The following is a 125,135-nucleotide window of genomic DNA, read 5'->3' as shown; positions in this document are numbered from 1 at the left end:
GTGAGAGGCAGACAGAGTTCTGGGGGTGTCAGTTCTCAGTTCTGTTGCCCGGGGTTTTCAGAGCCTCCCCAGTTCCTAGAGCTCCTCCTTTCTTCTGTGACTCACCCTCCATCCACGTAACAAATCAATCCCCTGATTAAACCATCACCGCCTAATTTGGGTTGGGTTTCTGCCACTTGCAACTGAAATGTAGCCGACCATGTAGAAACTGATGGGTAAAAGCGGAGCATTGTTACAGGCCCTGAAATCGAGAACCAGGAGACCTGAGGTACTCGGTAGACCAGGGAGGATCTTTACCCAATGCCGGGCCTCCCAGCCTCCCAAGGGTCAGATAGTAGCAAACTCTGTAAGACCTCCCTCTTTTCTAGCAGAGTCAGAAGGTTTGAGACACAGTGGGAATTACAGGGGCTTAGAAGGAGCTGGAGAAATGACTGGAAGTCTTCGTTCTCGGCCCCTTCCCAAACCGCCCTGCTGTCCCATCCCCCCACAAGCCCGATGCAATGCGTCAGGACCCGTCGACGACTGGAAAGCCCTTTATACCGCCAGGATGCTGAGTAGAGGAGGCAAGTTAACTTTTTTCAAAACTCTTCTCAGCCTGTCCCATGAGAGAAGTAAACTGAGGCCTCAGTAAGCAGAGCTCTGAGTCCTGTTCAGAGAGGAAAAACAAAAAAATAGTGAGGCTGAGATGGATCTACATTCAAGAATTACGTCTCAGCAAGATTTCTGGCATTGGTTTCTGTTTAATGGGATATCCAGAAAGTGAGCCAAAAGCTAACCGGGCCAGATCTTAAAAGAGGTGTGTGGTGCTCCTGCACCGGGCGCTGTCCGGGCAAGAGTACAAATGAAAGTCCAGGTTTATCTCCAGACATTTGTTATCAATCAAGCTAACAAACTATTCAACAAATTATGTCCGACACTCTTCTCTTAATGAACATACTTCCATATTGACCTGGAAACTCAGGCTGACATGTAGGATTCTCGAACTATTTGGAATTCCTTCCCAGAAATGCCCTGCGGGGATGGTCAGATCCTAGAACCCCAACCTGTGTCCCGCTCACCTCCCTTTCCACGTCAGCCCGTCCTGCACCCAAAGTAGACTTCCACCCACAAGGGTGGCAATGGCATTGTGCTCACCGAGCTCCGGCTACACACTCTGACCCCCCCGCAAACAGCAGTCACAGGAAGAGAGGCCCATGGGGCCCTGAAAGTGGGCTCCAGACTACCGGGACAGGGAGCCTCAATCAGAAATGCCTGAAGCGTGGTCTACGGTGAGGACAGCGGGTTCCAGGTCCCGCACATCTGGCTGGCACTGCAGACTCGTTGCCCAGAGGCCGGACACCGTCGGAAGAGCGCCAGTGGGCTCCGGGGCAGGGCGTACAGAGCTTGGCTTGTCTAGGGGTGCAGCCTCATTCCAGCCTCTGGGACCCCAGGAGCGGCTCGGCTCCAGCAGTCGTACTTTGGGTCCAGTGGGCACCCCCGGGGATTTTAAATACAGCCCTGCGATTTGAACCAGTTGCCAGCTGCAGCTCAAAGAATCCTTATTCATAGACTTGCGATGCCAAAGGGTCTCGAGCAAGTAGTCTATGAGCCACGGCTTCCACTTCCATTTTTCAAGGAACTCATTCCTACCATGACTGGTCAAAATGTGTCTCCTTCGCCCAGCTCTGCAGTAAACATCCTCGAGAAAGTCATGCATCCAGGGGCCTTTCCTCCACCCCCAGTGAAGCTGGTCTGCTCCCCAGCATCTGACCATGCCCAGCACTCTCTTCTCTTCGGAGACTCCTTTTCCTTAACTCTGGGGCAGCCAACAAGCTGGTCCTCCTCCTGCTTCTCAAACAGCTCCTTCCAACGGCCTTCAGCAGCTGTCTCCTCGCTACATGTTCTGCAGAGTCGGACCTTCCTCCCTGGACTGAAACTACAGATGACCCTCTGAACCACATGGGGCCGGGGCGCCACCCCGGTGCAGTCAATAATCCATGTGAAACTTTCCACTGCCCTAAAACTTAGCTACTAACACCTGCTCTTGACCACAAGCCTTACCAAGGGCACAAAAAGTCTTTGCACACAAATTCTGTGCATGTATTCGATGCCGTATCTTTATAATAAAGTAAGCTAGACAGAAAAAAATGTTATTACGAAAATCATAAAGGGCCACCTGGGTGGCTCAGTTGGTTAAGGATCGGCTTTGGCTCAGGTCACGATCTCAGGGTCCCGGGACTGAACCTGCACTGGGCTCCCTGCTAGTGGGGAGCCTGCGTCTCCTTCTCCCTCTCCCCCTTGTCCCACCTCCTTGTGCTCTCTGTCTCTTTCTCGAATAAATGAAGTCTTTTAAAGAAAGAAAATCATAAGGAAGAGAAAATACAGCTGCAGTACTGTGCTGTAAAAAATCCACATTGGTGTGAACCTGGGCAGTTCAAAAGTGTGTTGTTCAAGGGTCCACTACGCTTCCAGTGGAAGCACAAGGACTCTCTTCGCTCGAAAAACTCATTCATTCTCGTACCTCGAGGTATCACCTCCTTAAAGATGAATCCCAAAGTTGTATCTCCATCCTTGACCTTGGTTTCAAGCCAAGCTTTCATACCTTAACTTACATTTTGTTGTTTTCAAATTCACTTACGTACTTAAAACTGCCATTACTGCTTCTTTCACAGGGTCTCACATTTCTGTTGGGTTTTGTCAGTTTTGTCTGTGATCCCTTCTCCTAGTTCCCACTTTTTAATTTATTTTTATCTTAGACTCTATTCTCTTTCTCCTGCCATAAAGTCTTGTTGATTCTTTCCTTGCAAGATGTGCCTATTCAACCTTTGCTTTTTGTCTCCCCGCCAACTGTTCTGCTTCTAGTTCCTGTTCTGTTCTGGCTTCTCTTCATTCTTGTACCACAGCAATCCTGCTGTAGTAGTATTTTTTGCATGACTTTTTTCCTACTTAATAACTTTTAGTGGATTTCTATGGCCTGAGCAAAATTCCAAACTCCTCTGTCCGACACACACACCATACTCTGCGAGAGGAAAGGCTCAGTTTCAATCTCCAGTGTTTTCCTCCACGTGGATTCAAAACAAGCCTCCGTTCCATCTGGGCCTGTATTGTCACGGTCCCCGAACACAAATTCCTCCTTCCTGTGTCCCCACGTTCATCCGTTTTCTGTTCTCTGACTTGAAGGCAGCACCTCCTGTCTTCCCAGTCCTAGAGGATTAAAGGAACCCCACATCTTCCGTGAGACCCTCTCTCGCTTCAGCTCAGTGTTTCTACTCTATTCGTTTGACATCTTCACTTGTTGTCTTGACTGTTGCATATGTTGGTTCCTCACGGACTTCCCTTTTAAATCGGATCTTAATCTATATGAAAACAGAACATATGCCCCACCCCCATGCCCACACCCAGTGCTACACACAGTAGGTGCTTACATTTTACTCTGTTACTTCTCTATTCTAAAATAAACGTGTGCGCTATTTTGTCTGTTTTGTCATATAGAGCTGGTATTATGGATTCTAAAGAAATGGGTGAAAATTAACTAAATTCTCATAAAAGTGTTCCTTTACGCATTATGCCAATAAATATCCCCTCTCCCTCCCACCATTGTCTTTGCTTTTGAGGAATAGACAGTTTGCATTTTTAAGAAATACTACCACGCTCCAATGAAAGTTCTGTCCACAAATCCCTTCTGCCTTCACTCTCCCGGCAGGCACCCTTAGGTCCTAGCAGACTGATTTTTGAAGTTCTAAGAGAAAAGAATCAGTAGACTCAAATGTATGTAACAGAAGACCGCATAGTAGCATCCTTCTTTTTATTGAAAAGGAATCATTTCTATTCTAGCGCAAACAATGTATATTTTACATCATAAAGCAAGATATAATTTACATATTACATTTATTAGGAGATCTTTATACCCTAAGTGTCATTCCCTTTTTTATTCAGTCACCTCTTCTGGTTTGACTTAACCTGCCAAGTGTCCTACAGATCAGCATCTAGTTTGGGGAGGGACTGGGGACACAGACAGACAGTTTGCCCGTTTTCATCTGTATCTGAGTTGAACGATGGTGAGGGAGGACGCCTTGGAACGTTGTTGGCCTGAGGCCCTCAGTGGAGACCTGGCTTGGAAGCCAAAAGGCCACTCCTCTAAATCATATATCGAACTAATACTTAAAAAAAAAATCAATAATAAATGAACAATACTGAGTGCTTGTCTCATGTGTATACTTCTTGATCAGGTGCTTAGATAATAAATGTTTGTGGTGTTGAGTCACTAGCAATGAAAATTCCTATGGATGACCAGCACTGGCTACTCTCTGATTTCCCAGACATCGCTTCCCAGGCACTGGTGGCAAAACTGCCCAGTTTCACATAGCGTTTGGGTTTTGGGTTCAGGCTTTTCTGTTCACTACTGAAAACGGATGTCAGGACGAAAGCTTCAAATGACTTTGTTTCACGTGACCTATTCCTTTCCTCCCTCTTCAAAAATTCCCCTTTCCTAGCAACACCTTGTCTTTATGAGTTCTGTTCCCTGCACTGTAGCCCAGAGTCCAAACTCCAGATGTTCACCAATTTCTTGGATTTCACTCAATTCACAAAGAATGTTTTCATCTGTTAGTTTACACTGTTCCTTTGAATCTTGATAATCTGCAGCAGCTAGTGGGACCAAAGAATTAGTCGAGGGAATCCTTAGGAAGCAAGTAATATGTGGTGTTCAGCCAGCCCACATAAAAGATCCGTAAGAAATATTTTAATAATACGCTAGAGGAAGAGGGAATCAGTGGATGGAAGCAAAATGCACAAGATGGGCTTTCTTCTTGTTACTAAAAGAAGTATAGATTCAGCATTTAAAATTACATTTTCCGATTGGTGAAAAAGTTCCACCATTGGTTCAACTTGCTAGGCCGAGGGGGGAACAAGCGTGAGCTGAAAGTGCATCTTAAACTCAGCAGTCCATGCCAGTCACTCAGAGTTGGCGTATTTGGCCAAAACCAATCTAAAGCTTTTTAATTGCTGATAACTAAAGGTATTAGAACGAACCTGGTCAGGATAAAAATAGGTCAAAAATATGTCTGTTCTGTGTATCTTATTCTTTGGTCAAGTGATGTGATTTTTGAGAGGTCTGTAAATATAAACCTATTTCTCATTTCCAAATACAAGGCTGTAAGTATTTACAGCAAGGTAGCACTTCCTTGCTAGAAAACAAGGCTTCCAGGTACCTTATCCTTCCATTAACATTGTATACTTTTGTAGTCCCTTTCCTCCCATGGCTACCAAGTGCTGCACAAGCAGAGAACACAGGAAAGAATGAAGGAGCAAATGAATAGAGCCTCACAACACCCCTGTGAGGTAGGTAAGTATTGCTAAACCCATTGTACAAAAAGGTAAACTGAGGCACAGCATGGTGGTGTGGTTTGGTCTTGTCCACCCGACAAGTTACAAAAGCACAGCTGGAGACAAAAAGAAAGAAACAAAGACAGGTCAGTCCTGGCTCGCAGCCCTAGGCACTAAACTTTATTTCAAAATATTAGTAAAAGAATAGCCCACAGTCGCCTCTTAAAGTTTTGGAATTTAGACAAGACATTAAGGATTCCATTCAAACATGTGTCTTTCAGATTCCTGCTGAGTGGAGAAGGGGCAGATGGCAACATGGCTTTCCCTCCTCTAAATGTGATCCCCATGACGTGTCAGGATATACTCCTGTTCCACCAGAGCGGTCTTCAAACTCAAGAACATTTTTACAGCCTCGAATAGGCTCTAATTTATTCAAAGCTCAAATGTGAAAATGCGACCTGTTCTGAAACAGATGCCCTGTGAAGTGCTCTGTGGCCTTGATGAGAACTTTGTGTCAAGAAAGAAAGGGAGATCCCCCAAAACATCACTGTAGAGATCAAGGACAGTGGTGATGGTGTGAGATGTGCTTTTGGTAGTGTTCGAGAAACTGCAAACTCAAGCTTGCAAGAATATTTTAGATATATATACATAAAATATATAAATATATACAGTATATATATAAGTGTGCATCTGACTATCCTTAAGGCACTAAAGAGATGTAGGCCATGCCTTTCACAACTCAGTCTTTGTTTTCCTAAAGAAATCTCTCTCCCTCTCTCGAATGTCAAGCCCATGACAACCATTCAAAAACAACAAATACCTTTGACTTACGATGGCTGATTGCCTGGATGGGGGTCAGGGGTGGTGGTGATGGCGATATCATCATCTATAGCTTAGAGCTTAAATCTCTAGCTGATAAGGAGAGCTTCGATCTACAGCTTAGAGCTCAGACTTAGCCAGACACAAGCCAGTGACCAGATGTTGTACATAATTGCTTTCTGAACAGTAGCTGATGGGAAGACCTTACCATGACCGACAGAGATGGAGACCACAAGACAGGAAATCGTGTCTGGCACAGATTTTTCAGAGAGACTTTGGCTTCTCAGAAGCTCCTAGAGCTTTTATACAGAGAACTGGGAAGAAAGATAGGGGCAAGGCACTGTGGTTCAAACAGGTCATGAGGAGATGCTAGACAATGACTCTGAATGTATATGTGGTTTCTTTGGCTGCTCTAGTTTTTTTGTTTTGTTTTGAAACTCATACGGCCATGGGGGTGGGTGGGCTGAACCTAACTGAAGAAGCTTGGAGTATATTAAAGCAAAGCACACGAGGAGAAGGAAAAACAAAATCAACACACGCAGAAGCACGTGGTGGTGGCGGTACCCCGGAGGGCGGAGAAACACTGGTGAACTAATTTTCATTTTGCTCCTCTCCGGCTTTTCTCTGCCATGGTCCCAATGTTTGAGTTCAGGTTTTTTGTTTGTTTGTTTGTTTTATTTATTTTTTCCCCAACAGATGAAGAAATGACAGAGCAGGAAAGGTGTCTTATGGTGTTTGATTTCTTCGTAGGCCTGTTTAATGGTTTTTTCTCCTCAGTTGACTGTTGGCACCTGGTTCCTCTGTAAACTATATTCCTTGGCCTTCAGTCTCAGGTTGGCAATGCTGTTGGCCATGTGGATGCCCTGTGCAGGGCTAGTGTTGGCACATGTGGCAGAGTAAGTAGCCATGGCGCTGTAGGGGCAAAGGAGAGAGCAGGGAGAACAACAGGCGTTAGTTTCACGAAGCCGCAGTCGGCGCCCCGGGAAGACACGAGTCTCGGCACGGGGCGGGCGCGGCGGCGGGCTGCACGGGCGACCTCTGAGGTCTCTATCAGCCCCGGATCTGCATGGGTCTAGGGCACGCGGGCAAGGCTGGCAGCGTCCGGAAGGGCAGGGGAGAGCGGGGACAGGGCGGGCAGAGGGACCTGCCGTGTGGGACACAGTGAGGCATAGCGGACTTCTGGGCCGAGAGGAGAAAGCTGCTTCTGCGGAAAAGCGGGACGTCTCCCGGCCGGTGGCCTCTCTGCATCTGTCACAGCCCCTGGAGCCGGGAGCGACACACGCGGCGTCTGGGGGGGGCGGGCACCGTGGCCTCGTCACCCCGTGCCCACCACACTGCGGGCCGTCGGCGGGGCCGCGCCGGGAGCTGCTGGAGCAGCAGAGCCCCCGTCCCTGACCCCGCGGCCCGGAGCACCAGGTGCTGCCGCAGCTTCCTGTCCGACCGGCCTTGACTTTGTAGCTTCTTCCCAAGAGGACTTGAGTAGCTCAGGATGCCTTTAGGTTAGTTATTTGGGAACTGTTTAAATCCCCTACATGAACGAGCAAAGGCCCTGTCCAGGTTCAGGATTCCTGGCCTCAGAGAGAACTTTCTCTCTTTGTCCTTATTCCTGAGAGAAACCTGAAGTTGTTTTTCATGGTCAGAGATGGTAACTGAGACCCAGAAAAGCAGCTGGACAGAAATGGGCACTTGGTGGCTTTCTGTGAATGGAATCCATGAATTTCTTTTAAAGGAAAAAGTAAGGGTCTCTCAGACTTGGAAGCAAATTATTCTTTACTGTCTACTAAACAGTTAAAAGGGAACTCGTTCTAGTTAAATGAAAATGTTTCTAGTTGTTTCTAACATTAGCAAAATCCCTTTCAACGGAGGCCTGGAATGAGCTAGACTATAAATGGGACTCCGGGAGCTCCACTGCTGACTGCACTCCGGGGCGATTGACCAGCCACACGGGAGTTGGTGGTTCTGGGGATCAAGTGACAGACCAGAGACAGAGACAAGTAAAGCTGCTCTCCAAATAGACCGCCTGTGCCGGGCGTCCCTGTTCGGGAGACCATACATTGAGACTTACGGTCAAGACTCACAATAGCCTGTTTCAGCTCACTTACTAGCAGTTAGCCCAGGAAAATTCAGTTCATGAAGTATAATTAGTCCCAGATCACTAGGTCTCTCCAGAAACACACATCCTTAATTTAAAATTCTTATAGCGCTGGTGTGTGTGTGTGTGTGTGTGTGTGTCTTAAGGCAGAAAAAGGGAGACTCCGTACTGTTCCAAGAGAATTCTACGTTCTTCCATCTCATTTTCACCTGCTTCACTCTTACCCATATCCGGGGAGAAGCCCTCAACCGTCTGTGCACAGCTGGGTTCTCCGAGGGCACCCAGTAAGTTCCCTTTCCGCACTTACGTCAGTGCCTCACTGTAAGCGCGCAGATCCGACCCCACATCTGACCCCGTCCACCACTGTATCCTCGGGCGGAGCTAACCTCGTAGCTGGCACGTGTCGACGCTCAAGAAAGTGTGTGACGAATACAGAGCTGAGAGATCTCCTGTGAGGAAATGACTCCTGCTCAGTGTCCGTGGTCTCCTCGGCCTCCTGCTGGGAGTGATGGGTTTTCAAAACTGGCTTACCAGGGGCACCTGCAGGGCTCCGTGGGTTAAAGCCGCTGCCTTCGGCTCAGGTCATGATCCCGGGGTCCTCGGATGGAGCCCCACGTCAGGTTCCCTGCTCAGCGCGGCTTCTCCCTCTCCCTCTGCCCCTCCCCCCACTTGAGCTCTCTCTTTCTCACTCACACTTTCTCTCAAAAAAAATAAATAAAATCTTTTTAAAAAATTCACCAATATTCTTTTATCATTAGGAAGTAGTCCTTCCTATTACATTTGCTCTCTTGACAGAATGAGCACGATCAAAGGAATGGGACAAAAGCCAGGGCCAATGACTACACATTCTTGATCCATCAAAAATATCTTTAAAAAATGAACAAATATTAGATTAGTACAGATCTAACAACAGACTATCACTTTCCTGCTGTCTACCAACAGAGCAGAAAAAGAGTCCCCAGTTAAGACAGGTTTCAATTAGGAGTGAGGTAAATGATCAGAAACCCTGTTAAAATAGGATACGTTTTTTTCTTTGTTTTGTTTTGTTTTGTTTTGTTTAGTGATACACCAAAAATTTTCATTTATTTTTGAAACCCATATAGTACTCTCATTTAATTTTTGTATGAATTACTTGCTTCCATTCAAGGCACTACCAGAAATGTATACAAACCCGTAAATCCTACATTCAAAAAATTGCTAGTATATACTGAAACCCAAGGTTTCAAGGAAATCAAAGATGTCATTTGTTAGGATAAGAGACCACTGGGTTTGGGAAATGCTTCTAAGTTACAGATCATGAAATGAACCCAGCACCTTTCTTAGCCAGGTTTTAGTTAGAGAATTAAATCCTGAAGATGGTCCATAGTACCATTTAAAATGCATAAGAGAGGAACTGAAATGGCACATTATCTATGTTATTGGTTAAACAGAATAAAATTGAATGGCTCCTGGAAACAGAAAGCTAAAATTTTATGAGAGAGCATAAAGAAAAAATTCTCTGATGGTAAATTGTGGATGGTCGTGGAGTATCACTCTTTCAAGTACTTGACCTAATTCTCTTGAGATTCCATTTTCCTTTGAGGCTCTAGGCAAGCAAAGTCCTATTTCATAGAGATTTTCTCCTTTTTTTAAAAAAGATTTTTATTTATTTATTTGACACACAGAGAGAGACCACAAGTAAGCAGAGAGGCAGGCAGAGAAAGAGGGGAAAGCAGGCTCCCCACTGAGCAGAGCCCTGAGACCATGACCTGAGCCGAAGGCAGAGGTTTAACCCACTGAGCCACCCAGGCATCCCGGTTTTCTCCTTTTTTGATGGTCAGAGATCAAGTCCATTTTCCATAGTAGACAAAGGGGACTGGAACCCTTGGGGGTTGTTTTTGTTTACAGAAGACATCATCGCTGTTTTCTAAAAACGTCTACTATAGCTTTGACTTCAATATTATCTATTTTACAGACAATTTTTATAGAGCTGCTTTGTAGTTGACTAATTTCATCTGATATTCTAGTCTGAAGACTTCATATGGTAACACATCTTTTGGAAATACTGAGATTTCCCTCTCAAATGTGTCCAGAAAATAATCCATTTTCCATCTCAAAACCAAATCAATGCAAATTAGTTATATATTGCACAGGAAATTGGATTTTCACCGGGACACTTTCCCCTAAATGGAAGCCTGAGTTTCTAGAGTCGAGAAAGTACCCTTGTCCGATTGTACTGTGGTGCTGTTGTAAGGGTATCACTGCATTCATGACCCTGTGCGATGCTTTGTAGGTAGCCCTCAAGTTAGTGGGGCATGAAGATTAGAACAGCAGCTGCTCTCAATGAATGAGTTTTGCAGTTTCCTAGCAGCACAACAAATGATAACATTTGCCCTTGGTAAATGTTTAGGAAATTATAAATTTTCAAAAATGGATCCAACTTAGTCTAGCACATTGCACAGCTCTAAGAAGTAGGACACAAGAACAGAGCCCGTCTTACTTCATAGACGACTAACCAGGGTTTGGAATAGCGCCTGCACTAAAGAATTACAAGTCTGTGCTCCGTCTGGTAGTTCGACATGGTTCTAGTTCCTCGACTTGCACTGAAAGAGCCATGGAGGCAAGGAGCGGGCAGTCCGTTGACACACCAGTGACAAGCGAGACGTCTGACAGGTCAGAGAAGACAGAATTAATGAGTGGGTACTCTAGAGCCACTTAGTCATGCTTTAAAGAAAGCATGAAAAGTAAGTTGGAGAGGACCCACTTCCCAAAGTGACAACAGACGTGAGCGCCTTGGCTGGCCGCCAGCGAAAGACTGTTGTGACCACCTGTTTCCCAGGCCACCAAAACTTACAAAGGTCTATGTTAGGCAGAGAGAGAGGATCTTGAAACGTTTTCTCCCAAGACGAAACCAAAGAGGGTTAATTAGGTATTTTCGACCAATTTTATAGGACCGTTCAAAATGTGAAGCGAGCACTCGTTCCTACACAAGAGGACACTTGCCGGGATCAGAAAGTGAGACACAGACTAAGTGATCCCTATCGATGACGCACGTGGTAATGTCAAGAGCTTAGCGGCACCGACAGGTCCGGCCCGCTGGTCCTGCCTTCTAAGAGCCACCTGCCTCTCTAACAGGACATGGATATGAGCTGAGCACAGGAACTGGGTTAATAGGGTTTGGCGAAAGCATCTTTTCTCTTGAGTTTTGAAGAATGTCGGTTCTTTGTGTCTGTGACCGAGAAACTGCTCTGCCAAGTGAAGTGCACTGCGGAAGCGGAGATGGAACAGAAATGCTTGGGTCCCATCTGTTGATCCAGCAGCTCTGCGCCGGAACGTGGACGGAGCTGACACATTTAAGCAAGCTTGAAATCTTTCCATCTCCTTGTTTGGAGATTCTTAACAGACGGAGATCAGCCACAGACGGCAGAATGCTAACTGCGGCGGGGGTCGGCTCCACTTGCACTGGGGACAGATCATTTTTGATCATTTCAACCTACCCCGGAAGGTTGTCGGGAGGAGGAGCGTGTTCAGATCGCTGCCAAACACCAAGGAAGCGTGGAGAATTCTATATATGGTATGATTCTAAACCAGGAGACTTACAGGCACCTGCCCCTCTGCTTTTCGAAATGCCCCACAGATCCACCAAACACTTGGGGGAAAATAGCGCCTGCCTCTGTTTTCAACGCAACTTCGTTTTCTCTTTGGCCCTCTCGGACAGATGATGACAAGCTGTTGAAAATTCCCCCCCAAAGACAAATCTGTCGGCCCGAGCAGTCTGGGTGTCATCCTGAGACCCTGAGGTTTCACCAGCTTATTGGGGTTTTTCTAAAGGCGGTGGGCGCGAGGCCGCTGCGGCGCGGTGATGCTGGCGGTCGGAGGCCAGGCTCCAGCTGCGGCTTTTGCAGTGCGAGAACCAGGTATACCCGCTCTACCTAAGCCCACGCCATACCCGCTCTCCTGTGGACGTTTACCTTTAAAGAGAGACCCCATAAATCCTTCTGGAGGTGATCCTTTGTGATTAAATAAGCATTTCTGAAATTCAGAAGCTGATTTTCTGCATTAGCCTTGGCGTGCACTGTTCGCTCACGATCCTTCTGCCGAATCTAACTTCCCCTCCTAGGAACATTTTACACACGGGGCCTGCATCTCTCTCTCGTCTCGAGGACTTTCGTGTCGCTTCTTTCACATGCACGTCGGCGACCGGGACTCGGACGCCCTGGGAGGTGTGGAGAAGGCAGACGCCACTCGCTCGGCCCTAAGGCTGCATGAGAGCCTGACAACCCGGCTGACGGCCTGCGGAGTGGCCGGAGCCAGGACAAGAACACGGTTCTTCTGACCCCTGCCCCATATCCTAGAGTCCCCTACTCCTGGGGTCGTAGCCTCAGTACCACGGGAGAGCAGGTTAGAGACGCAGCCGAGTCCTGAGCCAGACGTACAGAACGCGTCTGCACTGCAGCCTGATCCCAGGAGACTCCCGTGCTCAGTAATCTCGGAGGAGCCCTGCTCTCGGCTGTGCGACTCCCCTTAACTCCAAGGACACATACGCCCACGGCTCTGCTTCCCCATCATATCCCCACTTGAGGACTTCCCTGGTGGCGTTGCTAAAAACTGCCAAGACCCGCTTTCTCGAACACACTTCGTTCCCACTTAAACCCTACCCCCAGCAGCCACCCTCGTCCCCCTCTGACAAGTTACCTTTTCAGTGTCTTCCGTTAGAATCCGTTATGAAGCCCCTCGTGTAAACAACATCTTGGGAGGGACGAGGATCTATTTTTGAAAGCGTGAAAGGGAGAAATGAGCCAAATGCGTTCAGTGGATGTCAGGCAGCACCATGACCACGATCAAACGGGGAGGAGGAGCAGGACAGGGAGGGGAGCCGTGGGCAGGGACAGCGGGCCGCTCTCTCGCCTGTGACTAGTTTTCTGGGAAGCCCAGTCCTCCCTCGGGAAGTGGCACTGATGATCCAGGCCATTCTCCAGCTCCCATAGGAAAGGATGTCTCTGGGGAGAAGCTTCTCGACTACCTCATCTGGAATAACAGGTCAAAGTCTAGGATTTGGTTGGTCACTGCTCCCCAGGAGTTGAAGCCCCCACGCGATTTGTTGGACTTACTACCTCCGGTGCCGTGTGCGCCCTCCCTTGCCCAGTTCTGATCTAAGCAGTGGGCGCGTGTGCCAAAACCCGGCTTCCCCCCCCGGGCGATGGGTAGATGCAGCAGACACCTGCCGGCACAGCAGCGTCTGTGTCGGAGGACGCTTTGCTCCTCCTGGTGGTTCAGTTGCCTGCCTGACGTCATCACCCATAACGTGCTCGAGGGAACGGACGGGGCCATGTCGTGCTATAAATAGGGGGAACCATATGTCCCCAGTGACGCCTGTTTCTCTGGTGTCATTATTAATAGCACTCCCCTTTCGCTTTCCGAAGCGCCCCAGCTTGGACAATAAATTATACGGCCACCATGCTGGATATAAAAGACACCCAGAAAAAAATGTGTCGGCTCTCTCCCATCCCATGATTCTGACCACATGCAAACGATTGCTTTGAGTCTTGGTTCCCTCCCCTCCTCTTCCAGGGGAGAGCGGTGGAAGCCAGTGAGCCATCCTTTCTGGCAGAACCGCTCACTCTTGCCTGGTCGCATGACCAAGCCACATCAGCCCTTCAGGGGATGCTCACACACCCCAGAAGGCGGCCCTCAGTTGCACGCATGCAGCCCTGATCTGAGACAGACACTGAATCAAAGGGCATGTTTACAGTTTCCCGGTCTTACTCTTTTTACTGCATTCAGTGTAATGGAAGCCTGAATCTGAATGAGAACATGGTGACGTGGCCTAGTATGCTGGACAGACAGACACAGGCACCACGGGCACCGGGTCTTACTCTGCTGGCTGAAGGCTTACACTTGGGCAAGTGTTCAGTTTCTTCTTTGGAACCAGAGCAAGGATGGAGCTAGCACACAGGAGCGTTCCAAGGATTAACCAAAAGAAATGCCTTTTAATGAATGTCACATGTGAGATAACTAACTTGACATCAATGTACCAACAGAAATAGCCAGTTAATTTTTTTTATAACACAAAAGGTCTCTCATTTCCTTTGCTTTTCAACACTTGTTTCTGTTTTATGTTTCCTAAACAAGACACATTTCCTACCAAGCTTCAAATTGTGAAACCATAATGTATTTTGGTCCTAAACAGAGCAGAAAAATCTCCCGAATAACAGAATAGCCTTGCCACTTTTAGAAATTAACCAAAATATAAACACTTCAGTCAACATTGGGTCAAAAACATTGATATTGATTAAATTAGTGTTTTAAACCATCATTCTTCTACTTCTATCTGGAGATTAATTTATTCTTCATACAGAATATGAACAATCAGATCCTATGCGATTTTTAATTATTTTTTTTACAAACTCTGTATCTAAGAGAAACAACTATATAAAAGTATACCATGAAATGAGTCAAAAGCACTAGCTTCTATGATTTTTAAATGAAAACAGCAGAATACAAGATATGTACACTAAGGCTACACTATATAAAATACTGAACTCTTAATTGCAAAAATAAACGAGTTATATCAAGATGGTGGCATTATGAATGCTTCTTAAAAAATGTATCTAGTATTTCTACATAAATCTTTTAAAATAAAATAGAACATTTCCCAAAAAGGCACACACCGATTGCATGTTGGTGATCGCAGCATGACGCCCATGTACCACACGTGTGTGACGCGGGCGCTGGGGCGTGACCCCCACGTAGGGGCGGGTGGTCTGGTCCAGCACTAACTCGGGGAGGCGCTCAGCCTCACCCCCGCAGTGTGGTGCCCTCAGACTCTCTCTCAGGCTGCCAAGGACTACGCGGCAGCCATCTGGATGGCTGAGAGCCGGTGTGAAACGTTCCTAACTGGGACCCAGGTAGGGAAAGGAGCAGGACTTCCTGGTCAGGACCAAATTCAAACCAGAGACCTTAAAACATTAATGTTGAACCACATCCATTCCCAAGCCACTGAATGAGTCTGTGAGCTATCAATAATGATCAGACAAACAAAGCGGTCTTCTACTTCTTTAAAATATTAAAAGATACGTGATTTCACAATGGTCTTCAAGATGTGGTTTTAGTAAGTTTTCCAATGGGAAAAGAGTCTACATTTTAAATCGGACATAGAGATAGGACTGATCGTTTGAAATCAGCAAGGCTTACTATATCTGAGAGCTGGAGAAATTTCCAGTTTCCCAGGTATGGGGTCTCTAAGTGCTAAAACCAACATAATTCAGGCTAATTGCACCATGGGGGATTAAAAAAAATCCAAACACAACTGTGGCATTTCTTTTAAGGAATCGGTGTGGAACAGGAAGAACAATGAGGTGAGGCCTTCGCTTTGATTAAAACCGATTCTGAGAAGTATTTACATTTCACGGACATGGCTTTTCACGTTAGGAGCTGAACTTCAGCTGGGGGATCATCTCCTATAATTAGTTTAAGGCCGCTCTTTAAAGCGTTGATTAACCTTCACAATAAAAAGGCAAATAAAGACATAAATGAATTTGTGAACACTTCTCCACTGCAGCTGGCCAGAGAGAACGCGCAGCCTTGACCCTGGGTCTAAGAGTACTCAGGCTTAGGTTCAAAGAAAGGCACTTAAGAACAGTAACTATGCTTAGGTTCAACTTCCCTTGGGCTAGATTAATCTGTGTTATGGGAACGGCATAATAAATGGAGGTTAAAAGTCTTTCCAAGAAATTGAAATAGTACTCTGTTACTTGCTTCTTGAAAATTGTTCACCTTTTTAATATAAAAGTTTAGTGTGAATCACACATTGTTTTTATCTTTTAAAAACCCCACACGGACAAACTGGCCCCCAAAGCACTCCAGAGAAGTGAGAATTCGCAGTAGAACAGGAAGGTATTTTGGATCATAAACCATCCCCACCCGCTGACCAGGGACCGTGGCCATGAGCGTGGTCAGAACGGCTGGGGGTGGCCCTTCCTCCCTCTCTGGCTCTGTCTCTCTGTGTCTCTCTCGCTCCTCCCTCCCTTCCTTTTCATCTTCTTCTTGTCTTTTAATTCCAAATCAGTTTTACCATAACGTTCACCTTTGAGCCTACACTTGGAGCCTTACGAGTTAAATTTCTCCTTCAGTGTAATGAAACCCATCTATCTTAAATTAGGAAGTGGCGTCAAGTTTTGTTCCTGAATGGTCGCAAGAGGGACTCTGGGCAAAGCTTAATGATCTTTTCTTTTAGATTCTTCCCCATCTTTGAAACCTTTGCAAGAGTTCCTGAGTCCAAGAGGAGATTGCTGATGGCCCGTCCCTCTCTCTTCTGCCCCAAACCCTGCTCCTGGGGCAACTAGTAATCTCCCGTGAAAATCTGGGGGTGTCAGCAAGTTGAATGTCTCTGAAGAGGGTAACCCAGTAAGAAATGTCAGCCGGCCGCACCAGCAGCTGAGCGTGACCGACCGCTGAGAAACGTGTGGAAGTGGAGCAAGGGGGGGCGGGCCCGCCATTCACCTGTACGGAGAGGCCGTCCCCCAGGAGAGATAGTCGGTGGGTCGTGGAGCAGGACGAGGCACGATGGGCTGCTCCACAGCAGTCACGTCCCCTGAGTAGGATTTGAGGAGGGAAGCGTTTTTGTTGGCCAGCATGGCTCTCTCGTTCCTGCGGAATTTGGCTCTTCGGTTCTGAAACCACACCTGGCAGAGTGTGGGGAGGAGCAGAGCACAGCGGGGAGAGGGAAACAAAGAAGAGGAGGTTACGCGAATCACGCCAACGGCCTGGCCAAGGTTACCCTCTAACGCCTCCCCAGGGAAGAGACGGGTCAGGCACAGCCCTCTTCCCAGAGCGATACAAAGATGCCACAGTCCTTCCCTGGCGGCCGCGTGAGCTCACCGCCCTCCTATCAGAGACGATCACGACAGGCCCCTGCGGGGCCTCCATCACCACCCCCCAAAGAGGAGATCCAAGACCAACCCACGAGGCAGCAAAATGTGGTCTATAACCCTTGTTGCTTTGTAACCAAGGAAAAGAGAAAAACCTCGCTAGACCATGGAGACTGGCTTTTTTAGAAGTCTTTTTCAGAATTCTCCAAAATGTGAAAATATCATATGCTTATGAAATGCTTATTGGACATTTAAAGAAAGTTCTCCGTGTCCAGATCCACTGGTGCCTGCGGCAAGAATCTACGAAGCAAGTGGTTTACTGGGGCCTTGTGAAGAGCACCAGGGCAGGGGCAGGAAGTTACAGCGAGAGGACCCGTCCCCGCTCGCGGCACACCTCTCATTTATCCAGAGCTGTCAGGGCTAGAAACTTCCAGAAGCGTACTGCATTCATTGCTTCTACTGATCCTGCTCATTCCATACACTGGGTTTTACTTTTTCTATTTCAGAGTCGAGGAAACAGGTTCGACGAGAGTAAGTAATTTGTTGGCGTTCACTGGGATCGGAAGCGGCTGCGTTCCTGGGCTCGAGGACATCTGGCTCGTGACCACTCCAGTCGTCCAGAGAGCCACGGATTCGTATGCAGGCGTTCACTCATTCGAGAAAGCTTTTGGAGGTCCCTGCCATGTTCCAGAGCCTGTGCTAATTGCCGGGAGTAGGGAGATGAGGCTTATTTTCTGCTCATAGCAGCTCCCATTCAAGTAAAAAAGACCGGCACGTACCTTTGACAAACTGCAAAACAAATCTTTTAGGTACAATTAACGGGAAATGCAGGACGAGGCCTGGGAAAAAGCCATCCCGTGGTGTGGAGTGGGATAGCGCGCAGCTCCTGGGAGCAATGCTGGTGTAAAACACCACACGGCTAGTGCCCCGTGGGTCGTGTGGGTGCAAGGGCCGGGCAGAAGTCAGAGAAGGTGACTCGCGCTTGCTTTCTGGGTCCACACGCATCCCACTCTTTTCTTGCTGATATGTCCTTGGCACTACTGTTACCTTGATCGTCTTAAATGTAAATGGAATCGGCTGTCATCCACAGCTCTCCATTGCTCACCGAACAGAACCGAAACTTCTTACCATAGAACAGAGTCTGCTCGGGAATGAGCTCTTGGTCCACCAACCCAGCCACATCCTGCATCTCGTGGGCCTCTCGCATGGACCCTCCGTGTTCCAGCTCCCGCCTCGGGCTTGGGACTACCGGGTGTGTTCAGTTGTTCCCGCTTCTGAATAGTCAACCAAAGGCTCCCTCTGCCTGTGACAGTCCCCCTCTCCGTCCAGGCATCCAACAACTTGCTTTTCAAGATTTGACTTTAATATCCCCTTCTTGTGAAGAATCGTAGTGGAAAGAACATGACTAAAGTCTGATGGAGTTGGATCAAAATGCCGGCCCCGCTGCTTTAAAATGCCATCCTCAGCGCCTCCGCACCGCCCAGGGACACTAATACGCACGGGGCTGTCGTGAGAGTGGCACAGAATGGGTGCTTCTTTTAAGTGTATTTTTACCCCTTTTCCCGGGGCAGATTTGATCGTCCCTTCCTCTGGTCTATCACGAATTCTCGTGTATTCCTTGAGCGGAGGAATCATCTCACGCGTCCGAACAGGGTGGCAGGCCCGTCTACGGTCTCGGTCTCCCACCGACCACGCCCTGGAGGAGCAGGCCAGTGTCTTACTCATCCCCACAAAGTGAAACATTTCCAAGAGCATAATAGGTGCTTGATAGCTGTTCGAGGGGGAGAAAAAGAAGAGGAAAAAGAAAGGGGGGGGAGGAATTTTTGCAAAAGTGGTAAGATACGGCTCCCATCGGAGAGGACTCACAGACTCGTGGGGAAGTTGGCCCACATACGACTCAACATGACGCGTCGTGCTGTGACGGATGCTGTAAAGGCCAAGGTCGGAAGGGAGCGGTGCGGACTGCGGAAAGGGGACTCCCGGAGGAGGAAGGACGTGGCGGAGGGAGAGTTCTGTCCGCTCACATCCCAAATGCCCACAGCCCCCAGAGGGGTCAGAACACAGTGGGGTGAGAGAGCAGGAAGAGCGAGTAGTTTCAGCGTCTAAGAAAGCCTTTGTTTGTCGCTGTACCGGGGCAGGACCGGCTCACGAGCCGCTCCTCCACGTTGAAGGAAGGACGATGCCAGCACGGCCTGTCCGGGTGCCCTTCTGTGCCAGGCCAAGTGGCGCTTCAAGGAGCTGCGGGTCTAAAATGACTCACTACCCCGCGGCGGGCCAAGGCCCGGGGCACAGAAGAGGCAGCGGGTGTGAAGGGAGAGGAAGGGATTCAGGTGGAAGCGCAGAGCGCGTTTGGAGCACCGGAGGGCAGCGTGGGGCAGAGGCCGCGGGAAGGCAAACCTCGGGGCTGTGCTTGGGCTGGCGGACGGGACGACACAGCGGAGTCTCGTCTCTGCGGACCCCGTGGGTCCCTCTCACCCCAGCAGGGAGGGACCGCCAGGCAGTGCTGAGGGCCTCGCCCCCACGCGGGCAGGGGTCTAGACAATCTTCCCTGTCGCTGACCTCTGTCTCCTCCCAGGGAGGCCCTTCAAGGTGGGGTCACCGCTTCCCTATGGGGCGGCTCTGGCCAAGGTTCCCCTCGGGTGGAAGGGCCCTCCAGGGCCCTCTCCATGGACTCAAGCGTCCCTCGAGGTATACAGCGCCTCGTGGCACAGACACAGTTGCCACCTCCATGCTCTGCGGGGTCTCGCCCCAGTCCTGCCGGTCCAGAGATCTGTCACACGCGGAAAGAAATCCCTCAAGCCGGGACTGAGCACAAACACTTGGGACCATTTCCTCGAGCGGACAGGACGGATGGGCCGGATCCGCGCGCGCCCTTGTCAGCCGGCAGCGCGGCCAGCTCCGGAGGACACCGAGGTCATCACCTGCGGCCGCGGCAGCGACGCAGCGGGACAAGGAGCCCTCGGCCGGGAGACGCCGCCTCACTCCGCGTCTCCTCCGGGGCCTGAGCTGGGTCCGTTTTCAGGTCCCGGCCGAGCCGCTCGCCGGCTGTGCGACGCCGGGGGGACGCTCCGAGCTCTCTGTGCCTCAGTGTCCACATCTGCAAGGCGAGGGGCGTCCGCCCGCGCCCTGACGAGTGCGCAGACCGGGTCACGTAAAGGCCTTAGAACGGCACTTGGCACAGAGGGTTCCAGAAGTGCTGGCGACGGGGCGATTGTCGTCGTCACGAATCCCGCCGCGTGATGTCAGGGCGGCCGAGCGGCCCCGCGAGGACGTCGTAGGCCGCGCTGCCCCCTGCGCTGCCCCCTGCGCTGCCCCGCGCGCTGCCTTCCCCCTGCACAGAGCACGGAGTCGCCCCTACACGGGCTCCCGGGCGGCTCCCGCCGCGCTCGCGTCCGCTCCCGGCAGGGCGCACCCCCAAGTCGCCCGCCCGTCTGGTCACCCCGAAAGCAGCAGCAGGAGATGAGGTGCGGGGGGTGGTGTCGAGTCAGTCGCTCGGAAAACAACGCGGGTCGCCGGCTCCGCAGGGCCGGCAGCCGCGGGGCGCGCCCCGAAGCGGGGTACGGCCGCCCACCGAAGGGCTCGCAGCGGGTCCGTGGAAATCCTGCGCGGGGACGCCCGTGGCTCCGTCGGCAAAGCGCCTGCCGCCCCTGGGGCCACGATCCCGGGGCCTGCGGTCGAGGCCCCCGCGGGGTTCGGCCCCGCCTCCCCCGCCCGCCGGTGCCCGCCGGCGCCCGCCCTCTCGCAAATCAATGAATAAAACCTTAAGAGCAAATAAAAGGCTCCGCTGCCCGCAGAACCGGGTCTGGTCGCGCCCCCGGCGGCCCCTGGAGCGGCCGGCGCCGCGGTACCTGCACTCGGGCCTCGGTGAGGTTGACGCGGCGCGCCAGGTCCTCGCGCACGAAGGCGTCGGGGTAGTGCGTGCGCTCGAACACGCGCTCCAGCGCCTGCAGCTGGCTGCTGTTGAACGTGGTGCGGTTCCGCCGCTGCTTCCGCTTCTTCTTCTCCTCCGAGTTCAGCGGGTCACCTGCGGCGGGAGAAACCGAGGCTGAGCAGCGACGGCCGCGGGGGTCCCCGGCCACCCCCTCCGGAGCGCCCGCGGGGAGACGCTGCGCCCCGCGCCCCCTTCCTCCCTGCCCTGTTGGAGCCCAGCGTCCCTCCCAGCGCGCGGGCGCGGCGGGCCCCGGGGCCGTGAGTTCGGGCGCCGGCGAGCCCCGCGGTCCTGCCGTCTGGGCCGCCTGCACCCCCGGACCAGCCCCAGCCGTCGGGAGACCGCGCGCTCCCGGACGCCGGCTCTGCCCCCGCGGCCGCGGACACCTCCCTGCCGCCGCGTTCCCCGGGCTTCTGCGGAGATGCCGGAGGACAGGACGTTCCGGGGGCCTGAGCTGCCTGATGCGCCTCGTGATCCTCAGCACAGGGTCCTCCCAAGGAAACCACAACTCTGGCTCCTTCTCGTTAACGCACCCACGGAGTCACGAGCCCGGGGGCGCCTGGGCGGCGCAGTGGTTAAGCCTCTGCCTTCGGCTCAGGTCATGATCTCAGGGTCCTGGGATCGAGTCCCACATCGGGCTCTCTGCTCAGCAGGGAGCCTGCTTCCCCTGCCCCCATGCCTGCCTCTCTGCCTGCTTGTGATCTCTGCCAAATAAGTAAAACCTTAAAAACCAACCAACCACGAATGCGGAGTGACTCAAACTGGTGAGGACGATTCCCGTTTCCCCACGCGTTCTCCAGGGGACACCGAGTCATTCCTACCTCCTGTGCTCGAGGCTCAGTGCTCTGCTAAGGGCGGCGGCCGAAGCCTGGGCCCAGATCAGGGAGGCGCCCCCACACCCGCCCCCCAGCCAGCACGGGCCTGAGGCTCCCCGGATGAGGACCCCGGCCGGGACCAGACCTCAAGATCTCTGAAACAGTCTCGCCCAGGACCTCTGGGGAATCGTGACCCCAAGTTTTCACCTGTTTTCCTGTCGATTCCCCCAAACACACCTTGGCAAGCGGCTCACCCAGCCCGAGCATGAGGCGAGAGGATGGTGGGTCCCCCCCTACCCCCCGCCCGAGCCGGCACCGACAGGAACGATGGATGCGGGAAGCTGAGCCAACACCAGCGGCACCGCCGCCCCCAGCGAGCCGTCCCGGGAGGCCGGGCCACCTGCGGAGGCCATGCTGCGCCCAGAGATGTCCAACGCAGGGGTGCGGAGCCTGAGACACATGCTCCGCCGGAGGAGCTGGACTTCCACTCCCGCTGCCCTCCCCGCAGACTCCCAGCCTGGCGGGAGACAGACAGACGAGAGCGGGGACAGACGGAGAGAGGAGCTTGGCCCCGGCTCCACACGCTGGAGGAGCTCCTGGGTCTTTTCCCAGCACTGGACGTCTCCTGATCCTCTGGCCAGAGACACAGAACACACTCAAGAAAGCCCCCGCTCAGTTGCTGAAGCGTGGACTCCTGATCTCAGCTCGGGTCCTGATCTCAGAGACATGAGTTCAAGCCCAGCACTGGGCTCCCAGCGGGGCCAGAGCCTACTTACAAAATAAGTAAAAGCAACTAGCATGAATCCGGATCCTCAAGAGAACTGATACCTGCCTGAGCTGTAATATTATTCTTGTCACAAACTGAGGGCACGGTCTACATTTGGATGTGGATTCAAAGTGCAGCTTATATCTAGGATCCCCCAGCCCGGATCCCTCAGTGCCTGACAACTGAGGCCTCCAAGTGGTTTTGCTCAGAGACCCCTTCTCCCTGAGGGCTGAGCGGAGATCCCACGTTTCCTCGGGGTGTTTCAAGCACCCGGAGAGAGCTCGTACTTGTTGAACTTGAAATGTCCTTATCTTTTTGGGTTTCTGCTGAAAAACCCATATAATCCCAATTCCATTCCCCCGGCTAAGAAGAACTGACACTTACTCCTTCTGTTTTAGGGTCATGTTCACAGTCGACCACCTCCCTGGCTTTGTTCCCTTTGTGTTCCCAGGAGCCTTGCGTCAAAGAAGCTGCTGTGACACTTTCGGTAAGAATGTCATTTCCGCAGCATCCTGACATGAGAGCCAGTTGAACGAGTGCGAATTCGGGGACCAATCAAGGCCTGGAACATTCCAGCCCACAGCCCGATTGTACCACTGTTCACCTATCAGCAGAACCAGCCACAGCCACATCCACACTAGAACCAAAGTCTGGGTCAGACAGTGCTCAGCAGGGGCCCTACCTCTGTGTTCTCCTTCGTACTTAAATATTTGGAGTCTTTCCTGCGGTTTCCATTCTCTTTCCCCAGTCTTCCGGTCTAGCTTTATATGGCTTGTACTTCAGTCTCTCTAGGTCATCCGGGCCTTTCTGACGGCAGCACAATGTGCATTTCGTGTTCCTCTCAAACGCGGCTCAGGAAAAAACCTGTAGATTCCATCCTGCCCCGGACTGAGACCGATCAGACAGACCCTGGACGATTACGTTTATTCACATGAAGGAAACCCCTTATTAAGCCAGTCCTACGGTTGGTTTGTTTCCCTCAAAGAGAAGTCTTTCTCTGATAGAGCCACACATTCTAAATTCTTTATGTGCTGCCAAACCGTGATCAAGAACAAGAATATTTTATGTTTGGTTCTTAGCCCTACAACCTGCTACATAACCTCTTGGTAGTTCTTTAAAACCTTCCACCGTTCGCTCAGATTCCACCGACTGTCCACAAGAAACCACCAGCTCCCTGACGTGGGAGCAAGGGAAATGGAGAATTATAGTTTATGACACAGAATAAATAGCTAGGATGACCTGACACGAGGCCAGCAAACGCTTCCCAGTGAATGTTCTTGTTGTTTTTAACAAATGAAAACACTGGCCCGGGTCATGCTGAAGGTGAGAAAAGACACACAAATAACGGGTCCGAGGAGCCTGGATCTGGCAAACGCCCTCCCTAGCGCCGGCCTAACGGGCCGAGACGATGCGTCGAACAGCTCGAGCGGCAGCTCGAGCGGCAGCCCGCGGGCTCGGCTGTCTTTGCTCACCCGCCACAAGCTGTTTTCCTCCAAGAACACAGAAGACGGGAGAAGACAGGACCCAACCCAGGCCCCTGGGCGCCCGAGAAGAGCGGTGCAGGTCGCAGAGCTTTACAAAGGCCTCGTTCGCAGCGCCTGTGAGAAGCCCTTTCTCGCAGATTCTGGACGCCGGCTGAGAGACGGGGAGGAGGTCGCGTGTGTGTGGTTGGAGGGGGTCGTCTTTCCTGTAAAACCAGTCACGGGGCAGGTCGGTGTTAACACATGCTGCCCAAGGACACCAGTGTCCAACTGGACATCGGGGGCGTCTCAGGCTTTGGGGTTCTGGCGTGGGCGGGACGCAGCGAGCTGCGGGATAACCACAGAGGGCGCGGGTGCGACTTTATCAAAGTCGTAGTATTTCTGATGCGAGGCATTTGTGGGTTTTGTGAATGATTATGTATTTTTACGTGTGTTGTGGATGATGGAGTAAATTGCCAGTATACAGTTACGGCCACGTTTCCTAATTGAAAAAAAAAAAAAAGCAAAATGGCCCTGTGAGCCGGTGTGCTTTCACGTGGAATCATGAGTCCCAGAACACTGGCACCACAGGAAGCCGAAGACGCTGTCGGCTTCCACGCTCTTATTTTACAGAGGAGCGTCATGAAGGCTCGAAGAAGGAAGCGAGAATTCCCGCAAATCACGACCCGGTGTGCCGGAGCCGGAGCTGGACGCCTGCCCTGCCAAGCCCGCTGCGGCCTCCAGGGCAAGTGACCGCGGTGACGCGCGTGAAGCATCAGAGGCACAGACGAAACCACGACCCTGGGGAGATGTTGTAGGAAATGCAGGCTTTTCCACATGAATTCTACAAAGAGGGTCTAAGAGAGAGGGTCCCTGTGTGTCACGCGGTGTCATTCCTACCAGAAGAGTCACAGAACTGTCAGCTCTCTCATCTGGAAGAGCAGATGATCCAAATGTTCTCGAAGTTTCTTTCTCCATGGCCTCCGCTCCTCTCCGCTTCATCAGTCACACAGGAGCAGGTCTTTACGAAGTAGCAAACGCCGCTTTCCGTCTTCTCTCTGCTTCCTTATTAGCGCTCACTTCCGTTCCCTTCAGGACACAGTTCAAAACCCCCGTTTTGTATGGTGCGTCCCAGTGCGACCTCCTCTGAGACGCTGCGGTAATTTCCATCCATACTATCACTCCATTCTCTTAATCCCTACATATATTTTAGTGTGTCATCAAACACTTAAAAAAATGATGGTTCAGTTCTCTCAGAGTCAATGTTATGTCACCTCTGTGCGCTCCACATTCCTGTGGAAACGACTGAGGGTCTCTTGATAAATGATGAGACAATAAAATCTTGAAACAGTCATGGTCATGTTGTGGCATAAATGCAGTCCCAGAAACTTAGAACTTTGGTGATTCACCTGAAGTTTTGAAGGCTGAATAATTTCTGAATTCCCAATTATTCTTTTTAACAGTTTCTAGCAAATCACTGGGTTAACGGTATCTTTTGTTTTTGGATAACTTTACCCGTGGAGGACAGAACCTTCACTCTCTCTTCTTCAGACAGGTTAGTAGAGATGGGAGGAGCTGTGTGGTTCTGATTCCTTTGCGAATGAAGAAATTCGTCCTTCCTTTTCATTCCATAGTAGAAAAGAGGCTCCAAGATAAAGGAACGGTTCCAACAAGGAGAAACACTGGTGAGAACGAGATGTTAAAAGGAACGGCCCTTGTGATGGATGCGGATGAGAACACATGGGAGCGTCGCTCCGAGTCCTCAGTGGGAGGCCCCCTACGTTCAAGTACAAGGTAAAGGGAACAATAGGTCTGTGCGTCCCCAGGGCTGCCATCACAGGGGACCCCACATCTGGCTGCCAAGCTGCCCTGAAGGCTGGGTGGGGAAGACCACGTGAGGAGGTCGGTCCTCTGACGGGGGACCGGGCAGCACGGGCGACCCCAGCTCCCGACGGCCTCGCACTCGCCAGGCGGGCTTCCCTTAGCTCCCAAAGACCCCGACCCTCTTCTGCTCTGCATCTGGTGGGAGAAGCCTTGGAAATTCCAAATAGGTCAGCCAAATGTAATTTAAAGGTACAGCAAAAACATATTTTAGGAATAAAATCTGAAGAAAAATGTGTTTCGTATGCCTGAGTCACATCAATTTGGAAAGAAATCTGATGCAAGAAGATAAAACGCCAGCTTCAGTAGCAGAGACCAACCGCCACATCAGAGCCTGCCGTCTTCCCTTTGGTTGAAAACATGGCAGGCGAGCGGCTCTCCAGAGCAGCCCGCTGATCATTTTATGGGCATTGAAGAATGTGTTCAAAGGAACTTACATTGCACAACAACTACTTACTTTAATGGGATTTGTGCGGTTCGGGCCCTGCAACCTTTGGAAAATTGAAGGGAAGTGTAATTGCAAAAGCCACTAAAAACTGCTTAGCTTTTCTTGCAAGGCCTATGAAAAGCAGCAAGATACAGCGGCGGCATTCATTTGAGTTTCTTTAGTTACACTAAGCTCCAATTGCAATTAGGACTGTGTCCTTTTAATATGTGCCCGATAAATGGCACAGGGGTCATTTCACTGGGATGGCTGTTGCAGTGTAGACCAAGCCTAGCGCATCACGATGACCAAAGCCAAGTTTAACGGAGCACCCATGCCTTGTCAACAGCACAGCTGAACTCCTCCACCACGGAGTCCCGACACAGAGGCCCGGCTGTGGGGCAGCGCTGGTCACATTGCAGCTGCCGGACCTTGAACTTCGCGTCATGGTCCTTGACATGCAAATTTCTTTCTTTACGGTCAACTTGGCAAATAACACTATTTATTTTTAGTTAAGTGTCAGTCCTAAGCCTTAGAAGATAGCATGAAAACACCTCAGATATAATTTTGGGGACATACATCCTTTGGAGAATAAAGTGCTCTTAAAAGTGTACAATATTATTTGTAATAGTTTTGCCCCCAAAGCTGAGTCAGTCGCTCTGTGTAAAGCTACCGTGGTTTCACGTGGAGACAACTCAGAGTTCAGCACTCTCAGCACAGCGGATGATCCTTCAGAAGACAGAAGCCTGCAGGGCCAGAGGTGTCCTCGTGGGACCTGTGCTGCTTTTGACTCTGTCTCATGGGTTCACTCGCACCTCTCCAGGCCAGAGCCTTTCCCAGAGAGCCACAGCTCAGGATCACCTCATCTACTTTAACTCTCTTAGGACGTTTTTCTGAAAGGATTCCGGATTGGAACCCCGAGGAGAGCCGACGTAAAGCCTCCCCAAGCAGCCCTGTGCTGGAACCCTGGCTCTCTCCTGGGACTTGATGCATCCTTTCCATCCTGCTGGGACCTGCCGTGTGACTCTGAGTCTCCTTCTGACTGTAAACTCGAAGTACGACATGTATGTTTGCATTCAGTGCTCAGTAGACACGAACGGAGGATCAGATGTAAAATACTCATGTACCGGAATTACTACTACAGGACTTCAATTACCCAACAAATACGTTCTCTTGTATGAAAAATAAAATCAAATCCTGGCTTCAGATATGTAACCTACTCCCAATTTCTTTACGGATGAATTACCTATTTACCTACTTTCAAGTCATTTCTAGATGTCAAAAAACAAAACAAACAAAAAAACCGGAAAACGAGAGTCTTTCCATCAGCGCCAACTGAACAGCCATTGGCAGGGGGCACGGCGCGGAGGAGAAGGGAAGGTGAACCGGCTTGGGAACCGAGACAACCCGTGCTCTCCCACAGGTCCAGCTTCTGACTGACTGCGTGGCCTTGGATAAGCCACCTTCCTTCTCCGAGCCTCAGTTTACAAAACAGTAAAACGGAGGTAAGACGACCTGCTTTCTTGGGTCATCGGACAGCGCGATGCGCACGTGGCAGGCACGCGGTCTGGCACCGGAGAGGCACGGGCAAGGGCAGGCTTCACGGCCACCGCCACTAGCATGGTTTCTCCTCAGAGACAGACTGACTGCTCAAAGCCACCGCTGTTGTTTCTTTTTTTCCTTCTGTTCACTGTTTGTTGGTATTTAATCGGGAAGATTTCTATCACAGCGAAACTGCAGAGAAAGTGAGAAAACCACCCACATATGTGACGCCGCTTCGTTGGTTTGATTTTGGCTACTGGACCACGGAGTGAGATCTACGGAGCTTGACAAACGAACAAAAGCTTTAAGAGTCAAGATCTGAGATGTGGTGGTCGATCCAAAATTGCACCACAGAAGTCATGCACAGACGTTTGTCTGAAAAGCCCCATTTGGGACATTCTTTCTGCTAGTCAACTCCTGGCTTTCTAAGAAGACAATTTTCCTTTCTCAGTTCAGATTTTGGGGAAACGTTCAGAAAGCAGGCAGATTCTACACTCAAAGACAGGTAAGCCACGGGCACTTTTAACAAGTAATCTCACTAGAAATGAAGTAGAAAGGAGAAAAAAAAAAAAAAAAAGACAGGAAACAGGAAGAAGACCAAGGGCTAAGCCTGGCTCTGAAAATTCAGTGATTTCCCAGCCGGTGTGCCTTAGGTTGACTAATTTGGTTGCCACATGTCTAAAAACACGAATCTTGGGTCATATTACTCAATATTTATTCAGTGATTTTTTTTCCCCCTAAATATCTGAGCCCTTTGGTAAATGCTAACAGGATGAGAAGAAAACCAAGAAAGGCAAAGCTCTGGGAAAAGAGTTCTGACTGAGATTTTAAGAGTTTTCTAAACTTGCCATATTCCAGGTGTGTGGTCCCCACGAGAGCCCGGGTATTCGAGCAGGATTACCGAGCTCTAGATGAGTAAGCCCTGCCTTCTGCCCATGGCCCTTCTCCTCTGTAGCAAGACTGTTGTCACAACATCAATCTTGACATTAGCGGCAGAAATTGGTGTCTTCATGGGAGGTAACCACTCTGAGTCGTATTTTTTAATGATTCATTTTTGGGGGAAGAGGGGTAATACATTTTAAGGTTCTAAAGACAAATCTGGGGAAAAAGCAGATTTTAAAAAAAGCACAGCTGAAAGCGAGAGCAGCAGAGACACGCGCAGTTAGTGATGAAGCTCGGGCCTTGGAAGAACCGCGGTGACGCAGCAAGACTCTTCGCTGGAGAAAACACCATGGAGAGGCTGTCGTGGGCATTTGAAGAGTCCAAGAGGGGCCCGTAGAGAACTGCAGCCCCTCGCGGCAGTTTTTCCAGTCTTAGACGTCGGACCGCTGTGGAGCCCGGACTCTGCTAGCGTCTGTTTTCCAATGACGTTTAAGTGGAAGGAAATTAAATTCTGTCTCTCTCTTCTTTCCGGTTCATGTATTTATTTCAGCGAGAGACAGCGTGCCCCTGAGTGGGGGCCAGGGGAGAGGAAGAGAGAGAATCTCCCACAGACTCCCCGCTGAGCATGCAGCCCGACGCTGTGCTCGGTTCCGGGACCCGGAGGTCAAGGCCTGAGCCAAAGCTGAGAGTCGGACGCTTAACCGGCTGGGCTACCCAGAAACCCCTAAAATTCCCTTTTAGGAATAAGAAGAGCCAAATGTAAAGAGCGATTTAAGCTCAGTATTTTGTGGAGGAAGAGGCCGCACCGTAACATCTCTGCGTTTCAATCCTGTCTGTAAAACGGGTTGTAAAATACAAGATAGGAACAACACACGTTTTTAAAATTGTCACAATCAGACATACACACTTCTTCTATTTTGTTTTAAATTCTCTGTGGAACAATGTAGAAAGGGCTCGGCGGGGGTGGGGGTGGAGGACAATCAGGAGGCTCAGATTCTAACCCAGCAGGATCACTGGTCAAATCTGTGACGTTGGGCCTCAGCGTCCTTATGGCAAAATCACAAGTTTGGACCCAGTGACTAAGATCTCCTCCAGATCCAGCACCACGGGTTTGTAGGTTTGTTTTGTATTTTCCGTAACTAGTCCAACAGAAAACTTTCAATCATAGCTTATTTAAGGCAGTGGCTGAATCTTGTCCTTTTGTGGTTATTGTGTTTTTGGTTTGCTTTGTCTCGATTTGTCTTCGTTTGAGAACACCTTTGGCTGGGGACAGAGTGGATGAGGGCTACTGTCACCCATGCTTGGGAACAGCCCAGGTGATGGCCTGTTCCTCCATACCCAGAGCCCCCTACAGAGATCAGTCTCCAAACTGGAAGCAGCATGACTCCATTTTAAAAGAACCAAGTTCACCTATAAACACAGTGCAGAGAAAGAGGAAACCAGAAGGTTTCTAAGAGACTTGAAATTAGCAGACAGAAATGAGAATGACACTTTCTCTTCTTTCTCCTACCAGCCTTGACCTCCTGACCACGGGTGAACTGACAGTGTCTGTATCAACCAGCTTAGGCTAATCCCCAAACTGAGGTCGCTAACGGTGGTCACATCAATCCTGAACTTTCACACCTGGTTCATGCATTTGGACACATATTTATTGAGCGTGGGAAGCATGCTGGGCAGAGAGGCACTCGACGAGATACAGAGAAATGATCGGACGTGTAGTCTGCCTTCAAGAACTTTATAGCTGGTGTGGGGAAAGAAGTCGCAAGTACTTGAAAAGTGAAGTGATGGTAACAAAAAGATACCCCCGTAGGGGTGGCGGCCGGCAGAGCCAGTAATAGGCCAGGGAGGAGGGCAGAGACAGCGGCACGGGAGGTAGGTCAGAAGACGGTCTGCCGAGGCTTCCTCTGTCTCGCTGAAGTCCCTCTCTCAGCCACGCTGTGACATGTCCTCCAATCACCCCACTCTAGCTGTGCTGCGGACGTGGTGACCTTTTGTCTTTCCTTTCTGTTCTCCTTTGGCCTTGATTCCACCTGACAACACATCCTAGGCCTTACTTGTAGCCATTGAGTCTTTATCTCGATGGTTCCTTGTCCTCCTCCAAGCCTCAGTCACCTGTCAGCAATCCCAGGGACCTTCTCTGATTGCCAGCCAGAAGCAGCCTTCCCCTCATGGTCCTCCATCCAGCATCTGAAACACCTGCCTTCTAGCAACACTTCGGACCAAATGCGATTACGGCTGCTGACCGTCGCACTAGACTACGAGCTCCGTGATGAACCTTTTCTGACTTATTAACTGCCTATCCCAGCATCCTGGCACACCGAGGCCCTTCTTTGGAATGACAGAATGGATATGTCAGTGGTGCCGGGTGAGATGCCTATCTGGGGGGCACCTGGGGGGCTCAGTCGGTTAAGCGTCTGCCTTCAGCTCCAATCATGATCTTGGGCTCCCTGCTTGTTGGGGAGTTGGCTTTTCCCTCTCCCTCGCCCCTCCCCTGCTCATGCTCTCTCTCTCAAATAAATAAATAAAATCTAAAAAAGAACAGAGAAAATGCCTATTTGACACACCCTGATCAACTCACATGCAGCCACCAAATCTGACAGCCCCTTCTGGGGTGAGTTTCTGGAAAGCCTTGGCACACAAATTTTCCTGAAATGAAGGTTTACTGCATTGTTTATAAGACGCATAAATCCCAGGAGCATGTGTTACCCAGGCTTTTCATGTACTTTCTCTGTGCAAGACTTTACATCAGTAATTATCTCCCCAAATTAGAAGGCGAGCCTCGGAGGCAGGTGAGCAAAGCCTAGAGAATGGCGGCCTGTACTTCATAGCAGCACCCAACAAACATTTGGCTTTGATAATGATGACACCTATGGAACGCCTGACCATTTTAGACATGTCCTGGCACACTCATTTCTATGTGCCAAAAATTATGTTTAGCTTCAGGTTGTATTTTCTTGTAATTAGTTCTTTCTAGTCACTCTGTTTTCTGTTCCCTTTCACTGGCAAAGGAGCTTGGGCAAAAGCCAGCGACTTCATTCTCCAGCCTACAGCGACATGACTGCCAGCCAAGCACACCTAAACCTTAATTATATAGTGATTTTCCCCTCCAAGGATGTGTGACTCTTTTAACTAGGAAGGAAGCTGCTGCACTAAGGTCACATGAGGGGGAAAAAAAAAGGGTTTTGGGCAAAACGCTCAAAAATCCATGTGGAATAATCTTATTCTACTTAATCATGTCCCTGTTGTTGAACAGCCCTGAAGAACTCCTTGTCATTAGGTGATTCTGTCTGCCTGGGGTGGAAACCTATGAGTAATCTGTGTGTCACTATGACTCATGTCATGGCCACCATTTCCAGCCCCCCCTTCCTGAGTGTTGGCAGGAAGAAGTCATACCTCAACTCATAACAGGCAGAAGCCAGCATAGAGGAAAGACCTCATGACAAATCTTATTGATTAAAAGAAAAGAGAACCAGAGGCGCCTGGGTGGTTCAGTCGGTTGAGCCTCTGACTCTTGATCTCAGCTCAGGTCTGCTCTCAGGGTTGTGAGTTCAAGCCCCACACTGGGCTCCACACTAGGTTTGGAGTCTACTAAAAGAAAGAAGAAAGAAAGGAAGAAAAAGCCGGGAGGGAGGGAGGAAGAGATACCCAGAAAAGCAGGATGACCAAGGGTAAGAACAATCCACCTAAATGATTCTCTTCCTTGGCATCTGCTTCCAATGTGCCTTCTGGGTCAACGCAGGCATCCTGCCCTCCACCTCCTTGAGTGATTTATTTATTTATCTCAGGTTTCTCCTAGCTTTAGACTTTTTCAAATTTGTAAATCACTTTCATTAAAGGACTTTGAGAGCAGTGTGTGGAAGCAAGAGGAAGGACAAAAGGGGCGGCCCGGTCTGTCATTCCATGGCAGAGCCATTTCCCAAGCACTGATAGAACTTTTGTTGGCAGCTTTCTTCCTCTTCTCTTCTCCTCTGTGTCTCTAATTCAAATCACACAGCGTTTAATGACCTGATTACCTTACTCTGAAGCCAGTACCTTTAAAATAAAGTATCTTAGGGATAAACTGGAAGATTCTATGAATTCAGGGGACCCTATAAGACATACCCTAATTAGGAGGGCCTGTGGGGGAAGAGATTTTGGAAAATCAGATTTTACAAACAAAATGTTTGCCATAAATTGGTTAAAGGAAAGTATATATATGATAGTGGATTTAGGCAAAAGTGGGGACATCCTAAACGACGTATTTACGATTTTTTATCTAGCCCAAGCGGGAGTTACTTATGTGGAAATATGCTCCATTTTTGCTCTCCAGACATGTCTGCAGACCTTTGCTGGGCTCCTTCAATTTGTTCATTTGGTTACTCCTACACTAAGGTTTTCTAGGGACAGTGATCATACCTCCTTTGACAGCAGCGGGAAACATCTTCCTTTATTACAGATCTGTTAGTCTCAGGCTGATTTATTATGATTTTGATTTTCCTTCCTTGACATTTTAGTTTTAGGACTGGTCCCAGCTCTTCCCAAGATGAACGGGCTCTGGCTTTGCTGGCCACCATAGGTGCGTGGGGATCAGGTAACACTACATGGTAACCTGACTGGAGGGAGCCCATTCTTCTAATATCAAAGACTTTCTTTCATTTGTCAGAGCCCCACAGCAGACTTGTATAATAGTGATTTTATACCCTTTATCACATTTTCTACAATTCAATAGTTTTAAAATTTTTTTCAAGAATTTTATCATTAAGACAACTTTATATAATGGGGGTGGGGGAGGCACTCCAGTGGATTAGAAGTCAAACAATGTGAGTTTCATCCTGTCTGTCCCTAAAAAGTCACACGATCCCCCCCCCCAAGTCCTGCCATCTCAAGAAGGTAGCTTTGCGGGGGGCGCCTGGGGGGTGCATTCGGTGAAGGAGGCGACTCTTGGTCTCAGCTCAGGTCATGATCTCGGGATCTCGAGATCAAGCTGTGAGGCAGGCTCTGCGCTCCACACTGAGTCTGCTTGAGATTCTCCCTCCTCTCCCTCTGCCCCCCCCACTCATGCTCGCTTGCTCTCTCTCTCTCTCAAATAAATAAATAGATCTTTAAAAAAAAAGGTAACTTGGCCAAATGTGTTTCCATTTCTATTGCTGTCAAACGGGGCACTGAATTAGACTGTTTCAAATATCTCTTCTGGATTTTAATTTACAAATTCTTCTTCAAATACTTGACCAATGGATATATCTGTACATTTGCAGAGTAAAGAACAATATACTTATTTATTACTTACCTCCATTTTTATCATCTATTAGTTTAACACAGATTCACTACAGTTTATATAATTCAATGACTACAGACTTCTGTAGTCAAATGTGTAATGTTCTTGATGTTTTAAATAACATTACAGGGCATTTTTGTGGATAACAGTCATTTCAACACTGTATGGATGCTTATTTTCTTTTAAATAGTTTTTAAAGAAAATAATCAGATTTGACAGTTATGCAAGCAATCGAGAAGGCAGCAAAGATGAAAAACACTTTTGCAAAGTTCTGGAATTTTAAAATAATTTTATGCTGAAAGATGGAGGACATAGTTCTCATAAAATGTCAGTGTGCATGTGTGTGTACATGGTATATGTGGGTGTCCGTACCGGTGGACGTGTGACTCAGCTCAGAAAATCCTGGGTTGAGCTATAACAGTGCCATGAACATGAGAACGAGAAGCAGATCCAATGGCCCACAGGGAAAAGGACAAACCTGTGGCATTGTGAAAGGTCTGGCTGGTTTGGGCTTTCTGGAGAGCCCACTGAAACTGCTGAGACCTATCGTCATTGCCTAGTCTCACGCCAGCGATGTCTGGTAACTCGCTCTGACGTATCAGTTTCTAGGTTAGAAGCTCCCAGACAATGGCTCATGGGAGGTCAGTGCCAGCTGGAGTCAGCTGCAAGCAAAAAAACCCCCCAAAACTCCACAGTATCTTAAATAGATATTTCAGATGTTTAAGATTTAAACAAATGCAAGTTGGTGCAGCCACTTTGAAAAACAGTGTGGAGATTCCTCAGAAAGTTGAAATAGAGCTTCCCTGTGACCCTGAAATTGCACTACTGAGTATTTACCCCAAAAATACAGACATAGTAAACAGAACGGCCTCCTGTACCCCAGTGTTCATAGCAGCAATGGCCACAGTCACCAAACTGTGGAAAGAACCAAGATGCCCTTCAACAGAAGAATGGATAAAGAAGATGTGGTCCATATACACTATGGAGTATGATGCCTCCATCAGAAAGGACGAATACCCAACTTTTGTAGCAACATGGACAGGACTGGAGGAGATTATGCTGAGTGAAATAAGTCAAGCAGAGAGAGTCAACTATCATATGGTTTCACTTATGTGTGGAGCATAACAAATAGCATAGAGGACATGGGGAGATGGAGGGGAGAAGGGAGTTGGGGGAAATCAGAGGGGGAGATGAACCATGAGAGACTGGACTCTGAGAAACAAAGTGAGGGTTTTGGAGGGGAGGGGTCAAGGGGAGGATGAGCCTGGCGGTGGGTATCAAGGAGGGCATGGATTGCATGGAGCACTGGGTATGGGGCATAAACAATGAATTTTGGAACCACACACACAAAAATAAAATAAAAGTTTTTTAAAAAGCCATGAAATACATTAAAAAAATTTTTTAAATAAAAAAAACAAGGTAGAGTGTACTGCTCCAAGTGAAGTCAACTGCCACAATGTGCCGGTTGGTACAAGTACTTTATCAAAGGAGTCACACACTGCTGCATAATGCAGACATGGAGGAGGAAATGTGCCTCCCCGCCCCCCCCCCGCAAAAAAAAAAAAAAAAGAGTGAGAGGGCATTAAAGGTAAATTCCTAAGGGTACTCTTCCATTATACTCTGAGCGCTTACAAAGTGACAGCAGCTCACTCGGACCCAAGTAACCTGTGAGCCTTTAGAACCATTTGCTGTATCTCTTTCAAAGTCCAGACCAAGCTACTAGGTAAGTTTTATTGGTCCCTCTAGAAAGCATGACAGGGCTGGAAAATAATGTTACAAAGGATCCAGGAACAACAGAATCTAGGCCTGTTCATTAGATCCAAGTCGATGCCTCTTCCAAGAGAACATCCAGAAAAACAATATATTATCCAGACCAAGTGAGAAAGTCCAACATTTAGGGTTAAGAAAAGTTTGGTATATAGTCTACTGGACACAGGATGAAGATCTGTTGATGCAAATCTGTTTAATTTTATTTGTTTCAACAAAGACTGTCACAAAAGTGAGTTTTGCCAAGATCATCCCTTGTGGGAGCTTAAAACAAAAGACAGGAAGGTGTATGTCACTGGCTTTCTGAAGTGTATCCTGCCTTTCAGGGTTCCTTGAAGAGCACAGTACAGCCAAGAAGGCATGTTTGCATACATACGGTGCTGTACAATGACCACAGTGACCAATGACCAATGAATCAATTACATCTTGTGCACTCTACATAACCTTTGGAGACAACGGGTATTTGGAGTGTGTTCCTGTGGTCTCAAGCCAGGAGTTAACCACACCCTAGAGATTGTTGAACCTCAGGAAAATAACTAGAAATCTATGTTCCCCACTCTATTTTCAGTGTAGTTAGAGAGAATAGAATTCCATTAGAGAGAGACAGTGTAATTCTGTTCATAACTTTTGAGCTGAAAGTTTGCATTTCTACGGAGCCTTTCTTCCAAAGATCATAAAACACCTCACAGACGCTATGTTACCTATATTTCAAATCTCTTTTTGGTATAATAAAAGAGCACAATATAGTTGTAACAAAAAACATTAATAATTTAATAGTGGCTAGCAAAACTAAGTAAAGTAACCTTTAATTTCATATATAGGGGAAACCAACTTCTAGTAACACTCAGAAAAAGAATGATCAGTAGGCATGTACATTATCTTTAACCTTTAATTAAAATTTTAATTTTGGGTGCCTCGGTGGCACAGGCACTTGGGTGTCTGACTCTTGGTTTTGGCCCAGTTCGTGATCTCTGGGTTGTGGGAACCAACCCCATGTTGGGCTCCACATTCAGCACGGCATCTGCTTGAGGCTCTCTCTCCCTCTGTCCCTCACACTCATGTTCTCTCTCTCTCTCACCCTCTCTCTTTCAAATAAATAATTAAATCTTTAAAAATTTTTAAAAATTTTATCTTACTTTTCTCAGCTTCTCCAGACCAAATTAGTCCTTTTTTTTTTTTTTACCCCTAATTGCACAAAGTGCTTGATTTATACAATTAGCACATTGTCATGCACTGTCTTCTTGTCTTTGTTTTCTACGTGTTTGTCTCAGGAGCTACTAAACGGAGACACTGGTGTGTACTGGAAATGGCAGCAAGAAGGCAGAGCTCCGAGAGCCAGTCCTGTCTCTGTCACACATCATCTCTCAGCAAACTCCCTCATCCTTCCTAAGCGCCAGGGTGTTTTGTTTTGTTTTGTTTTGTTTTACTTAACAGTGAAAGAAAATCAAAGTCCAAAATGTCAGAAAGGATGGGTAAGTGAGGTTCAAATAAGATGACTTTTCTAAAAATACTAGGCATATAAGTAAGGCATCATCATTGTAAACTTTGAAGGCAGCGACAACATTTTGTAACCCTTTACATACTTTCTAGGATCTAATGTTGGATAAATATGGCTTCCCAAGTAGGTGCTTAATAAACATTCCTTGATTAACAATCACTGAGTACTTGCTGTTTGCCAGGTTAAGTGCATTATGTGGAATAGTCCATTTTGCATCCCCGGGAGGTTATGTAATTATTAGCCCCATGCTGCAGATGAAGAGGCTGAGGCAGAGAGACGATGGGCAGCCTGACCAACGGCACAGAGCTGGGCTCCCTGACTCCTGCCAGTCTGGCCACAGAGCCCAACTCGGAAACGCTTGGCTCCGCTTGCCTCTCATACAAACAGAGGTCCTGAAAGGATGCAGAGGTTAAGAAATCTGCTTCCTAAACTACTAAAAAGTGGAAGAACTTCTAAGAAGTGGGTAGGAATTTGAGATAATGTGTTGGGTACAGTTTTAACCTGGAAATTAAAATGGGTAAAGACACCAACTTCTTGCTATGGCTGGGTTGCAATCACATGGCTTTTATCAGAGGTGTTTCCTGCAGAGAAACACTTCTAAGCATTTGATTTGGCAACAAATTGGGAACTGCAGTTTCAGCCTGCAAGTTCTCTACTCTTCCCCCATCCTCTAGTTACAGACCCTCCCCGAATCGTGGGAGCACGAGTCCGATTACGCACAAGGCCAGCGGGAACAAGAGGACTGCACAACTCTAGAGCCCATCCGTTTCGCGCGCATCATACATCACTGAGCTGCCACAGCCTCAGCCTCTGGAATCCCCGAGTTGTCTGAAACATTCTACGCTTGTCATTTATGGAAGAACCATATTATACTGTCTCTGCCTTAAGTGCTATCGAAATAAAATTTCAAATTGGAGTGTTTACCCTTCCGAGGGTGTTCCTGTGATAGGACGCTGGAAACAGGAAAAAACGGTTCAGAATTTGGAATCTTCTGATGTCCACCTGGGCAAGCACGTCAATCTAAGGACATGGTTAAGCAATTAGGGAATTAAGTTGGGTAAGGCTCTCTTCAGTCCGACTGCGATCAGCATGACGTCGGTTAGCAGAAGTGCGGGCCTGCTCCTCCCTCACGCACACCTCACAGCCTGCCGACTCCATGGGGGCGGCTGACCAATGTGTAGTTCTTGAGTGAAGCAGGCAGAGCGTTTGGTCTGAGTGGACACAGAACGATCAGTGGCCACAAATGTGAGCTTTTAAACCCCGGACTGAAATGAAGTTGCAGTGATGAATCCGTTTCCACTGCCCCCTGCTGTGTGCTTGCTGCTCAAGGCGCGTGTCTGCTGCCTGCTGCGGGCTGGTGCGGGCGCGAGGCCCGTGGCCTCCACCCCGCCGGGACCTCACAGGTTAGTAAGAGAAACAGATACATCCACAGTCAGTCTTTAACGAACTGAGTAAAATAATGGCAGCAAAGATCGTCACGCTGTGGCACAAAGGAGGGAACCCACCGGATCTTCCTACGTGAGAAGAGAGTCACGGCGAAAGAGGAAGCGATTGCACGGAGTTTTGAAGGAAAAATCCGCAATTTGACAGGGGTGGGGGCGGGGCGGGAGCGGCGGGAAGGGCCCGGAACGGGCCGAGCGGCCGGAGCGGAATTGCTCCTTCTCAGGGTGGGCGTTCTCCTCAGTCGCTCGTCAGCGCCGCGCCGCGCGGGAGCCAGTCGTCGTGCTGACGCTGGAGGTGCGCGGGGGCAGACGCCGCGGGACCGCGGGGCTGACCAGCGACCCGGCCTGGCCCTCCTGGGTGGCCGCCGCCGAGCGCTGGGGCTCTGAGGAGGCGAGGACGACGACGCTGCGGGGAAGCCGCGCGCCAGGGGCCTCTCGCCGCCGACCTCGGGCGCCACTTCTCGGCGCGAGGGAAGCCGTGACGGACCCAGCGGGGACTGGGCGACGGGAACCCGGGGCAGCGTCCGCGAGCCGCGTGGAGCTCGGTTCGGGCCGCGCACGAGGCCGGCCTCGGAGCCCGCGGAGCCGGAAGGTCCGCCCGAAGGACGGGATCCTCCAGCGCGGCCGGTCCCCGTCGCCGCGCGTCTCCGCCTGCGTCGTCCTGTCGTCCTTCTCTCCGCCTGCGGAGCGTCCACGCGCCTCATCACTGACGAAGCGCAGATTCCGGGCACGCGGCCTCCCTTTCCAGGGCCGGGAGCGTCCCCCGTCCCGCCGAGAGTCCGCGCAGCCGCGGGCGGGAAACTCGCGGACGCCGACCCCCGACCACCTCCGACCCTGCGCGGAGACCGGCTGCGCGTCCCGGGGTCCCGGAAGCCTCCCTTGCTGCCACCTGGTTCATAGAAAAGGACTCTTCCCGAAAACACAGAAGCAGGACAAAAATGGGCCTGAGGATGCTTCCAGACGGCTCACTGCGCCGGGGCATCTAAAGTGCAGCCGCGTCGGTGCGAAAGCTGCGCGCGCGTCGGCCGCTTCCCGGCGGGCGGCGGGCGGTGTTCCTCACTGTGTCTGGGGTCACTGTGCGTCGTTTCTAAAGGCAGAAAACCCCGGCGCGAGTCTCAGCCAGGCCGCGTCCGTTGGAGCCCCCGGGAGCCCCTGTTCCCCCTTTGCCACCTCCAGCCCCTTCGTCCGTGGGGTCGCGCGGTCGGTCGTGGACGGACCCCGGTCTCCTCGTCCCGGAGCCGCCGCGAACCCCGCGGGGATGTGCGCGGGGCCGGGCTGCGGCGCGGGGCCCAGAGACACGGGGCCGCGCGGGAAAACTCAGGCGCCTTCTCACTTCAAGAGCGAGCGCGCGCCCCTCCGGAAGAGTTCTGTGCGGGAGTAAAAATGAACAGTGAGGGGCGCCCGGGCGGCTCAGTGGGGTAAGCCGCTGCCTTCGGCTCAGGTCATGATCTCAGGGTCCTGGGATCGAGCCCCGCATCGGGCGCTCTGCTCAGCGGGGAGCCTGCTTCCTCCTCTCTCTCTGCCTGCCTCTCTGCCTACTTGTGATCTCTCTCTGTCAAATAAATAAATAAATAACAAATCTTTAAAAAAAAAATGAACAGTGAGAAACACCTACAAAACCTTATTAATGTTTGCGGGGAAAACGGAAAAGCTTTTCCACAAGAGAAGTCCCTTCTGGGCAGAAATCGGCCGCCGGCCGCCGCGCCGGGCCGCGCAGACGGCGCTCTGAGGGGCAGAGCGCGCCACAGACGCCCGCCGTGCTTCGCCGGCAGAGCGGAGTCCGTCCCCGCCCCGAGCCTGTGCCGCTGGCGTTGGAGAACCAAGAAATCCCGACTTTAAAGGCCCATTGATCACGAGCGGCCGAAGCGCAGACTCCGGCGTCCACGACTCTGACGGAAGATTCCAGACCGCCCGCGGCGCGGCGCGCCCCGGGGAGCAGCCGGCTGGGCCCGCCGGCCTCGGGGGCGCTAGAACGTTAGGAGCAGCCGCTTCTCCGGGACCCCGCCCCCAGCGTCCCTCGGCCATCCTGTGCCCTGTGCGGGCGAACTCTCGCCTTCCAGCACCTTCTGCCCTGCGCCCGGGCCAGCAGGCGGCGGGCGGCCCCGCGAGCTCCCGAGAAAGCTGCGGTGGCTGCGGGGCCGGCGCTGGAGGAGCCTGAGGAGCACGGAAAGGTCGAGACGCGGCGGTGAGAGCTCGAGCAGTACGAGGGTTCCTCCCTCGGCGGCTCCATGTAGCGGCTCCGTGGTCAGCAGCGCTGGCTTCCAACGAGCGGGGGCCTCCACTGGGGCGCGGAGACCCCGCCCCGCACCGAGTGGGGCCTGTGTGGTCCGGCGGGAAGGCTTCCCGTCCCCCGAGGCGTCGGCCCGTCTTTAAAGGACTGCGCCCCGAGGAACAGAAAACAAATAGATGCCTTGTTCTCCAGGCTTCAAAATTAAAGAGAGATATATATATCCTCAAGTGCTTATATAAGTGGCAAGAGAGCTTTCTCTCTCTCCCTTCCGGGATTTCATCTATTTGTTTACAGAGAGAGAGTGGGAGTGGGGGAAGGGCAGACGGAGGAGGAGAGAGACTCTCGGAGTCCCCGCGCCCCGAGATCAAGACTTGAGCCGGAATCCAGAGTCAGCCGCTTACCCAACTGAGCCACCCGAACACTTTGGCTTTAACTTCCCAGTACGAGGGTAATACCAGCCGCTGCCACCGTGTCACGAGTTTCCCTGCTGCCGCTTAAATGAGTTGAGATAGTCCCAGGGTCTCTAGCAGAGGCTGACTGGCTCTCCTGTCTCATGGGCTACACGCGTCTCCATATGCAAACCTCAGTATTTCATGAGAATGAAAGAACATATGTAAACCACTTAGATAGTTGGGTACAGAGTATCCGATAAATGACGTCAGCCCTGTTCTAGAGATTTATCTAGAGATCAGAGTTTGTTTATAAAGACTTTCATTGATCTGAAACAATGCCTGTGATATGCATGTGTGTGTACATGTGTCCATATGCATGAATATAAGTCATGCGTATGTTATATTGTTAACTATATAAAATAATATTCGGAAAAAAAAACCCCAAAAACTGAAAGGAAATAAATCAAAATGTTAAGAGTGTTCACTTCCAAGCAATGCAATAATGGATATTTTCCCTGTACTGTCCTTCCTATAGCCTACTCTTATTGTCTGCGATGAGCTTGCCTTACATTTACTATGAGAGACAAATAAATAGGAAAAAATGAATACAAAAATAGAAAAGTTACAGGCAAGGAAAAAATCAAACTTAAATATTATACTTCAAAACTAAATATTATACATATAATTGTACAAACTTGTTTATACCCAATATGATAACCCTTCATGGGAGACAACTGTTCCCATTTTACAATAAAGTAACTGAGGGTCTAAGAGATTCAGTGGTTTGCCCTGTGTGTGTGTGTGTGTGTGTGCGCGCACGGGCACGTGAGCACTCACACTCACGCACACCAGCATGTTCACGTTCCGTATCTTTTCCAGTTAATGTCTGTGTAAGAAGTGGCCGTATTCATATACGAAGCTCCTGATGTGTCCAGATTAGACCATGTTCTCCCACATGTGGTCTCCTGCGTGCACAAAACCGATCACAGGCCTATCACTAGTGGGCGACCCCCTTTAAAAATCATGGGGGTTTAGATGGCTTTATTTAGCTCTATTAGGTTCAAATAATGTGCCAGGCAGATTCTCAGTCCAAAAATAATCTCCTTTTATTGGTGCTCTAAGTTAACTCCTGGAGGAGTGGGCTGAGCTAAATTAAAGCTTTCATAAAGGGGAGGCGCAGGCATTTTTACTGAGTGGTAAACCTTTTCTCTCCGTGAGAACTTTACTGTTTCCTTCCTCTGGGAGAGGCTGTGCTTCAATGCAAAGAAAGTAGCTCAAAGCAGATCTTGGAGAATTCATTTTATTTGACAAAGACTCTTAGTTTAAGCCCCCTGGTGTGGGATGTTTAAAATTTTATAGGTTTTCCTAGCTTTTAAAGTAATTTGCATGTAAATAAAGATAGTAATCTCTAGCAAAAATGGCAAAATGCGTTCTTTGCCCTTTTTAAACTGGAAAATTGGATTCCTAAGAGTCATTGGGGGAAGTATTTCTACTTACAAAGAATTTCAAATGGCTCGACAGACATTAACCACATCCCTTCTGGACTGCCAGGGGCTGCTCGTGTTATCTCTTCATAAGGAAGACCGCGTTTCACTGCTCTCTGAGAACAGCACACTGGGGACGGGCAACCAAAGGCTTAAAATATGATATTGAGATTCGAGGTCGCCTCTTTTTCTCTCGTGCGGATGTGTCACTGCTGGTCATGGATAATGGTGCCTTTACCACGCGCCCGCACTGTGGGACTAACGCCCACTGAGTTCCCAGATAGCCACAGAGCAGCATGCCCGGCTTGTCTGACTGCCGTATGGCCCTGGGACTTCTCATGTGTCACTCTCTCCTCTGCTCCTGCCTACCTTGTAGCATGAATGAGTGACTGGTCCAGGTGTGAGGTGTTGATCTCTGTCTTTCATACCGGGTTTTGGACGTGCGCTCCCCTGCCGATGGGGCACACTGAAGGGCCAAACCTTTCAGGCCGAAGTCTAGAGGACAGCACGTTTAGGTTTATTTCCCCCATACTGCACATCTAGAAGGTCCCAGAAAAATCAACCTGTCGGTCTAAGCCTGTGCTGGGTTCAACTGAAGTTTCAGCGACGATCCCAGAGACAGAGCCGGAAAGGGCGTATCCAGAAAACGGAGTGAAAAGAGAAGATGGGGTCAGGATAGTCGGCGGGGACGGGAAGACGCAGATTCACACCTCCGATGGGTTTCTCATTCTGTTTGTTTGTTTGTTTTATGGATTTCTTGCTGACCGGAGAAGTGAGTTTGAGGTGATGTGCACGAACAGAAGCTATCACTGGTTGCGAGCTGATACGCCCGAGTGAAAAGAACTCGGGCACAACTGGCAGCTTCTGGTCCTGACCCAGAAGAAAACGCTCCCCTCTACCCAGCTGTGGCTGAGACTCACTCGTGTGCACATTCCCAGCAGGAAAGAGTGACCTTTCCAGCCACAGATGCTGGCTCCCTCCCCCAACCATGTCTGGACAGACAGAGGACACTAGCATCAGATACATTCCAGAAAAGTGTTGCTGAAAGAAGGGGGAGAGGCCGGGGCCGAGTGCCTGGATGCACAGGTGCGCGACACTGACCCAGCACGTCACCCCGAGGGCCGACAACCATGATGCAGCCCAGGGAAGCCACCGTGGAAGGCAGCAGGCGCTGAGCGGGAGCAAAGCTCGCCTCCCGGCCCCAGTTCTGCAAGGAGCGAGCTGATCCCGTGCCGACTGCCCCGGTTTCCTTGGTCTGCAAAGACAAGGTTTGCAAGGAAACCCTCTTGGGCCCCTTCTCAGCTCTGCCAATCCATCAGACGCAGTAAATGAACGTAGCCATTCCCCTGGCAGCTGTCTTGTAGGATCCAGGTCTCCAGAGACATCTGAGGGGCTGAGCGACACCCTTCCCTGCCGGGCCCCGAGGGGCCAGCCCAGGCCGCGGCCACTCAGGGCTCAGCCTCCCCGCAGCGCCACGGATGCTCAGGCTCTGCCAGGTTTCTAGTCTATTGCATGAAGAGCCTGAAGGACAAAGTAGAAGAGCTGATGCCTTTAGCTACCTTCGAACTCCTACACCCGTTGTTACTCCAACAACAATGACGAAACCCTCGGATGTTCCCCTACTTTAATTTTTATCTATAGAAACCCTCGGAGCACAGCTGCTGTTCATTAGAGCCCCGGCCGGGGCCTTTGGTTACTACAGGATAAGGAAAAAAGAAAATCAGTCGAGGGGTGCCTGGGTGGCTCAGTGGGTTAAGCCGCTGCCTTCGGCTCAGGTCATGATCTCAGGGTCTGGGATCGAGTCCCGCATCGGGCTCTCTGCTCAGCAGGGAGCCTGCTTCCTCCTCTCTCTCTGCCTGCCTCTCTGCCTATAATCTCTGTCAAATAAATAAATAAAATCTTTTTTAAAAAAAAGAAAATCAGTTGAGTTTTATGTATAATCTGCTTTCATTATGAAATAGTAGAAGATCCTGAATCAATAAAAAGATGTGCTTGGTTCTAGAAGTATAAATATGCTTTCTTAAAACCCTGGTAAACACTTTGGGCACGTTTCCCAGATTTTAAGTGCGGTTCCAATTCCCTTATTTTCCCCATCAGTGCGCTCACACTTCTTAGCCCATGTGACCAGCTTTTGAGAGAGAAAATGCAGTTACATAAAAAATATGCCTCTTACGGTACACATGTGTTATACGCACACACAAGCATATGCACACACAAGATTTTCATATAAACTTCATAAAACTAATTCGCACCCTGCGAAGCGAACAGCTGTTCCTGAGATGTGGTTCTTTCTCTGTGAAATCTTCGAGCAGCCTGGATTCTGTCCGCCCAGAATACCGGATCCTGGATCCCAGAGTAGATTTGATTCAACAACTTATAAACGCTTTCAGTTTTGAATTCAAAGATTCTCTTAAGTCACTATATTTCCCTAAATTCATTTTATAAAAACGGATCCAGCCTTTCTCCTGCATGTCATGCACTGACCTGAAGTATAACAAACCCAAGCGAGAAATGGAAACTTCGTGGTACTGAAATTTGGATGTTGGACCCATAAATTCCCATTAATGGAATAAACTCCTTTGTGGTAGTAGTGCCCTTCCTCCCAGAAAGCCGCAGAGTGCTCTAGAAAACTAACACTGGGGGGCGCCTGGGTGGCTCAGTCAGTTAAGCGAGTCTGCTCCTCCCTCTGCCTGCCCCACCCCTGCTTGTGCTCTCTCTCGTGCTCGCTCGCTCTCTCTGACAAATAAATCAATAAATTCTTAAAACAAACAAACAAACTATATTTGCCTCATGGAATCTCTGTGTGGTAAATGATACCATTCCCATGTCTCACAAGCAGGAAACACAAAAACTAGGAATACATATTTGTAAATAAGACGGAATTATTGCTCCCAGCCATTTGACTTTGCAAGCAAAAGTGCCCTTGAGTTTCATACGATGCAGAAGCAATCCTTGGCCATTGTATCTCACCTTCAGTAAGATCAGATTTCTAGGAAAATATATTTTCCTTGATCCACTGTCTAATCTTGAAATTTAGTCCAATTCAAGATCTGAGTTTCTCAGCTTTTTAATTCAGTTTCCAAGAAATTACAAGTAACAAATGGACCTGTAAGTCCTACTAGCCATTCTCCACCAAACTCTCCATCTTATCGAACTTCTTATTCCTAAAAGTTTTCCCTTTAAGAGTCTGGCTGAGCCCGTTTTACCCAGCAACACAAATTTTCAAATTATTTACAATTTTAATTGTTGAGTTTAGTGGGTGTGGGGGATGGGGGCGTAGGGGATTGTAGCCCAGCAAGAAAGTCAACTGTTATTCTTCCCTGGGCCCTTCCGAAGTAAGGCAGAACCGCCATATCAAATATCCTGTTTCCTGAAAGCCTGCCTCTGAGGTTGGTATGTGCAGGAAATTACATCATTCCAGAATTGGGTCACACTGACCCTAAGTGCACCCATATTCCAGCGCTTGCCCTCTGACCCCACCTCCTTAATCACATTTGCATGCTGTCTCCACTCTTTATAGTAATATTTAGAGCCTTTCTACAGCATACTCTATTTTGCAAGTCATTTATCAATGCTAATTCATCTCTTCTCACCTTCATTCCTCTGAGGCAGGGCCCTGTGATTAGTAATAATAACAAAACCATGGTATTTGGCTTTTCTGTAGCTTCTGTCTCCTGAGAACTCTACATGTATTAACAACACACACATCGGTCTCCTGGAATGGCTCAGGTCACAGGAGGAACAGGGAAGAATGCTGTGACTAGCCAGAATGGAATAAATTGAAGGCTGGGTTGGAACCAAATCAAGATGCCGGTGTTAATGTGCTCAACTATTTAGGAAAAGTTCCAGGATCACTTAATGATGAAAAGCAATACGGCTGTCAAAATTTGCCTGGAATATATATAGGATTAGGCCACCTCCTAAAATTTCCCAAGTACCTCAGGGTCAAGGGCTCTCTTCAGAAGGTAAGCCTTCTTGATGACATAAAAATTTCAAAAGCCCCAGATGTAGAAAAACGTAAGAAAGTAGGGTGTGTGTGTGTGTGTGTGTGTGTGTGTGAGAGAGAGAGAGAGAGAGAGAGAGGAGAAGAAGAAGGGAGGGAGTGGGAATTAGGGGTTTCTTTCACTTATTCCCAAAGATTCTATGTTGGATCCATTTCTATCTTCACTACTTGTTATGGCCTATCATTTCTTCTCTTGAAAAAATGATTCTTCAACTAGGACAAATCTGACTATTAAATAATAAGAGAAAACTAATAGTCTGAAAAAAAAGTTTTAGTTTTTCATCAAATACATGTAGTACAACAGCTTAATAACAATGTAAGGTTATAATGCTTATTATAATACAAGGTTATAATCCACAATAATGTAAGATTATCCTTTAATTTCATTCTAAAGAGTTAGCCACATTCTACTATACAGTTCAGCAGTGAACCAAGGAAGGATGTTCCAATGCCTTTACTAACCTTCACTTATTGAAACGTTAAGACTCTTCTCTTGAGTTAAACCCTTCAAAATAATAATTTAATCAAAAGTGTTAAAACTATGGGACAATAAGAAATTAGTTCTTAACCCATTGGATTAGTGTCAGTCATCAGAAGGACTTCCTGACCATGGACAATTGTTAATATAAACACATATTCCTTCCTGGAAATGCATAGAAATGTATTTCCTGGAGACATGTTTCCTGAATAGATCCCACTCCAATTCTGAATTGCCAAGATGAAAATAACTACCATTTCCTATAATCTGTTCCTCTCATAGGTTCCTTTCCACTTGATTTTGTATATATTTGTTTATATATCTAATCTAGAGTCCAGATTCTAGACCCATAAACCAAGTCTTAAGTTACCCGAAGAACAAAGAACTTAATACCCCTCAGAGTGCTTAACATAGTACCACATACACATTTTTGTACATTAGATATTTCTTGAAGAAATGTTGCAATAAGGCAGGTTTGAGTGTTATAATAAGACACTGTGCCTCCCCCCTCAACAGAACGTCCCACAGGCCCCTGAAACCTGCTGCTGGAACTCTCTGAACCACCCAGGGCACAAGGGTTAAGGTTTTCCCACTTTACATTAAACCCTTGGGACTATGCTCCTTTACTTTGTTTATTTTCAATACTATACTTGTCATTCACACAAGGACGGGGAGCGACAAGAGGGGGAGGGCAGGGGGAGGGAGAAGGAGGAAGGGGAAAGAAGAAAAGGAGGGGCGAGGGAGGACTCGAAGAAAGGAGAGGGAAAAAGAAAGGGCGAGAAGGAGGAAGGAAGGAGGCTGAGGACAGCAGAATGCAGTGTACCTGAAATTAAGACAAAAACATGAAAAAGAGGAAAAAAGAGGCAAGATGAGAGGAAGGGAGGGAGGGAGGGAATGAATTTCTTCTCGGTGAAGTCAGACTCCCTCCGAGGGACCCACTCAATAAAAACAAGCGGTTTCCCACTATCTGTGTGTCCGACCTGATCAAACCCATCAGCAGTCACCAAAAGATGCTTTTTATTTCACTCCAAGTTTGGCTGATAAACATTTTGACCCAATCTTTGCTTGCTGGCTGGCACCCAACCCACCTGCTTTATTTCACTATTCATTCAACAAAAACTTTGACCAACAACTTTCCAGGTGGGGATCGGCTCCAAAGAAAGAATGCTGACTAAAATTCCTCTCTCACCTGAAAGCTCACCCTACCTTCTCCACAGGTACCCACAACCCAGACTTGTGCTATTACCCACCCCCAAATGTTGTCAAGCAAACAACTTTTTATCACATTATCTTCACTAGCCTCAGTTTGTCTGCCTGGAAAAAGCTCGCTGCAGTCATGGCTTTTCCAGCGGCTGCCTCTGACCAGGTCGTGCATTTCTTTGTTCTGATGCCGACAGCACTACCCGTGTCAAGTCAACTTCCTATTCTCTCTCTAGGCTCTGAGATTTTTTGAAATTTCCATCTGTTTTCCAAGTTTTATTTTATCTGTATTCTTCCTGGAATCATACTTCTAAGACCTCTCTGGCACCTAATCTAGGTAGCCCATGTATATCCATCCTGACCCAAAAAACATCTGCATATCTAGAGCTCAGTCTATATTATAATTGCTCTCATTACACAAATTCTCATGTATGATGGGTTGTGAGGAAGTCAAGTTTTGCCAAACATGTGTTCTCTCTCATTTTCAAATTCAAAAATTAGTCTCCTGATGGTAACTACTGTTTGTGCTTTTGAGTATGATTATTTTTTAAAAGATTTTACTTATTTGAGAGAGAGAGAGAAGGACAGATAGCATGCTAGAGAGAGAGAGAGCATGAGCAGGGGGAGGGGTCAAGGGAGAGGGAGAAGCAGGCTCCTGGCTAAGCAGGGAGCCAGAGGTGGGTCTTAATCCCAGGGTCCTGGGATCATGACCTGAGCTAAAGGCAGATGCTTAACTGACTGAGCCACCCAGGCGCCCCTTGAGTATAATTATGCATAAATGCTAAGACCCAATCAACCTTTCTCATACACACCACAGACACTTGAACTGTTCGTGGTGGCCTAATGGACATTATAATAATCTCCCTCCCCTGATCTATTCTAAACGATGGACAAGTGTTCATCTTTCACTATCCAGCTCAAAGTTCCTATCTTCCATGAAGTTCTCCCTTGGCCACTGGATGACAACTCCATTCGTTGCAACCCTTATTTATCCTGCCCCAATCCTGACTCCACTTTAGAACCCAAAACATACTGATGATTTAGGATTCACACATCTGCTTCTTGTAAACTATGAGCTCATAGGGGTCAGGGACCAGACCTTATATTTCCAATACTTCTAGTGCTGTGCATGGAACATTGTAGATGCTCTGCAATTGAATGAATGGAAGGGTATAGAGGAGGGAGCATCTTATATATCAAAAAACACTTAAAAAAAAATAAGGCTAGTGGGAGCTAGAGACTTTCTGGTAGCTCCTGAATTTTCCAAGCAGAATATTTTCTAGAATCTCATGACACAAGTGTTTCCTACAGATGATGTTAACCTTGTCTTTTTCAGCCAAAAGGTAACCAAATCTTTAAAACGTTCTCCCTTTTTTGATCTATTTATCTATCTGTCTCTCAAACACTTGCTGATCAATCTGCTGTCCAGATCTCCAACCACAGGCTTGCTTCCCCTTTCATAGGATAAGATCCAATCTTGGTGCCCCAAGCTCCCCACACTTCGCCCCATATCGCCACCTGGTGTCCTAAAGCAAGCAAGATAAATACCTAAGAAATGAAAATGGTGTGTGTGTTTTTTTTTTTAAGCTGCTGAGTATTAGGACCCTGGAACTAAATACTGAAAGTTAAACAAAACAAAACAGCAACAACAACAAAACCCCCCACGTCCCTCTCAGCATAGACTTCTGGTCATAAACGTAAAGATTAAGTGCAAAAACCTCCCTCAAAGTACAGTTTTATTTCCACTCATATCTTCACCAAAAAATATAAATGCTCTCAATCTTTTCAGCATCATGGACCGCCTTCTTCCCATAGATTCCATGTTTTACAACTTTTTCTACCAAGTAAACCATATTTTGTCATTTGCATCAAGTAAATTTAAAACTGTCTGTCCAAGGTACACTTTAACCCGTGGTGGTGGAGAGTATCATCATTCAGTCCTGCATTCCTCTAGCTCTTTGAGGAGTCCCTACTATGTTCTAAGGGCTGTACGGGGATCCACAGAGTCATTCTAAACTCAAATTGATGCAATCGAAAAATCTTAAAGTTTTGTTGTTCTTGTTGTTTGTAGAGAGTACAAATATATTTTGGTATTAGGTGCCTTGAAACACTGAAGATTAGTAAAGGTTTCCTTTACTACCCCTAAGAAATTGTGGACTATGAGATTGGGTATCAGTGGATGAGGAAACAACATATCCTGATGGATTCAATATATGCAGTACAACTTCAGTACAACTGCAAATCAATAATTCATGTCTCAAATGTCTACTTTTAGCTTGGATTGTCTTTTATCTGGTTTTAACTCCGCGGTTGGTTTTTACTGTACATTGATGATAATTTGGTTGTCATGGAACTGGGAACCAAAAGATATATAGCTGAGGAATAATATAAATTTTACTTGAACTTGGGTCACCACAAAATCATCAAGTGAGTTTCATTAGTGAAAACGGCAATTACATAGTGAAGTATAGGAGGCAGAAAGCAGAGATCCCCATCAACAGTTCTCAGAAGAAAGAACGAAGATTTCAAGACCCCAGAATAAAACGGAGGGGTAGTAAGAACGCCATAGTGAGTTTCTTCTTAAGTTAAATGCACCCATTTGGTTTTTTTGAGATTATAATCAATTTTGTTATGTTGGTGCTATAATGCCCCTTCTTTCCTAAAAGAATATACACAGAAAATAGTAGGACGTTTATTTAATATCCTTACTTGGCTAAATAAGTAAGGGTACCCATATTTTTTAAAAGAAAACTTAACTGGGTAAATATATTTTTAAAGACGAGATAACCCTGAGCATAAATCTGTGCTAAAAGTTGGAACCCTTGTAACATACCTGACCTTGTGTTCTTGTTAAGACCAAATTTAAAAATTGAATTGCTTTTTCAAACAAATTGGTTAAATAAAAGCAATTTTTAAGAAAAACAGAAAACAAACCAGACACCTTAATTTTGCCACAAGTATAGGCCATTTCCAGAGATATCTTTTAATGCTATGTAACATTACATACTCCTGACCCATATTGTACCTTGAGTGTTAGTCCTTTCTCACATTATTTGATACTGCTTTCTGGGTTCAAAGTTAGTGGAGGGCTCTAGGTTTTACCTTCTAAGATCTCTTTTCATAGGTAAAGTAATCCTAACAGGACAAAGTTTTAGAGAGGTGTGACCACTGACTTCGAAGTCACTCAACAAATGCACAGAGATACAGCCCAGGTGCTTTGACTTCGAGATGATACAGTAAACACCAAGTTGCTTCTCACCCAAAATGTTCTTGATGCTTAGCTTTAAGCAAAATCTATTTCTCTCTGACCTCTTCTCTTTCCCCCTTTCTCTCACCATGAAACTTTCTGGGTCGAGTCAACGTATTTGGTCACTTGCTCTTTGACCCCAGAGTCTCCGGAGACTATATATTCATTTTCAGAATGAGTCCCTTTAGTTACCTAAAGTGTCCTCAGACTAAACTGTTTCCAGATGTTTACGAATATTTCAAGGAAATATGCACATGGTTTTATGGCTGAGTGATAAAGGACTCCACAGTGTCTGCTCTTGTAAAGTAAGAACGCAACACTTACTCTAAAACAACTTCCATTTGGAATTTGCCACATGCCAGGCACAGGGCTAGCCACGGTCAACACATACATTATGCTCACAATCCCAGAGTGGATCCTTGTTTCAGAGTAAAGAAAGTTGAGGCTCCAGAGAAACAGCACAGAACAAGCAGGTGAGGGAAATGAGGGGCTCCACGGAACCCATGTTCTTGACTCCGGGGGGGTCCCACCACTCCTTCAGAGCAAAACTCAGACCAGAAAGGCCAGAAAGAATTCAAAGTCGTGGGGTACTGCTGAGCATCCCAAGAAATTTCCTGTAAGACTCTGCAGAGGGAAGTGTGTAGACCCAGAGTCCCTGTGTCCAGTGGGGTTTTCACCAACTATGACCTCACTGGACTGGAAATGTTTGATGCCAGAAGTTTCTCATTATTTAAGGACCAGCTTCCGCACTGAGGGTTTGAAAGCTGCCTGTTTAGTGCTGATACTGTTCTCCACTCAATATTCCAAGTTGTAAAAACAGAAACAGAAACACAATCCCCAAATGGTCAAGGTGACCTTTTTTTACAAAGCCCTTAATATCATAGAAATCGTGCGTTCTGTTTTATTTTGTGCTACTCTTAAAACAGGCTGCTGTTAGCAGGAGAACTTAAATAAGTTGGGTTTGGGGTGGAGATGGGGAAGTGGCCAACCAATTCTTGATTATTCTAACTAATGGAAAGAAGCAAGGCATAACTGTTTACAAAATATGTGATGAGCACTCGTTCCATTCCCCAAAACAGAAGGTGGTGTAATTAGCCCTTACTTATGCTTGGAAAATTACGTGGTCTCCTTGCTCTCATTTACCTAGGAGGTATACACTTCCAACAGGTCTCACCTAGGTTGAGTTTGCAGACGACCTTGGAGTCTCCAAGTGTAGTCTCTCTGAGAACGAAGGAAGTCTAGAGTGTGTGCCTCAGAAACACCAACGGCAGCTTGTGAAAAGAATCCACCAAGTGGGAGATCCATATGCAGGCAATTAAGAGGTGACTCTGTTTGTTCTGGAAATGCCTCCCATGGAACTCACTGAGTGAGCAAGCTGCAGCCGCCGCCTGTCCCCCACCAATGCCAGATGCCATCTATTCATGCCACCTCTTCCTCCTGCTCTCATCAAACACCTACCCCCTAAGGCCAGAATTTGAATGAGTGTCAGACACTGCTGACCTTGGCAAATCACATTTTCCTTAGTCCCACTCCCCACTCCACAGAACTCTCAGACTTGTGACCTTGCTGAAAACCATGGGATTATGTGAATGAGAAACTCTTTTCTCCACTTCTCTTCTTCCCTTCTGCTTCCCTCCTCTCCAAGGCCACCATCAGTCCTTCTGAAGAAAAGCTGGGATGTGCAACGCTGAGCTGCCCACCTCCCCCCTCTTAGGCGTCTGGTCCCCCAAGCCAGCCTGTTTTCCAAGCTGCCATTCTCCTCCACTGGGCAGACGATGCGTTTAAAAAAAATCTCTGGGACACAAACAGCAACTTGTTTTTTGTACCCTTGACTAAAAATCTACCAGTTTTTTTTTTTTTTTTAATGTAATGTTGTCTCAAATCATTTTTAAATGTGTTTAATGCTGGTGAAAGGGGCCAGACTGACAGTCTGGGGGCGGAGAGTCGGTATTTTTAAGGATGAGGAGTGAAGCAACGTCAGCTCCTGGCAAGGAAACGCAGAGGCCTCGCCCTGCTGCCTGGAGCGGCTCTTGCGCGACCGAGCAGGCCCGCGTGCATTCCCGGCGTGCGCGCCTCGTGCTCACACCGTTGCTAACTCGCAGCGCTCTGCCCCGTGTCAGCAATTCCAGGACACTGAAGTCCCGTTCGAGTGGCTCCTCTCCCGTGGAACGTCTCCCCAGGTGCTCCGCCGGGTGTGGAAACTCCTGCCTCCGAACCCCCGGCAACGCATCCCTCACTCGTGGCTCCACGGCGGTACCGGTCAGACCTGGACCACGCATCCCTCCTCCCCCGCCGCAGCCCCAGGACCCCACGACAACCACAAACAAGCAGACATTATCACGCCGTCGTATCAGCACGTCCCGGAGGCCACTGCACACAGGCGGAAATGAAGGCAGACCCGAAATCTAGATTTTTCTGGTTCCAAATTCTTTATTCTTCATCTTCTGAAACAAATATCTTGTAAGCTTCCGAGTCTGACTGAAAGTACTATAATCCCCCAATTCGATTCCCTCCAAACGTGTCCTGCAGGTCGCCCAGGGCAGCCGCTGGCGGGGAGTCGGGCTTCGGAGGGCTGCCGAGTTGTCCCCCGCTCGGCCGCTTGTCCAGACCTGAGTCGCCCTTTGACGGCACATCGCAGGCTGCAGCGACTCGGACCCACCTTCCCGGGCGCAGGCCTTCCCCGCCTCGACGGCCCTGCGGGGGCCCCGGTATCAGGGGGTGCAAAGGCCGGTGGTTTCGGCCACAGCCGGCGGACGCTGGACCGCGTGAGTCCGTCTCCTCTGCCTTTTGTTTTGTTTTGTTTTTCTTTTTTGGCACATTATGAAGACCTCAGCGGAAGTCGGAAGAGATAAGCCTAAGAAAACCCCAAGTAAACCCTGCGGTAAAGCCAGTGTCTCAGCCTCGGGAAAATACGGATTCGGCTCCCTTGTGTGAAGAAGTTAAGAAACCGACAGCCTCGGAGCTCCGGTGTGGAGTCGGCGCCCGTCGTCTCGTCCCGGGTTCGCTGCCGGTGCGGACCGGCTTCTCCGTCGCTTCGCGGCCGGCGTCTCCGACTGCACAATGACGCGTCTCCGCCGACGGTAACTTGCCGTCGCACGAGAAGCGCCGCCCGCAGAGCGCTCCGGAAGGTGAGCCAGAGGCGGCGCTCGCTCTCCGGGGGCGACGAGCTGGAAAACGCTTCGACTATTTGCGGTTCGAAGCCTTCTTTGAGCAGCCCGACGGATCTGCTCAACCTTCCTCCTGACGGCTTTCCGACGGGCGGGCTCTTGCGGGTGCAGCTCCGACGGCGGGTCAGAGCGCTCCCGGCGCGCGCGAGGGGAGAGCGCACCGACCCTCGTGACGCGGGACGTCCGCCGCCAGAGGCGCGCGCAGTGAGAGGCCGGAAGGGGCGGAGCTGCGGTGGAGACCGGAAGCCGCTTCTGCCGGTCCCGCCGGGGCCTGAGGCACGGTCGGGTCAGAGGGAAAAGAGGAGTGTTCGGGCTTGGGGACCGCGGCACGGGGCCAGTTAAAACGACGACGCGAGGTGAGCCGTGTGCGAGCGAGCGCCGGACTCCCCTCAGAGGCCGGACGACGGGCCCTTCCGGCAAGAGCCCAGGCCCGAGGCCCCCCCAGCGTCCTCCGTCCGGAGCGCGGCACAGGGGACACGGACCGTCTGTCAGCGCAGTGGCGGGTGGGGGGCAGCGCGCTCCGACCGCAGCCTGGAGGAGGGGTCGCCCGGCTGCCGCGGGGAGAAGACACCGGAGGCATCTCTGACCGGCGGCAGCATAGACGCGGACGCGCTGCAGGGGAGCAGCTTCGACCCAGGGAACACGAACCCCTTCTGGAGGCATTTCGGCTGCAGGAGCCTCGGGTCCCTGGACTGTAGCTGTCAGCGGCGCTGCCTTCCGATGTTTTGCTAAATTACAAAGAGGCCGCTTCTGCAGAATTGAACAGAACCCTTCCTTTCGGGGAAAATTATAGGCCGTACCTGAATTACAGGCTCTGGCTTTTCAAATAACAAACTCGGGAAAAAATCGCTCCCATTTCACACCCCGCTGCACCCAGCCACTCCCTCTCCTCTGTCGGCTGCTTCCAGGGAGCCCGCCAGGGGAAGGCCGGCGAGTCCGAGAGAAAACCTGGGTACAGAAATGCAGAAGAGAAGAGACCAAGAAAAGTAAGTGCCCTGGGTGAGTCCCCAGGGCAAGGCCTGTTGCATGGACAAAGCGAGGCGACTCGCTGGCCTCCTGGGCCCTCTAGCAGCCCAGATGCTGCCCACCACCGCCGCTCGGCCTTCGAATCACCATAATCCCTCACTGGCCCACGGCAAGAACCTCCGAACTGCATCCCCCTTCTCTTCTGAGAAAATCTGAGAACATTCTCGATAGAGCAGGTCGTTCTCTTCACTGTTTCAGTCAGATCACAAGACCCCCCCCCACTTTCAGTCACTCCCATGGCTGCCCACTGCCGTCATTCTTGGGCTGTAAGCCTAGCTCTCCCTCTGTGATCCCCTGACCGCTGCGTGGCTCTCTGACGTCACTTGCTGTCCTCCAGCCCCAGTGTCCTTCATTGGTTCCTCAGACTTTCCAGGTTTGTTCATGCCTACTGGCCTCCACACGTGTTCACTTCGCTGCCTGATTTTACCTGGGAGGTAAAATGCTCTGGTGGTCTCTACTCTGATCTCCACATAGTTAGCACCTTCCTTTCCTCCCTATCCCTGCTCAAATAAGCCTGGTTCATTTCCTTTATAGGACTTATCATTCTTTATAATTCCATTATTTACCTAGTTGTTTGTTTACTTGTTATTGCCTTTCTTTCTCAGGAGAAAATAAGGTTGTGAGCAGAGGCAAGTGGAGTTTTTCACTGCCAAATCCCCGGCACCTAGAACAGTGATGGGCGCACAGCAAGTACTCAACACAAATTTGCTGAGAGTACGAGAAAGTGAGCAAGAGAAAGAAAGAGTAGAGTGGGAGTTTGTTCTGCAATCTTTACAGACTTAAACCTAGGCCTCCAACTTTGTTTCATCAGCAGATCCCAGAAGATGGGGCCTTGGAGGGTCCAGGGCTCATAGCCTGTTTGCCCACATGATGACAAATCAGTGCCTTCTTTCCCACTCAGCTATCGCTCTCTGTGTTTGTCCTCCTTCCTGGGAACTCTAGAGAAGAGGGATGAGTAGAATGATAGGCACCTGGACCGTAGTGGCCAGGGGTGGGTGTTGCAGAAGACCGCACAGAGACTAAATTCATCTTGTTCTCAATTTTGCCCAGCACTGTTCCTACACCAAAAAGAGGCCCAGGCACCCTCTTCCTCTTTACTGTTGAGCCACTAAGCCAGTTCCTTCCAGAAGCAACACTCTGGCTGCCTCCATGGTCAATATAGTCCGTCTGTCTCATACATGTACCAACCTTTTGGAGGCTTCCAGGGAACCTAATTACCCCTTGTAACACTGCATCTGGAAAATGAATTTCCAGCCCCAAACAACCAAATCAGACTATCCGAATCTTTCAAATAAAATCCTATTCTTAACTTAAAAAACAAACAAACACACACAACTCACTCCCATAGAAGGAGGGAATTTAAGCAGAAATTTGAGGTCTTTTTATCCCCCAATATTCTCATCGGTATTAGAACTGATGCAATTGAGAAGCTTTGTACTTTGAGGTAAATAAAGTAAGGAAGGTCCACATATACCTGATTTAATCTTCAAGAGACTCGTCAAAAATACATTGCTGTTCTTCCTGTCTCCTAAGACTAGAGCTTAGAGGGCCTTGTGGCATGTTCAAGGACAGAACCATGATCAAAATCAATTCTTCACCTTCAGAAAAGCTCTCTGGCTCACCTAGCTTCTCTAACATTATCTTCCAACTCACTTTTTCATTCGAGTTCACTGAGCCCCGTAATTACCCTCCATTTTGCCACTCACTGAAATATCCAGTGCCATCGAGGCATTTTCTTTGCAAAGGTATCATTTCCGGATGGGGTATTTGCATTTTTTCATTTGCAATCCCAATACACAGTCCAGGACTACATTTCCTGGAGTTCTGTGTCTCACTGAATAAATGCTGCAGAAAAGCCACTCAGCTCAACTTCTCCTTCCAGCCGTCTATCCACTGGAAGGTAAATGAGAGAATTATGGAATACCGAGTTCCAGAGGCATTGAGATAAGTGCTGGTTTCAACAAGACCGACTTTGAGGCTTCAGGCAAGTTGTTAAACTCCTCAGAGTCTCAAAGCCCTATCTGTGAATTCGAGGGTGACAATACCTACCACTCAACATTACTGTGAGAATTTGACATAACATAAGTAGTATAAATCACCCAACACATGACCTGGTCATGTTGGGTGTCAATAAATCTTCATTTCTTTCCTTTAGGAAAGATGGAGGAAGTTTTAATTTCCTTCCCTTTCTCCCTTCTCCCTGTGAAAGTCCCAAAGGCACTAGATGAGTGGGGTCATTTCTGAGCAGCCAAGGGCCAAACACAAAGAAATACTGGGACTACTCTCCATTCCCTAGGCAGAAACTGTCTTTGTTATTTGATTGATTCATCTTATATCCTTATGGGATAATAGAAATAAAGCCACATTTTACAGTTACATTATCAAAGTCAATATCACATTTGGGTTTGTGTTTCTATGGAAGCATTGTGCTTACTACTCAGAAAACTGCATTTAAGCCCAGAAGCCCAGCTGTCTTTGGTAACTGTTCCTCCAAAAGGAAAACTCATCGAGAAGGTGAGTCAGATGGGATAACTTTCAGGACAATCACGAGCAAGGCCAGCATCTGCGAGTCTGAAATATGGGATGTTATGACACTTGGTGAATTACTTCTGACGTACTTAATTATGCAACAACAAGATTTGCAGGAGCATAACCACACAGTTCCCCTGGGTATGCTGCCAGTGCACTCCACAAATGATTAAATATAAAATAAACAACAGCTAACTGTGAATTATGAAGTTGTAATTCCACCAAGGGGGTTCCAGTGATGTCATAAACCACGAGAGCGAAGTTCATGTCACCAAAGGATCCCAGACGGGCTCCAAGCCTGTTACTCAGCAGTGGTCTCTGCTGCAGACACAGCTCCCGAGAAGACCTTCCCCTTGCTTTTGGCCCTTCTCATCTCTGCCATCTCCATTCTTGTTCTCTTCCTCTGAGCTTCCTAAAGTCTGCTGACCGTGCTTTTCCAAATGATGTTTGATGAGTTAAATGGTCTGTCATTTAAGAGGCTATTTCTATCCTTCCCCCTCCCCCTGCACACACACACACTTTGGACAACAATCTATGAATTGCATATACTTCATTAGGAAAAAAAGCTTAATATTTAATAGAAAATCCATTTAGGACAAAAACCTTGGAGCATACCTTAAAAGAAGATATTTCAGATGTAACTTGAGTATGTGCCAATCTAGTACCCCACTAATGGGATAAATTTGTCTTTAAACATGGCAGGGGGGGGCACCTGGGTGGCTCAGTGGGTTAGGGCCTCTGCCTTCAGCTCAGGTCATGATCCCGGGATCTTGGGATCGAGCCACACATTGGGCTCTCTGCTCAGCGGGGAGCCTGCTTCCCTCTCTCTCTCTGCCTGCCTCTCTGCCTACTTGTGATCTCTGTCTGTCAAATAAATAAATAAAATCTTTAAAAAAAAAAAATGGCAAGGGGGAAAAGTTATGCTGAAATTTCAAATAAAACCTTCTCACAGCCAGTATCTGAAAAAGACAGTAAATGCAAACTTAGTGACCCCACCCAAAAGCTACTGAATCAAAATTCTTGGAGTCCAGGAATCCGTGTTTTTACAGCCCCCCCCCCAGGTGATTCTGATGTGTGCTAATGTTTGGGAGCCACTGGTCTACTAATGGGACCCAAGGTGGAGTCTGGACTTGGCTTTTACTTGGTAATTCAGGACCTTATCCACCCAAGAGTTTCTGCAAGTCCTCGGGGGTGTCCCCACATGACGATGAATAGTTCGTTCAGTCCTTCAGTCACCACGTGATATCCAGCCACCTTTTCCCTCCGTAGTATGAGTTGATGAAGTTATGCTGAACTTATAAACTCATGCTTTAGAGTTTTGTTTAGAAAACGCTGAGATCCATCCTACTCACTGAATGGTTTTTGATAAAATTCCATGTGCTGGCAAAACAACAACAAAAACAAAAACAACTGGGCTTTTCCAACTGTGCATAAAATAAGTAAGCAGGGGCCCCTGGGTGGCTCAGTCATTAAGTGTCTGCCTTTGGCTCAGGTCATGATCCCAGGGTCCTGGGATCGAACCCCAATCAGGCTTATTACTTGGGGGCAGGAAGCCTGTTCTCTCTCTCCCACTCCCCTTGCTTGTGTTCCCTCTTTCACTGTGTCTCTCTCTGTCAAATAAATAAATAAAATCTTAAAAAAAAAAAAAAGGTAAGCAAAATTGCACAAATAGAAAAACTGTGCTTTATCAACCATCAGACAGGAAGGGAAGACTTTGTTAAAAAACAGAGAGAGAGAGAGATACACAAAATACTGAATCGTAACTTGTAAACGTGGCATACTTTTCATCTGAAAACATACTTAAAACTGAAGTTAAATTGCAAACAATAGTATCTGTGTGATAGACTGCCCTCTCTTTGGTACACGTTTTCTCTTCCAGAATAAGAGCTAAGATAACAATCACCTAAAATTAGTCAGAGTTAGGATTTTTACAACTTTCAGTAATCGCCTTAAATGCCTTTTCCTTTTTTTGCCCCCTCAGGTGAAGCACTTAGAACAGTGCGGGCAGCGAGTGAATGCGCCATGCATTGAGCAGTCAGCAACTGCTTAAGTCATTTACAATAGGAAAGCACCGCCACGCTCTGAAGTATAAAGCCTCCTTCGGTCTGCCCTTCTCTTCAAAACTTTATACACCTGCTGAAGAGAGAAAACCAACGCTTGTAAGGGGAGAGTTGAATGACAGCAGGCTACACAGGCCGGTGGACAGCAGGCAAAAATACATCATTTGATGCCAATCGCTATGAAAGCATGTGGTCTACGTCTACATCTACAGACTTGACAGCATATGAAAATCATCTGGGGTAAAAACGCACGTTTTGGGGAGATTCTGATTTGCTGGGTATGGATGGGGTCCCAGAATCTGCATTTCAAGACATTTCAGTTCATTCTGATGAAGACAAACCAGGCATCACGCTTGAAGATCTACAGGATTCGGCCATAAGTTTGGTAGAGAAAGAATCCCATGACCTGTTACTTCTCTTTGTCTGTTGCCTCTAGATCGTTCGACATGAACCACACAGGAGACACAGAGAAGGAGGAAACAAAGTCAAAAGGACCAAAGGAAGGTTTTCCTGCAGGGGGACAGGTTCCTGCTCTCTAAAGGAGAATGGCGATCCAGCTCCTCACACCCCAGTCAGAGACTGTAACCCCGTAAAGCACAGCCAGTGTTTTAGCAAACACACAGGTCCTCCTCCGTGTGTCAGAACTGGTGCTACGACAGGCCGGTTCCTCGTCTCCAGCTCACCACCAAGCAAGCTCAGAGCTCTGCCTCTCTTTGCAGAAAGCTCTTGGCAACTGCCTCTCCGGCCCCACGCAGAGCCACGTGACGGGCTCGTCCAGTCACCTCACCCACAGTGACCCTTTCTCTCCGCATGTACCACAGCTGAGGCGCACCTGTTACCAAAGGATGCCAAGGAGATTCAATCATCAATTGCCTGGCAGCAAAACAGAGAGTCTCGGATGCTTTATGATACAGAAATGTGGTGTGTATATCTTCTAGGTTGACCAGATTTCAAAGCAACACACGGGAGAGCAGGTCACGTATCCGACTGGGGAACAGAATGTTTGTCTTCCTCTGCTGGTTAGGAAAGCCAGGTTGGCACAAGAATGACAACTGTATGCACAATCACAAAGAACATGGCGAGTATTATTCGTGTCTAACTAGACCCCACAGAAGTCTGAGGGGAGTGGTGAACGGTGCTGTCAGACACGACACCACAGAGAAAACCCGGCATGGCTGGTCTCTGGGAGACACAGCGGCTGCGGGAGGGCTGGGGTAGGAGGTCTCGACCCCTGAGGTCCGAAGTCAGTGTCCTATACTCTCCATTAAATTCAGGGTCAGGTTTGGAGGAAGGCACAGTCCGCACTGATGGATGAAGCCAGTGGAAGCATGAAAGGCTGGTGCCATCTCAGAGTTCAAGAAGATTCAGATGACCGGTTCACGCTAATGAGGAGAAGGGTGGCCTGAAGGAGGGGACCACGGGAGAGATCCTCTGAGCCAGACTCCCAGCTCTGCCAGGCACTCATGGTGTGACTTAGATGTGCGTCACTAGAGATCATAAGGCATCAGTTCCTGACTATAGATCAAAAACATCTGTCTACTTAGTCACTTGGTAAGTGACAGGCTTAAAAGCATGTCTTTTGGAGTATGGGAATATTCCTAGTTTTAATGACATTAATGTGGCCTCCAACACTGACTGGGAAACCACACTGAATATACATCTGAGCCTGGAGTAAGCGACATTTGTCAGAGACATATCTCAGAGATTCTGGAGGTGGGAGCAGGACAAGAACAGACATGTCCTTGCACGCCTTCAGTGGGACAGAAGTAGGGTGTTCCACTCCTTGTCCACAGTACCTCATTATTCCAAGCAACAAACCCGTGTAATAGCTATTAACGTGCCAGGTTTTCAGGTAAGGAAATCAAGACAGAGAGTTATCTAAAGTCAACCAGTAAGTAAATTGTAGAATCATAACTTACCACGGAATTCTGTAAATACAAAGTAAAATGCTTCAAAATCCCTGATGCCTTAAATCTAAATGAAAGATTCTTGCTTTTTGATGGCTGGGGATATATTTATTGAAACACATTCTTACCTTTCAATTTTTGCTTGATAACATAGTTTAGAAAAATCTCCATTTGATTCCTGTGGTGTAATAATAAATTGGCCCTTTATTCCTCAAGTATTTTTGCAAACGCAGTACCCTTTTGGCCTGCTGTGTTCCCTCGAGGAAGACGGGTTTAGCAGTTCCCTGCCCACTTTATAACAAAGACTAGGAGCCAAAGGAAATAAAAGAGATTGTGCAGCATGGTAGTATGTTGTGAAGTGGTGTGCTGGTCTCTCTACTCCTAATTCAGCATTGCTTCACTAGACTATAACGCATCCACAAGAATTTGGTTGACAGCAATGATGATGGGATAAAATGAAAAAAATAAATAAAACAGGATCAGGAAGGAAATACGTGAGTCACCTAACAGTAGGTCCCTAAAACTCTCCAAGCCAGTTTTCTTCTCTGTACAATGAAAATAATTGCACTACCCCCACCTGTTTCTTCGAACTGGTTTTATAAAACACAATAGTGTTGGTAAATGTTCTTAGAGTTTGTGAAGCAGTTTCTTATTTTATGTCACTTCATTACTTATATTATTAATGTTATTAATTCTTTAAGACAAAGTAGGGCATTATTTATACAAGTAATCAGGGAAAAGAATTAAATCCTCTAGCAGTCTGAGTACATATAGTAAGTCAGTTAAAATGATTGACTTTAAGGCCTACCCAGATACAGCTGGAATTTCCTGGCTATTCAAGGTAGCTCTGATTCTCCAAACCAAAAAAATCCAAAACAGAGCAGAAAAAAAGATATTCTTACCACCCTGAGGAAGGAGAATGTCGGGGTGAAAGGGGATAAGAAAGGCATAAATTTAAATAGTGCTCCACATATTCTGAGTAAAAATGATCACACCCAGAAAAATCTCTTCTTCCCTGAGGAAAACGAAGAACAGACTCTTAACAGTCAAGTGTGCGGTGATATTATGTTCCGTTTCTCTTGTCAGGAGGGATTCAGCCTTTGAAATATGTGTAGCAAAACTGCAGATTTCAGTTTCATGATTAATGAGCTAAATTACATTTTATTTCTTAAATGTGTTGAGGATTCATCCTGTGGTCTTTCCTCAAACTTGAGCAGAGCTGCTGAAGAGCACATCTGGTTACTGGCAAAGAGCTCTCTGGGTGGTTCCCGTTCTTTCTTCCCTCAGAAATAGGCAGTGCAGGGAACTGCAGAAACTTTTATTGGACAAGTGTGGTTTTTTAATCCTTGAAAATTATGATTCTCTGCTCACCCTTCCTATGAGAGAAAGATTAATTTCTAAGATATATCTAATTCATAATTTAAAGATTTTGTTCTATACAATTTTAAATCACTAAATAATACTTTCCCTAAAGAAAATATTTGCATTCATCAGGCAAATATTTTAACATCAACTTGCCTGGGAATGATTTTTGAATACACTTCATAATAACAATTTATATTTTCTCTGCAATTATCACTTTAAATAAGGGTTGTGGCAATGTAGACTTTCATATACTAATAAATGCATTGTATTTTTAGAAGTGCTTCTCCTACCAAAATATTCTACTCTTTAGTGTCACTAGTCTACCTGATCATCACTCTACAAGTTATAAATAAATGTCATTTTCCTTCTCCTTTTTCACAAAAGCATTGTGTAAGTTTTATGACATTAAAAAAGAAAAAAAAACTTATAAAATGAAAAGTCAAGATTCAGAGATCTACGAAAACAGAAAATGTACACTCCCTTAAGACATCTTTCTCCTCAACGGTTTTATGGAGCAGTTCCTTACTAAACCATGTAAAAACTAATTTTTTGAGCAGTAGCTCTCCAACTGTGGTCCTGGAATGTCCTTTAAGTATTATGCAGGCTTTTCCAATTTCAAAAGGAGACATGTGCTCATGTCTAGAGAAGGTTCCCAGCTAGAATAAGCAGAAAAGAAAAAGAAGCTGTTTACTCTGAAGGTCTTTACTGCTGGGAGCCGGCCCACCGGAAGCCGGAACTCTGGGAAATGGGAGTGACGTCACAGCTCCCACAATCCTTGCGGAGCTGTTGTTTGTTGTTTGTATGTGTGTGTAATTTTCTGATGAGAGCAAATGGGTTATATGTTTGTGTATTTTCTTAATTTGTGGTGAAACTCAATCTTTGCAAATGGGATGAAAATTCCTCTGTTAATTTAAGAAAAATCAGTAATGGAGAATGTTAATATAAAAACTGTATAAAAAATATAAAGGAAATATTTTAATACCAAACTACAAACTGCGTCTATTTCGGGGTGGTGAAATATGGGTGATTTTACTTTCCAATTTAAACTTTTTTAATGTAAAATAATACATTTTCTAAAATGAGCATGTATTGCACTTCAGCATTATGCTTATATTAAGAAAAACTACTCATGGCTAGAAATTGCAAAAACAGCAGAACCACACTCTTTAAAAAAGAAGAAGACCTACTTAATTTGCTTACTGCAGCTTTCCTATATATAGTGGGACTATGTCTCTCCCCTACCCGTCCCCTCAAAATCTCTCATCTTAAGAAAATCCTCTAGGTATATTAACAACCATATCATACTTAGAAAATAATTAAGCAATACTTGTAAAAAGCACTGATTATTTCTACAGTAAAGCATCGAGGGAAGGGGTTTGCTTGGTCTAAAAGGAAGTAGTCAAGAAACGTGTCACAAGGAGCAGAACCTTGCAAGGTGGCATGGCTGGGTTTGCAAAGAAGACGTACGGAGCAAGGACGTCTCCTAAGAGAAGTCAGAGCAGCAGAAAGGGGACTAGAGGACATGGGCAAATGTTTTAGCCTAACTTGCATACTAGGGAAAAGTAAGGGAACAGTTCTGGTCTCTGTGTGAATGGGCAGGTTGCTGGGACATGATGGAAATATAGACTATGAAAGGTAATTAAGAAAAAAAAAAAACACCAAACAGGACAAATTTGGTCCTGAGGTATAATAAAATAAAATGAAAACAGAGAGGGAGGTAAACCATGAGAGACTTTTAACTATAGGGAACAACTGAGGGTTGCCCAAGAGAAGGTGAGTGGGGAGGAGGAGGGGGTAACTGGCTGAAGGGCATTAAGGAGGCACTTGATGAAATGAGCACTGGGGTGTTGTATGCAACTGATGAGTCATTAAATTCTACCTACCTCTGAAACTAATAATATAGTATATGATAATTAAATTTAAATTTAAAAAATATAAAGCGATTGTGAGTTCTAAAGGAGAGGGCCATGATTTTTTAAAAATATGTTTGTAAAAGAATGTACTCACATGCCCTTTTTTCCTTCAGCAAATTCTCCTTGAGGATCTATTATATCCACCCTGTGCGCCACCTATAGATGGGAGGACAAGCAAGGACTCAGGGAGACCCCGTTAGTTTGGAGGCTGGTAGAGCCATGCAGGAAAGATATAGATTTTTAAGAGGAGATGGATTCAGGTGATTTTAGAAGGTAAACTTGTTGAGATTTGGACATGGACTGGACAGAGGCGGAAAGGAAGGAGTCAGGATGAGTCTGAAATTTCTGAGTTTTGTATCCCCATGTTGTGTTAGAGAAAAACAGGCAAAGCTGTAAGAGGATCCGATTGGGCAAAGGGAGCTCTTGGGTGTCACACTTTGTTGTTTTGGAGTCTGAAGCACTTCTGCCAAGTTCACATGGAAATGTTGAATCGGTGGCGGCACATGGACCTGCAGTCCCAAGGCGGGGCGTGTGGCCGTAACCCGGGGGGTCTTCAGTATGCAGGTGGTGAATATTGTTGAAAAGGTGAGCCTAGGGGCGCCTGGGTGGCTCAGTGGGTTTCAGCCTCTGCCTTCGGCCCAGGTCATGATCCCAGGGTCCTGGGATCGAGCCCCACATCGGGCTCTCTCCTTGGCGGGGAGCCTGCTTCTCCCTCTCTCTCTCTCTCTCTGCCTGCCTCTCTGCCTACTTGTGACCTCTCTGTCTCTCTCTGTCAAATAAACAAATAAAATCTTTAAAAAAAAAAAAAAAGGTGAGCCTATGGGGCGCCTGGGTGGCTCAGTGGGTTAAAGCCTCTGCCTTCAGCTTAGGTCATGATCCCAGGGTTCTGGGATTGAGCCCCACATCGGGCTCTCTGCTCAGTGGGGAGCCTGCTTCCCCCTCTCTCTCTCTGCCTGCCTCTCTGCCTGCTTGGAAAGAAAGAAAAGAAAAGAAAAGAGAAAAGAAAAAGGGAAAGAAAGAAAAGGTGAGCCTGCAGGAGAGCTCCTAGGCAAATGGTATAAAGTCAGAAGGGGAGCAGAGGGGGCCCAGTGCTTCGGCTGGATTTGAAAGGGGATCCCCTAGACACGGGGAGGTGATTCTCCCACTGACGCATTCACTGAGCCGAGGCAACAGTTTAGCAGCTATCCCAGTGGTAGAGGACTGCTGTGATCCAGACCAGGATTTAGGGAAGTAGGCCTGGTAGAAAATAGAGAGAGAGTCACCTCCCACTCTGGATGAATGGCTACTTGTCAGTCCTCAGGTGTAAAGGGTTAGACTCAATACCTATTTCCATTGAAACTTTCAACTTACATGTATTCCTGAGTTACCTTAAAAAGAAGCAGTAACCAGCTCCCCAAACCTCTGCTTCCGAGAAGTCTCTAAGTGGGCTATTATAAAATGAATTATCAGAGAGGAAAAATACTTGAAAATACTTGGTTTCATTGAGCTCAACAGCTCTCTCCTTTTCTGAGGATTTTAGAAAATGCCATTTAGGAGGCTTCCATGGTCTCTAGGCACGAGTTTTCCTGGCAGCAGACACCTCTGGGACAACCAGTCAGGCCACAAGGAGTGCAAAGAAGGGTGGCTGACAAAGGCAGGAAGCTGGACCCTGATACCCCCACCACCCACCAGGCCTGGGCCATATCTCCCAAGTCTGTTGCACACCAGCATGAATCTATGTGCATAAATACAGTGGAAACTTGAGCAAATGGGGTTGTAGATACAACCGAAGTGCTGGCTAGGACTTTCACTTTGCCCCATAGTCAAGCTGATTCAACTAAGCATATCCTGACTCAAATTTTGATTGAGTTGGGCTCCTTGGCCCTTAAGATGTGTATCTGACTCTTCTTTGAGAAGCTCTGGCCTCCCCATATACATTTAGAGTACTGGGAGAGCGCGCATCTGTTTTTATGCTTATTTATAACTACACCACCTTCCAGCACTGTGAGGTCCTCTAAAATATAATGACATGACTGATGAGAAATTAAGTGAATGGGGTGAATGTTCCTCCTCTCAGACGAACGTCTGTGGGAATGCAATTTCCCTGGCAGCCCTGGCCTGGCCCTTCTGTTGCTCGCGAACACCCCAGCTCAGATTATCGGGAAGGTCCGCATGACCCACCATCTCTGCTAAGAAGACAGTGTTCCTTCTGCCCCTTGGTTGCTCCCACGGTTGCCTTGACTTGGTGACCTCCAGATTCAGGGTGTGGTAGGAGAGAAGTAGAAAATCCCAAGATTTACGGAAGGGGGTTAAGAATTTTCCTCCTATGTCCTGTGAGTCACCTGAAACTCTTGCCCCCAAAGGGAAGATGGGCAGAAGCCAGGAGTTCAATCTGGGGACACACACACACAAGACCTGGGGTAAGTACTGCCCTTCCTTCGAGGGAAAGAGGGTTCCTCCAACCGCAGGGCCCAATTCTAGGACGGCCAGTGTCTGCCCCCCGGGAAGAGGCGGTGTCCCCGCAGGGCCCCTCACAGGCCGCTGCCCCTTCTTCAAGCCCCGGGTCCCCTGCACACGAGGCCCGCCCACCTGCGCGGAGACGGACCCTGCCCTTCCCCCGCGCCGTCGCTGGCACCGCGGACCCGGTGCCAGTCCCACCGGGGAGCCCTGGCAGCGCCCCTCGCGGTGGGGCTCACCCGCAGTCGCGGCCCCGCAGGCCGGGGCGCACCAGCTGTCGCCGGGCTCCTGCCGAGACGCGCGCGGCGCATGCGCGTACGCGGCCCCGCAGGGTCCTCGCGGCTCCGGCGCGCCCCGTCGTTGGCTGCTCGCGGGCGGCCCTGCAGGGCGCCGGGCCCGGGCTCTCTGCGGGCGCGGTCGGGGCGGCCCCGGCCCGGGGGAGGGGGCGCCCCCTCTCGGCAGGAGGAGGCAGAGCCGGGGCGCTGGGGCCTGGCTCCCCGCGCGCTCACCCTGCTGGCGCCGCGCTCCCTGCGCTCCTCCGACGCGGGAAGACGCGGGGAGACGCGGGCCGCAGCGGGGAGGGAGCCGGCACCTGTGTCCCAGCCGGGATGCGGGCTGCGGGGTGCGGGCTGCGGGGTGCGGGGTGCGGGGCACCGGCGTCTGCGCGGCCGTCCAGTCCAACGTCTGCTCCTCACTGCAGTTCGGGATTAACTCTCCGTCCTCCCTCCCGTCTCCACCCCGCAGCGGCGAGGGTCCGCCAGAGCCGTCCGTCGGGCCGAGCGCGGTCCGCCCCGGCCGGGACGTTCCGGCACAGTCGCTCCTCGCGCGCCCGCGAGGGACACGTCCAGCCGCGCGCAGACAGCTCCACGCACCAAGATAGGAACCAGCGGGCCGGCCCTTGCTCTTTCTAGTAACTCGAGTCTTGGGGAGCCACGTTAGTACGCATTTTTCAAATCCATTCCTCATTTGAAGCCGAGTCTGGGGACATCGACAGCGGCAAAAATCAGCCTCGGGAAAATCCGTTCTCGCGGATTGGAGCGCTCTGGTTCCGCGGCGCGGCAGAAGGGCTGGGCCATCCCTTACGCGAGGACGAATCCTCGGCCTGACTTCGTCCCTGTATCTGGGAGCTTTACAGGAGCAGCAGAATCCGTAAGATTCTGATTGTCCTTGGACTCTCCTGAGAAGTCACTCTTGTGTGCGATGGATTTGTTCCGACAAGTTTTCTTTATTTTCTGTTACAAAATTTCCTCCACCAACCACTGTTTGTGCCTGTTCCCCCACCTTGCCCTGAAGTGACTATCACCCCTGTACTCGTCTTCCCAATATTTTTTCAAGAAAAGTGGTTCCAGGACAAGTGCGATGTAGTGATTTTAAGTGGAAACCTAAAACCAATAGTTCACAGTTTTCTGTACAGCTACTTCTGTAAGCCTGCCTCACTAAGTTAGACAAATGACCACACCAAGAATCTTCTCATATTTGGACCACAGTAGAGACATCTTACTCAAAAACTTCTATAGGTGGAAAACAAACCCGCTAACCCCCAAACAACACTGACTGTCTCTCCTCAGATGTCTGGGCAATGTATCTCCGTATTTATTGATTTAATAAGAAAGGGCATTCAGAGAAAAGGAGATTGTGGCAGTTTGTCGAAATTGTTGTTCTATTCCAGTTAATTTTTAATTGAGTATTGTTAGTCTGCTCATCAAGCGATTTAAATACAAGAATCCAAATTCTCGTGGATAAATATTAATGCTGTTGACATAGACATCCTCTTTGTATCCTTGAAAAGGGAGTTAAAAGACATCAAGCCTGGGGCTGGTGGTACTGGGCCCTGCATCAAATTAAAACAGAATTGGAAGCCGAGACTAATCAGATTACAATGGCATGGACGCACAGGTAGTCCTGTAAATGTTTGCACACCCAGTGGACATAGGAAGTTAGCCCCTTACCGGAGTATTTCCTGTAAATGTCTAATCTCTTGCTCAGAGGAATACTGCAAGAATCCTCTTGAATGACCTTACGAATTGGTTTGAATAGAGGATGCTGAACACCCAAGTTTTACTCTTTCTTCGGGGTAGAGTTCTTCCCCAAGAAACTTTCACCCTCTGCAAAGAAGAAGAAGAAAAAAGAAGAAGAAGAAGAAGAAGAAGAAGAAGAAGAAGAAGAAGCAGCAGCAAAAAGCAAGCCTCATCTCCTCAATAAAGAATGCTCCCTGATTTAAAAAAAAAAAAAAAAAAGTACTTCCTATGGCTTCTTCTAACTCCATCTCTCAAAGAATAAAAAATAAACAGATTTTCTCAGAACCATTGAAAGCTGGCACCACCAGGAGCAGGAGCCATGCAGGGATAGCCATGCACACGTAGGCACGCACAGATTTGCAACACCCCAGTCCCCAAGTCCCCTGGGCCCCCCTCCTGCGAAGGAGCTGAGTTCTCCTGGAGCTAGTGGCCTGCTTTGGGAGCGGTGGGCCCTGCTGAAGGAAGGAGCAGGTAAGTAGGGTATTACAGGAGCGGGATTGTAAAAGAAACACATCTTTTAAAATAAAAATCAAATGGACCTCTAGCTGAAAATCTACAGATACCGTTTAAAAGTGGGAAAGGATCTCTGGTGGGGGGAGCGCCTTTTAAAATTCGGATCAGAGTGGATTGGAGCCAGTAGGATAGGAAGGTATCTTTGGTTCTGAAGATGCTGTGATTTTTTCCACAGGGGAGGGGTGTGCGTGACATCTTGTTGGGTTGGAGAGGATTTATTCACTCCTGCGGTAAAATCTAAAATGATGCCCCTGGGAGGAGGAAGGCTCTGCTGGGCTCCCTGTGATCCACGCCTGCCCGCCTGACGCCGCTATGTTCTGACCTAAGCATGTGGGGGATCATTAAAGCCGCTTTGCCAAAATGCAGGGCTGCGTGACACCTGAGGAGCGGCAGAGGCGCTCGGGAGTCTTGGAAAGGGCTCCCTGGGAGCAATGAACAGGGGAGGCAGGGGCTCACTGTTCTAGAGTTGGGCGATCTGCAGCCCTAGTGAGTATTGGCTGCTTGGGGCCTCTGACTATACAGGCTCAGATCCCACTCCAAGCAGCCCTTCTACCCAATGCGGGTGGGAGTTGCCAGATGGTCCATTTTTTCCAAAATATTAAGAGGAGGCCATCCAGTGCCCTGCTCCTGCCTGTGATATAAACAAGATTTACCTCTTTTTCTCTGAACTTGACATGCGACCATGGGGGACTCAGTGACCTACCTCCATCCTGGATTTCATTGCCTCCTGTAAAGAGAAAAAGCTTCTAGGCTACCCTTAAAATGATATAGATTGTGGGCTCCCCTTTGAATCAAGATAACTGAGGCCCAAATTCAGAGTGCCAGCACCGATTCCAGGACCCCGGGTGTTGCCGCAGAAATTAAGGGTGCCCTGGGTGTTAGAAATGCTGAAAATCCAGGGAAACTGATACTCTGTTGTGTATTCCCACTTAGGGAGCCCCCTAGAGATGTTCCAGCTCCCTGGGCTTACCTCTGGGGGGCGGGGTGGGGGAGAGCTGGTGGAGCTGGGCCCGCGGAGTGTGGTGGGAGGACTGTGGGCCGTGGATTCCTTAGCGCCGCGTTTACACCTCTCCCTTTGTGACAAATCGATTTCCCTTGCCGCCGTTCTGCATTCGCATCCCGCCAAAGGCCCGGGGCCCAGCTGTGCCCCGGTACACACTTAGCACTGGTTTGGGAGTGTGTGCGTGTGTGCACGCGTGTCTAATTGACTTTCCGTCTACCTTTTTATGACTACATGTGTTTCCAACAAAAGGTCTTATTAGGACAATCTGGTTTCACTAATTTAGAGGTTGGGAACGTGGAAAGCAGGAGCTTTTTTTTTTTTTTTAAGAGTTTGCAGAAGTTCAGATTAAGAAATGACAGCAGATGCACCGTCCTCTTAGGAGTAGGTCTGCCTATTTTTATGACCTGTTCCTCTTTTCTCTCCCAGGCTTCCCCTGTTCTACCCCCCTTCACACCCCATACTCCCCCATTAGCCACAGGATTCCTAACAGTTAAAGAACCATTTCTTTTAAACACTTAAGGCATCTGAACCCAGAAGTCTGAGACATTTACTGGGCTGGGAAAATCAGTAAAAGGGAAGAGGGATCGTTCTACAGAGAGGAAAGTGGAATGAGCATGAACCAAGGGGAAAGAGAATTGTGGTAAGCAGAGAGGGAGAGCAGACAGAAGCTCCCATCCAGATCATGCTAAGATCACGCCAGGTGGTAACTGGAAACTCTGCAGCATGAGTGTAGATGGAATATGTCTCATTAATTTCGGCTGAAAAGAAAATCTAAGAACCTTTCCATAGAGTTGGAAGAGTAAACCATGTCTTTTATGTGTTTCCCATGTTTTCCAAAGGAGATTATGGTTTCCCCCTCGGGGGTAGACTCCAGCAGGCCGCAAGGGGCACCTGACTCTCAGTGTGGCTCTCTGTCCCCTTCCGGTCCAGAGCCCCACGTTAGTCCCGAAGACTGAAAACTCCTCTCCTCTCTGACTCACAGACTGAGCCTCCCTGTCCACTGCAGATTGGAAGCCTAGCAGGGCCCGCCCGTCCTCACTCAAGTAGTTCACAACAGACCCCTCGGCAACACCTGACTGGGGGGGGGGGGGCAAGAGCTAAGGACAAGGCTCCTCCTGGACACCCTGTGCCCCACTGGACACCCTGTGCCCCACTGGACACCCTGTGCCCCACTTACCAGACCTTCCTGTCCTCATCTCAGAGATGAGTGAGGAGCTGGAGAAAACATCGCTTCTTTAAAGCAACAACCCTTTGTTAGAAGAGGCCCCCCGCCATCGCAGGAAAGCAAGGCCTATCGGGTTTCCCAAGTGTCGGTCAGTCACTTTGTCCCCACCACCTGGGGCTGCATTTCTGCTACCTCCTTCTGAAGGGTCTGTCGACCATCCTTCTGCCTTAGCTATCCTTTTCCTGGCTGGTGTCCTAACCTCAATTTCCTTCCCCTGCGCGCTCCCCACTCGGCAGGCCTCCTTACTCCTTGAAACTCGGGGATGCAAGCACTAAGGCTGCATCAGGCAGGTACCCGGAGGTTTCATCCCCTTCCCTGGCAACACATGGTCCCCAACTTCGCCTCGGCCCTGTCCGTGTCCTCGCGCATACCCGCGGACGCCACGTGCACGGCGCGACCTTAGCCACGCCAGGCCTGGGTTTCACGGGAGTCAACCCTGGGCTGCCTCCCCGCCACCGCCTGAGCTTCCAGGGTGCCCGCCAGCCGGCCTCCAAGCGCAGTGTCCTCCGGTCCGTACTAGAAGGCCACCGTGAACCCGGGCTCCCTTCTCCGAGGCGTCTCCTCGGAGCCAAAGGGCAGGAACGGTCGGCATCCCGCGCGCATCAGGGCCGGCGCCCGCCGGGCTTGCTGTGGCCCCCGTGAGCCTGCTCTTCGCACCCCCCCCCTGCTTGTTTTAGGGGTAAAGCAACAATGGCTGGTCCCCCCGCCCCACCCTGGTCTTTTACGCAGTCGTTTCTTCACGACCCTGTTTTCTGTTGTGGGTCCGGCTTCCAGTTCTCCCAACAGTGGTAAGTGTCGTGATTGATAAATAACCGCGGCGAAACCAGACCGGCAGAAAGTGCAGAAATCAGTGAAGCTGGGCGATCGGCACTTGGAGATTCGGAACACTATTCTCCCCCTCTTTGCACATTTAAATTTTCCCTAGTAAAAGCGTTTAAGAACAATCCCATTATTTCGCGGTGCATTTTCCCGAGTTCAAAGTGTCTAGGCAAACAATTAACTCCCGCTGTGGGCAGCGCGTGCTGCTCGAACCACCGTCCTCTCCCCCACCCCCTCGCAGCACCAACGTCTCCAACAAGGAAGCTTCGGCGTCTGTGCTCAGCCATTACGCGGGACTTGGGAACACCAGGTCTTCATTCCTCAGAGCAGCCGCCTTTCTCTAGTGACAGGCCAGGCCAGGCCAGATGACCCTGTCCAAATTCCCCATCGCCCTCTGCCTCTGGGAATACCTACGGGGGATTGACTCCAGTTCAATTTTGGCTTTAAAAACAAAAGGAAACAAAACAAAACCTGAGGGGATTGTAGGCCTGGACCTGGGGAAGCGGGCAAGGGGCGGGCGGCCTGGGGAGAGAGGGGATCTCCTAGCCAGCCTCTCCTTTCATTGAGGCTTGCTGCTGGGCTCCCACAGCTTTGCTAGGGCCTTGCTTCCAGCTGTCTCTGGGTCCGGTTACCTTCCCGTACTATTTCCTGAGAGTCTGATATTGGCAATTTTTTTTTTTTTTTGAATGAAAGCATGCCTCGGGGATCTCCTGTTTTCACAGGTTCCAAATTTGAAGACAAAATAACAGTCTACAAATAATGAAATGGAAAAGAATTTGCCTCATTTAAAAAACTTCCAGCCAAGTGCAGACTCCTGCAGTCTCAAGGAGGAAATACCAAGGCCCACGTCACCTGGGCTGATTCAGGGGACAGGTCTGTAACAGACTCCAGAACGCATGGATCCACTTGCCGCCACCTTTTAAGGCGCGGTTAACAACGCAGTCGAGATTTCCGCGGGGGCACGGTATCAGTCCGGAGGGATGGGAAAGGGAGACTGCGTGGACTTTTCTGGGAGGACTTAGGGCCAATAGGGAGAGCTCGTGGAATGCGACACCAGACCAGGCACTGAGTCCTCGCTTTCCCTGCGCATCTCTCCTGTGCGGGACGGAGCGGGGCAGGAGCCCGGGTTTCACCCCAAAGGACGCCCCTTTTGCTTTGCCCGAGTTTTCCCGGGGCACGGACCTTTGATTCTGCCGGGGGGTCTCCAACCCATGTGCAGGTGGAGCGCGGCGACAGCAGAGGACGGAGAGCGGATCCCGGGTTGGGGCTGGGCGCTCCCGCGCGGCCCCTCCCGCACGCCCCGGCCATCGGGGCCCCGAGCGCGCTGTGCCCCAGGAGCCGCGCGGGTCCCGGCGCTGTGCGCGGTGCCCTCCGCCTCTCCGCCCCGCCTGCCCCCGAACCCACGCGCTCGAGACCTGGGAGAAGCCCTCGCAACCCAACTGGGCATCGTTAATCCGCTGCCTTCACGATCAGGGCCGGCTCCCCGACTTTCCACCCCTCCTTTCCTGCCAGTACGGCTGCCCCGCAGGCAGGAGGACCTGGCCGCGGGGCTCGCCCGGGGCTGAGGGGCAGCCCAGTCGGCGAGCGTCGTCCGCGGACAGAGTCCCTAAGCTCGCCCTCAGGGCCTCGGGACTCCCTGTAGCGCCCGCCCCGGCCGCACCCTCGGCTGCACCCTCGGCTGCACCCTCGGCGATCCCTTTTCATCCTTTCCTCCCCGCGTGTGCCTGGCCCTTCCTCTGGCCACGGACACCACCTCTCCTCGCCCCCGACTTTCTCTCCCTGGTCCGGGAGGGTTCCGGGCGCCCAGCCGGGACCCCGGACCCCGGTCGCGGACACACACTCCCGCGGGCATGCGTCCCTCACTCACTGTCCTGCTGTGGGGTGTCGCTGCCGCTGGTGAGTCCCGGCGACTCCAGTAGGCTTCGGCCGGCCTCGCCCACGCTCTCGTCCGCCTGCGCCGCCACCATGTCCCCGGCTTCCTCCAGGTCTAGCAGGTGACTGACGGAGAAGTTCTTTTTCGCCTGCAGGGTGTCGAGGTTGCCCGGGCTGTCCAAGCGGCCGCCCAGCGCCGGTTGCCGCTCCAGAACGTGCCCGTAGCTGGAGGTCATGGTCTCCCTCCGATCCCACCCACCCCCCTCTTCCCGCTCGAATCAACACCAAACGCTGTGGGCGCGAGGGGGGAGAGGAGCCGAGTGGGGAAGAGAGAGGGGGGAGTGGAGAGAGAGCGGGAGCGAGAGCAGGGGAGAGAGAGAGAGAGAGAGAGAGAGAGAAGGAGGCTAAGGACAAAAAAAAAAAAAAAAAAAAAAGAAAGAGGGCGGGGGACCCCCTTCTGCAGAGCGAGCGTTCTGCACCAACAGCCTTCGACAGCCTCGGTTGCTTTCCTGAGGCCAAGCCCGGCGCGGTCCAAGGAGATAATCCACACCAAAAAATAAAATTAAAAAGTCACCCTATGTTCAAGTCAGGAGAAAAAAAAAATTCCTTCTAGCTCTCCAAACGCGTCCACACGCACACACTAAAAATAATACTAAGGGGGAGAAAGGAAAGGGGAGGCCAGCAGGGCGGGGGAGTTAGGCAAACAGAAGAAGAGAGACGAAGGGGTGGGAGAGAAGAATCAAAGTGGTTTTTTTTTTTCAAGGTTAAAAAAGTTATTCCCAGGCAAGAGTTCAAGCACCAACAGAAGAAGGCTTGTTCCAGCTTTAAAACATCTTCAAGAAAACGTGTTCCCCTTCTCTGCACTCCTGTGGATTCTCAGGAGTGACTAAAGTTTCAGGAGGAGAGGGTGATGTCTTGCAGATGTATTGGAGAGCAGGATTCTCACTTTACTTTTCGTAAGAAGAAAAAAAAAAGGGTTTCAAGAGTCCCAAGGAGGGTGGTGGTGGGTTTCCCCCTTTCCCTTCCCGCTCGCTCTCCCCCTCTTCTCGCTGAGCTCCTTTTTCCTTCTCAGTTGGATCAAGAAGCTCTCTGGCACTTCAAAAGGCACAAACTGGCATGCAGAGGAGGCTTTGTAGGGAATACAAGAAAATTGGAGACCCCTGGGAGGGCAGATCTCGACTTAATAGGAGCCTGTAATTACGTGGCAAAGCCTTTGTGCGGTGCCTGACGTTTTACAGACCCCCTTTCTCCATCACAATCTCCTTCTTCCTCCTTTCCTTCGGACCAAAAACCAGTCTGATTAAGAAAACCCCCTTTGCCAACATCTGAGCCAGAGAGAAAGAGAGAGGGAGGGAGCCAGAGGGGGAGGAGGGAGCGAGAGGGAGGGAAGAGAGAGCGAGAGAGCCCCTTGGACTTGTAAAGTAAAGGTCTAATTATCATTCCCTGCAATAGTATCGCGGGGAGACAAGACAAACTGAAACCCACAGTCACTTCAAACGGGCTGATTATTTTGCTTGGGCATTAACTCCTCCAGATTTGTTTAAGATCCTGTTGGAAAAACTCATTTGCATGTTTTGATAACAGCTGCGGGGAAACTTGTTGGAAAAAATCCACAACTATCTCAATCAAATTTTCTTCTCTCTGCCCTTTTTTTCTTTAGCGTTTCCTGTCGTGCTAACAGTTTTGGGGGGTGGGGGAGTGTCTGAGAGAGAACGAAGGCGAGAGCAAGCAAATTAAGGCTCCGTGGGGCTCCGTAGAGACAGCTATTAAGTAATGTCAGAAAGGAACGGGAGGCTCTCCCACGCTTCTTCCGCGAACCGAAGGCAGGTTCGGGGAGATCGGGAAGGAGCCGAATCGATTCGAGTCTCTCGCGCCGCTCGGAATCCCGGGGCCAGGGCAGTCGGAAATTTACATATTTATTTAGCTGGAGGAAAGAACTCGAGGAGCGGAGCTTCATTGCTCCCCCCTCCTCCCACCCTGGCCAATTTCGTAACCTCTTCCGTGCGGCCAAGGTCGCTTCCCCAGGCGACAACGCGGAGTCGGGAGGGTCGCGCTGCCCAGATGCGCAGGAGTCAGGGGCATTCCTGGAGCGAGTGGCCAGGCGAGGGTCCTGAGCACAGGGTCGGACCCGGGTGCCTGGGCGGGCGGGGGAGCGGCCGTAGGAGGAGGGACAGGGAGGGAGAGAGGAGCTCCCACGTCTAGGGATAATGCCCTGCCGCCCGTCTGCCGAGCCCTAACTTGACAAGGAACAGAGAGGTGCTGAGGGATTTTTTCATGACCTGTTGGAATTTGGTAACAGCTTTAATAGTCTCATTAGAAATGAGTTACTATATGACGAGTAAGTAAAATATTAAGTGCTTATTTGTGGCATTTTATGTTCTTCAAACACACACACACATACTTTCCCGCTGGCTTGATTACTAGACTTTTTTTCTCCCCCCTTCTTCTCCCTCCTATAGCCGAGAGGCTCGACTGGAGAGAAAGAAGGGTCCGAGTGTGTGTAAATGGTTTCTGGGCTCCAAACGGCCATAGTTAGCCCAGAACTCCCAGCCCCGATCTGGGAAAAGAACATTTGATGCCATCAAAGGGCTGCAGATTGAAACCAGATGTGCTCGCGCGGTTCTTTCCATGCATTTAATTAAGGAGCCGGGATGGAGGAGACTTTTTCATCATTAGTCCACCCACTCCCCGCTCCTATTTCCACCCCCTCGCCCTCCACCCGCCCCCGGCCCCCCGCCCCCGCTCGCTCGCACCCCCGACCGGGAGCCCCAAGCCCCCCCAGCGCCGCGCGGTGCGCCGCGCCCGCCGCTCCGTCTCCCCAGCGGTCGGGGCTCGAGGCAGTAAACATCTGTCCGCGTCTGGGCCGGTGCGAGCCGAGCGGCAGGGCTAGCGGGGTGCTGCTGGGCGGCGGACGCCTTCCGCGGGGATCTCCCGCACCGCCGCGCGCGCGAGCCTCCGCTGGGCGGCACACGTGGCGGTGCCACCCGCTCGCTCGAAGGGACGCGACTCAATCGCACAGAGAGGTCCTCCCCAGGGGTCCCGCCGGCCGGGCTGGGCTGAAAGGGCCGAGGGGCCCTCCCTTCCGTGCAGGCCGAGCGAGGCAGCGCCGGTTTCCGCAGCCGGGTCAGCCTCCTGCAGGCTCGCGGGCCCCGCTCAGACCCGCACGGGGCCCGAGCCTCGCCCTGCTCCTCCACCCTCGCTGACAGTCGAATTTAACGTTTCTGTTTGTCCCGACACTGACCGAACTGCCCTTTGTGACAAAGGTCTGGGCAAGAGACCAGGGGCTTCGGACACCCCAGGACGCGCCGCGCTTCCGCTGGAGACCCAGGCTCTCCGTCAGTCCGGGAAGCCCGCCTTCGGGAGACAGCGGCCTGGTCCCTGCAGGGCCGCCAGGCAGTCTGGTTAGTGGCCGGGAGACAGCGGCCTGGTCCCTGCAGGGCCGCCAGGCAGTCTGGTTAGTGGCCGGGAGACAGCGGCCTGGTCCCTGCAGGGCCGCCAGGCAGTCTGGTTAGTGGCCGGGAGGCAGCGACGGGGAGGAGAGATCAGAGCTGGGCCCTCCTGGGAAGCACAGTCGGAGGTCTGCGCTCGCACTCGCCGTGTTCTCGGGAGGGATCAGGCACTCCCTTAACATTATCCACTTGTCATTCGGGTAATAATGTCAACCAGTCCTACCAATACTAACTACGACGCCGTTTCAACAAAAACATCAGACACATTTGCTTAACATTTGTCGACCGAATATGTATCTGTGTGTAAGTTATATAAATTTTTCTATGCACTCTTCCCCCAAATCCTCAGCTGCTGGGGCTGAGAATTCAAATACTTCTGACTTCTGGGTGAGCTCCGCCGTGGCCCCGCAGCTCTCCCACCAAGGCTCTCAAGGCCCAGCCTGGGGGTCCTCCTCCAGCAATTGGGGTGGCCTTTGCGGACCTTGGGGAGGGAGGGGTGAGCAGAATGTCTTCCAAGCCCGAAAACGAATTCAGGGTCAGACTAACAAGGTGTCCAGGGAAAGGGAGAAGCCAGTGTTGGGCCAGGGTCTGGAGGCAAGCGGCAGGATCCCCTCTCACCAACCCCGAGCGTTTTTTCCTGGAACCCTGCGGAGGCGCGGGAGAGCGGAAGGAAGGCTCCGAAGGCTCGAGGGGCCCTTCTGCACCCCGGCAGGCAGGCACCCCTTGGCCTCCGAGGCCAAGTCCCAGAGTCCCTCAGCCTCAGCCAAAATCACCGCAGGGAGTCCGGACAGCAGGGTGGGCTGGAAGAAAGCTCTGGGAGGGTCCCCAGGAAAGCAAATAAATCCCCAAGGCAGAAGCCCGGCAGAATTGCTTTTTTGGTGTTGCTTTTTTAGACCTTTTTAGGTTTTTTCTTTTCCTTTTTTTTCTATTAACGATTACTAGTGGGTTGGATCCACACCCTGATTATGTTTACACAACATTTGTAATTTGCTGAGATTCTGGATTTGCTGGATTGTAATTGAAAGCTATGCGGATAACCCTACAGGGAGATTCAAGACCAACTGGAGAGCTCTGGTCACCCAATAAATGGTGAAAAGCATGGGTTTGTACCTAGCTGGCCAGGCGGAAAAGGCTCTCAGGGACCCTCAGAATCAGCGTCAGTGCTCTACTTTGGGCACACAAAGGTAGGCAGGAGAGGCCTTCTCAGAATGCCCAAGGTGGCTGCCTGGCCTCTCCTTGCAGTCCAGGCGCCAGGCCTTGCTCGCTAGAGAGGTGGAGGGAGGGGGAAATTGGTGGATCAAAGTTCTTTCGGCTCAGGTTGCAGGAACCAGGAGGGCCAAGTACCTCTAGAATTGAAGAACCACCATCTGGCAAAAAGATGTCAGGAGAAGGGAAGCTGTGGCTGGGAGCATATGCCCGTCCCAGCAAGCAGGCAGCAGGTCTGGCCTGGGAACTTAGAAGGCCCCAGAGAACGCTGTGGCCTGTTTAGTTCCTTAATCGCTACTTTCCTTTCCTGGTGTGATTTCCTTTGGGGAAGAGTTGGGAGGAGAGCATTTCTGACTCAAAATCTCTGAACATGTGTAGGTCTTTCCTTGGCTTTCACTTTGACTTCCATCCATCAATCCGTATTTATTAAGAATCTGAAGCTCCGGGTGATGTCAGTAACCAGAACCCTCTTCCTCATGACCCTTCCAGCATCTAAGAGCGCCTTTCCAACCCTTCTTTCGGCCCCACCCTTTTAAAAAATAACTCCCGTTTCTGGATTCTTCCACAAGTAAGTGGGAACAAAGCTGGGACTAGCAAGGAATTTGCCGAGAGATCAGAGCCCGGCAGGAGGGGAAGGAGGTTTGCTTTATGGCCATGTGCCCTTGGGTGGTCCTATTCATAGTTAGGTTTGGTATTGATTACTGTCCAGGGTTTCCTTGGCACAGGAAGCTGGCAGAACCGTGCCTCATCTGGCTAGCAGAATGTGCGCCCACCCTAAGAAGCTTCCCCTCTGAGGTGGAAACCAGGAGTTGCCTTCCCTGGCATGTTCATAAGCTGACACGATAATCACATGTGACAGGTCACCGGCTCCATGACACATAAGCAAGACAATACCACCCTCATGCAAATAATATGTTTTGGGGGTAGAAATGCTTTCCTGCTCACGGTTCACAATCCAATATATATTCATTAATGATGAGACAGGGGAAAACAGAGAAGTGCAAGATAATTCCACAGGCCCACCGGCTTGTAGTGTTTCTGAGAAGGAAACTCAATGCCAGCCTTGAAAGAAACTCTCCTTTACCCTCAATTCTGGCTCTTGTAATCGTAAGTGGCATTGTCGGACCATTCCTGCCTTGCATGGGTGAGTGCCCTCCACTGACTCCCACCTCCATCCAGGAGCCCTATTGAGTGATATTGAAATTTTGCAAGAATGAAATACAGTAGGACTAAAACACATTTCCAAGTAGTACACTGGTAACGTGCCCATCCTATTATAGGCCGGAAGTCCAACATACTCAGTTGGGACTCAGTGCAGTTTCACAGAGGCTATCTGCTCCTCCAACCACTGACACTAACGTTGCACGCACCACCGGGCCAGCTTTAGCTAAAGACATCTGTAATCTGCACATTGCCAAACTCAGTGAATACTCTTAGACCTTATTTTGCTAAATGTCTCAGCTGTTATCAACAGTACTGAACATTCTCTTTTTGAAATTTCTTCTCCTGGTGTCCTCTCTTGCTCTGAAGACCTCCTGGAGGTCTTCAGAGAATATTCCTTTTCTTCAGCTCACTTCTTACATGTTGCTACTCTCCAGGGTTCTGCCTTTCATCTTCCCCATCCTCTCCATTGAACAGGTTGTTACTGTAAGATCTCATAGATTTTCACAGGTTAACTACCACTTGTTTGTCAATGAGTCTAGTGTCTAAAGTTTAAGCTTTGTTACTTACTGCCACGCTGGGCAAAGTGAGCAATTTAGTTACCTCTGTAAACCTCAGTTTACTCCTCTTTCCCATAGGGCTAATCATGGCCCCTCCTGACATATATTTGTGAGAATTAAATGAGAATGTATGCAAGCCCTTTAACACAACAGGGCTTAGCATATAGTAAGCCCAGAAAGAAGAAAAGATAACTCTGTTCTTGCTGACATTTGTTCATTCATCAAGGAACCTTAAACTCAACAAGTCTAACACCAAACTCGCCTAGTCTTTCCATGCCCCTCCTCTTTCCCCAGCAGGAAACTTAGGAGTTACCCCAAATTCCTCTCTCTCTGACCCCAACTCCAGCTTATCCAGGTTATCATGAAGGTCTGCCTACGTTACATAGCTGGCATCTAATCTGTCATTATATAGTCTATAAGGGATGGTTGATAGTCCTGAAGGTTAAGTAAGACCAGAGCAAATGAACAGGCGACGTGCACAGCTGTGATATTATGGTGTGTTCCAATATATAAAACACAACAAGTAGTCAAAATGCCTTGTGAAATACCCTCAAAGGAAACATGAATGTGCAGGTACTACACCTTCTTTCTCCTGAGGAAGCCGAGGCTTTCTAAACCAGGAAAACTCAGACCTACCACAAAAGGGCAAATGGCTGTTGGGAGGATTAAGAAGACAAAAGAAAGAAGTCCTACCCTAGTCCTTACTCAACTAATGTTGATTTCTTTCATCTGCTCTTTCCCTTAGGATCAGATAGCCCAGGCTAGGTTCCTCTGGGCACCACAAAGAAACCGGAAGCTAAATCCTTGCTGTCTTTCCATTTTAGAAAAGTCCCTCAAGGGTAGGCAAATGCATGTGATGAAGATGCTTCAAACTGGGAACAGTTCCAGGCAAGCAGCAGCACACAGAGCTGCTAGGGAAACCACTGCGGACTCTTCCCTCCTGCCCCAGAACAGCTAAAGCCTGGTGGCTTCTCATATCACACTCAGAATTAGAGGACCTGCCTGCTCACTAGATTCTTGGCCCTTCACAAGACATCTGAGCTGAGGTCCCAGGCTGGCTTTCTGCCTCTGCAGGCTCCCCGACTTTTGGGTCCTGGAGCACTATTTCTAAGCCAAGCAAAAGTGGGTGGGCTCTTAAAGGAGAGCTACAAAATGCTTTGGGCCTGGGTAAGTCGGGCTGAGTTGAAACCCATAAGGTCCTTCAGTTGACTTTAATGCTTATTTATAGCCTACCCAGTGGGTGTGCCACTTTGGATCACCTTCTTTGGCTTGCTGCTCTCATAAATCTGGAGCCAAGTGCAGCCCAGTCTCCACCTGCTTTCTTCTCCAGAGTCCTTGCGCAAATCTCTCTTTCCAAACGGGGCTTACCCTTCTCTTCTCCCAGTTCTCCCCTTTCCTCTAGGACCAGCTTCAGGCGAACAAAGAGCCTAGCTGCGTCTCCTATGGGCCAGTTACACTTGCTAGGTATACATATGTATTATTCTCCTTGTTTTATATATATATATTTTATCATCTTAAACCCACCTGGATTTGGCTCATCTTAAGTTCTGCTCCATGGCAAACAGCGGTAAGAAATTTCAGGGCCATATTTTTTTTGCTCACCTCCAAAGTTTGCTGTGAGATAACATGTATATGAGGAACTTAGTATAAAAGCCATGACTGCAAATAAGACTAGTTCTTTTCTTGCTTCTTTATCATTACAGAAGAAGAGAGGAGAATTGATAGAAAGGGATTTACACATTTAAAAAATTTTTAAGACCTGAAATAACGTATTATTTCAACACTTTGCGGCTCATGAACTATTAACTTCAACATTTTAAGTCACCATTCACCTTTTTATACAATACACACCCTTACTTTTCATGAACTTGGTGTCCAGCTTCACATTTAAAACACAAGAACCAGCTTCGTGCAATGGCAGTATCATAGCCAATGAGGTTTATCCGAGGTGCGATTATTGCTAATTAAAACACCAGAACCATCTTTCTCAACATGATTTTTTTTAAACTTCCTTTTGCCACTCGCCTTTTAATCTTTTCCTCTTTCTGGAATTTTTCCTTTGAGTATCTGCTGCTCCTTTAAGCTCGAAGTCTGAATTATTTCCTTCAAAATTTGAAGAGTATGATTTATTGATCTCTCTAATTTATCAGGTGTCTCAGTTTCCCCATTAAAAATTATTATACAGGATCTCAAATATCTGGTTTTATGTTATTTTGGACCAAATGACCATTAATCTTTAACCTTGCCAGACAGGCTATTATGTCCCACTTTGAGCCTAGCATGAGAGAAGAGTAGAGCTTTAGCAGCTCAGGGAGGTAGATTCCTTGGTTCTGCCTTAAAGATTTCAAGTGAGTTACTTAGTCCTTCTGAGCTTCAGCATTTCAAAGAACTGCTGAAAAAATGTAAGATAACATAGGTAAGGATCCATCAGAATGCCTGGCAAATAGTGAATATTCAATGATAGTTCACAAAGTGATAGTGTCCACTTTGGGCCATGATGCAGCAGCTTGCAGCAGACCAACCATGTTCCCACCAAGAGCAGCCCAAAAAATCTGAAATATTAGATCCTCCTCACCCCAAATATCAGAGGGCTTGTAAGACAACTAGGACTTAAATGATTATGTTCCAGAGAAGAATGCTTGTTGAGACAAACCAAACTTTGTCCATCTCCCCTTTATCCTTGGGTTGCCTGCCACATTTTGGCATAGAACAAGAACAAGAAGAAAGTTCCTGCTAAGAAGCAGGGACTCCAGCAGAGCTTTATCAATGGAATGGCATTAAAGGAAGATAAGCTTGAGTTTGGGACTGCTGAGCTTTCATAAAGGAGGGAGGCTGAGACAAATGAGACCAATATCCACATGTCTGTCCCCTCAAGGTATTTAAGTTGAACCAGGCAAAAGGCTAAGAGGCATAGCACAATGTGAATAAAAATTAGATCGGACATTTTGGCAACCTGACAAGGGGCAGGAAGATAAAAATTGAAGCTCATGGCATATTAGGGAGAAGAGGCCACAATAAATACTTCAGGCTCTCTGTTAGGAGATCTAGTAAACTATACCCTAAAGAATGCAAACAAATTGATGCAGACTGAATTGAACAAAATTGAGTTCATTGCCCATTGAATTGAGCTGATTTGCCTCTCTTTCGCTTTCAAAGACAAGCTGAATTCTCTGTTAAGGTATACAACATCCAGAGTCACTATAATTTTCATATAAAATGCCTAACATTTCATTCTTTTAAAAAAGGGGGCATATTCAGAAACAAGACCAAGGGAAACAACACACAACAGAAATAGGTGGCTCAGATATCAGAGAAAGCAAACATGGACTTAAAAAACTAATAACATAACTAAAGTAATGTATCATTAGAATTTCACCAGTGGAATTTTAAAAATCAAATGGAATTTCTAGAACTGAAAATATAACTTAACTTGAAAGTCCAGTATATAAGTTTAAATGGATATTTGACACAGTTCAAAAGATAATTAGTGAGCTGAAAAATAGACCAGAAGAAAATATCCAGGCTGACGCATGGAGGTTAATAAATGCTGTGGAGCAGAAAGTATTCTGGGAAGCTGGAGGAGTAGGAGGCACCAGAAATTATCTCTCCAGTAAACAATTACAGTGGCAGAATCTGTCTAATATATGGATGGTAAATTGAGGTTAATACTAAGCCCCATGGCAGGCAGTTGTGCACATGTTCCTAGAGCAGCTAGAAACTTACTAGATCCCGATTGGGCAAAAAGAATTCTATCCTCCAACATCAGGGATCTGTGCTCTAATTACTGGTTGCTGCTTCTGATCACAGAGGTGCAGATGAACAGGAGGATGACAATTACTATCATACTCCCCCATTGTTGCAATCCCCTCCCCTCAAGCTAAAATGATTTCTAGGGGTTTTAGTGGCCAGTGCCCTTCCTCCCCCTTCATTTTACTCCTTTTCCCCATTTAGGAGATAGACATTAAAGATTATAAGATTCAGGGGCACCTGGGTGGCTCAGACAGTTAAATGCCTGACTCTTGATTTTGGCTTAGGTCATGATCTCAGGGTCCTGGAAAGCAGCCCCACATCAGGCTCTATGCTGGGTGTGGAGCCTGCTTAAGATTTTCTCTCTCCCTCTCCCTTCACCCTCCTTCCTTGCCTCCCCCCACCCCGGACTCATGCTCTCACTCTCTCTCTCTCTCTCTCAACGACAGTAAAATAAATAAAGATTAGGACATTCACAAGCAACTATATGTGTGGAAAATTAGAAAGTGACTGTTCACACCCAAGAAAAGGTGCAGGCTCAGGAAAGACCTGAGAAGATCTTAAGTTTGCCCCTCCGGCGGATCTTTGGAATACAGACGGTCTGCAACAATAAAAAGCAATAAACAAAAACAATAATTGAAACCTTGGTAAAGGAGAAAAATCTGATTTCCAGGTTATCACATTATTAGATTCAAATGTTTTACTTTCTTTCTTTCTTTCTTTTTTTCCCTAAGATTTTATTTATTTATTTGACAGAGACAGACACAGTGAGAGAGGGAATAGAAGCAGGGGGAGTGGGCGATGGAGAAGCAGGCTTTCCGCTGAGCAGGGTGCCCGATGTGGGGCTTGATCCCGGTACTCTGGAATCATGACCTGAGCCAAAGGCAGATGCTTAACAACTGAGCCACCCAGGCACCCCAAACATTTGGCTTTCAACAAAAAATCACTAGGCATATGAAGAAACAGAAAAATAAGGCCTATTAAAAGTAATAAATAAATAAATAAACAAAAAGTTTCCTGGAGAAGATTTGACAGAAGACCTACTAGAAAAGGCATTAAAAACACCATTGTCGGGGCGCCTGGGTGGCTCAGGGGGTTAAGCCGCTGCCTTCAGCTCAGGTCATGATCTCAGCGTCCTGGGATCGAGCCCCGCATCGGGCTCTCTGCTCCACAGGGAGCCTGCTTCCCTTTCTCTCTCTCTCTGCCTGCCTCTCTGCCTACTTGTGATCTCTGTCTGTCGAATAAATAAATAAAATCTTTAAAAAAAAAAAAAACCATTGTCATAAATATGTTCAAAGAATTACAGGAAGATGTAGAGAAAGTAAAAAAAAAATGATGTGTGAACAGAATGACATTATCAACAAATAAAAAGGAGTCAAAAAGAAATTCTGGAGCTGAAAAGTACGTAACTAAAATGATAAATTCACTAGAAGAATTCAAAGGCATATTTGAGCAGGCGGAGGAGAAAATCCACAAACTTGAAGGTAGAATGGTGGAAATTATCAAATGTGAAGAACAGAAGGAAAAAAAATTGAAGAAAAGTGAACATAGCTGAAGTGAACTGTGGGCCACTATCAAGCAGGCCATTTACACGTTGTGAGAGTTCCAGGAGAAGAGAAAGAGAAAGGGACAGAGAGAATATCTGAAGAAATAATGGCTGAAAACTTCCCAAATTTGAAGAAAGACATGAATATAAATATCTAAGAAGCTCAACATTCTCCAGATAAGACGAACTCAAAGAGACTCACACTGGGACACATCATAATCAAACTTTCAAAAGCCAAAGATAAAACCAAGCCAAGATAATCTTGAAGCAGCACAAGAGAAGCAGCTAACCACATACAAGGGATCCTCAATACAAGTATTAGCAGATTTTTTTCGTCAGAAATTTTGGAGGTGAGAAGACAATGGTTCAATATATTCAAAGTGCTCAATGTGGGGGAGAAAACATCGTCAACCAACGGATCCTGTATCGAACAAAACTATCCTTCAAAAGTGAGGGAGAAATTAAGACATTTCCAAATAAGTAAAATCTGATGGAGTTCATTTCAACTAGAACTGCCTTACAAGAAATACTCACAGGAATCCTACCAGGTGAAATGAAAGGAAACTAGACAGTAAATTGAAGCCATTTGCAGAAACAAGTATCTTCATAAAGTTAAATACAAAGGCAGTTATAAAAGTTAGTATTATTTTAACAGTGGTTTGTAATTTCACTTTTCCTGTTCCACATTACTTAAGAGACTTAATTAATGTATTTTTTAAGGTTATTATCTAAAAGCTAGTGTCACTGTAACTCTGGCTTATAACTCTACATGCTGCTTTATATATGATTTATAAGACTAATGCATTCAAAAGAATTATTAGTGTAGCTTTTTGGGCACACAATGTAAATGATGTAATTTTGTGACATCCACCACCAGGAGAGGTAGTGACAGAGCAGTAAAGGAGTAGAGTTTGTATTTCACTGAAGTTAAACTGGTATAAATTTAAATTACAGTGTTTGAACTTTAGGATGTCAAATGTGATCCCCATGGTCACCACAAAGAAAATAGCTACAGAATATATACAAAAGGAAATGAGAAGTAAATTTAAATGTTTGACTATAAAAAATTTAAACACAAAAGCAGATAGTAATGCAAGAAATGAGGGACAAAAAAGCTGTAGGGCCTATAGAAGAAAAAACAGCAAAATGACATAATTAAGTCCCTCCTTATTAGTAAATGGATTAAACTCTCCAATCAAAAGACAGAAACTAAGGAGGTGGGATTATGGACATCGGGGAGGGTATGTGCTTTGGTGAGTGCTGTGAAGTGTGTAAACCTGGTGATTCACAGACCTGTACCCCTGGGGATAAAAATATATGTTTATAAAAAATAAAAAATTAAAAAAAAAAAAAAGACAGAGACTGGTGGAAAGGAAATGATGTGTGATGGAGCCATATGCTGTCCGCAAGAGACTTACTTTAAATCCAAATCAGAGACTGAACGTGAAAGGATGGAAGAAGATATTTCATCAAATAGTAACCAAAAAAGAGCAAAAGTGGCTATAGGGATATTAGAAAAAATAGGTTTTATATCAACATAGGTTAAAAGAAATGAATAAGAGCACTGTATATTAATAAAAGTTTCAACACAGCAAGAATATATAACAATTATAAGCATTTATATACCTAATGACAGACCAGCAAAATATAGGAAGCAACAACTGACAGAATTATGGGGAGAAGTAAACAGCTTTACAATAGCAGGAGACGTCAATGCTTAACTCTCAAGAGCAGATAGAAGTAGACAGAAGATAAAGCAACAAAGGTCTTGAATAACACCATAGAGCAACTAGATGGAACAGGCCTCACAGAGCACTCTACTTGAGGACAGGAGCACTCACATCCCTCTCCAGTGCACACAGAGCAGTTTCCAGGGTAAACCATATGTTAGCCACAAATCAGGTCTCAGCAGATTGAAATGACAGATACCATCCAAATTTTCCCGACCGCAACAAGATGAAATTAGCAATCAACAACAGAAGCAAAACTGGAAAGTTCACAAAATAAACAACAGACTTTCAAATAAACAATACTATTTGTAACAGACTTAAACTGCAAATAATCCAAATATTCAATATTATGAATATATAGCATGATGCTGATATAACTGAATATTACCTGCTGCTACGTGAAATAATATGATCGAGGCCCAAAGAGATAGTGTTGATAGGAAAATGTCAGACATAAAGAACACCTTTTGTTTGTTTCTCTTATGTTTAAAAAAGCCAGTTCCCTTCATATTCCACTTCTCAAGCTGAAGACATCCCACACTATATTTTTTACAGGAACTATAATTCAAGCAAGAAATTGGAGGCCTAGTTCTTGCCATTTATCTACTGTTTGTCTTCCACAGAGAATTTCTGTAAGGATGAGTAGAGGCATGTAAGAAAAAAAAAAAGCCTTAAAACAGAATATTAGTTGGCTTAACAAGTATCAAATATCCTTACAAATTGCCTTCTGGTATGTAGCAGGATATTAAATATACTTTTGTGTGTTCAATTAAGTGATATACTAAGTACATAGCACTGAAAACAGATGTCTAAAATATAAAGGCCATGAAATTTCCTCCTAGCTATGCAGCCATTAACATTAACCTCAATCTCCTAACTTTGGAACTGCAGTAATAGCAATAATTGCTATCATTTGATGAGTATTTACTATAAGCCAAATACTGTGTTCCATTTTATATATCCATTACTTCATTTAATCTTCACAATAATCCCAGAAAGTAGGTTTTACTATCCCCTTTTGCCAATAAGGAAACCAAGGTTAAGTAATTTTCCCAGGGTAGGAGAGGGCACTCAGCCATGATTAGAACCTGATTCTCTGACTACAATTAGGCGCATGCTGCCAATGACACTGACAGATAGTGTGTCATGCTGGTGTGTATCAGTGATTTACAGAAGTGTCAATGCAATAATCTGAACCTGTAAATGTAAGGTTTTTTTTTTAAGATTTTTTTTTTAATTTGACAGAGAGAGATCACAAGTAGACAGAGAGGCAGGCAGAGAGAGAGGGAGAAGCAGGCTCCCTGCTGAGCAGAGAGCCTGATGCAGGGCTCGATCCCAGGACCCTGAGATCATGACCTGAACCAAAGGCAGAGGCTTAACCCACTGAGCCATCCAGGTGCCCTAAATGTAAGTTTTAATACAAACTCAGCCTCAGGAGTCCCTGCTTACCTTCCCATGGCCTCTACTTTACTCTTACTTGACCCTCTTGAGTATCCTGTAGCAGCAATTAAAAAACTAGAAATATCAGAAGGAAGAAGAGGACATTGGTCCCTTTGTTTATCTCACCAAAGGGTGCATATCCCCAAATTGGGTTACCATTGAGTATTTTGGAGCCTCTCTTTGCTTTCTTCCCCTGGGAGTGGAGTAACGAGAAAAGTTGTATAGTAGCATTCAGACTTACTATTTTTCTTGGTGGAAAAGTGGAAAAGAATTATAAAACGTAGGGTTAAACACCCTATAAATCAAAGTATACTTGTACTTAGATTATTTTTTTTTTACCCAGCTCTTGTTTGAAAGGTTCCAATTTTTTGTTTGTTTGTTTGTAATGAAGATTCCTTTGCCATATCACATTGACATAAGTATTATCAAAAGCATGTTCCTCAGTTGCTAGGAGTCAGACTCTTATTCTTAGACCATAGGAAAGACTTGTTATCATGACCTTGGACTGTGTTGCTGAAATGTGCTCTTTCTGAAGATAAGAGTCTCATTGAAAAATGAATCTATACTTCCATAGGTTGAAGAAGAATTTCAGCTACTGCACCCTGCTGTAGCAAGACAACTAATAAAAACCTTGAACCCATTACTCATGTATGAGAACAAAGAGAGCTTTATTGAAGATCAAATAAAAGTAGAAATACTGAGTCAGGCAGTAGATTAAGTGAAGATTCCAGCATTCTTTTTTGTTCACATTGCTTTTAATGATATTTGAGATTAAAGGTTCAATAGAATTCAACACAGTGACCTTAAGAAACTTAATTTTCTATATTTGCAGATTCTAACTATTCACCTCAAAACTTTACTTCTCAACAAGATGTCTGTCTTCATTTTATTTTTCACGCCTGTCTGTCTCAGTCTTAACCAGCAAAATATGACCCTTTTTAAATCTCTCAGACCCTTCTGCATTAGATAGTCATTCATTTACTTACTCAACTCAACATGTGTTGATTGCCTACTGACCCTGAGGATTAAAACAAGCAATCAAGCAAGCAAACAAACAAACAAACAAAAACAGGTTTGCTCATGGTATGCTCACTGTCTAAGAGGGGAGATAAACACTCTGAAATTTAGACAATGATTTGGCAGAGGCAATGATTGAACATTATATTTTTCAAATAAAAAAAGTAATTTCTTTAATTTCTAAAATTTATCTAGTCCCAAGCCCTTCATCCAGCAGGACCTAAAAAAAACTTAAATTCAGTATTTAATGGTATCTCAGAGTTCTAGAGCCAAATAGTCTCTCCAAGATAATTCAGTCTCTTTGGGGATTCTGGTGTTCCTCTTTCCACTTGCTTTCTATCCCCTGGCTTTCCTCTAGGAGCATCTAAGCACATCAGGGAGGGGTTTCAAGCCTCAAAGATACTGAGGAGAGAGATTATAAGATCCACAAATAGGATCCACAATCCACAGATAAGTCCTGTTTTGATTACTAGGTCTTCTGTATGGGACCAATTTCTGGCCTCCCCTTTGCAGGTATTATTGATGAACGTACACTTGCTTTCTCTTAGATGGTTAAATCAATATTCATGTTGGTTCCCTAAGGCCCACTTGGACTCTATCCAGTATACCCCTCTCCGTTTCAGCCCCCTGGGTCCAGCTCCCCAGTGCCAGGATCCTTTTCATAAGTCTCCTCATCCTGTGCCACAGCAATACCATAAAAGTCCAATGGTTCAAATAAATTACTTTCTTTACCTCCTACCTCCCACACCATGGGGCTTGTGAATTTCTGGATCTCTTCTATACATTAAAGGAGAGGAGGGAGTCTTCAGAGGGCTAACTCAGGCCTCCTAAGCAAACCAAGCCTTTCCATCTTTTTTTTTTTTTTTAATATTTATTTATTTATTTATTTGAGAGAGAGAGAGAGAGAAAGGGGAAGATGGGGAGAGGGAGAGAGAATCTCAAGCAGACTCCCCACTGAGTATGGAGTCTATCTTGGGGCTTGATCCCACGACCCTGAGATCATGACCTGAACCTAAATCAAGAGTCAGACACCCAACCGACTCAGCCACCCAGGTGCCCCTGTTTTTTCTTGATATAGGATAAAATTCTGTGAGGTTATCTCTTTTTGGATTTCTAAATAGGAAATAGAGGGAAACACTCTTGAGGTTGGGAGATATGGTGGGAAGGCGCTCTATGGTAGAAGGCCTGAGAAACTGATTCTGACCACTTAATAAGCATAATTAAAACTAGAATTACAAAGGAAAGTCATATTGACTTCAGATGAACATGGCAGGCTGAGCAGGCAAACCCCAAACCAAGGAAAAGGAATGCCTGAGCCAGAAAGAAAGTCCTGAAGAAAACCCATGAAAATTAATTTTCACAGAGGAGGAGGAGCCAAGATGGTGGAGGGCTGGCAGACTGAGATGACATCAGGTCGCAGGAGTTGAGCTAGATAGTTATCAAACCATTGGGAACACCTACAAACCCAACAGGAGATGGAAGAGAACAGCAGCAGTTCTAGAAACAGAAAATTGACCACTTTCTGAAAGGTAGGACATGTGGAGAAGTGAATTTGAAGTGATGGGAAGATAGACCATGGTGGGAGGGGCCATCTCCTGGCAAGCAGTGGAGCAACGGAGCACAAAATTTTAAATTTTAGAAGTCTGCTCCACTGAGGGATGTTGCTCTAGAGGCTAGTGGGGGTGGAGCCCTCACAGGGACAGTCTGGCCTCAGGTCCTGTGGGGCCACAGAAGGACCGGGGATGTCTGAGTGTCCCAGAGCTGCCAGGTATCAGAGCAGGGAAGCTGGCTGTAGAGACGGAGCCAAGAAGTGAGCTATCAGCTCGGGGCTACCTTAAACTGTGACCCACGGTACAATCAGGCCACTGTTGTTTGAGCAGGACCCCACAAGTGGGAGATCTGGGGAGATCCACCTTCATCCACTGGAAGAGCAGACCAGTAGGAATCTGCGGGGTTTGGAGACTCCAAATGGGGCCATGCACCAGAGATAGAAACACTTGGTCACAGGCTGATTGAGCCTGAGTGCAGCTGGAGACCAGGGGCACATGAGGGAATGACAGCTTTTCTCCAAGGGCGCACTGAGGAATGGGGCACCAAGCTCTCAGCTCCTCCAGCCAGAGACCAGCCATCTTCATTCCCATCCTCCAGAGCTCTACGGAAAGTGCTCAGGGAACAAAAGTTCCAGAGAGCGAACCTCAGCAGATTGCTTAGCCTGGCCCCTGGCAAGGGCGGTGTGGTTCCACCTCCCACAAAGACATTTGAGAATCAGGGCAACAGGCTCCTCCTGCAGAAGATGAGCAAGAACATCCAGCTAAGACCAAACTCACTGATTAAGGAGAAGAGTGGATTCCAGAGGAGGAGACAGCAAAGCATGGAATTCATGGCTTTCTATCCATGATTCTTTAGTCTTGCAAAGTTAATTAATTTTTTAAATTTTAATTATTTCCTATTCTAATGTTTTAACCTTTCTCCTTCCTCTTTTAACATTTTTAACTACTTTATCTTAACAGGCTCTGTTCTATTCACCAGTCATATATATATATATATAATTTTTTTCTTTAAACTTCTTTTTACCCCTCCTTTTCTTCTTTTCTTCTCCAACCAATTTGGGGTCTCTTCTGATTTGGTTAGTGTACATTTTTCTGGAGTCTTTTCCACCCTTATAGTATTATATTCTCTTGTTCATATATTCTTATCTGGATAAAATGACAAGATGGAAAAACTTACCACAAAAAAAAAAAAAAAAGCCAACATGAGGGGCGCCTGGGTGGCTCAGTGGGTTAAAGCCTCCCAGGGTCCTGGGATCCAGCCCCACATAGGGCTCTCTGCACAGCAGGAAGCCTGCTTCCTCCTCTCTCTCTGTGATCTGTCTGTCAAATAAATAAATTAAAAAAAAAAAAAAAAGCAAGAGACAGTCTGAAGGCTAGGGACCTAATCAATATGGATATTGGTAATATTTCAGATCTAGAGTTCAGAATGACAATTCTCAAGGTTCCAGCCAGGCTTGAAAAAGGCATGGAAGATATTAGAGAAACCCTGTCTGGAGAAATAAAAGCTCTTTCTGGAGGAAAAAAAAGAACTAAAATCTAACCAAGCTGAAATGAAAAAAAAAAAAACTATTAATGAGGTACAATCAAAGATGGAGGCTCTTACTGCTAGGATAAATGAGGCAGAAGAGAGAATTAGTGATATAGAAGACAAAATGACTGAGAATAAAGAAGCTGAGCAAAAGAGAGGTAAACAACTACTGGACCATGAGGGGAGAATTCGAGAGATAGGGGATACCATAAGACAAAACAACATTAGAATGATTGGGACTCCAGAAGAAGAAGAAAGAGAGAGGGGGGCAGAAGGTATATTGGAGCAAATTAATGTAGAGAATTTCCCTAATATGGCAAAGGGAACAAGTATCAAAATCCAGGAGGTGCATAGAAACCCCCTCAAAATCAATAAGAATAGATCCACATCCCATCATCTAATAGTAAAACTACAAGTCTCACAGACAAAGAGAAAATCCTGAAAGCAGCCCGGAACAAGAAGTCTGTAACATACAATGGTAAAAAAATATTAGATTGGCAGCAGACTTATCCACAGAGACCTGACAGGCCAGAAAGAACTGGCATGATATATTCAGAGCACTAAATGAGAAAAACATGCAGCCAAGAATACTATATCCAGCTAGGCTGTCATTGAAAATAGAAGGAAAGATAAAAAACTTCCAGGGCAAATAAAAACTTAAAGAATTTGTAAGCACCAAACCAGCCCTACAGGAAATATTGAAAGGGGTCCGCTAAGCAAAGAGAGAGGCTAAAAGTAGTCTACCAAAAAGGAACAGAGACAATATACAGTAACAGTCACCTTACAAGCAAGACAATGGCACTAGATTCTTATCTTTCAATAGCTACCCTGAATGTAAGTGGGCTAAATGCCCCAATCAAAAGACACAGGGTATAAAAATGGATAAAAAACCAAAACCCATCAATATGCTGTCTACAAGACACTCATTATAGACACAAAGACACCTCCAGATTTAAAGTGAGGGGGTGGAAATCCATTTACCATGCTAATTGACATCAAAAGAAAACTGGGGTGGCAATCCTTATATCAGACAAGTTAGATTTTAAGCCAAAGACTATAACAAGAGACTAGGAAAGACACTATATCATACCTAAAGGGTGTGTCCAAAAAGAAGATCTAACAATTTTAAGTATCTATGCCCCTAACATGGGAGCAGCGAACTATATAAGCCAATTAATAACAAAATCAAAGAAACACATCTACAATAATACAATTATAGTAGGGGACTTTAACACCACCCCCCCTCACTGAAATGGACAGATCATCCAAGCAAAAGATCAACAAAGAAATAAAGGCCTTAAATGACACACTGGACCAGAGGGACATCACAGATATATTCAGAACATTCCATTCCACAGCAACAGAATACACATTCTTCTCTAATGCACATGGAACATTCTCCAGAATAGATCACATCCTGGATCACAAGTCAGGTTTCAACCAGTATCAAAAGATTGGGATCATTCCCTGCATATTTGCAAACCACAATGCTCTGAAGCTAGAACTCAATCACAAGAGAAAAGTTGGAAAGAACCCAAATACATTGAGGTTAAAGTGCATCCTGCTAAAGAATGAATGAGTCAACCAGGAAATTAAAGAAGAATTGAAAAAATTCATGGAAACAAATGATAATGAAAACACAACTGTTCAAAATCTATGGGACACAGCAAAGGCAGTCCTGAGAGGAAGATATCTAGTGATACAAGCCTTTCTCAAGAAACAAGAAAGATCTCAAATACACAACCTAACCCTACACCTAAAGGACCTGGACAAAGAACCGCAAAGAAAGCCTAAACCCAGCAGGATAAGAGGAATAATAAAGATCAGAGCAGAAATTAATGAAGTAGAAACTAAAAAAACAATAGAACAAATCAACGAAGCTAGGAGCTAGTTCTTGGAAAGAATTAATAAGATTGATAAACCCCTGGCAAGAAGTATCAAAAAGAAAAGAGAATTCACCCAAATAAATAAAATCATGAATGAAAGAGGAGAAATCCCAACCAACACCAAAGAAGTACAAACAATTATAAGAACATATTATGAGCAACTGTACTCCAGCAAATTTGACAATCTGAAAGAAATGGATGCATTTCTAGAGATGTATAAACTACCAAAACTGAACCAGGAAGAAATAGAAAACCTGAACAGACCCATGACCAGTAAGGAGATTAAAGCAGTCATCAAAAATCTCCCAACAAACAAGAGCCCAGGGCCAGATGGCTTCCCATGGGAATTCTAACGAACGTTTAAAGAAGAATTAATTACCATTCTCCTGAAACTGTTCCAAGAAATAGAAATGGAAGGAAAACTTCCAATCTCATTTCATGAGGCCAGCATTACCTTGATCCGCAAACCAGACAAAGATCCCATCAAAATAGAGAATTACAGGGCAATATTCTTGATGAACACAGATGCGAAAATTCTCACCAAAATACTAGCCAATAGGATCCAACAGTACATTAAAAAGGATTATTGACCACGACCAAGTGGAATTTACTCCAGGTCTGCAAGTTTGGTTCAACATCTGCAAATCAATCAATGAGATACAATCCATTAATAAAAGAAAGAACAAGAACTATATGATACTCTCAATAGACGCTGAAAAAGCATTTGACAAACCACAGCATCCTTTCTTGATCAAAACTCTTCAAAGTGTAGGGATCGAGGGTACATACCTCAATATCATCAAAGCCATCTATGAAAAAACCCACAGTGAATATCATTCTCAATGGGGGAAAAACTAAGACCCTTTCCACTAAGGTCAGGAACACGGCAGGGATGTCCACCATCACCACTGCTATTCAGCATAGTACTAGAAGTCCTAGCCTCAGCAATCAGACAACAAAAAGAAATGAAAGGCATCCAAACTGGCAAAGAAGAAATCAAACTATCACTCTTTTCAGATGATATGATACTTTATGTGGAAAACCCAAAACTCCAAATCTGCTAGAATTTATACAATTCAGTAAAGTGTCAGGATATAAATCAGTGCACAGAAATCAGCTGCATTTCTATACACCAACAACAAGACAGAAGAAAGAGAAATTAAGGAGTCAATCCCAGCTACAGTTGCACCCCAAACCATAAAATACCTAGGAATAAACTTAACCAGAGAGGCCAAGAATCTGTACTCAGAAAACTACAAAGTACTCATGAAAGAAACTGAGGAAGACACAAAGAAATGGAAAAATGTTCAATGCACCCCTGGGGCTAATAATACATTATATGTTAATAAAAATGAAAAAATAAAAAAATAATTTGCACCAAGTTTTCCTCTAGAGACTTGACCTTCTCCTTGCTGTAAATTTTCTTAATTTCACTAGTTTGAATAAAGGTGGGCTTTTTTATGACCTACTGAGGATTTGATATGTTCTTTTTCATGTGTTTTTTCAGTTTTGGAAAAAAAATTAGTTATTATCTCTACCATTATCTTTCTCCCATTATCTATGTGCCTTCTGCCTGGAATTTTTTTTTCAAACATATATTGGAATTGGTGATTACATCCTTCATGTTCCTAACTTCTCTATCCTATATTGTATCTATTTCTCTGTATTGTTTTGAGTGACTTGATTTCCTCAGATCTGTTTTCTGTTTTATGAGTTCTTTCTCTAGTAGGATCTGGTCTGTTGTTCAACATATATACTGAGTTACTTTATTTCAATGACTACCTAGGTTAACTAGTTCTTTCTTACTGTCTCCTGTTCTTGCCTAATGATTGCTATCACCTCTTTTTTTTTTTTTAAATACTCTGAACATATTTATTAATCTCCCTTAGATGGCTTTACTATCTTTCTTTATGGTAAAAAAAAAATTGGGGGGCACCAGCTGAGTGGCTTAAAGCCTCTGCCTTCAGCTCAAGTCGTGATCCTAGGGTCCTGGGATCAAGCCCTACATCAGGCTCTCTGCTCAGTAGGGAGTCTGCTTCCCCTTCTCTTTCTCTTTGCCTGCCTCTCTGCCTACTTGTGATCTCTATCAAATAAATAAATAAATAAATAAATAGACTCTTAAAAAAAATTCCCATTTATGCACCCAATGACTTCTAGAAAGTTGGCTTGCTCGTTTTTAAATATTTGTGATGTTATTATGAGTAAATACAAAAATAATAACTAAATTGTTGTAATTAAAAATCAAGCTTAGCCAAAATTCTAGACAAAAATTATCTGGAAAATCAGAGTGTGGAGTTAATCATTCTAAGGCTTTTGCACTGTTGGTAGGAAGATACTGATAATGATTAATTTTAAACTGCTAAATTAAGGTAAATTGAGTTTATATGTTACAAATCTGAGGTTAACCATTAAAAGAATATAAATTGATGCATAATTCTGAAACCACAAAAGAAAAAGAAGAATTAAGAAAATTCTACAAAATCAATAGAAAGCAAAAAAAAAAAAAGAGAGAGAGAGAGAGAAAATATAGAGAAGCACCGTAAATATAAAACACAAAATCAAGTATATAGTACTCAAAATATTACAAACAGATTTAAATTAATTATTAAATGTCAGAATTGGTTAGACAATACTTAGAGGAAAATTCCAGGAATATACCAACAAAAGATACACTCAAAGCAAATTAAACCAACAAGATAAATGAGTCCTGAGGATGTAATATAGCATGGCGACTATAGTTAAAATGATATTATATTTCACATCTGAAAGTTGCTGAAAGAGTAAATTTTTAAAAAATTGTAACTAAGTGTGGTGATAGATGCTAATGAAACTTAGTTTAATCATTTCACAAAATATACTTATATCAAATCATTACATTGTATTTTAAAAACTAATACAGTATTTTTGTGTCAATTATATCTCAGTTTAATAAAGAGTAAATTATAACTGAAGACTAAAAAATAAGAGTATGGAAATATTAATAAAGGAAGGGATTAAATAAAATCTGGTTTAGTCACATGACAAAATACCAAACAGCACCTATAAACAAATAATCTCTCCATATCAAGATGTATAAATACGTCAATCTATCTACAGGTCCATTAACATAGCCTTTGAAAATTGAGTATAGAAGATGCAGAAGTATACATCAGTATGGTAGTATCATAACTATTTCCATAAGTGCTTTAAAAACATAAAATAATACTGTATAATGCTCATGAGTTTGTAGATTTGTAAGATTTAAAATTGTATAGTTGACAGAGTCACATCAAGTTCATGATAATGGTTGCCTTTATGAAAGGAAGGAGAAAAAGTATTATGGAACAAGAAACATAACTTCAATTTCATGTTTTATTTTTTGCCAAAAAATAAGGAAAAGTAAAAGAAAATATACTCATTAATAAAGTAGTAATAACAACAGGTGTATTATTATTAAAAACACATCATATGGGCAAGATATATGTATTATCAATAATATAATTTATTTAAGAAAAAAGAGAATAGAAGGAACTTATAATAATTGATAAGAAGAATGTAAAACAATGAGAATTTATCCTATAATTCTATGTAAATAACTAGAAAGTAAATAAGCAATGTTTTAGCAAAATAAAAATAAAATATATCAACCCCAGAAAAGGCAGAAATATTTACTAGGTCAAAATTCATGGAATAATAAAGAAATTTATTAAATAATTATCCCTTCAAAAGACACTGGAGTTGAGTAATTTTATGGGTGCATGCATCCAAACATGTAGGGAACAAATAACTCTGGGTCATTTAAGTTATTGTAGAACATACAGAAAGAGGGAATTTTCTAATTTCTTTTTTATATTGAGAGCTAACAAAACTCTGATACCAAAATTTTACAGAGAGAGCACAAAAACCAAAGGACTCATCAATTTCCTAAATAAAATATTAACAAGCTAAAATATTTCTTAAAAGACTAAGCTATAATGACTAAGCAGGATTTGTGCTAAGAATGGAGTGGTTTGATATTAGGATATGTATTACCATTCTAATTCAAAAGAAAATCATCCGAAGAGATACTGAAGAGATTTAATACAGTTCAGTATCTATTCTCAATAAAACTTTAAAAACAGGATTAGCGAGTAACTGTTTAACATGGTAAGATGCGTAGCTTAAAATAATTGAACAATATCATGCCTCATGATGTAACTCTATAGAAATTCCCATCAAAGTTGTGAGCCTATGATCACAAAGATTGTGTAAGACTGTCCAGGAAATGCCAGCTAACACAAGTAAATGAGAAAACTAGGGAATGGTTTAATAATATTGGTTTAACAATATTGGAAAGAGGAAGCAAATTTATCAAATGTTATAAAATGATATGATTGTCCACTTCAATAACCAGAGAAAATCAACAGAAAAGAAAACCCTTAGAATCAATGAGTTCAATAATGTAGCCAGTTAGAAATTAAATATTAAAAGTTCCATAGTTTTCCTACATTCCAAATATAGTCAGGGACGCACCTGCATGGTGCAGTCCTTTAACTATCCAACTCTTGATATTAGCTTAGGTCAAGATCTTAAGGGTGGTGAGATCTACGCCCGCCAACCCCGGGGTATGGATTCGTGCTCTGTAGGGAGTCTGCTTGAGAATTTTCTCTCCCTCTGCCCCCACCCCCGCTCATGCCCTTTCACTCTCTCTCTTTCTAAAATAAATAAATATTAAAACAGACAAATATAGTCTGTTTTATAGATATAAATATTAATTAAATATAGATATTGTATACGATGTTAAATAAAACACCCTAATCATAATGGTAATAAAATGCCAAATATCTAAGGATAAAATGAAAAAGAAATGTATAGGGCTTACAAAAGGTAAATTCTACTTTTGAAGGACATTAAAGGAGACTTGCTTTGAAGAGAACCATAACACTTCCTCAGATGAAACTACCTCAGTGTGGTAAAAATGTCAATTAGTCCTAAATTAATCAGTAAATTTTATGTACTCCCAACAGAAATTACTTTTTTCTCCCAATTTGCCAAAATTGGCTTTAGAGTTAAGCCAAAACAAAGGTACAGGAAAAGTCCAATTTTCTAAAGGGTATTCTGGCAAATTGTATTTAAAAAATTGTATGCTTTGACATAATAATTCAGCTTTTAGAAATAAATCCTGAAAACATAATTAGCAGGAGCACAACAATCTATACACAAGAATATCCATAATAGCATTTTTTATAATGCAAAAATGTGGAAAGAACCAAGTAATCAGATAATGACTAAATACATTATAAGTTTAATTAACTACTATGCAGCTATTAAAATAGTGAAGTCATTGGTGTATACTGGTTTGGGATGATGTTCATAACGTAGGGGTTTTTGTTGTCATTTTAAAATTTTAATTCCAGTACAGTTAAGATACAGTGTAACATTAGTTTCAGGTGTACAATATAGTGATTCAATAATTCCATATATCACTCCGTGCTCATTAGAAGTGCACAGTGTGATCCCTAGCACCTGTTTTATTCATTCCCCCACCCACTTCCCCTCTGGCAGTCATCAGTTTGTTCTCTGTAGTTAAGAGTCTGTTTCTTGGTTTGCTCATCTTTTTTTCCCCTTTGCCCATTTGTTTTGTTTCTTAAATTCCACATGTAAGTACATTCATAGGTATTTGTCTTGCTCTGACTGACTTACTTCACTTAGCATCTTAGCATAATACTCTAGCTCCATTCATGTCCTTGCAAACACACACACACACACACACACACACACGCACACCCCACATCTTCTTTATCCATTTATCTATCAATGGACACTTGGATGGCTCTCATACTTTGGCTATTGTAAATAATGCTTCTAGAAACATAGGGATGCATGTCTTCCTTCAAATTAGGGTTTTTGAACCTGAGTAAAGACCCAGTAGTGCAATCACTGGATTTGTAGAGTAGATCTATTTTTAACTTTTTAAAGAATATCCATATTGTTTTCCATAGTGGCTCTACAACTTCACATTCCCACCAACAGTGCAAGTGGGTTCCTTTTTCTTCATATGCTTGCCAACATTTGTTTCTCGAGTCCATTCTGACATGTGTGAGGTGATATCTCACTGTAGTTTTTATTTACATTTTCTTTTTTTTTTTTAAGATTTTTATTTATATATTTGACAGAGATTACAAGTAGGCAGAGAAGCAGGTAGAGAGAGAGAGGAGGATGCAGGCTCCCCCCTGAACAGGGAGCCCAATGTGGGGCTTGATCCCAGGACCCCGGGTTCATGTCCTAAGCGGAAGGCAGAGGCTTTACCCCACTGAGCCACCCAGGTGCTCCTTGATTTACATTTTCTTGATGATGAATGATACTGAGCATCTTCATGTGTTTCCTGGCCATTTGGGTAACTTCTTTGGAGAAATGTTTATGACTTCTGCCCATTGTTAAATTAGAATTTTGGGGGGTGTTGAGTTGAATAAACTCTTTATGTATTTTGGATACTAGTCCTTTATTGGTTATGTCATTTACAAATATCTTCTCCCATTCTGTAGGTTGCCTTTTAGTTTTGTTGACTGTTTCCTTTGCTGTGAAGAAGCTTTTTATTTTGATGTAGTCCCCATAGTTTATTTTTGCTTTTATTTCTCTTGCCTCAGGAGATCTTTCTAGAAAAAGTTGCTATGGCCAATGTCAGAAATTACTGTCTGTTCTCATCTGGGATTTTTATGGTTTCAGGTCTTACATTTAGGACTTTAATCCATTTTGAATTTATTTTTGTGTATTCTTTGAGAAAGTAGTCCAGTATCCTTCTTTTGCATGTAGCTGTCCAGTTTTCCCAACACCATTTGTTGAAGGACTGTATTTTTCCCATTGCATATTCTTTTCTCCTTTTTTGAAGATTAACTGGCCATAAAACTGTGAATTTCTTTCTGGGTTTTCTATTCTTTTCCATTGATCTATGTGTCTATTGTACCAGTACCATACTGTTTTGATCACTATAGCCTTGTAATATAATTTGAAATCTGGAATTGTTGTACCTCCAGCTTTACTTTTCCTCTTCAAAATTGCTTTGCTTACTTGAGGTCTTTTGTGGTTTCATATAGATTTTAGGATTTTTTGTTCTAGTTCTATGAAAAATGTTCTTAGTATATCAATAAGGATTGCATTAAATGTGTAGATTGCTTTGGGTACTATAGACATTTTAATAATATTTGCTCTTCTAATGCAGAACTATGGAATGTCTTTCCATTTCTTTGTACCATCTTCAGTTTTCTTCATCAGAGTACAAGTTTTTCACTTCTTTGGCTAGGTTTATTCCTAGGTATCTTATTATTTTGGTGCAATTGCAAATGGGATTGTTTTCTTAATTTCTTTCTGCAGCTTCATTATTAGTGTACAGAAATGCAACAGATTTGTGCATATTGATTTTGTATCTTGTGACTTTACTGAATTCATTTATTAATTCTAAGAGTGTATTATTGTATACTCTAAGAGAGTATTTTTGGTGGTGTCCTTAGTATTTTCTGTATATAATATCATGTCTTTGGAAAATAGTGAAAGTTTTGCCTCTTCCTTACCAATTTGGATGCCTTTTATTTCTTCTTGTTGTCTGATTGCTGTGGTAGCACTTCCAGTACTATGTTTAACAAAAGTGGACATTCTTGTCTTATTTCTGACCCTAGGGGAGATCTCTCAGTTTTTTCCCAAGTATGATGTTCACTGTTCTTCTTTCCTATGAGGACTTTATTATTTGGAGGTATGTCCTTCTAACCTACTTCATTGAGGGCTTTTGTCAAGAATGATGTTGTATTTTGTCAAATGTCTTTTCTGCAGATGGTAAGATGATCATGTAGTTTTTATCCATTCTCTAATTGATGTGATGCATTATGTTGATTGAATTGAAAATATTGAACCAACCTTGTATACTGGTGAATGATGTTTTTAATGTATTATTGGATTCTGTTTGCTAGTATTTATTGAGGATTTTCATATTGATATTTTCATATCAGCAATATTGACTTGTAGTTCTCTCCCTCTCTGGTGTCTTTATCTGGTTTTGGTGTCAGGGTGATACTTGACTCATAAAATAAATGTGGAAGTTTTCTTTCTTCTAGTTTTGGAACAGTTTGAGTAGAATAGGTGTTAACTCTTTTTTACATGTTTGGTAGAATTCAACTGTGAAACCATCTGGTCTTGGGTTTTTTTGTTTTTTGGTAGTTTTTTGATAACTGATTCTATTTCATTGCTGGTATCTGATCTGTTCAAGTTTTCCATTTCTCCCTGCTTCAGTTTTGGTAGATTATGTGTTCCTAAGAATTTATATTCATTTCTTCGAGGTTGTCCAATTGTTGGTATATAATTTTTCATAATATTATCTAACAGTACTTTGTATTTCTCTGGTATTGGTTCTTATTTCTCCTCTTTCATTGGTGATTTTGTTTATTTGTTTATTTGAGTTCTCTCTCTCTCTCTCTGTCTTTTTATGAGTCTGGCTAGAGTTTTACCAATTTTGTGATCTCAAGAACCATCTCCTGGTTTCACTAATCTGTTGTATTGTGCTTTTTTAGTCTCTATATCATTTATTTCTGCTCTAATCCTTATTGCTTCCTTCCTTCTGCTGGTTTGGGGTTTTGTTTGTTGTTCTTTTTCTAGCTTTCATATGTGTAAGGTTAGGTTATTTGAGATTTTTCTTGCTTTCTGAGTTAAGTCTGTACTGTACTTCCCTCTTAGAATTCTTAGAACCGCTTTTGCTGTGTCTCAAAGGTTTTGAACCATTGTGTTCTCATTTTCATTTGTTCCCATGTACTTTTTTATTTCTTCTCTGATTTCCTGGTTCATCCATTCATTGTTTAGTATCATGTTATTTAAACTCCATATGTTTGTGGTCTTTCCAGATTTTTTTCTCGTGGAGGACTTCTGATTTCATAGGTTGTTTTGTGTCCTACTTTGTGATCTATTCTGAAGAATGTTCCATGCACACCTGAAAAGAATGTGTATTCTACTGTTTCAGGATGGAACGTTCTGAATATATCTGTTAAATCCATACAGTCCAACATATGATTCAAAGCCACTGTTTCCTTGTTGATTTTCTGTGTGAATGATCTGTGCGTTGATGTAAGTCGGGTGTTAATTATTGTATTGCTATTATTGTTATTATTATTATTATTATTATCGATTAGTTCCTTTATATTTGTTAGTAACTGTTTTATGTATTTGGGTGCTCCAATGCTGGGTGCATATATATTTACAATTATTATACCTTCTTGTTGGATTGTCCCCTTTATTATTATGTAATGTCATTCTTTGTCTTTTTTTATGGCCTTTGTTTCAAATTCTGTTTTGTTCAATGTTAAGTATTGCTACTCCAGCTTTCTTTTGACGTCCATTTACATGACAGATGTTTCTCATCCCCTCACTTTCAACGTGCAGGTGTCTTTAGGTCTTTAGTAGGAGTCCCTTGTAGGCATCAAATAGATGGGTCTTCTTTTTTAATCCACTGTCACTCTATGTATTCTGATTGGAGCATTTCATTCATTTACATTCAAAAAAATTATTGATAGATATGTATTATTGCCATTTTGTTACTTGCTTTGTGTGGGTGTTTTTGTTTTTGTTTTATCAGTGTTTTTCTGATCCTTTCATTTCTTTCTCTTTCATGGGTTGCTGGTTTTCTTTAGTGGTATGCTTGGGCTCCTTACTCTTTATTCTGTGCATATCTATTACTGTTTTTTGATTTGTGGTTACTGTTGTGCTTTCTATTTCCAGGCGCACAGTAGTGATGTTACTTCCTCAGCTTCAAACTCACTCAGTTATGCAAAGACAGCTTCTGCTACACAAACGAACATGAAAAAGCCATCACTGCAGGTGTAGAGATGCTTTTATAATGAATTACTGCCTCCTTACTGGGAAGCAGGAGAGACCTGCTGTGTTTGTCACTTTTTAGTTATTAGGCAATGTCTGCAGGCACTCAAGATTTCTATTCCATACTTGCCCTTTTCTGGAGCAGAAAGCAAGTGCTATAACAGCTGTGTGTGTGTTTGTTTTCTCTGGGGCAGACAGAGGCCAAAGAAACCACAAAACAGTCTAAATCACAACTCTTCCTTCACTTACGTAAGGATTACAGAAGCAGGTGCACACGACTTGTTTCTTCTGGGTGTTTAATAAGGCTTCTGAGTTTTCACAGTAATAATTCATAAGAAGCCTATCATACTGTCACATGTATGGGCTGAGCGCTGTCTTAGCTACACTATAAAATCACTTTAAGACACACATATGATCAGTGTCTGGGCCCTATACATTTGATTCCTATCAGCAACAACATCTTTCCTCTCCTATTTGAGGATCCACAAAGTGAAGGGTCACAGCTACATGGTGTGGGTGAGGTCTATGTTGAAATAAAAGTTTCATCCTAAATGTTCTAAATTCCAAGGAGCCAAAGGGGCCAAACAGCAAATATTTAATGTGTTTTTTTTTTATTTCTTTTCAGTGTAACAGAATTCACTGTTTATGCACCACACCCACAGAATTCATGGTTTATGCACCACACACTCCAGGCAATACGTGCCCTCCATAATACCCACCACCTGGCTCCCCCAACCTCCAACCCCCCGCCCCTTCAAACCCTCAGATTGTTTTTCAGAGTCCATAGTCTCTCATAGCTCATCTCCCCTTCCAATTTCCCTCAACTCCCTTCTCTCCATCTCCCCATGTCCTCTGTGTTATTTCTTATGCTCCACAAATAAGTGAAACCATATGATAATTGACTCTCTCTGCTTGACTTATTTCACTCAGCATAATCTGTTCCAGTCCTGTCCATGTTGATACAAAAGTTGGGTATTCATCCTTTCTGATGGAGGCATAATACTCCATAGTGTATATGGACCACATCTTCCTTATCCATTCGTCCATTGAAGGGCATCTTGGTGCTTTCCACAGTTTGGCGACCGTGGCCATTGCTGCTATAAACATTGGGGTACAGATGGCCTTTCTTTTCACTACATCTGTATCTTTGGGGTAAATACCCAGGAGTGCAATTGCAGGGTCAGAGGGAAGCTCTATTATTAATTTCTTAAGGAATCTCCACACTGTTTTCCAAAGTGGCTGCACCAACTTGCATTCCCACCAACAGTGTAAGAGGGTTCCCCTTTCTCCACCTCCTCTATATTTACTATAGCACCAAGAACCATAAGAAACCTGGGAATAAACCTAACCAAAGAGGTAAAGGATCTGTACTCGAGGAACTACAGAACACTCATGAAATAAATTGAAGAAGACACAAAAAGATGGAAGACCATTCTATGCTCTTGGATTGGAAGAATAAACATTGTTAAAATGTCTATACTGCCTAGAGAAATCTATACTTTTAATGCCATTCTGATCAAAATTCCACCAGCATTTTTCAAAGAGCTGGAGCAAATAATCCTAAAATCTGTATGGAATCAGAAGAGACCCTGAATTGCTACGGAAATGCTGAAAAAGAAAAACAAAACTGGGGGCATCACGTTACCTGATTTCAAGCTTTACTACAAAGCTGTGATCACCAAGACAGCATGGTACTGGCATAAAAACAGACACATAGACCAGTGTAACAGAGTAGAGAGCCCAGATATGTACCCTCAACTCTATGGTCAAATAATCTTCGACAAAGCAGGAAAAAATATACAGTGGAAAATCTCTTCAATAAATGGTGCTGGGAAAATTGGACAGCTATATGTAGAAGAATGAAACTAGACCATTCTCTCACACCGTACACAAAGATAAACTCAAAATGGATAAAAGACCTCAACGTGAGACAGGAATCCATCAGAATCCTAGAGGAGAACATAGGCAGTAACCTCTTTGATACCAGCCACAGCAACTTCTTACAAGATATGCCTCCAAAGGCAAAGGAAACAAAAGTGAAAATGAACTTTTAGGACTTCATCAAGATCAAAAGCTTCTGCACAGCAAAGGAAATAGTCAACAAAACAAAGAGGCAACCCACGGAATGGGAGAAGATATTCGCAGACACTACAGACAAAAGGTTGATATCCAGGATCTATAAAGAACTTCTTAAACTCAACACACACAAAACAGATAATCATGTCAAAAAATGGGTGGAAGACACGAACAGACACTTCTTCAATGAAGACATACAAATGGCTATCAGACACATGAAAAAATGTTCATCATCACTAGCTGTCAGGGAGATTCAAAATAAAATAAAATAAAATATTTTATTCAAAAATAAACCACATTGAGATATCACCTTACACCCGTTAGAATGGCCAAAATTAGCAAGACAGGAAACAAATTTGATGTTTAAGGGTATTTTCCTCTCTACTCCATTCTACTCTAAATTACTCACATAGGGGAAGAACAGACTGTTTCAGAAAGATCCACATAGTGACACATTTAAAGACTATGACTGGCTTTTTCCCCTGATCTTCAAATGCTCCAAACTTATATTTCCTTTAAGGGTCATGTAGAATTCCTTGCCTATAGACTCATTACATTTTTAATTTTTATAGGTACTGCCTGCCCAATTGTGAAACACTATGTTTCTCACATGGGATTACATGTAGATAATATGGCTGATGGGCCAATGATATCTTTAACAAATAGTTGCTAATGTATATAATAGTGCATTATGTGTTTTGAAAGAGACTATTACTAGTATGTAGACATAAAGCAAAGTGCTTTAGAAGACCAAGGTGTGGCCATTCAGTTTACCCTCCTGATAAGTGGGAGTGTAAGGAATGTTGCTTTGCTGCTGTATCTCATGGAGTAGGAGGACATCATGCATTTGCTTTCCATGCTTAGAGGCAAAAAAAAAAAAAAAAAGAAAGAAAGAAAGAAAAATGTCATCAGAAGCACCATCCTAAGGCGATGTCCAATAAGGACCAGTGTATTAGTTTGTTAGAGGTTCCACAATAAAATGCTATAAACTGTGTAGCTTCAACAACAGAAATTTGTCATCTCACTGTTCTGGAGGCTAAAGTCTGAAATGAAGGTGTCAGCAGAATTGATTCTTTCTGAGGTCTGTGAAAGAGGGATCTGTTCCAGGCTTTTCCTTGGCCTGTAGTTGGCCATCTTCTCCCTGTGTCTCTTAGGAGCTTCCTGCTGTAGGCTTCTGTCTGTATGTCCCAATTTCCCCTTTTCATAGGGAAACCGTCATACTCAACACCAGTTATTTTGACTTGATTACCTCTCTAAAGAATCTCTCTCCAAATTAGGTCACAGTCTGAAATACTGGGAAATAGGACTCCAGCATATCTTTGGGAGGGGGCAACACAGAGATATAATTCAACCCATAACAGGATGGTTTGAGGTTGGGTTACCAACATATGAGAAATCCAAGATTCAAAGGCAAGGGGAGATTTGAGATTTAAGATAACCAATATGTGAGGGGGTTCAAGGAGTTCAGAACGATCAGTAATCTGGAATAATTCCTAAACTGAAATGTCAAAGATTGAAACAACTTTTTATGTGATACACATAGCAGCTGGAATGTCAGGTCAAGAGCATTCAAAGAGGCAGAGACAGACACTGGACAGGAGGAGGAAATACAATAGTAATGACATAAACAAGGCCAAGCTGTGGTGCTATTCATAATAGCATAATACGGTTGTTCAGTATTCTATGTTCTGTCCTTCCGAGTTCCTTATTTATTCTAATTTGTTTGTCTTGTTCTCTTGTTCTTTTCAAGTTCCTATAGTTTTATACTGAGTTCATTTAGGTTGGGTTAAATCCACAGGGGATTTTGCAACAATAAAGTCTATTTGGCGGAAGGCTTCTGTGTTCCATATTTACTACTTTTCTGAAAATGGTGAATACTATTAAAAGAAAGTTAGAGAAACAATTTTCTGAAATCATTTGCTACATGCTAGATGTGTACCTTTTATTTTATTTTTTAGAGATTTTATTTATTCATATATTTATTTATTTGTCAGAGAGAGATAGCACAAGCAAGGAGAGCAGCAGGCAGAGGAAGAAAAAGATGCCCTGATGAGCAAGAAGCCCAGTGTGGGACTTGGTCCCAGGACCCTAGGATCACGACCTGAGCTAAAGGCAGACATTTAATTGACTGAGCCACCCAGGTGTCCCTGTACCTTTTATTTTATTTTTATTTTTTTAAAGATTTTATTTATTTAGTTGACAGAGAGAGATCACAAGTAGGCACAGAGGCAGGCAGAGAGAGAGAGAGAAGCAGGCTCCCTGTACCTTTTATTTTAAAGAAGAGGAAAAAATTGGTTAATACCACAAAATATTATTCCACATACACTTTTAAGGCACAGGTTTTTTGATCTAGTTACAATGTCATACACACTGAGTGACAACCAATAACCAAAGTTAACATCATGCAAGGAGACCACATCCAGAGTTAGCCAACAAATGCTTTATTGTCTTTGCTGGGGTAAGAACCAATGAAATCTGACCTAATTAAAAACTATCAATAGTTATTTTCATCATCTAAGAATAGCATGCAGTAAGCCCCCTCAGTTTAGAATCTGGGTCTCCAGAATTCCCCCACGCTTCATTCAGATTCTGCTTTCCAGAATCCATGCGTGTGTATATCAGTGACTAGCTGGTCCCAGCATCAGCAAAGGATGGACTGATGGAATACTTTCCATTCTACCAAAGCATCAGGCTTTCCAATAAAAAGACAATAAAAAAGACAAGTAAATTGGAAATTATAGTTGTTTTCCAGAGACCTGCATGTCTCAGTCTGCACTGTAGTTACCTTGTAGTCACCCTATGCTTATTAAAAAAAAAAAAAATCATTTTAAGAATGCCAGCCTTATAAGGACTACTCACTTCTTCCATACTTTTTTCCATAAAAGCCACACATTCCTTAGCTGCATCATTACCTACCAGAAAAAGTCATCCCATGGCATTTGACTCACCAGAATGAAACTATTTTTAGCTTATTAAGAAAATACTGACTTTATAATCTCTGTTATGACATCACAGTGAATATAAGCACTGATGTTAACAGACAACGCTTGGGGCACTGGATGGCACAGTCTTCTTCTCCTTCCCCTGCTCCCTCTGCTCTCTCTCTCTGTCAAATAAACAAATAAAGTCCTTGAAAAAGTAAAAGACAATGCTCCTCTGACATGGTAGAACTGAAAAGAAGCACGAAATTACAGATAATATTGGGCTATTTATTAGTCACCTCTAGGAAACAATGTCATCTAGCTACAGATGGACAGGTAAGTACTCACTTTTATCTTAGGGACAAACAATTAACCTACTGAAACAATCATTTACACTTCCGGTTTCTGGTCCAACATGTAAGAAACTTGGAAATCATTGTAAGGGCCTGGTTGGCCAGAGGGAGCCATTTTGTTACAGTAAACTTAGATTGACCCTATGCAGTAAATTTAGATTGACCCTGCCCCTCCCAGAGGAACTTACTTGCAAAGCCTAGATACAAGGGCGGGTCAGGCCAGGTGAAGACATCCAATCAGTGGGACACGCATATATCTACTAGGGTAAATTGAAATTCAATTGGCTACCCATGTGTTACCTAGCAGTTTTTTGTTTTTTTTTTTTTCTGTGTGTGGCAGACTTAGCATGACTGTGCAGTTTTCTCTGTGTATTGCAATCTCATTGGCCACCTGTGTATAGCCTGGCTAAACTACCTCTATAAAAGTTAGTCTGTGAGGCTGGGAGGAGTCGCCTCTTTGCAAGAGACGGCCCTGACCGGTCAGTTTGATTCTTGATGCTTGGCATGAAATAAAGCTTTGCTTGACCTTTGCTTTGTATCAGTCTCGCTCCTTTGATTACGGACCCTAACAATCATGACTGCCATCCTCATAACAAGAAGAAAGCTGAACAAACAAAAAGTAAAAACTTTTTAGTTCCATCAGAAAACTGACATCACAGGGCAAACCACCGTCCATCAAGAGAAACAGGTATACCTCCAGCCAAGCTCCCAATGGCCCGCTCTGCTCAGCTCGCTCGGCCCGCCCGCCCGCGCCCACCATGGCCACCATTCAGCAGCTGGTAGGAAGATGGCGCTTAGTGGAGAGCAAAGGCTTTGACGAATACATGAAGGAAGTAGGAGTGGGAATGGCTCTGCGAAAAGTGGGTACAATGGCCAAACCAGATTGTATCATCTCTTCTGATGGCAAAAACCTCACCATAAAAACTGAGAGCACTTTGAAAACAACCCAGTTTTCATGTAACCTGGGAGAGAAGTTTGAAGAAACTACAGCTGATGGCAGAAAAACTCAGACGGTCTGCAACTTCACAGACGGCGCATTGGTTCAACATCAGGAATGGGATGGGAAGGAAAGCACAATCACAAGAAAATTGGAAAATGGGAAATTAGTGGTGGAATGCGTCATGAACAATGTCACCTGTACTCGGGTCTATGAAAAAGTAGAGTAAAAATTCCATCATCATTTTGGATAGGAATTAGCTGTGAGGATGAACAAGCTCAGTTCAATGAGCAAATCTCCATACTGCTTTTTTTTTTTCCATTACTATGTTCAGTTATCTTTATCACAAACATTTTACATGCAACTATTTTGAAGTGTTGATTTAATTAGGATCATCCCTTTGGTTAGTAAATAAATGTGTTTGTGCTAAAAAAAAAAAAAAAAAAAAAAAGAAAAAAAAGAAACAGGTATATACAGAGAACCACAGCTTACCAGAGCAGAAGACCAGGAACACAAAACCTCTGTGAGGACAAGTAGCAGAGTAAGAAAATTTAAGTTGTAACTGACATATTGCTGAAGACTTAGTGTTTGAGGACAAGTTTGAGCATTAAAAACTCCAAGGAGCCGGACTTTAGGGAATCCCCCATACTTCTGTGAGTTTTACCTCTGGGAGTCTCACCAGGTTCTCACAGAGAACATCCAGTAAAAATCTCCTGTGTTTTCAGGAGTGGGAGAGGAAAATTGGCCATTCTGAAATTCACTGGGAGTATTCTGTACTCCTTAACAAGGCTTGCCCTCAAAATAAACAATTTTAACAGAACATAACTGACTGGGATTTTATCAGAGCCTAAATGATCTGGGAGAAGGGAAATACCTAATCCCAGGCCACCATTATTTCCTGACTAGCCTAAGTGGAAGGAGGGTTTGACTGAGAAACACGTATGAAGGTCACAGCCCCAGGGCACCGGCTCACCAAAAGACTGACAGCTAGTCACAGGACTCCAAGAGCCTTCTCCTCTCCCCACAACTTAATACCATACCATTGGTTCACGTATAATAACTAGAGAATACAACTGAAAGAAAGCATTCCTCAGACCTTATTCAAGGAGAAATCTCTAAGGAAAACCCAAAGTCATCAGGGAAGACAAACACAAGGACATGAGAGGAAATTTTAGCTTCTAACAACTACAGATACAGCAAACACTATCCTAATAAGGTAAGTGTAAAACCTCACACAAAAGTTCTTTTTACCTCATTTTACCCAGTACATCGTGTCTAGCTTTTAATAAAAAAAAATTGAGGCATACTGAAAGACAAAAAAACACAGTTTGAGGAGACAGAGCAAGCATCACAGAGTCAGCTATGGCAAGGATGTCGGAGTTATTAGACTGAAAATAAGATTGAAAGGCGCAGACCTTTAGATTCAAAACAACTACGATGACTGTGTAAAGAGCTCTAATGGAAAAGGCTGACAACATGCAAGAAGAAGTGGGCGATAGAGGCAGGGAAATGGGGATTCTAGAAAGAATCAAAAGAAAATACTAGAAGGCAAAAACACTGTACCAGGAATGAAGAATGTCTTTGATGGGCTCTTCATAGACTGGACACAACCAAAGAAAGAGTCAGTGAGATTGAAGAAATGTCAATAGAAACTTCTAAAACAGAAATGCAAAGAGAAAGAAGAGTGAACAAATACAACAGAACCATGAGGCAACTGCAAAAGGTACAATATATGATAACGGGGATATCAGAAAGAAAATGAAGACAGATAGGAACAGAAACATTAGAAGTGATAATGACTGAGAACTTCCTAAAATTAAAGATAGACATCAAACTTAGTTACAGAAAGCTCAGAGAACACCAAGCAAGATAAAAACCAAAAATTTACAAAGGGCACATAACTCAAACTGTAGAAAATCATAGACAAAGAGAAAATCTTGAAAGAAAACAAAGGGAAAAAAATCTCACCTTACAGAGGAGCAAGGGTAGGAACTTCATCAAACTTCTTTTTAGAAATCAGGCAAGCAAGAAGAAATGAAGTGAAAGTGGATATTTAATGTGTTGAAAGAAAAGATCTACGAATGTAGAATTATTTACCCAGTGAAATTATCCTTCAAAAATGAAAGAGAAATAAAGATTTTCCGAGATAAACAAAAATTGAGAGAATTTGTTGCCAGGAGACCTGCGCCTTTCAGGAAGTATTAAAATAAATTCTTCAGGAAAATGGTATAGGTCGGAAACTTGGATCTACATAAAGGAAGAGTGTTAGAGAAGGGATACACAGAGGTAAAACACACTGCAAACGATGCACTTATATACTTACTTACCTCACTAAATGTGCAGAACTGCAGTTGTCCCAGTAGAGAGTTATGAATAATAATAGCAGGTTTTTTCCTTTGTTCGAAATACTATTCCCTGTTAGTACTATAGGTCATTCCTGGCAATTTATTTATTTGTTCAACAAATAATTATTGAACATATACTAAATGCCAGACCCTGGTACCAGGGAAAAGGAAAAAAGATCAAAAGAACTATTTCTGCCTGAAAGAAGTATACAATTTAATGAAGATAGACAAATGCTACTTAAGGTAAATTAATTTACTGTGTAAATTAATACACAGAAAGGTATTAATTTTAAGTGGCATAAGCACGAAGCTATGTGGTAGTTTCTGGGGAAGCGCTTGACTTTATCTAGAGTCATCCAGCAAGGTTCTTGATGGGACAAAGCATTAAAGCTGAGACTTTAATGGTAAGAGGAGTTTGTTTGCAAAGGGATGACAACAGTGTGTGCCGTTATAAAGATTGCACTAAGGGATAGAGACAGCAGAGTGGCTTGGTAGTCCTAGAATTCACAATGAGGAGAAGAGTGGGAAATGCGGCTAGACCAGTGGGCGGGGTCAGATAAGAAAGGTCTTGCATGCCTGCCAGAGGGGTTGTTTTATGTTGTTTTGTTTTTATTTTTCTACAGACAATGCAAGTTCATTGAAGAATACCAAGTTACAATAACAAAAATACTGGATAACATTTATTAACTGTTACCATGTTCCCAGGCTCAGTTCTAAATGGTTTGCACCTATTAATTCATTTAAGCCCCTTAACATCCCACCATAAGGCACAACATGGTTGAAGTACTTGCCCACGGCAATGTAGCTCAGTGGCAGAGCTGGTGAGGAGTGTGACACAGTAGCACTTAAGTTTAGAATTACCCCTCTGATAGCCACGTAGAAGCTGAAGGAGGTGGCAACGGTTATGGAGTTGGGAAGGAAGGGCAGATATTCAGAAAATGGAATGGACAGAATTGATCATCAATTGCGTATGGTAGGACAAGGAGAAGAGCATGATTTAGAATACTCTGAGGTTCTTGGCTGGGGGAAATTGAAGGAGACAATAACTCCATTCTGAAAATAGGGAAAATTTGGAGGGAAACTGTTTTGTGAATACTTCACTAATTCAGTTGTTCAGTCAGTATTGACAATCTACCCTGCATCAGGCAATCTGTTAAGTGCTGGTTAAAAATGCTGAGCAAATTAGACAAAGTTCTCATACACCTTACAGTCTAAAAGCAAATTCAATTTTTGGAAATGTTGAGGTACCTACAGATCGTCAATATAACATGTCCAGGAAGAAGCTTTGCACATATTTTTCTTTTGCACATATTTTTTTTTTCCTGCTGATTCTTTAAAAAATTTTGTGTAGGATTACCTTCTTTCTAGATCCCTAGTCAAGTCCAGAATTAAGCCCTGAACTAAGCCTCAGACTCCATTCACCTTCCCTATGGTCTAGGCAAGTCGACACACAGAGCCAGATGTTGGCTAGACCCTGGACTCTAGTCTCTTACCAGTATCCATGCAGCAACCACCCTTGGGGAAAAAGAAACCCTATCCCTAGGAGAATAGACTCAGAATTGAATTATGTGAATGACTTAAAGAGAAATCTGAATTAGATGAAAAGTGAAGGCCATCAGCATCTAGGAGGTAGATTAAGTCACTCATGAGAATGACACTGAGAGAAACAAAAGGCTGAGAATAGGCTATGGAGGAGACATTGGAGGCTTGGAACAGGCGGGGGTGTCCCATAGAAGACTTAGAAGAAAAAGCCAGATAGGTAACAGAAAAACCTAAATTTTGGTTCCCTTATTCTATATGTGGGAATTTTTAGTGTCAATGAACAATGAGTATCTATCATTATAACGGGGTCTTATGACTAAATTATACATGCTTTTGTGTGCTTTTGGACTGCAGGGCATAGTCACGTTGGTCAACTTGAGGTGTTTTTCTGGGATGATTTGTTTAAATCAGAAATCTTAGAAGCAGACCTAGATCTTCTGGAGTTTTCTGGGGTGTTTGTTTGTTTGTTTGTTTACACACCTGAAGTAGGATAAATAGACAAAAAGTATTGAAAGCAATATTTCTTCTTTGGAAGGTTGATCTATTGTGGTGGAGTTTTTATTTGTGATAAATCCACATGATCATCAGCTTGGTTAGAAATCTTAATTTAAGATGTTATTTATCTAGTCTCTCCACTTTAAAAACCAGAATGTTGACCTCAAGAATTAATGTGACATTCCTCTTATCCAGGTATCTTTTGACATCGAAGCACAGCACAGTGGATATGGCTTGTCTCTGCTCCATGGTATATGTGGCTTCAGCTGAAGACACTCAAAATGACTGGGAATGACTTGAATGGCAGGTGACAGAATCATGGAGAGGCTTCTTACCTGTCTGGTGACTCATCTGGGACAATTCAAAGGCTGGACTCAGTTGTGGCTATCAACTGAAACTCCTCTGTGCGATGATATGGGCTGGGTTTCCTCACAGCATGGTAGTAGGACTTCTTGATGATTCAGGATTCCATGAGCAAGTGTTCCAGCAAGCAAGGTGGCAATTTCATGCTCTTTCATCATGTAGCCTGAGAAGTCATGTGCATCACGAGTTCACCCAAATCCAGGGGATGGGACATAGACTCTTTATGGGAGAAGTACCAAAGACTTAACAGCTATGTTTTCAAAACTGCCACACTTACTAAAGGTGTAGTGAGAATAATATAATAACAAAAATGATTAACTAACATCACCTAGCTATATATTATGGTGTAAGGATGATGTAGAGCTTTATTTAGAAAGACTAGTACTAGAATTACTTCCCCAAATTCAGAAGTAGTGCAAAGAACATCTGGGTTCACTTATTCATTCCACAAATATTGAGAGTATGGTTTTAAAAAGACAAAGTCCTTAATCTCATGAAGTTTATATGGTGGTAGAAGAACAGAGAGCAACGAAACATAAAAAAGAAGCAAAAGAATATATGAACGAGATGATTTAGGGTAGTGACATATTTCTGAAGAAAACAAATCAGGCTGATAAATATTTAGCATTTTCTAAGAAGTTCAATGCTAGACCAAAGGATTTGGCTTACCACATTCATGAGGACATGGTACACAAGTTGTAGAGGATTTCCTCATCTCTAATGAGGAAAAGAACTAAGATAACAACATTTTTAGGGGGCACAGAATATCAAAACATCAAAGTTCAAATATCAAACAAAAGGTCAGATTTAGGTCCACACAACGTAAATAGAGCCAAGAGTCAAAAGCAAGTTGTAACATGAATTGAACAAGAATGGAGTTGACAGAAAATCAAAGTGAAATTGCTACATTTCTTTTTGGTGCATTGGCCTGTCTTAAAGGCTAGAGGTGGGACATGCCAATATGTAAATATTATGTACAGAAAAAGGCATAGTTGAGGAAAATTATTTGCAAGGCACATAACTGTCAAAGAATATATTAAGAACTCCTAGGGCGCCTGGGTGGCTCGGTGGGTTAAGCCTCTGCCTTCAGCTCAGGTCATGATCTCAGGGTCCTGGGATGGAGACCCATGTCGGGCTCTCTGCTCAGCAGGGAGCCTGCTTCCCTCTGTCTCTGCCTGCCTCTCTGCCTACTTGTGAGCTCTGTTAAATAAATAAATAAAATCACAAATAAATAAATAGATAGATAGATAGATAAATGCCAGATCAAATGCCCCAGGGTTGAAGGGCAGTTCATCCTTTCCCTGTCTGATTGCTAATGCCTCACAATAGTAACAGTAATTTTGGAAATTGTTTCCAATAAGATTTTGTTCAAGTTAGTACTATTAAAATCTGATTTCTTCTTCTTGGTGACATCACATCCGTATCCAGCACTCATGTTTCTGAGTAAGCTCAAAGCTTTGGCTGGAGCAACCTGAGCACTGCTTTCTGCCAGGCACACTGGAATGTACAATTCACAATGGTTTCCAGATCTATTGGTTCCCTTCCTGTCTAGGACATTCCCAGACAGGCAATGGCATTGCCACATGACCTTTGTCAAGTCACCTCTTTCTGCTCTCCCATAACATAAGGTTGTAATTATGATGATCTTCCTCATAGAAACACGATGAGAAGCTACTCATAACAAAGACTGTAAAAACTGTGAATATGATGAGAGACACAGATATTAAATGTATGAAAAAGTTCTTAAATGAATATGCATTTCCTCCCAGGTTCAATGTGTCCTTTAAATTTATTTGTAAGGACAACAGTAGCAAGAGTATCTCATGAGGCTCTTCTGATAATGCTATCCATTAAATATGTATTTTCACCCCCAGATATGGCCTCGATTTTTCACATCAATGATCTTTGGGATCAAATAAATGGGAGAACAATGAAAAGGTATCCTAAACCTTTTCATTGTTCTCCCATCAGCCACATGGTCTTTTTTCTTTCCCAAGAAAGCTGAGGTCATTTGGTTGGTTTTAAACTGGCAATGTGATCTTGTTTGGTGCCAGCCACATGACATGTTCTAGTAGCCGTCTGGACTTGGGTCTGGGATCATATTCCCTTCCATTCCCAATAGATGTTCCAAACACTTGTGAGCATGCCGGAGGGCAGAAGGCTTACAGAGGTGAGATCAGGCCAGGCTGGCATCCACGCTCTGGGATTCAGGGACAGAACCATACTTCAAAGTGATGTGAGGGAGTGACTGACAATGCACCGGGGCTGCTCATGGGAAGGGGAAGGACAACGGGAGAAAAATAAGCTGCCTTAGTACGTCTTTTCAAGTTTCTGTTTATCTTCCATCTGCAGACTCTTTACGCTGCCTTCGTATTTGGATGTGGACATTGAAGTAGTGCTGACCAATGCCAGAGTCACAGGAATATCCTGCTGTGCTTTTGATCTTCCCATATGACTGGATTTCCTGAATCATCATGTTACTGTGTGCGCACACATGTGCACACGTGAATCTTCTGGCACCTCTCCCAGAAGTGTTAGTCCTGGGACAAAGGGTCCATTGGTGCTTTCAGAATGTAATATTGATCACTTTGGCTTTCCTTGGCTCAGATCCAGACACTCTGTCTTTCACTGCACAAGATGGCTGCCAGCCCCATTGGCTGGTCTCATTGTGACAGGGCTCGGCGGCGCTTCATGAAGAGCGGGGTAAGTTTTCAGAAGCCTTGAAAAAAGTTGTTTAAAAATGGAACTTTGTGTTTTGCCAACTATGGGTAGTGCTTGGAATTTGTCTCTTGTCTTTTAATCCTTAGGGCCTGTGGTGCATCTTATATTTAGTTACATTACACACAAGGTTCAACTGAGTAAGAAAGTCAGTGAGACAAAATAAGTCACTGTGGTTTTACATAATTTGCTGTGTACTACCTGTCTTAGTCATATCCATAATTTGTGCTTCAAACTTAATGACAATTCAAAGGTCAAATTCACAAGGCTGAGGGGAAGAAATCACCACTTCAGTCTTCACAGTGTACTGTTCATGTACAGTATTATAAAAATCATAAAGGTACATAATTCAGACAAAAATTGATGCCAGTACTTGACCTTTAAAATGATGCAAACCATCAGTGAATACTAGAATGGAATAAAAAATGATGATTATCTTCAGGCAGTCTTCCTTCAAATTCAGGACATGGTTATGCATTTCAGACCCATTGCATGTTTTTAGATCACCCAAAGATAAATACACCAGAATCTTATTTTCTCCTTTTTCCCCAAGTACTGTGTCTAAGATTAGACCTAAGCAGGTGATAAAATGGTGTTCTCTCATTTACAGATTTCCGTTCTTCTTTTCTGCCCTTATGCCTTCTACACACCAAATGTATTGACTATCTTTTCCTGTCCTCTCATAAAAGGCACACTTGACACCTGTGAGAGCACACCAGACACCTGAGTGTGAATTTATTTCATGTATAAGCCTTTCCTGTTCTCCAGAGAAATAGCTTCTGTTTTTCAAAGACGGCATAAGGAAGGAACACTCATAGTGGACTTTTAGATGTCATGGCCTCCATAAGAGGGATAGCTGAGAAAGTTTTCACTCCTGCCATAATTTTATTTCAATGATGAGACCGTGTCCCTCACTACTGTGGTGTGTTAACGCTTTGTTAGGAGGTGAATCAGCTATTTTCATTAGTTTCTATTTTATTTGATTCCTGAGAGATGCCACAGAGCAGGTCTTTAATTCAGACCCAGGAAGAACTTAATGTGAATTCCAAACATTCCAGTTGTAATGAGAAGAGCACATGCTTCCGAATCAGGTAGACATGGCTAAGCTTCCTCATTCTGTCACTTACCAGCTGTGTGATCTTGGGGAAAGCATTTAACCTCTTTAAACCTCCAGTTGCTCATGTATAGAATAAGGATAATAAAGTACTTAGTTAATGGAGTTATTATGGGGCTAAGTAAATGAGATCATGGATATGAAAGGGCTAACACAGAATTTGACAGATTCATTAATAATAAATTCCCTTCATTGTATATCCTTTAATGTCAGTAGTCTCTACACAGAGCACACTTTCTAATGATACTTTATACCTTATGTGACCTAAAAACTCAGCTGTGATATTTTTAAAAAATTATTTTCTGTGCTTATGATATCACCAGTGTCAAATTTGTGATGACAGCACAGCTGTGAACTCTTTGAGTGTCACAGCCTTTGGAAATAGGGCAATGTGACAGTCCTGGAGAAAACTGCCATGTTTGGTCTTCTTTGGGTACACTCAGATTCTCAAATTCCCAGACAGAAAGGGCTGATTGAATCTCTTTCATTCACTCTGAATAGCACACCTCACATCCTTTCTTTGAAAAGTAGATGGATTATAAACAAATGTGTAGTATTATTATACATTCTACATTCCTTATCATGTACAAGTGGACCCAATACTCTGAGGTTAATAATAGCCTGTTTTGAAACTCATGTTTCAAACTCTGAGAGAGAAAATTAATAAACAAAGAAATTTAAAATTAGAGAGTGAAATGAGATGGGTTCAATGATAAGCCCAGAACAAATCTAATAACTCAATAGAATGACACTTTTTTTTTTCAGAATAATAACAACAGTCTTGAAAGTCTAGACATTAATATTTTGACCTCTCTCCATGCTCTTAGGGAAAAATGGTGTTTTGTCACAAATGTTACTCAGCATGCATGGTTCTCTCTATTAATCCCTTACATGTTGATGTTGTCTAGGAACACTAAAGGCAGGTTGTAATTAGGAATAGGACTCAGGTTATTCCAGGCAGCACTGTGGTGAACAGACCATCAGAGTCCAATCAGGGATTAAGTAGGACTACAATCCAAAACCTGATGTCTGCCCTTTCTCCCTCAAATTTTGAAATCATGTTTGAGTCCTCATCTCAATCTTTTTTTTTTTTTTACCATTATCACAGATTCTTCACAATGATTTCATTGTTTTTCTTTCCCTAGAGAAGTCTCTTATAAAAGTGTGTCAGATAGACAAAAATAAAAATCTCCTGTTCTGAGTCCATCCTCACACTCTACCTTATTAGACAAGACTTCACATTTAGGTGGTTGTTAGACTATGAAATCCTCAAATCCACAAATTTGTTGGAACAAAACTTCTATCTTTCTCATTAAGCAGTATTCACTATCCAGCTAACTCTTTGCTATAGGAAAGAAGAACAGTTGACATTTGGTCTTACAGACAATTCAAAAGTGTACGTTCTACTTACTTCCACTAAAAGCAATTTCAGGGGATTTCTTTTCACGACACATGCCTCATCCCTCTTTCATTTTCAAATGCCACCGTCAGTAGCTTCCTTTACTGTAGTACTGTTTATATTCACAAAAGCTAGAGCAAAGTTCCATTAGTTCCTGACAGTGGCACCATGATTGTCTTTCTTCATCCCATAAATATATACTAAGTGTCCGCTGTACACCTTATGCTATACTTGGAGCCCTGGGGAATACAATACAAAGCTACACAGAGGAATGGCTCTGCCTGCAAGGCACTTGCCTAAAGAAGGCAAAATAGTTATCCTTCATGAGCAGAACTTCAAAATTAGAGATGGCTATCTATCATCCAGAGATCTACCATCTGCTCTAGAAATCCTAACCTAGGAGCCTACAGGCTTAAATTCAACCTAAAGACATAGTTGGTTTGTCCCACAAAGTATTTGTGGGGGGGAAAAAGTTAACAAATCATCAATATTTTGAAATGGGAAGATGATATATAAAATTCTGGATTTATGATTTCTTTTTTAAAAAATGAGATGTTACCACACAGGACCTTCCTTCTTACTTGGCAATAACTAGATGGAGTGCCCAGTTTTTCACAGTCTCCATAACTCTGTTACTGGGTTCTTCCAGTTGCCACAATTTCTGAAAAAAATAGTAGGAAGTTTCTAGGAAGGTGGTAACCTGAATGTGTTTTGTTTTCCCTTTTATTCCAACTTCAGCCTATTCTACTTTCAGTCTCCAGACCTGAAGCTGGTGGATATACACTCATGTACTAATGAAGCCAAGTTTCATGGGACACCTAGAGGAGAAATCTCACATAAGGCTTTTTTTCTGTCTGAGAGAGCCTGAGAATCCTAGAGGTAAAGACTGAGAAACTACAGATCTTAGAACGTAACTAGTTCTAAGATCACATAAACCCTTGGAAGAAATTTGACGTTACTTCCATTGGAAGTGTCTGGTCTTTTGGCCTTTAAGAGCCAAGGAGGAGCAAAGCAGACTGTTGAACTCTCATGATTCCTAGGCTTAGACAAGACGGAGGAGAGCCGGGAGCAGGAGGGTTTCACACAGTCTCTCCACAGGAGTCGGCCTCTTGTTTGTAAGGGATTCTTTACCTTCTACAACTCAAGAGCCTACAGTCCACTTGACGTGTTCCAGTAACTACACAATGAATTCATAATGAAAAATAATCAGTTGACGAGAACTCAGCTGTTCACAAGAACATTATAGGCCATAATACATACATATATAATACTCCATACAGGTGTTGAAGTACAGAGGACAACTTACAAAGATTCAGGTAGCCCTCACACCTCCTGTGTGTAAAATTACAATTTCCAAACTAGGCAATTCAGTAAAATGAGTTGATGAAATAGCTGGTTACCACTGAGAGTCAAATTAAGCTTGGAATATCAAGTAAAGATAATATCTCAAAGCAAAAAATAGATTTCAAAAAGAGACTTGAAGAATAAAGCAGGAGCCTCACATACGAATGATAGAAGTTTTGGAAGAAAAAGGCACAAAATGAGATGCAATAAAAAGAAAATAACAGAAGATTTCCCTCAGTTCAAATAAAGGTCTAATCTGAAAATTAAAAAGACTGATGAAAAAAGGCATAAACCCAGTAGATTTCTTAAAAAAGAAAAATAATAGTAATACGATTAACTTTTTTCACAAAACTGCTAAAGCTTTAAGAGATTAGTATAAATAAATAATGATCAGGTATTTAAAAAGAGAGATCATATATTCATAAAAGATAAAAAGAATTATAAATGAGCTTTCCATACAACTTTTAACAAATTTTGAGAAGCCAAAGAAAGACTAATTTCCTAGCAAAATAAAATTACTGAATATGATGCAGGAAAACTGGAGTGAATCAATTACCACAGAAGAGACTGTCAAATGATTAAAGATTTTCCGATAAAACAGTACCAGGTGGGGCGTCTGGGAGGCTCAGTGGGTTAAAGCTTCTGCCTTTGGCTCAGGTCATGATCCCAGGGTCCTGGGATCGAGCCCTGTATTGGGTTCTCTGCTCAGTGGGGGGCCTGCTTCCTCCTCTCTCTGCCTGCCTCTCTGCCTACTTGTGGTCTCTGTCAAATAAATAAATAAAATCTTAAAAAAATAAAAATAAAACAGGCTGTACCAGGAACAGCTGAATTAATTCCTAAATTTAATTTAACCATTTAAAAATAGATAATTCCAATGTTGGTTTTACTATTTCATTCTCCAACCTGTTTTTGAAAGCCTACAAGGCTTTCATATTAAAATCTAATAATTAATATTACAAAAGAGGAATAATAAAGGCCAATCTCACCTATAGATATTGGTGCAAAAAATCCATACCAAAGATAAGCAAACAGAATCTTGTGATACGTGAAAAGAATAAACAGTTATTTTTACAGGGACAGTTCATTGTAAGGATGAAGGGATATTTCATTAATCATCAAGATAATCCATCATTAGAAATCTGAAGGTAAAAACCCACATAATTGGGGCCCCTGGGTGGCTCAGTCAGTTAAGTGTCTGCCTTTGGCTCGGGTCATGATCCCAGGGTCCTGAGACAGAGCCGGCACTGTGCCCGCCGCTCAGCAGGGAGTCTGCTTATCCCTCTGCCCT

General features: G+C 45.4%; 3 protein-coding genes and 1 non-coding gene across 6 annotated transcripts; 2 read left to right on the top strand and 2 right to left on the bottom strand.

Moving 5' to 3' along the window:
- Positions 1-3,746: 3,746 nt before the first annotated feature.
- On the bottom strand, positions 3,747-77,078 carry PRRX1 (paired related homeobox 1). 2 transcript variants are annotated; one of them, XM_004756688.2, is made up of 5 exons: positions 75,606-77,078; positions 20,913-21,088; positions 16,697-16,878; positions 12,890-12,961; positions 6,898-7,035 (listed from the first exon to the last, which is right to left on the bottom strand). In XM_004756688.2, exons 1-4 carry the CDS (start codon positions 75,844-75,846, stop codon positions 12,907-12,909), a joined length of 654 nt encoding a protein of 217 aa, XP_004756745.1. In that variant the 5' UTR covers positions 75,847-77,078; the 3' UTR covers positions 6,898-7,035; positions 12,890-12,906. The 2 variants fall into 2 exon arrangements, with proteins under 2 accessions (XP_004756744.1, XP_004756745.1); XM_004756687.3 differs by lacking the exon at positions 12,890-12,961 and having other exon boundaries at positions 3,747-7,035; positions 75,606-77,071.
- Positions 59,396-70,365, bottom strand: LOC101679775 (collagen alpha-1(III) chain-like). 2 transcript variants are annotated; one of them, XM_045084588.1, is made up of 3 exons: positions 68,293-70,365; positions 65,819-65,880; positions 59,396-63,822 (listed from the first exon to the last, which is right to left on the bottom strand). In XM_045084588.1, exons 1-3 carry the CDS (start codon positions 69,124-69,126, stop codon positions 63,786-63,788), a joined length of 933 nt encoding a protein of 310 aa, XP_044940523.1. In that variant the 5' UTR covers positions 69,127-70,365; the 3' UTR covers positions 59,396-63,785. The 2 variants fall into 2 exon arrangements, with proteins under 2 accessions (XP_044940523.1, XP_044940524.1); XM_045084589.1 differs by having other exon boundaries at positions 68,400-70,365.
- A 6,811-nt stretch (positions 77,079-83,889) lies between the features above and the next one.
- On the top strand, positions 83,890-84,037 carry LOC123393274. Its single transcript, XR_006608024.1, has one exon. It is a non-coding gene; the product is annotated as a U4 spliceosomal RNA (small nuclear RNA).
- Positions 84,038-112,289: 28,252 nt separating this feature from the next.
- Positions 112,290-112,894, top strand: LOC123393238 (fatty acid-binding protein 5-like). Its single transcript, XM_045084590.1, has one exon. The coding sequence runs from the start codon at positions 112,349-112,351 to the stop codon at positions 112,754-112,756; it is 408 nt and encodes a 135-aa protein (XP_044940525.1). The 5' UTR covers positions 112,290-112,348; the 3' UTR covers positions 112,757-112,894.
- Positions 112,895-125,135: the final 12,241 nt, after the last annotated feature.

The sequence above is a fragment of the Mustela putorius genome, unplaced genomic scaffold, assembly GCF_011764305.1.
Source record: "Mustela putorius furo isolate JIRA1106 unplaced genomic scaffold, ASM1176430v1.1 tig00000785_pilon_pilon_pilon, whole genome shotgun sequence".
Lineage (NCBI taxonomy): Eukaryota > Metazoa > Chordata > Mammalia > Carnivora > Mustelidae > Mustela > Mustela putorius.
The sequence above is the reverse complement of the archived record's forward strand: the minus strand, read 5'-3'. Positions and strand labels throughout refer to the sequence as shown.

Coding starts and splice junctions, on each gene's coding strand:
- LOC101679775 (XM_045084588.1), bottom strand. CDS start 69,126: ATGAGGAATGGATTTGAAAAATGCGTACTAACGTGGCTCCCCAAGACT. Junction 65,881..68,292: donor CAGGGTCCGTCTCCGCGCAG/GTGGGCGGGCCT, acceptor TCCCATCTATAG/GTGGCGCACAGGGTGGATAT. Junction 63,823..65,818: donor GCTGAAGGAAAAAAGGGCAT/GTGAGTACATTC, acceptor TTTCTCTCATAG/GAAGGGTGAGCAGAGAATCA.
- LOC123393238 (XM_045084590.1), top strand. CDS start 112,349: ATGGCCACCATTCAGCAGCTGGTAGGAAGATGGCGCTTAGTGGAGAGC.
- PRRX1 (XM_004756687.3), bottom strand. CDS start 75,846: ATGACCTCCAGCTACGGGCACGTTCTGGAGCGGCAACCGGCGCTGGGC. Junction 16,879..20,912: donor TCACCGAGGCCCGAGTGCAG/GTACCGCGGCGC, acceptor ACACTCTGCCAG/GTGTGGTTTCAGAACCGAAG. Junction 7,036..16,696: donor GGGACGGCCTCTCCGTACAG/GTGAATGGCGGG, acceptor TTGCCCCTACAG/CGCCATGGCTACTTACTCTG.